Below are 144,179 nucleotides of genomic sequence, written 5' to 3' on the forward strand. Positions count from 1 at the left end.
AGCATCACTGGCTCATGCTTATTGTGTTTTACAAAATTCACAAGGGACACAAATCTGGATCGCTGGTGTCCCATCCCATCTCTGTGTATTTGTCTTCCTGAGCTGTGCTTAGACTTAACAATGACACTTCTGAGCACACAAAAGATTAACATCCATTTGTGATCTCAGATTTCTGGAGAGCCAGGTATTGTTCCCTGTTTTATCAGAGTCTGGTCTGTTACCCAGTGAAACCCCGTGGAATCAGTTTTTCTGATTGGTGAGGTTGAAAGGGAGCCATCTGTTCGCTTGGCTGAAAGGTATTAATGGTTTCTATGGGATTCACTATGGAATGCAGTCGCCGGCATTACTGCGAGTGTGGTGGTAGCAGATTGAAATAATAGAGGCCTTTGTACTCAGGGGGTGCTTAGGGCAGGCTGCATTCTTACTGGATGTGTAATGATGCAAGCATATTTTAGTAGCCCACAATTTAAAGCAGTGGGCACTTTTGCTGGTCCAGTCTCTAAGTGGGTATTGAACAAGCTGCCTATACTTCTGACATGAAGGATAACCTAATCCAATCTCTTTTAAGAAAGCATGCTAATGTCAAAATTGAATCATGAATAGCCCAGACACTTTGCCTTTTCACTAGACTGGGAAAAAGGAAACTGAATGCTGCAAATAGCTGTGGAGTCTTTTGAAGAGGACTTCCTTTGTTATAAGACTTGCTACGCATTAAAAAAGTGGTGTACTTTAATGTGCAAACCTTATTTTTGGTCATATTTTTGTTCCCTGAGAAGATATCGCTTTTCTTTAATGTAGTAGAACTTTCAATTAGTTTGCCTTTTTGCTTAACCTAAAACTAAATATTTTATCTTATATTAACATTTGATTTTACATTATGTTATATTCTTGGCCAGAGACCTTAATATTTTACTTACGAATTCTCAAACCTCCCTGCTTTTTAAAAGAGAATGAGAGGTAGAAATTGATTCAGGGAAAATAAAGTAGTCTCAATAGGAGTCATTGTATTTTCAGTGTGATGGTTCCATCTGAATGCTATCTTCTGAAAATGGAGTCATAAGCAGCCAAGTTGTGAATGTTTTAATTACCTGTATTTAAAACATCCCAATGGGTATCGAGGCCTGGTGCAAATTGAACAGTGTAACATGGTCACAAAGTTTGAATTGAACTTGACCACTTCAATTGAGGAGAAATATAGCATCAAAGAATTTTCATGATGTCTGCATGCAGTGGTAATTTTGACCACAAATGGTACGCATTGCTAATTAATAAGATATTAGGTCTTTGTGTTGCATAGGCACAAGAGCATTGTTTGAAAGTTCTGGTATATTTACACTAGGGTCACAAAGATATGAAGTAAAGTCAACCTGAGATAAGCGATGGAGAACAACCAGCCCAGAAGTAGAGTAGGTTCAGTCCCCAAGCATCTTTAAAAATTTGTTGTCGAAGGCTTTCATAGCCAGAATCACTGGATTGCTGTGAGTTTTCCACATCTATGGCAGGCGTCCTCAGATTGTGGGGTCTGCTGGAAACTAGGCAAGTGAGGTTTAGATAGCCGTGGAATGTCCAGGGTGGGAGAAAGAACTCTTACCTCAAACAGACAAGAGTTCTTTCTCCAACCCTGGATATATAAACCTCACTTGCCTAGTTTCCAACAGACCTCACAACCTCTGATGATGCGTGCCATAGATGTGGGTGAAACGTCAGGAGAGAATGCTTCTGGAACATGGCCATACAACCCAGAAAACTCACAGCAACCCATTTTTAACAGTTGTCAGTGATAAGAGATAAAAGGATGATTTCAAAAAATAGGATGGAACTCAGCTTTGCTTTTGGAGTCCAGTAAGCTTTCTCATTGACGGCTATTCCTCAGTTGACATGCATAAAAGTCATGTGCTTTGCATGTTCCCTGGGATAATTCCCAATTTGTTTTGGGCCTTTTGCCCCACCCATTGCTGGAATGCAGTGGCCAAGGCCCTTTCCAAATTGAAATTCAGCCCACAGTCTGAAAAGGGTTCCCCTTTTCCCTCCTTCAGATGAAAGGAGACGGATTCAGCAGGTAGGAAGGCAGGTGGACTCAGCAGTGTCCTGCCTAAATTATACAACTTCACTTGTATAAAGGCTTCCTGCTCATTACTTCAATTCTGCAAGCTAAATACTTTACTATTCAGGTTTTCTGGGTGCTTAAGTGGATAAATTTGGCACTTCAAAATTAAGTATCTGAGTCCTGAAATCTATGAATCTCAGTCCTCAGTAAGAAATTTGGAAATTTGGCTAAGCTGGTTGGGGCTTTTGGGAGTTGAAGTCCAAACATTTAGACCAAAGGTTGGTATCTATGGAAGTAGAGCAAGAGGTTGCACCTGTTTCTGAAGGATAATGAAGTTACACAGGGGCTGAGAATCTATTTGTTCTTGAGCGTAGCATGTTTCCATGTCTACCAGAACCATATAGCCTGCTGTTTTAAATGCTGAGAGGGTTTTTCTTTCCTGTCAGTATTGGATTTATAAGTGGGGAGCATGGTAGAAATCTCTGCAAGCACCTAATTAACCTAATTATTACCTCTTCGTGCAGATGTGAAGCAGCCAATACTTCTATAGGCCATAATTCAACTGTAGTGCAATTGTCACCTCCTAGTTCAGATGGTAAGGTGTAATTAACAGAATTTGAAATGTGAGATGTGGGTGTTTGTAACGGGTTTTTCCTTATTTAAATGCCTTGAAATGAAATGGCTTAAAATACCCACTCTTAGGTTCTAAGAGCCTTTGAAGCTTATACTGTTAAGACAGAAATTGATATTTATCTTATTGGGAAAAAGCCTTTTGCAGTTATGTGGTTTGCACTTGGAAATGTTTAGAAAGCAAGTTAAGCAGGTTTGGCTTAAGGAGGATAAACTCCATCAACATGTGTTGAAACACTTGGGAAAATAAATGTACACTATCATATTACATTATCAAAAGTGATTTATTTGGGGGGGGGGGTAGAGCATTGATTTCTTTATTCTTGAGCTGTAGACACCATAAATATATCTGAATGGTCCTCTCAACAAGCAGTTTTCAACATTAGCCCTCCAGATATTTTAGACTTTGACTTCATGAAGCTGAAATTTCCTCATGCCTGGTCCAGTTCTGAGCAACCCAGTTCAGGAAGAATATTGACAAGATTGAACATGTTTAGAGGAGAGCAGCCAGGACAATAAAAGGTCTAGAAACTATGAGGAATGGATTGCAGATCTGGGGGAGAGATGACTGAGACTTGGCATGACAGATATATTTCAATATCTGAAGGGATGTCATGTAGAAGATGGAGCAAACTTGTTTTCTGTCACTCAAAAGATCCTGCCCAAACATTAGGGGGAAAAACTTTTGAATGTGGAACAGACTGCCTTAGAAGATGGTTGAGTTTCTTTTGAAGCTAAATTGCCACTTTTCAGGACTGTTTCAGCTGTTTATTCTCACATTGAGAAGGTTGGACTAGATTGCCCTTGTGTTCCCCTCCATCACCATGACATTCCGTTTTTATTTATGTTGCCAGTTCTTGAAGCTAAGAAGCTTCTTGGTTCAGTTCTCCAAATCCATACTTTAGAAATTAATTATTGCTTAATACAGTAACTGGTCACATGTTCTGGAACAATGCCTTTATTATCCATTTCATTTTTCTGCCACCTTTCCTCTAATGAACTTAGGCCAGTACCTATGGGTCTCTGGCTCCATATTTATGTTCACAATTGAGAGGTAGATTAGACTGGGAGAGAGTAAATTGACCCATGGTTATCTGGTGAGTGTGATAGCTCAATGCAGATTTGTACCTGGATCTCTCAAACCTTAGAGGGAGCTGCAGTGGTGCAATGTGCCTTGTGTCAGCTGAACTGCTGACCTGAAGGTTGATGTTTCAAATCTGCGATGTGTAGTGAGCTCCTGTCTGTCAGCCCCATCTTCTCATGCAGGGACATGGGAGAAGCCTCCCACAGGCTGGTAACACATCCAGGCATCCCTTGTAGATGGCCAGTTCTCTCACACCAGAAGCAATTGGCAGTATATTCTCAATTTGCTTCTGACACGGTACAAAAACAAACATTAGTTTAACATACTAACATTGTTATTAACACAGTATGTGCTTTCTTCCCTGCAACTAAATAAAAAGGAAGAAAAAGTGTTTGAATTAAATTAGGAGATGCAAAAAATTGAAATTTTTTGAGTGTCGGAAAACCAAAAAAGAGAGCCCTAGACCAATAAGATGTTTGTGCAGAAAATAATATATACTTGTATAGTTTTTGAAAACTGCAGACTCTTTTACATCAAGAAGAAAAGGGGGGAAAGTCTGTGGTCCTCTCTGTGAGAAAGAAAGATACAAAGGTTTTCATCTCTAGTTTTAATGTATTCACAGTGTACATTTTTTGAGTTAGACCTGAACCGCCTGAAGGAAGAGATGAATTCTTCCTGTCGGCTTGTGCTTGTCCAGCATAAGCTGTGGGCTTTAAGCATGAAATCGGATTTTTAGAATTGTACTGCTCAGCTCCTCTGTGGAATGGCTGGCTGACCTGCACAGTGCATAGCAAACAAAAGTAGTCTACTGATACCAGCTCTAATCTCATCACATGCTGCCAGATATATACAACACAGCACTGTCTGTGAACTTTTATTATGGCTGTACTTCCTGTATTTACTGTCCTTCTCTAGTCTGGGTGATGTGCTCTTCCCTGGGGCCTCAGTTCTTTCGTGATGTTAATAATCCCATCATGTAGAATATGGTTTCTGTCCTCCATGGAATAAAGTGAACATAAGCATTTTGTTATAATAACCTTTGGAAATACTGTACCATATTCTCCCTTGCTTGGATTTAAGAATAATCAAGAATGATTATTTACTAGGACTCTGCTATCAATCAAAATGAAATTGTCACCAGGAGATAGTTGCTTATCACTCTTGGTAGATAGATACCATCCATATTTGAGTCAATAAGAGCATTTAAAATGCCAAAACATTTTTAAAAGCCTTTGAAACTGCAAAAAAATGCTGGTTTGACATATTCAGTCCAAAATTAGTTAAATAGCCACTGATGTTTCTTTTTCAAGGAAATATTAATTCAGTCTGTTTACTTTGACTTGTTATTAATAAACAAAACCGAAAGGAGCATGCTAGCATACTTTTTAAAAGATCAGTTTTTTTCTATGCATTCAAAGAGCCTTAATAATTGCATTCAAACAAATTAAACATTTTACTTTGTGACTATTGATACTGGATGTTTTATTAACTGAGGATACAGTAGCATCAATACTGCTTACCATGTTCAAATTCTAAAGGGGAAATGCACTGAATGTTGTTGATTATTTGCTTTCCTGAAGATGAAAGCTTTCTCAGAATAGCTACATAGAGAAACTTAATTACATCTTTAATTTTTCTGTTTGGTTTTAGTCATTACTAATCAGTGTTACGAAAGAATGTAGGTCTAAAAATGGAAAATAGTCTGCAGAAAAACATGGCTGAAGGAAGTGAGTTTTCCTCCAATTGTTTACTTTGCAATATTTTCCATGGAAACAAATGTCAGTCATTCCCCATCAAAATGAAAACCATTGAACACCTTTAAAACATGAAATGCAGTCACCTCTCCACATTTACTAGGGTTAGGGGCATAGGATCACAATGGAAGTGAAAAACTACAAATAAACAAATTGCCCCTTTTAAAAATCTGAGAGAATATCTTATTCCTTCAGGTGACCATGTGACTATGGTCAACTTCTGGTGGTAGTTGCACTGGAGGGCCTATATATTTCTAGAGCTAATATTCTCATAAAATGCATGAATACAGTAAACAAATCCATGCATGTTGAACTTGCAAATGAGGAGCATTAACTATATTATTTGTCCACTACTTCATTGGGCAGTAGTTAAAGACAACTACAGGTTGTCTTTAAGCATGTTCAATTCACAATTCTGTGTGATTCCAGTTATAATTGCTCCTGATAATGATTTCCTCTTCTCCTTCCTCAGGATGTTGACAGTGCCTCCTTGGCCCGTCTGGATCTTGAACGCAGAGTTGAATCCTTGCAAGAAGAGGTGGCTTTCATGAAGAAACTTCATGATGAGGTAAAGCTACTTTGGTCAACTTTGGAGTGCAGATACCTTGAAAATGAGAATAGCATTGGTGAATGTTTCATATCTGCTCTGTCTTCTTCAAGGAAATCCGTGAGCTGCAGGCCCAAATTCAGGACCAACATATCCAGATTGATATGGATGTTGTCAAGCCTGATCTCACTGCTGCCCTGCGGGATGTGCGCCAACAGTATGAAAATGTGGCTTCCAAGAACCTTCAAGAAGCTGAAGATTGGTACAAGTCCAAAGTAAGTAAATGGGTTATCCCAGACAGTTTAAATAATAGGAATTTGTAATATTTTAATAGAAAGAGGCAGTTTGAAGTTTCAGCAGACTTATCACTTGGATGCACTTGGATAAGGTTCTTTGAAGGTGAGAAAGAAATTTCTGTGGAATGTCAGGTAGCTTTTACTATCTCCATCTCTCCATAAAGATATGGGGCGTCCTTGCTTTCAGTTTTCAATGCTAAATGATTATGGTGGTTCAGGAAATGGTTATCCTGTGCTGTTGATTGAGTATGGTTCACATGTATTGATAAAGCAATTAAACAAAATTTGAAAGAACCCATTAAAGAACACACTGAGAAACCAGTGTGTTCTCTTCAGCCTTGTTACTATAGGAAGTAAATGTCCTAATTTAAACTTCAGTAGTCCAGTTTTAGCAATGTCTTCTCATAAATAAACATCATTGAATTGATTACTAACAGATGAGCTAGAATAGAGGATGAGTCTTATCTTTTCCTGATATGTTGAACTACCATCTTATTCCTGATGAAGTACATCCCAAAATATCTAATGGGGATATGCCCTATTTTCCATATCAGATAGTAAAGGTAAAGGAAAAGGTTTCCCCTTGACATTAAGTCTAGTGATATCCGACTCTGGGGGACAGTGCTCATCTCCATTTCTAAGGTGAAGAGCAGGCATTGTCATAGACACCTCCAAGGTCATGTGGCTGGCAGTACCTATTGATCTACTCACATTTGCATGTTTTCAAACTGCTGGGTTGGCAGAAGCTAGGGCTAACAGTGGGAGTGCACCCCACTCCCTAGATTTGAACTGCTGATCTTTCAGTCAGCAAGTTCAGCAATTCAGAAGTTTAACCTGCTGCACCACTGGGAGCTCCTATATCGGATAGTAGAGAGGATTAAAAACATGTTCCACATGACTATACCATGACAAAGAAATCCACTCCAAATTATATAAACTACTTAGAAACAGTATTTATAAAATATCTGGTTCAGGATCTCCCTAACAAATGGAATTGCAGATAAAACTCTAGAAAAAAATGGAAACAGTTTGTACACAAGTCAGAGTTTAGTACTTCTAACAATTCATAGGAACTCAATTTCTTTTTCTGTTGCTGGATATATACAATCGATTCTTTGCTTCTTCATGTGTTTTTCTGATCTGGAACAATAGTTGCAGGTGTAGAATGTTCAAATGTCTTGCAAGCTTTTGTTGTGGAGCATTTAGTTTGCTGTGGATGAGTTTTGCTAAGTTCTTAAAATTCTGCAGGAACATCTGTCTTGTAAAAAACTATATAGGAACAAAGTAAAAAAAAGGGGGGATCAAATTGCAGTATTGCTAAACCATACAGTTAAAATATGGAAGCTTTTTATAGGAAAGGGCCTAGTGAACTAAAGCACTCTCAATCAAAAATAACTTCTCCTATAAGGTGTAGATCACAAACTGGAAGTTTTCTAAATGTAAGCCAAATGACAATATAATGGAGCTGTGTATTTGCACAGGGGATCTGATCCAGGACTGTTTGTGTAAAGTATGATTACTGAGTAATCAGGAATCCTATTTTTCGTTAGTTTAAAGTGAACAATGGTTTTTTGTTGTTGTAGTTGTTTCTGACTAAATTTACCACATAATTGCCTTGGAGGACCTGGGAAATGACTCAAGAAATGTTCTCTCTAGAGTTCTATCAGATTACGGTCAACTTAGCAGAGGGTACTTCTCTAGGTATTTTTTAGGGTTTTCCAGGGTGATTTATGGTATTCAGAGTTATTTGTGTATAAAGGAAACCACATTCAACAAGCTAATTTAATAAATAGGTGTACTGTACCAAATCTTTGCTACATGTTAATCTGCTAGTCAGTACAAAAGACAATGTTGCATAAAGGGATAAGTGTTACTTTATAGTTGCAGTGTTTTGTGTAATTATTAACCTGGTACCTTTTTAGTTTGCAGATCTGTCTGAAGCAGCCAACAGGAACAACGATGCCCTGCGCCAGGCCAAACAAGAAGCTAATGAGTACCGCAGGCAAATCCAGACTCTCACCTGTGAAGTGGATGCACTCAAAGGAACCGTAAGTAAAAGATGCTACTTAAAACAGAAAACTTCGGCTGATTTAAAGTATTAAAAAATGCTTGCAATGTACTGTTAAATGGACAGTTTGCTAAGCATGCAAGAGCACCTAAGCATTGTAAAGTATAGGTCAAATAGACCTTTAAGCAGTCTATCACCAAGGTTTAAGGATCCAAAGAAAGTCATAAGTAAGATTCAGGTTCACTTGTTGTGTCCCTTTGTTTCTGATTTATGACAACGCTAAGACAAACCTACCACAGGAGGTTTTTTTGGCAAGTTTCTTCAGAAGGACTTTGCCTTTTACCTTTTTTTGTGTCTTCCATATTTCCAGATGAAGTGAATTGGAAAGGAAATTTTATTTCCTTTACATAAAACTAAAATATTATTTACCATCATTGTTTAATTCTTCTATTCATGCGTTTAAAAAATTCTTTGCAGAATGAATCTCTGGAGCGTCAAATGCGCGAGATGGAGGATAACTTTGCTCTTGAAGCTGCTAACTGCCAAGACACTATTAATCGTCTCCAGGACGAAGTTCATAACATGAAGGAAGAAATGGCCCGCCACCTTCGCGAGTACCAAGACCTGCTGAATGTAAAGATGGCTCTTGATATTGAGATTGCCACTTACAGGAAACTGCTGGAGGGAGAAGAGAGCAGGTACTAAGTGCATCTAATAGTAGACCAGGGTGGGCATAGTGGCCACATGGTTGTTTGTTTACTTCAAAGTGTGCCCCTAAATGGCTTCTAGGGAGGTGCAAGGCATTTTCAACTCATTTTGGGCTCATCCATTTTAAGTCCATGAGAGATTTTTTAAAAAAAAATCAAGAAGGGAAATAAGCAAAATAAAAATTTTCTTGATCCTAAACTGACTGAGGGCATGTTTAGCCTGAAGAAGAGAAGGCTGAGAGGAGATATGATAGCCATGTATAAATATGTGAGAGGAAGCCACAGGGAGGAGGGAGCAAGCTTGTTTTCTGCTTCCCTGGAGACTAGGACGCAATGGAACAATGGCTTCAAACTACAAGAGAGGAGATTCCATCTGAACATTAGGAAGAACTTCCTGACTGTGAGAGCCGTTCAGCAGTGGAACACTCTGCCCCGGAGTGTGGTGGAGGCTCCTTCTTTGGAAGCTTTTAAGCAGAGGCTGGATGGCCATTTGTCAGGGGTGATTTGAATGCAATATTCCTGCTTCTTGGCAGGGGGTTGGACTGGATGGCCCATGAGGTCTCTTCCAACTCTTTGATTCTATGATTCTATGATTCTAGGGCCCTCTTAAAATATGGCAAACATGTTCCATTCTGCCTCCAAGTCATTTGGGGCCCAAAAATGGTATTTGGAGTAGGGGTGGGGAATGCAGTCCCCCAAAGTCTCCTGGGCACAGATGTGGCCTCCTATCTTCCAACAATTGCCCACTTTTCCAATAGGCAAACCTTAGAAAAATTGCAAATGTATGACCATATTCATTCTTTTTAACAGAATTTCTGTACCTATTCCAACCTTTGCTTCCCTGAACCTGAGAGGTGAGTAGATTTTAATTGCTTCTATGCTTATTTCATGAAATAATCTAGTTAACAGTAATGGCATTACATGAATACAAAAATCTTTCAAGGCTATGATCTGTTGATAGATTTTTTTACAATGACAACTCATTGATTGTGGCCAGCAAGTTGGCTTGCATTTGGCCCCCTACCCCCATAGCAGTTTGGGTAATATTTCACTGATAGTACTGAAATGATCATTGCTTATACGAGATAGCATGTTTTAGAAGACTTAGCTGTGATATGTCGTTCAATTCACAGAAACAAACCTTGAGTCCATTCCTGTGGACACTCACTCAAAGAGAACACTGCTTATCAAGACTGTTGAAACTAGAGATGGACAAGTAAGTGCAAGTAAACATTTATTGGTGGATGAAGAAAAGGGGCTGCTTGTGTGTCTTAGAAAGGTAGATAAATACAAGGCTTCTAACATAGTTGCAGTGGGGAGGTGTCTCTGCACCATCTTAAAAATAAGAATAAATGTGGTCCATTATTATAGTGGTGCCTGCCAGTGTTTTAAATAGAAGTCCTGCATGTTTTTCTTGATAGCATTGGATAGCAGCCAGTAAAGCAGGTACTAATTATCCAAGATTCAAACACTTCCTGAATTACCTGGTAATTGGATGAGTGAGAAGATGAATATTCTTGAGACAGTTGGCAGTAATATAGTTCTTGATAAAGCCTTGAAAGTAGTTGGCTTGGGATTTTGCTGTATTAGACTAATTTAGTTTATTCCACTGGATCTGTTTTACATTATTTGCACCCAGGACCAATTCATTTTGTGGAAAAGAATGTTGACTGTGCCAGCTATCTGGGCCATTTGTGAGATCACTGACTCAGTTCAGAGCTCTGTATCCCCAGCGCAAAGAAACACAACACTGGATACTGTGTTTGTATAGATTAACAATCTGCACCATCTTTGAGGCAAATTGAAGTGTGTGATGAAAGGAGACCAGCTGTCTCCTTAACTACAGAGCTGGGGTGCATTGCATGAAATGTCTTGGACAGGGACAGGTGTTAAAAAAAATAGGAGAGGGTTCTGCAGTGAGCTTGATGTGGTTTTTGACTTAGCTGGATAGGGATAGTAAGTGCAAACAATGTGACGAAATGGGCTGTACTTCCATTCAACTGCCAAAACATTTTTTAGACCAAGGGTATATTCTCAAAGTTGGCACCTGTGCATGATTTGCTGGTGGCTGTAGCTAAGCCCCAAATTGGAAACATCTCTCTTGGCTTCATCCTTTATATCTCTTCCTCCTAGCTCTCTGAATTGATGTCTTATTAACTGTTTGGGATTCAGGCAAATTCCATTTGGGATTCCTCGGCTGCAGGAAATTCACCCCTGTTTTACACTACAATGCAGGCTGCATAGTTGTTATGGTTTATATTTGTTCACAACAGTTCTGACTCAGTTTACCTGTTTGAATGTATCTTCTCCTATGAACGATCTCGGAGGTTAAGATCATCTGGGGAGGCCCTGCTCTCGGTCCCACCTTCTTCACAAGCACAGCTAGTTGGAATGAAAGACAGGGCCTTCTCAGTTGTGGCCCCTTGGTTGTGGAACTCCCTACCTAGCGATATTCAATCTGCCCCCTTCCTTCTAGCCTTCAGAAGGAGAATAAAAACTTGGCTTTGGGAGCAAGCTTTTGAAAAAGAGTGTAGAGCAGTGATTTTAATGTGGAATATGTACAATTGAATCCAGAATGGCATTAGAGTCTGATCCTTGGATGGTGTGTTTTAACATTGGAATGTATTTTATTTATTTATTTTTTATTTTTTATTTCTCGTGTCAGGGCAGCCAGTCAGTTATATTACAATTGTAATATTATAAGTTATATTACAATTGTAATATTTTAATTATGCTTAATATGTATTAATTTTAATCCAATTTATTATTAAGTTAACACTGTATATTTTAGGCACTGTATAGGTGCCATATGTAAGCTGCCTTGAGTCCCCTTTGGGGTAGAGAAAGGTGGGATATAAATAAGGTAAATAATAAATAAATTCACTAGTTAAAAATGGAATCAAAACATTAAAATGGCACTTGTCTGTGAGATAGGTTCTGCTCAGTTAAAAGTTTATTGCCATTCTAATGTCTGATGCTCTTTTGTTTTCTCAGGTTATCAATGAAACTTCTCACCACGATGATCTGGAGTGAAGAGAGACCAGCCCATCTTGAAATCAAACCCTTACCAGCAAGACTAAAAAGAGAAACCGCTTTCAAGTGCCTTTCTGCAGTTTTTCCAAGAGCGCAAGGTGGTTATGCTAGGAGAACTAGGTCTTAGATCTTGCAAAACTGACTCTCTCTTGAAGGATTTAGACGAGCTTACAAAAAAGGGAGTCTAGTTAAGATAACAATATATTGTGCTGCAATACTGTTTTTTAAGTTTCTGAATTGAATAAAATGGCTTTTTTCAGCACAGTATGAGCAACCCCTCACTGCTTCAATAAACATTTGGGAAATGGCTTTTGAATGTCTTACTTTGCGGCAAGATTTTAACAATGGTAATCTAGTTTTGTGTAACAGCGGTAAGAAATGTGTCCGTGATGAAAACATTTCACACACATGCACATCTGCTGCTATCAACTTTGTGCCTGTCAAGAACTACATTCATTTTAGGGGAATGGGGAGGTACATGTCTTCTCTTTGAGGTGGTGTGGCAATAAACATCATTCTTTTGCTTCCAAATTACCTGGTATGGTTTACCATGGTAAGTAGTTACTCGGTAAGTAGTTACCATGCAAGTAGTTACTCGGCTCTGAGATTGTAAGTCAGGCATTGCCAAGTATCTAATACGCAGCCAGATGTCCTTAACACCCATATTTTTAGTGCTGGGACCCTGGATTTGATGAGCACTCTTGGCAGGCTTCCTTGATACTGTTTTAATTCTGGGAACACACAGAGACCTTGGTCAGGGTCTTCATTGATGCAGTTCCTAAGGTGAGCTTTGGAGAAGGAAAGTAAAGAATGAGTCATATAAACCTAGACCTAGGATCCACAAATCAGAAAAGTTTACCGCAACCAGCACAAAAGGAGGTTTGGTGTAATTAGTTATATATATCGATCTCTTGAATTCAGTCTTATCAACTTGTTGGTAGGAGCCCCCGGTAGCTCAATGTGTTAAACCCTTGTGCCAGCAGGATTGCTGACCAATAGGTCAGTGGTTCAAATCTGGGGAGAGTGGGTTGAGCTCCCTCTGTCAGCTTCAGCTCCCCATGCGGGGACATGAGAGAAGCCTCCCCCAAGGATGGTAAAACATCCAGACGTCCCCTGGGCAACATCCCTGCAGATGGCCAATTCTCTCACACCAGAAGTGACTTGCGATTTCTCAAGTCATTCCTGACACGGAAAAAAAAAACTTGTTAGTGTTTACTTCTGTAGTCTGTTCTTCCTTCACTTTCCCACACTGGTTGGGGACAATGGGAGTTAAAGATCCGTGTAAAGGACCAAATCTTCTTGAAATCCACCACTTGCTTTTGGACATTCTGAAACCTGTATAGATTTCAGAAAGAGTTGAAATAAAAATAACAGCCCATCTATCTTGCTGACAGTTCTTAGTGGTTATGTCTTGCTCATAGCTCCTGGATGGTCCTTTTCTGACCTTTAAAGCCCCTTCAAATACTGACATTAAGTGTGAACTTTGGAAAATGTATGCCCTGAACAACTTGGAAGTTCCTCAAATATGTGAAAATACATCTGCCTTTCCACAAGAAGTCCCAGGTCCATTACAGCTCCTCAGTTTCCCTGTTTCCCCCCTTCTGAGGAGGTGGTCCATAACGGTGGGGGGAGGCGGGATCCTGACTTGTGTACAGTTATCCCCCCACACAGTGTTTTTTTGTTTTTGTTTTATTATACTTAAATTGAATGCTCTGCCCATTGTAAGCAATGGTTATTTTTTGTTACCTATATTTCTGTTGCATTGAGCCATGGCAGTTCCACCTATTCTGCAGTGCAGATGCACCGTAATTAAGGCTCCGCCTACACTGCCATATAATCCAGATCAAAGCAAGTAATCCACATTTGCTTTGGACTGGATTATATGAGTCTACACTGCCATATAATCTAGTTAAAAGCAGGTAATCTGAATTTTATTTGGCAGTGTAGATGGAGCCCAAGAAAGGAACTTGGTTGAACTTGGCTCTTGCTATAAATCATCATTTGGAGCCAACCTTTAATTTTCATTTCAGTATCAGTGAAAAAATCTTAATTTTCCCAGGCACTTCACTTTAGACCAGGGGTCCTCAAAATTTTAACCAATATAAACATACCAGTATTTCAATGGTCAGTCCAGGTCTGCTTTTGGTTGATGAGATAGTCAAGTTAATTAGGATTGTTGTTCTGTGCTTTCAAGTCATTTCAGGCTTATGGTGACCCTAAGTCTGAAGTTTAGGGTGGGAGCTGGGTAAAATACTTTGGAGGGGTGCATCCAGCCTGCAGGCCTTGGTTTGGGGACCCCCTTTTTAGGCTATGTAGCCAGCATGGTGTAGTAATGTGACCACTGGACCACATCTCTGGAAACCAGGGTTCAATTCTCCACTCAGCTAGTGACTTTGGATTAGTCACACTCTGAGAGCCCCAGAAAAAAACCCATTATAGATTCACCTTAGGATCACCACAAGTCAGAAATGTTTGGAAAGCACATAACAGCAGGAATCTTTTAGTGTGGTTTTGTAGGGGATGTATTTGTAATTAACTACCACACGGGTTCTGCAAATTTATCTGAAAGTCAGGAAAGGAAGTATTTTATGATAAATCAAAACCTCAATAAAATTAACAAATGTCAGAAAGCGACAACCTCTTTGTGCTCATATAATTTAAAAACATGGATCTGCAATTTGAAAAATTATCCTATTGATTGCCCACTAACAACAAGCCATCACCAGAAGTATGTTCCTTCATTCTGCTGGGAATATTTATCTTCTATAGTAAGCTTTCGCAGATTGGGATGAACCACTTGGTTGTCCAACCAGTGATTAAACTAATTTGCAGTCTGAACATGATTGAAGCCTGAAATTTCTGGAGACAATCTAGCATCTGACGGGGTGGTCCCTACAGTACTAAAGTTTGCAGGAATTAGACGAGAGGGAGTAAACCATCTGCAGACTTACAGGCACCATTGTCACAGAGGAATAATATCCTTGGACAAAGCGACTCCAAGAAAAACAAGAGCTCAGCTGCAAGAAACAGTTAAAGGCAAACACAGAGCCAACATATCTATATGCTTTCTTTCCTTGTCCTGTTAAATTTGTAGAATCAGTGTGATGCAGTGGTCAAAAGTATGAGACTGGGAATTGGGAGAGCTAGAGGTCAGAGTTCGCTGAGCCACAAAACTCATTGATTCACCTTGGAACAGCAATCATTTCTCAAACTTATTTACTTCCAAAGGATATTTTGAGAATATAAGTGGGCAGAGGGATAATCATGTATTCCACCTTTAGCTCATAGAAGGAAATGTAGGATATCAATCAAAGAAATGATTGCCTCTTAAAATCTAATCCAGGAGTCCTCAAACTAAGGCCTGGGGGCCAGATACAGCCCTCCATGGTCATTTACCCAGCCCTCATTCAGGGTCAACATAAGTATGAAACAACTTGAAAGCACACAACAACAGCAACAACAACAATTCTATCTCATCAGCCAAAAGCAGGTCCACACTTCCCATTGAAATACTAATAAGTTTAAAATTGTTCATTTTAATTATTTTATTGTTTTAAAGTGTGGTTTTTTGCACTACAAATAAGATATGTGAAGTGTGCATAGGAATTCATTCACGTTTTTTTCAAATTATAATCTGGCCCTCCAACAGTTTGAGAGACTGCGACCTGGCCCTCTGTTTAAAAAGTTTGAGGACCCCTGATCTAATCCATACTTTTCATATTTGAAATGTTGAAACTGTAATCCTCTGGGTGTCATACATATATGTAAATTCCTTTAGATATGCAGATCGACTTTTTTCTTTTGACCAGTGAACAACAGACTTGTTTTGTTCAAGATCCCAAGGGATTTTATAGGCAACCAAGGAAGAAAACTAAATAAACAAAGCTTAGACTATAAACTTCATGGGCAAACTCGGGCCCTCCAGGTGTTTTGGACTTCAACTCTCACAATTTCTAACAGCCGGTAGGAGGGCTCAAGTTTGCCAATGCCTGCTCTAAACTGTTACAAGATACAGAGAGTACAGGTGCCCCACTAAATTGTAGAATCCCATAGCATGTGCCATGCTACTTACAGTGTTGTCAAACTCCAGTAATTCTAAAGTATAGATGCACCCATAGCGAACCACTCCTCTGTCACAGGTACTCCTGTCATTGGAAATATTCTCATCACTTTTCACAGCCATCCAAGATTAATGTAGCTGACGGCCGATCAGTGAAGATATTAAAGCATGAGCAAAGCTTAGAAAAGTCACATCTTCTACAATCTTTTCAAACTACATTGATTAATAAAAATATTTATTTTACATGTACAATTTTTGTACTGGTGAACAGAAAATAGTGGTCTCTAATGTCGTGTTCTAAAAGCCCAATGAGATGATGAATAAAATTCAGGTACGTAGCAGAATCTAATTTCGGGGTGGGGGGTGGGGTGGGGTGACACCTGAGTGAAAAGTCAAGGCCTACCCTAGCAAACCTTTTGTATCATTACCCCAATACCCCCATGCATATGGGATATATTGAGCATGGTGATCAGATCATGATATGAATAAACATAACAGTTTAAATAATGTACCAGTTAGGCATTCTCGTGGACCATCATGAGAACTTCGGGGGGGGGGGGGGTGAAGCCCCCCAAGCCCCCCCCCCCCGGCTACATGCCTGTTGGGGGGTATGTACTAAACTGAGCACGTGAGCACCAGAAGACTCCTTCTAACAAGCTTGACGTGACTTTAGAACTTGGAATTTCCCTCATATGAGATATTTACTTTAGCATGTAGTTATCTCAACATACCACTAGGTGTTACTGTTCTTACAAGTATAGACACTAGACAGAAGTGCATAGCCCTTTACAACCAAAGAGCAAAGTGTTAATAACTTTATTTATTACAATGGTTATTTTGAGGAGGTCATATTGAGGAGGGCACAAGCTTGTTTTCTGCTGCTCCACAGACCAAGGCATGGAACAATGGAGTCAAACTACAAGAAAAAAAACCACCTGAATGTTAGGAAAAGCTTCCTTACAGTAAAGGCTGTTTGAGTGTGCCTCAGTGCTGTGGAATCTCCTTCTCTTAGGTTTTAAAATAGAGGCTGTGTGGTTATTTGTCAGGCATGCTTTCACTATTGCAAGGGGTTGGACTGGATGGACTTTGAGATCTCTTCCAACTTTATGATTCTGCGAAATGCCTCATACAATTTTTCTGCAAGTACAGCACACTTCAATTGAAACATAACAATTATGTAATAAAAATTGACATATCCATAAAATTAAGCACAGAAGAGACCAAACATTATATAGTGAAATATAACATGGACACATAGAATGGAAATCACCAAGTTCAAGAGCTAGACCATGCATGTGCGCTAAAAAGCTAATGCAAGAACTGAAAAAGAAGAACCATTTTCTAAGCAATGCAATGTTTTTGTGCTTGCCTCCATTAAATAAAAGGTGATTTCCAGCCATCTTTAAAAATGTTTGGTCTTCCCCACACATTAGGTGGTGAGAAACACAAGCAAAAGATGGCTGTTGCCTTTGTATCCTTACCTGAGTGTTCACAGGAGGTATCTGGTGAGAGAAAAGAATGCTGGACTAGATACATCTTTGGTCTACTCTAACATGGCAATTCCTACCTTTTTATTACAGTGCTTAGACTCCTAATAAAAACCGATAGCATTCATAGATGGTGTGCATCTATGCAAGATTTTGACTCTTCTCCCACATGGACAAACAAGTATCAGTGTATCATTAATACCTATTGACACCACTTAAACTGCCATGGCTCAAGGCTATGGAATCCTAGGAGGTATAGTTTAACAAGGTCTTTAGCCTTCTCTGTCAAAGAGTGTTCCCAGGTCTCCATGGCATTGAACCATGTCAGTTAAAGTAATACCAATTGCATTGATTATACAGTGTAGATGCACCTACAGGAGCCTGCAAGAACTAGGTTGCCTATAATGTTGCCACTTAATGATGGAAATATATGTCAGAATGTTGGGTTTTTTACTTCAGCTCTCAAGCAAGATAATTCTGTAGGTGTTTACTCAGGTAGTATATTCCATCTGACCTTGTTCTAGGTTTGCGGGAATCTTGGGAAATCTGGTAGAGCTGGTGGAAATTAATATCTTGTAATATCTTATTGTCCTTCCAACCCTGTTATATACAGTCGTCACACTCATTTTAGGGTTGCCACAGAAAAATCCTGCAAATCTTTGAGGAGACAGATGGACAAATGGAGGTCTGGTGGTCTTTGCTGGAAGAAGTAAAGACCACCAGAATTGAAGCGATGTGCCTACGTCATCAACTCTGCTGGATTGGCCATGTTGTCCAAATGCTCGATCATTGTCTCCCAAAGCAGTTAATATACACCCAACTCAAGAACAGAAAATGGAATGTTGGTGGACAGAAAAAGAGATTTAAAGATGGGCTTAAAGCTAACCTTAAAAACTGTGGCATAGGCACCAAGAACTGGGAAGCCCTGGCCCTCAAATGTTTGAACTGGAGGTCAGCTGAGGTCAGCAGTGTTGTGGAATTCAAAGAGGCACGAATGGAGGACAAAAAGAGGAAATATGCCAAGAGGAAGGCTCATCAAGCCAATCCTGATCGAGACCACCTTCCCCCTGGAAAACAATGCCCTCACTGCAGAAGAACATGCAGACCAAGAATAGGGCTCCATGGTCACCTATGTATCCACCACCAAGACACTACTCTTGGAAGGCCATCATACTTAGACAACGAGGAATCACCTACGTAAAGAAAGTAAAGTGGCCCATTGCGTATCATCACAATTCATTACCATAGTTGTCTATAATATCAGTGATATAGCTCTGTTATCATAAAGTTACACACCGTAGTCTCTGATGGAGGATATTGGCAGTGCAGAATCAGAACTAGTTAATCTAGAATCACAAATTGATTTTATGACTTTATATCTTACACGGCAACATGTTTTGAAGAGTACACTTTTGTGTTGAATTTTTAAAAACACTGATTAGTTATCAAGATTTTGGTTTTTTTAAAAAAAGCAATAAGGCAGGTTTTACAAGGCCAAAATAGCCTAGGATTGATTTATGTGCCCCTGTGTCAAGAGATTTAGGAAATGAAGTTCCAGACAGATTGAAAAATGAAATCCGTGATGAAGAAATAGCACAGCTCCTTCATGGCATAAAACCTTCCTATCAAGTGGCTCTTTACCATGAGACCTCTTCGTACCAGAATTGGAAAATGTCTGTCTTTGGATAAGGATTACATCTCATGATATTTTCTTGTACTGTGAACAAGGTGTGAACAACAACTTATATAAACAATGCACAATTTTCCGCTTTGCTTTAATCATCTTTATTATCTATATGCTGATATTTCAGGCAGTTCCACAAGCACAAATTTGTCCCCTGATCCTGCTGCAGTTGCCCATCCCTGATTCACAATCCACAGAATCACAGAGTTGGAAAGGACATCATTTAGTCCAACTTTCTACCAATGCAAGGCACTTGCTGTATTTCTGCTAAATTGTCATTCAACAACAGCACAATTAATTTCTGTTTTTAATTCCATGGAAAGGTTGTGATGGATGCATTAGTGTGCTAAAGAGAAATTTTGAGGGATTTGTAGTTTGGTAAAGCACCAGGACTCTTAGGCAGAGAAGGCTGAGGACTTTGCAAACTGTAACTCCCATATTTCATAGCATTGAGTCATGGCAGTTAAAGTGGTGTCTAACTGAATTAATTCTATAGTGTAGATATGCCCTTGGGAATTATATGGCCCTTCACATGTTGTGAGATTGCAACTCTCAGCATCCCTTCCATTGGAAACAACAACTTGGAGTGCTGGGAGCTGTTAAATTTCTACGTGGTTCTAGTATTTTAACTGGGAGGGACATTTTCTCTTTTCTGTACCCACTCCATTATTATACAATATGTTCCTCATATCCACGGGGCCAGTATCCACATTTTCACATACTCACATCCAAATAAAGTTATCTCCAGATATTTTCTAAGTCCCCCAGTATGATTCGATGGCAGGCTTTTGCTGGAAGTCATTCATTTCAACAGGGTTTGCTAATGTAACAATTTTGCCTTTTCGTGTTAAGTCCTGGAATGTATATCTTAAAGAAATGGAAATCATATTGTATACACCTCTCTAGGCTCCTTTCCCCCAACATTAAAAAAAGCTCAAAACATTGTACACCTTTCCTTCAAAACTTTGATACATTTTTTGACTCTTGCCTGCACCTTTCCCAACAATATCCTTTGTGAGGCGCCATTGTCTGTCCTCTCCCACAACGCACACTGATCTCATTCTGTGGCTGGTCTTTTCCCTTCAAACGAGCTTCCAGCTCTCTTTATTTTTCTTTTCTTTCTCTTGTTTTGGGTCTGTGATATCCTGCAAAATTAATTCCATTCTATTTCAGGACCGAGTTGCCATCAACTTTAATAATCAGCTCTGTTCACACCTCAATTCATTTCGCCATTTGGTCTTGTTCATTTCTGTGGATTGGAGCTCAGCTGCATTTAGACAGTATGATAGATAAGCGTTCTCTGGGTTTTCATCTGAGAAAGCAGTGTTCCCTAAAAGGTGTTCACCTTTTCAGAAAAAGTCAGTAGTAATCATTAATACTTTTTCAGATGAAGTCCGGAACATCTGCCATAAATAGCATCCGGGAAGGATGAAGACTTGATTAGTTTTGATAGCTGAGGACAGAATAGTGTGAGATATTATTATCTGTTCTGCTTTTAATTTAGTTGGCTTCAGCGTTTTTTTTTTTTTTAACACATTGTCATATCTTGATGCTTTGTGGTGGGCCCAGGCTACAAATCAATAAACTCAGTTGAGTCAATATTCCATTTGCTCTCCAAAAGTCAAGAAAACAATGCTTTACTCCTTCATAAGGTGAACAGTTTCTTCCTGGTGGTATCAAGATCTGTACTGGTGTCTCGCCAGAAAATCTACAGTGTAATGTCTAAAATGTAGCTTAGTTTGGGGGGAATGGTGTTTTACCCACTCCATAAAATCTTCCCTCTTTATTCTGGAAAAGGTAAAGCAATGGAAAGCTCATAGCATTGGGCCATAATTATTCTGACTGATAGAAATTGCTGTGCTTGATGGGGTTACTCTTCCCTTGAAGGCACAATTTGGGGGTCCTTTTTCTTTCACCAACCTTCACTTTTCTAATAATTTCCATTTTGGTGAGGGGGGGGGGGGAGGATTTATAGATCTACACCTTTTTTAACATACTAGGATAGGCTGATGTGGCAGATTTTTCTGCTCTCTCCTTTTCCTTGGTTCTGTTGCTCAGGAAAGGATTATTGAGGCAGCTGCTGTTTACCTTGTCTGTTGTAGGCGGGCACATCCAGTTACAGTAGGTTTGGTTGGGAAAATAATCTAGTTCTTTCTAGAGCAACCCTCATTGCATTGTTTAACCTGATGCTTGGAATCTGTGTGTCTCCAATTCTCCATTATTCCTCCAGTGCTGATGCTGTTGAAAAAAAATTAATGCTAAATAGAGAATAAAGAGAATAAATGGGGCTAGAGAAGTATACAAAGATATAATTGATCCAAGGGGTTTGGGAGGCTTCGGAAGGTGTAACTTTGGGCCCAAGGGCTACATATGGATTGTCTCTTGCCAATCCATGTGTTCTGTGTTCTTGCCTTCCTTCAAGACAAAGTGTGCATCAAATTGTTTGCCTTGTCTGACGATCTCCTAACAAACTTATATCATCTTTTTAAAAGCCTTTTGTCTTTCCAGTTTTAATGTGCTAAGCAATTTCCTCCAATTTAAGCTAGAATCAACAACAGCAAAAACAAAATAAATCCCACCACTTGCAATTCTGAGAATCTGGCTTTCCTCCCACTTTTATATCAAAATAGCTAGTGGCCAATTCCTCCTGGGGTTCTTACATTTGCAAAGGAACACATGAGACCTTCAGTCAAATTGTACCTCATCAAAGAAACATTTCCAGTAATTGAAATTATACCAAATAGCTTCTTTGGATGAAAAAGAGAGTTAATATAATTGAGCTAAGCTACAGACTGCAGATTCCCGCCTCAATGTATTCTGCATGTACATTATCACCACTGCTTTGTTCATGGCTCTCTCATCTGCTGAGCCACTTTCTTGTCTTTTGAGAGGTCAGTCCAATTTAAAGCAATTATTTTATTCATCATCAACAAGAAAGGTGATTATGTCTGGAATCGGAAGTCAAAGTCAAGCAGTCTTCTCCAAGGTAGGTGTAGGACTTTCATTAGCACCACCCCACAGGGTCATTGTTGCCTGTGGATGTTAGAAACTATAAACCAAGACACAACAAATACCAGGCAACAAAATGAGGAAATTGCCACTCTAAATGAGATCTGCTACCCCAATATAATCTTCCTTCAATCCCCAAATTTATAGCACTGCAGAGTGAAACACTGAAAAATCATTCATGCCTAAAATACTTAGCTATCTTTGCATTCCCTGGGTAACTTTGGGGGATGCCAGGCATTAAATAGCCTCTGGCTCTGTCCCCATTGTGTACAGCACCATGGCGCTACAGACCACTGAGATAGCTTCTAACTATGGAGGCAATCAAAAGCATACCTTCCCTTGCATTGCCATTTATCAGATGAGTTCAGGACAGGAAAAAAGTATGTATTATTTGGGTGAACTCTGAAGTCAGCTCTACACATTTGCTGGCATCGGAGGCATAAGACCTCCATAAAAGTGAAAAACTATGAGGAAAGAAATTGTTATTTTTATCTGAGGGGACCCTCTACACATTCCCTAAAACAAGTGATTTTCTGTATTAAAAAGGGGGGTGGCTACATGTTCTTAATGCTAAATGCATGCTGATTTGCTGCAATGGCCCAAAAAGTTCCCCTCTTATCCTGATTTCAGTTTGCATAACAACAACAAACAACAACAACAAATTTATTTTTATATCCCACCACCATCGCCCTGAAGGGACTTGGGGTGGCTTACAAGTGGGACTAAGACAAAAACAAAAGAGTTTACTAACATATAACAATTAAAACACTAGAGTATAAAAACAACATTAAAATGAATCAAAACAGATCTCAATAACCAAAACCAGGAATAACATGAGCACCACTGTATATCCCTGCACTGACCAAAAACATGTGATTTCTTACTCTTCCCACTGTGGAGACTCTACCACATGTTGGAGTTTTACCATTTCTTAAGCAACAAGTAGTGCAAGGATCAGGGCAGCAAGCAGTGGGAGCTGGGCCACCTGGAAAGCATTGAGTAGTTGGAGCCAGGTTGGGGTAATTGCTGGGATAATAAAGGAGTAAAAAAGGGTTACTCCTTGTGGTGAAGTTTGGAGGTGTTGGAAGATTGGAGTTCTGAGAGGCCTGTGGCTTGAAGAGAAGAATTGGACTCAGTATGTATACATGTTTTTGTATAAACTCTGCAACAAGAAAAAACGTGTGAGTTTGCTCCTTGGTCACAGGGAGAAAGCTTCTACAACTCTGTGTGTCCATGTGGCTAGTGTTTGAAATCAAACATTCCTGAGGTCATTTCAGTAGTCAGTCGCACATGTCTCTGAATGATATTCCCTTACCTCTTTACCAGCAAACACTGTTCCCATAAATACCTCAGATGACCATGGCATGCAACACTTACTTACTTACTTACTTACTTAGGCGATCCCTCGTTGGACGAGTAAGATGGTCTTCCATTATGGATTTCCTTGTGGGTCTGTATGTGGCTGTGGAGCCCTATTCTTGCTCTGCATCTTCTTCCGCAGTGAGGGCATTGGTTTCCAGGTGGAAGGCGGTCCCGGTCGGGGTTGGCTTGACGCGCTTTCCTCCTGGCACGTTTCTCTCTTTCACCCTCCACTCGTGCCTCCTCAAATTCTGCAGCACTGCTGGTCACAGCTGTCCTCCAGCTGGAGCGCTCAAGGGCCAGGGCTTCCCAGTTCTCAGTGTCTATGCCAGAGTTTTTAAGGTTGGCTTTCAGCCCATCTTTAAATCTCTTTTCCTGCCCACCAACATTCCGTTTTCCGTTCTTAAGTTCGGAGTAGAGCAACTGCTTTGGGAGACGGTGGTCAGGCATCCGGACAACGTGGCCGGCCCAGCGGAGTTGATGTTGGAGGACCATCGCTTCAATGCTGGTGGTCTTTGCTTCTTCCAGCACACTGACGTTTGTCCGCTTGTCTTCCCAGGAGATTTGCAGGATTTTCCGGAGGCAGCGCTGATGGAAACGTTCCAGGAGCTGCATGTGACGTCTGTAGACAGTCCACGTCTCACAGGCATAGAGCAGGGTTGGGAGGACAATAGCTTTATAGACAAGCACCTTGGTCTCCCTACGGATGTCCCGGTCCTCAAACACTCTCTGCTTCATTCTGGAAAATGCTGCACTTGCAGAGCTCAGGCGGTGTTGTATTTCAGCGTCGATGTTGACTTTGGTGGAGAGGTGGCTGCCAAGGTAGCGGAAATGGTCCACGTTTTCTAATGTTACGCCATTAAGCTGTATTACTGGCATTGGAGAGGGATGGGCTGGTGACTGCTGGAACAGCACCTTGGTTTTCTCAATGTTCAGTGACAGGCCGAGCTTCTCATATGCTTCTGCGAAGGTGTTTAGAGTGGCTTGTAGATCTTCTTCTGAATGCGCACAGACAACATTGTCATCAGCATACTGGAGTTCTATAACAGCTGTTGTTGTAACCTTGGTTTTGGCTTTCAGTCTGCTGAGGTTGAATAGCTTGCCATCTGTCCGATAGATTATTTCCACTCCGGTGGGAAGCCTCCCGTCAACAAGGTGAAGTATCATAGCGATGAAGATGGAGAATAGAGTTGGGGCAATAACACATCCCTGTTTGACACCGGATTCCACTTTAAATGGGTCACTTTGGGAGCCACTGCTGTCCAAGACTGTTGCCATCATGTCATCATGGAGGAGCCGCAGGATGTTCACAAATTTGTTAGGGCACCCGATTTTGTGGAGGATGGTCCAGAGAGCGCTGCGATTCACTGTGTCGAGTGCCTTTGCAAGGTCGATGAATGCCATGTACAGAGGTTGGTTTTGTTCCCTGCATTTTTCTTGGAGCTGTCGTGCAGTGAAGATCATGTCCACTGTTCCTCTGGAGGGGCGGAAGCCATTCTGAGATTCTGGGAGGGTGTCTTCTGAGAGGGGCAGAAGGCGGTTTGCAAGGATTCTTGCGAGGATTTTCCCAGCGGAGGTTAGAAGGGAGATACCTCGATAGTTTCCGCAGTCTGTTCTTTCCCCTTTTTTGAAGAGGGTGATGATGGTGGCGTCCTTGAAATCTGCTGGGATTTTCTCGGTCACCCACACTTTTTCTATGAGCTGGTGGAGTTGGTGTGTCAGCTCAGGTCCTCCCTCTTTAAAGATTTCAGCAGGGATCCCATCTGGTCTACTGGCTTTGTTATTCTTCTGTTGGTTGATGGCATTGCTGACTTCTTCCAAACTAGGCAGTGCTGCAAGCTCATCCCTGGTTTGTTGTTGTGGGATTTGTGAGAGGACCTCTTCGGCCACATTGGAGCTGCGGTTCAGGAGGCTTTGGTAGTGTTCTTTCCAGCGTAGTGCAATTGAGTTTTGGTCCTTCAGGAGTTTGGTTCCATCTGATGAGCGTAGAGGCTGTATGCCATGGTTTCTTGGTCCGTAGATGACCTTTGTGGCTTTGAAAAATCCCTGAGCATTATGGGTATCTGCCAGGTGTTGGATTTCTTCGGCCTTCTTTGTCCACCAGATGTTCTTGAGTTCTCAAACATACTTAAGAAATCAGAGCAAATGTTCTTCTCTCTTTTTTTAAATAAGGCTAAGAGCATTAATTAATTAAGCCAGACAAATGAAGGTTTTTCAGCAGAGTTTAATCAGAGCATCCTTTAAACAGAAAGTTTACTGGTCCTGACAGCAAAGTAGCAATTTGTCTTCATTCAGGATGCTTAAGAGTATTTCCTCAAGACCTGTTAACGTGTCTGTGCTCTTTAAACAAGAGAAGCAATTAAAAGAAAATCAAACATGCCACCTGCACTGAAACAATGTACAAATTATCTTGGCTTTCTTCTTCTTTACCTAAGCTGGTATATTCGGGAACATTAACATGAGACTTCCTTTACAAATCCAGTTCAGAAGTCCTTGTGAACTGAATTTATATATGTGCCTTCAAGGTCCCTTCCACACAGTTGCATAAAGTTCACATTGAACTGGATTATATGGCAGTGTGGATTCAGATAATCCAATTCAAAGCAGATTTGTGGATTATCTGCCGTGATATTCTGAGTTAGATGGTTGTGTGGAAGGGCCCCAAGTCACCTGTTGATTTATAGCAACCTCATGAATTTCATAGGCAAGGAATACTCAGAAGTAGTTTTGTCAATTCCTTCCTGTGATATATAGTCTATAGCATCTGGAATCCATTGGCACCAGTTTCCTATCCAAGTATTCATCAGAGCTGATCCAGCTTAACTTCTAAAATCTGGTGCCTTTAGAGCAGCATTTCTCAGCCTAGTGGTCAGGACCCCTGGGGGGAGGGGGTCATGAGGGGGGTGTCAGTGGGATCACCAAAGAGCATCAGAAAACACAGTATTATCTGTTGGTCATAGAGATTCTGTGTGGGAAGTTTGGCCAAATTCTATAGTTGGTGGGGTTCAGATTGCTCTTGGATTGTAGGTGAATTATAAATCCCAGCAACTACAACCCAAATGTCAAGGTCTGTTTTCCCCAAACTCCACCAGAGTTCACAGTCTGACATATTAAGGATTCGTGTCAAGTTTGGCCCAGGTCCATCATTGTTTACATTGCTCTCTGGATGTAGGTGAATTACAACTCCAAAACTCAAGGTTAATGTCCACCAACCCCTTCTGGCATATTCTGTTAGTCATGGGAGTTCTGTGTGCCAAGTTTGGTTCAATACCATCATTGGTGGAGTTCGGAATGCGGTTTGGTTGTAGGTTAACTATAAATCCCAGCAACTACAACTACCAAATGACAAAAATCACCCCCCCCCCCCAACCTGGCCAAGTATTCAAATTTGGGCGTATTGGGTATTTGTGCCAAATTTGGTCCAGTGAATGAAAATACATCCTGCATATAATACATTTACATTACAATTCATATAACAGTGGCAAAATTACAGTTATGAAGTAGCAACAAAAATAATTGTATGGTTCGGGGCCATCACAACATGAGGAACTGTATTAAGGGGTTGTGGCATTAGGAAGGTTGAAAACCGCTGCTTTAGGGTATTTAAGCTCCCATAAGAATTTAGGAGGAAGTATATATTGATTATATCAGTCCCATCTCACTTCTGCTCTCCTACCTAATGTGCCATGTGATGAGGCACAACCAACTCTAATATTAAGTAGAATCAAGTGGATGCTTTGTGCATCATAATTTGTATGAATGTTGCATAAAGGCACCAAACAGTGTATTACTAAGCAGCATTGAATGTTTGCTATGTATGTGTACTGTTATCCACCCTGGGTCCTCTTCGGCGTGAGAAGGGTGGAATATAAATAAAATGTTGTTGTTGTTGTTGTTGTTACTTTTGTGGGGTTTTTTAACCACCACATAGTGGATCACCTGAACTATGGCTGAAATAACTTGGCTGCTTTGGGGTATTACGTACTTTAACTTGAGAAACTGTGAGCCACAGGCAGCAAAATACTGGGGGTAGCTCAGACTTTAACCTGCTCTTATCCTGTCACCCCAACTGTTTCAAACTGAGGGGAAAGCCTTTTTTGCCCTCTAAGGGACATAGAAATGATTTGTTATATTTTGGGCTTTCAAAGTTAAAAATCTAGGTTTAGCTCAAGGATGGGACTTCAGAGCTAACGTTTAAATATGTGAAGGAATATCATATTAAGGGGAGAGTAGTCTTGCTTTCTGCTGGTCCAGAAACTAGGATACAGACCAATGAATTCAAACTGCAATAAATGATATTCCACCAAAACATCAGGAAAAACTTCCTAACAGTAAAGTTGTCCAACAGTGGAAAACATTGCCTTGGAATCTCCGCTAGAAAATTTTAAACAGAGGCTGGGTGTCCATCTGTTTTTAGAGTGCTATGAGTGTGTATTCCTGCCTAGCAGGATGCTGAAATGTACAGGGTTAGTCAAAATGCATAGGCCAATAAGCCATTCAATTGAATGGCTTATTGGCCTATGCATTTTGACTAACCCTGTATATCCCTTGTGGTCTCTTCCAACAATGATTCCATGAGAAGCTGAACAGTGTCTGACTAGCATTGCGGATTATGACCCTCTATGGTGGATAATATCCATTGGGGAACTGGATTAATTTAATGCAGGTATGGGTAAACTTGGGTCCTCCAGGTTTTTTGGACTTCAACTCTCACAGTTCCCAATAGCCTCACAGCTTAAGTGGCTGAAGGGAAAAAGAAAAGGGCCCAAGGCTGTTAAGAATGGTGGGAGTTGAAGTTCAAAAACCTGGACGGCCAAAGCTTGCCCATGCCGTATTTAATATCTCACTTTTCTACCACTGTGGAATGCAACACAGTTCACAACACCAATTAAAACAGAATGCACCTTTTAAAAATTAATAGCAAAATAACCATAATCACATAATATAAACAAACAGAATTAAATTACAATACCCAGTTCTGCAGTAATACAAACCTTTGCATAAGCAGATGCTTCCAAAATGACCATCAAGAGATTTTACAAGAAACCTCCATTTATTTATTTCATAGTGATTCTTCATTTTCCTGTATCCAGGTCTATTATCCTGGAATACCTTCTTCATTGCAACATGGGGAGCAAGAGAAATTGTGGATGACTTCTTCCATGACTTTCAACACAGCTGCATGCCTTTTTACTCAGAAGTCAGCTCAACTGTGTCCAATGAGGTTCGTTCTGGAGGAAGTATGGTTGAGACTGCAGTCATCATGATTTGGCAGAAGGCATGTGAATGATCAGATAGAAGATACTAATATGAGATATACATTTTTTATGAAAAAGCAATCCAAGGAAAATTGCAGAGAAATAAAATCCAATTCACATCTAGATAATGCAACATCCAGTGTATACATCATAACCATGAAAGCAAAGAGCTGTTGACCTGGAGGCACTTCATCAGTAGTACAAAACATCCATGAGATCATCTGGGTAATGACTAAAGTTGACCTAGTAATACAATAAAATTTAAAATGGAAGAATGGCACAGCATTCTTCCCGATGCATTGCACTAAATGAGACTTGTCCATACATAAATATAGTCAGATGTTTCACAATTTCAAAGAGACAATAATATCACATTTAGATTTTACAGCATCAATTGCCAGATGGCAATACACTGAAATGAGATTTTAGGCAAAGAGGCAGGGGAATAATCACCAAATGTCCTAACACTACATTGTCAGAAGAATTAGTGATTTTTCCAATATAGGGACGGTTGTAGAAGTTCAGATCTTGAGTTTGGAAAAACTACATCTTAAAACCACATCAGAGATGGTGAGTTTTGGGAGTTGCAGTCCAAACCATAAATTCCAAGCTCTCTTTTTAGAGTCAATGAGTGAGGACTAGAACTGTCAAGTATAAAATACCCCAAATCCAAGCATATCCTCAATACACCCATCCACATACCCCTACCTTTTTCAGAAAAAAATGGCAAAACAAAAGAGAATTCCGAGTGTGTCATAGGCTGAAACAGTTCTTTGTGCTCAAATGGTATTTAAAAATTTGAACTTAGGGTCACCCTAAGTCTAAAACAACTTAAAGGCACATAACAACAGCAATCATAATTAACCTGACTATCTCATCAGCCAAAAGGAGGCCCATACTTCCCATTGAAATACTGGTAAATTTATACTGGCTAAAATTGTTCTTCATTTTAAATATTGTATTGTTCTTTCAGGTGTTTTTTGCACTGCAAATAAGATGTGTGCAGTGTGCATAGGAATTCATTCCATGTTTTTTTTCAAGCTATAGTCCATCGTCCGCCCCACAGCAGTCTGAGGGGCCATGAACTGGCTCTCTGATTAAAAGGTTTGAGGGTCTGTGCAGTAGGTTGACATTTCCACCCCTTTCCCAAGAGTAATCTCTGGTGCAAAGGACAATTATGACAAGGATGCTACTTATGACTGTCATCTGGAAATCACTTAGGGGTGGATGGGAAGATGGAGCAGCAGCACCCCCCACCCCCACAGCCAGAACAGAGCACAGCCTCCAAGATGCTGAAGATGGGAAAGCCTATATATACCTCTATCTATGTGTAGTCATCTGTCTTGTCATAAAAAGCACTGAATGTTTGCCATATATGTGTTCTGTGATCTGCTCTGAGTCTCTTTCAGGGTGAGAAGGGAAGAACATAAATACTGTAAATAAATAAATAAACTGCATCCCAATTAATTAGACCACAGATCCTAGTTGCTTGCAGCAATTGCTGACCAGTAAATCCAGATTGGGATATCAAGATGGTAGACACTGCTTATCCAGGGAATTATGATAATGTAGCTAAGTAAATGCTCTGGAATGAAAACCATTATTTCTATCTCTAGCTTATCACTGACAGTCCTAGTCTTCATGAACCGTTCTTTTAAAGCACCATAACATAGTGATCTTTGGTACCCCTTCCATTGCAAATTCCAAGGGAATGGAACATGCTATGAATAAGTATGTATTCTACAGGACTGATGGCAGGACTATCAGATGATATTAACGTCAAGAAGAAAGAGGCCAAGATACCCAAGTATTTTCCCCAAACTCCAGGAAGCAGGCAGCAGGTTAAGAGGAGAGAGGTTGACTTGCCCAAGGCCAGGCAGATTTTCATTGCTAAAGAGCTCTCTGCCGCTTATTTCTCCACATTCACATCTGCACATAGGTCTTTAAACATTTATTTTATTAAAATATTTATGTTGTTTGGTCCTCTGTTGTGGGTTCTCACAAATAAAAGCAATTAAGAACATTTTAAAACAATTTGAAATGTAAACAGTAGAAGATCAACAAAATAAAGGCATATCAAATAATTTGACAAGTCAAAACAAAACCATTTTAAAATCAGACACAAGTTGAAGTCATTAAGTGTCAAAAGTCTTTAACAATTAAGAGTGTTTAAGAATAAATGAATTCCAAGATTGAAATCAGGGTTTCTTGACCTCAGAGCTTGAATCCTCTTCTCCAGTCTCTTCAGTGAGGTGAAAAAATCTCAGAGCAGCACTACTGCCTTGTAAAGCATGTCAATATATAAGCACACCTTTAATAGACTTGGTATCTGGCATCTTATTAAGTTAGTAACAATATACTTACAACTGTATAACTATTTCACATTTGCACGCATGGTACCATTGCCATACAAACCTGTCTACCTTAAAAGCCAGCCCATCATTCCAAATACAGCAATTATGCTGAGCGAGAGGCAGTCAAATGATGTTTCTCCTACCAGAAACAGTGACAAAGAGCTGTGACTAGACTTTGCAGGGGTTCCTGTTTGGACTGTCACTCACCAGTGGGGGAGGCTTGTGACATAATTCAAAGCATCCAACAAAACTCCATTGCTTAGGATGGCAGACTGACTTCTAAGGTGGGTTTCAAGATTGGATCAGAACATGAAGTGTAACTATACCACTGACGCAGAATCTCAGCTGGGGTTTTTCATTTGAATAGCCTACTTTGTGCAGTTGTGATGGCTGTCTTTTGTAATATCATCCTTATAACATGACCAGTGCTAGCCTCCTAAAGGAGTCAATTGTAGGCCTAAAATCTCAGAGTGTGGAATGGTCCTGACTTGACAAGCCTTGTCAAGATCCAACAACCACCAGAGCATCAAATCTCTACCATTGTATGTATGGCATTCTCCCGGGGTTGTTATTTCAACCATTTTATTTTGTTGTACTGTAATTTTGGGCTTGGCCTCTTGTTAGCTGCCCCGAGTTCCCTTCGGGGAGATGGTGGCGGGGTACAAATAAAATTTATTATTAGTATTGGTGGTCCCCCTTCCCTCTCAGCTTCTCTGGACATGCAATAGGACAGAAGACAGATCACAGGATGGAGATGCTTCCTGAAGGCTCCCATCTGCTGTTGCAAGCCCACGGCAAGGGGAGTTGTGTAATGAGGTACTGGATACCTCTTTCCATAATCTTCATAAAATTAAGTACTCAGGTCTAACTAGAGCTACTGTATATCAGCATGGCAGGCACAGGAATCTACCTAGATCCTCCATGCTATCTGCTATAATGGATCCCTGTATAATAATAATTAGCTTTGCAGTTGATGATATGAGTTCCAAAAACTGCAACAAGCAAGGGGGAAAAACAAATATGCAAACAGCAAGGGCTAGCAAGGGAAGCACTATTTTGTTTTGTTTATAAGCCCAGTACTTCCTGTGTCCTCCTATGCAAATTTCTCTGCTGTCTCTCAATTCTGATGAAAAGAAATGATTTCCCAGCCATAATATACCATTATATTGTTTGCATTTTTAGACTTTCTTTGGAGAATGGCTATGAGGGTTATCATGGTTTACTCCAAAACTCACTGCCATGCCATTGATACAAACCACATATCTACTGGTCTATGTTCCACTTCAAAACTGCTGTGTGATAGTGTTAATGGTGCCCGAATATAATCATAAGATAACAAATTGAGTGATTATAGAGCAGGTCCTCAAACTAAGGCCCGAGGGCCGGATACGGCCCTCCAAAGTCATTTACCCGGCCCTCGCTCACGGTCAACCTAAATCTGAAATGACTTGAAAGCACACAACAACAACAGCAATCCTATCTCATCAGCTAAAAGCAGGCCCACACTTCCCATTGAAATACTAATAAGTTTATATTTGTTAAAATTGTTCTTCATTTTAATTACTGTATTGTTTTAAGTGTGTTTTGTACTACAAATAAGATATGTCAGTGTGCACAGGAATTCATTCATATTTTTTTTCAAATATAATCTGGCCCTCCAACAGTTTTAGGGACTGTGATCTGGCCCTCTGTTTAAAACGTTTGAGGACCCCTGATATAGACTGTTCCCTATATGATGCCACCTGCATGACTCCTAGAAACTCATAGTTAGCACTACCACTAGCAATGCTAGCCAGAGTATTCAGAAAATGTAGTCCCCCTGATCCCAAAAGTCTCTCTAAAAATGCTTTTGAAGTCCATGGCTCATGCTGACTGAAGAAACCTGGGTGTTGAAGTCCAAAAAACAACTGTTTAAAGCTCAGAGCTTAACAGAGGTTAAGTGTGGTGGAGGCTCCTTTATTGGAGGCTTTTAAGCAGAGGCTGGATGACCATCTGTCATGGGTGCTCTGGGGGCAATTTTCCTCCTTCTTGGCAGAGGGTTAGGCTAGATGGCCCTTCCAACTCTATGTTGGAACTCTAAGTCTCTTCCAACTCTATGATTCTATAATCCTCCTCCCAATCATGGGCGGTGGCTAGTTTTTTGCATGATAGACAAAGGAGAGTCCAGTTTGTGAATGTCAATGAATATCATTCACATCTGAAAATTGCTACACCATGTACACAGAGCCCTACCTCTTTCTTTTTTCCTCCTTGAGCCACTTAATCCAGAAAGTTATTACCCGGGTTCTGCAGATATTTTCCTTGTTAGATTAATAGAATTCCATAAATTTTCTGGAAATGGTGCCCAGAGGGTATATCACTGTTTTTATTTGACTGCATTATGTAAGTTAATCTCCCTTGGCTCCTGTTAAAAGAAAGAAATTTAATCAAGGTCTTTTAATAATTTAATTGTAATAGGTAGTTTAATGAAAAGAACATTAAGAATTTAAAGTTAAGAGCCTGATATGAATTATTTTCCGGACAACATATATCAAATAGTTATAGATATATCTACTTAGGCCTAAATACCTTAAAGGCACCAGATCTTGTCTAATCTTGGAAGCTAAGTAGGATTAGCTCTGCGTATGACTTGAATGGGAGACCATCAATTAATACCAGTTACTGTAATTATATTTCAGAGAAAGGAACTGGCAAAACTATTTCTGAGTATTCTGATGGTATTACAAGACTGATGTTGGAAAAGTCACCCCCTTGGAATGTAATTAAACATGACTCACTATAAAAACTATCAAGATTAATACATATTTGTATATTGTATATACGATGAAACTGTGGCAAAATGCCCATCCCCACCTCACTGCTAGCAACTGCACTAGGTAGCATGATTTTGATCTAGAAAGCTCTATACAGCTTAGGTCCAAACTATTTAAAATCCTGTATCTCCCCATAATTTTCAGGAGGGGACTTTCTCTCCATCCAATTAATTTCTCAGACTCAGAAGTTACAACTTCTGTATGCCATATTGCTTTAGTTCTATTTTCATTTAAATTATATACCGCTTTGAGTCCCATTTGGGAGAAAAGCAGGAAGTCAAATAAACAAATAAATAGGATGATGTGTTGTCGAAAGTTTTCATGGCCAGAATTACTGGATTGCTCTGAGTTTTCCGGGCTTTATGGCTATGTTCCAGAAACATTCTCTCCTGACATTTCACCCACATCTATTGAAGGCATCCTTAGAGGTTGTGAGGCCTCCTAGGTCATGTGGATGGCATGACTGCATGGAGTGCTGTTACCCTCCCGCCGAAGGGGTACCTATTGATCTATTCCCATTTGCATGTTTTTGAATTGCTAGATTGGCAGAGACTGGGTCTAACAACAGGAGCTCTTCCCATTCCGTGGATTTGAACCTCACAATTTCTGAGGATGCCTGCCATAGATGTGGGTGAAATGTCAGGACAGAATGGAACATAGACATACAGCCCAGAAAATTCACAGCAACCCAAATAGGATCGTGTTTCCCGTTCTCTTTCAACAGCAAGCAAGGCTGTGGGGATCAGAAGTTGTATTCCAATCATAATTTCTCATTGCAGTTCTCCTTTTTGGTGAATCCATTCATGGAAAATCCATCTATTTTGCACTCTGCTCATTGTGACTGCTGGCTTTTAAGGTGAACTTAGGAGATCAAGGCCAGGAGATGTTACTTAATTACATATATATAACTAAATAACTGTTCAAGAAGATGGTTGAGCTATTGCATAAAATAGTGGACGAGGTACTAAAGTTAAGGGACAATCCAGGGAGGAGGGGTTCACCCTGAAATGGCACCGCATCATAGATTGTTTCTGAATATCAGTATCTCACTGATACTGATACTGTATCTCACTGGAGGGAAGGATATTAGAGACAAAGATGAAGTACTCTGGCGACAGAATAAGAAGACAGGAAAGCTTGGAGAAGACGATGATGCTGGGGAAAATGGAAGACAAAGGAAGAGGGGGCAACCAAGGGCAAGATGGATGGATGGTATCCTTGAAGTGACTGGCTTGACCTTGAACGAGCTGGGGGTGGCCACAGCCGACAGGGAGCTCCAGCGTGGGCTGGTCCATGAGGTCACGTAGACTCGGATGTGACTGAATGAATAAACAACAAACAGTATCTCGTTCACTGTTTTATGCAATAGTTCATCCATCTTCTATATCTTCTATTATAACTGTGGACTGTACCACTCCAGACTACAAGTGGAAGAATCACATGATTGAATGTCTAACCCAGCATAATTATTTGCAGACCAGCCAAAAGGTTGCAGTTACACAGTAGCATACAAAGACATTCAACCTTCTACTATCTTAGATGGCATAAATGAAACAGTAAATATATTTACAGATATAACACCTAAAAAAGCAAGACCTTTCCATTATTGACAGCAACCATCCTGACATTGTGCTTTGTTATCTTATAGAGGAAATTCTGGGGTTTGAAAAATTTTATCTATGTAAAAAAAAAAAGTCAGATTTCAAGAATCTAAAATCACAGACATCACTATAATTACCAAAAAAGAAATAAGACCACCGTCTTTAAGTGCAAAATATTTCCGATTATAACGGCACAAATAATGCTCACAAGTTGACATTTGATCAAATCCAACATCAAGCCACAAGGGTGTACACGTATTTTCTATCTCTGGAAAAAAAAACACAGAAAGAATGAATGTCACTGTGTTTCATTTGCAAGCAAATTGTGTAGCATACATACAACAAGCTACAGTTGGTATTTAACTGCCTTGGGCCTAAAGGGGAAGAGGCAGAGGGAGGTAGAAAAAGCCCAAGTTAAAAAGAGAGAGAGAGAGAGAGAGAGAGAGAGAGTAGGCGTCAGTTCACTGATGAAAGAAAAATAAGCCACAGCACTTCACTTTTGTCTTATTTTAAAAACTGTGATTGATGCTCTGACATTTGGTAATTAATAAAGTATCATTTAATTTCATCTGTTTTGAGCACTTCAATCAAAATGATTTCCTTTTCTCTCTTCTTTAAAGTAGAAAATCCTGTTTTGCCTCATGGGACTGCTCAACACCAGGGGTGGCAATTGGATGATCTTTCAGATGATACTGAACTACATTTCCCAGCATTCCCTACCACTGGCTATTCTGAAGATTAGAGAGATTGGCCAAAACTAACAAAACTAACCTCTGAGGATGCTTGCCATAGATGCAGGCGAAACGTCAGGAGAAATGCCTCTAGAACATGGCTCTATAGCCCGAAAAAACCCACAAGAACCTAGTGATTCCAGCCATGAAAGCCTTCGACAATACATTAACAAAATAAAGTTCAACAGGGACAAATGCAAGATACTCCACTTAGAAAAAATGAAATGCAAAGATACAGAATGGGGGACAATGCCTGGCTCAAGAGCAGTACGTGTGAAAAAGATCTTGGAGTCCTCGTGGACAGCAAGTTAAACATGAGCCAACACTGTGATGTGGCGGCAAAAAAAGCCAATAGGATTTTGGCCTGCATCAACAGGAGCATAGTGTCTAGATACAGGGAAGTTATGCTACCCCTCTATTCTGCCTTGGTTAGACCACATCTGGGATACTGTGTCCAATTCTGAGCACCACAATTGAAGAGAGATGTTAACAAGCTGGAATGTGTCCAGAGGAAGGCGGCTAAAATCATCAAGGGTCTGGAGAACAAGCCCTATGAGGAATGGCTTAACGAGCTGGGCATGTTTAGCCTGCAGAAGAGAAGGCTGAGAGGAAACATGATAGCCATGTATAAATATATGAGAAGTCATAAGGAGGAGGGAGCAAGCTTTTTTATGCTGCCCTGGAGACTTTGACCCGGAACAATGGCTTCAAAATTAAAGAAAGATGATTCCACCTGAACATTAGGAAGAACTTCCTGACTGTGAGAGCCGTTCAGCAGTGAAACTCTCTGCCCTGGAGTGTGGTGGAGGCTCCTTCTTTGGAAGCTTTTAAACAGAGGCTGGATGGCCATCTGTTGGGGGTGCTTTGAATGTAATTTTCCTGCTTGGCAGGGGGTTGTACTGGATGACCCATGAGGTTTCTTCCAACTCTATGATTCTATGAGTTGCAGACCAAAAACATATGGAAGGCTGCACAAATCCCACACTTTATTTATACTAAACATAATGTGTGGGGTGAAAGATGTCTCCAGATGCTGGACTTCAGCTGCTTCAATCAGCTGGAGCCAGTCCACTTATATCTTTCACTTCAGATCTATCTATTCCAGTGGTTCTCAACCTATGGATCCCCAAATGTTTTGGCTTTCAACTCCCAGAAATCCTAACAGCTGGTAAACTAGCTGAGATTTCTTTGAGTTGTAGGCCAAAACACCTAGGGACCCACAGGTTGAGAACCACTGATATTTTGAAAATATACACCACTCATGTACTTTCTGGAACTTTCCAGGAACAGGTACTGGAATTCAAGGATCTCAAGCAGGATACAGGTTTCCCTGCTTTGTTTTCAGAAAATATTTAAGAACATCCTCAAGTAAGAATTTGGTTGCTAATATTTTCTTATAATCAAAAATGATATAAAGCATAGAGCCACTCTTGAATACCTCAGCAAGCAGGAGTCCAAAAGTGGCAGGCTAAAACCCAGAACCTCAGTCAATGGCTGATAACAAATGAGAGATTTCCTCCTGGGCACACGGAAACTGGGCGACTTGGAAGGTGCTGAACAGACTGTGGTCTGGCACCACAAGATGAAGACAAACTTAAGAAATTGGGCTACAGTGGAATCCACAACATGTGAGTGTGGAGAAGAGCAAACCACAAACCATCTGCTGCAATGCAACCTGAGCCCTGCCACATGCACAATGGAGGGCCTCCTTATAGCAACACCAGAGGCATTCCAAGTGGCCAGCTACTGGTCAAAGGACATTTAATAGAATGCAAAGTTTTCAAACTTTATTTTTTTTAATACAACTGTTTGGTTTGCTCCTAATATGATGAATAAATAAATCTTATAAAGTGCTTGATAGTCAAAATTGGCTCCATAGGTCTCTGGTCTGATGGCCTCTTGGTGGCCTTAGCAGTGGTATCTCTCTCTGCAGTGGTGATAAATCCATGTAATGTTTGCCTAGCTTTGACTGAGCTATCCATGGTGCTAAAATTATTTAGAAATTGGGTTCATTGCTTTGGCTAACCCCCATAAAACCAGGCTTGGATTCACCACTATATTGACATGGGATCCAACTTCCACCTTTGAGCAAGAATACTCTGTCCCTTCCTCTGCAATGTACAGGCAGTCCCCAAGCTGTGAACATGATAGGCTCTGTAGGTTTGTTATTAATTTGAATTTGTATGTAAGTCGGAACAGGTACATTTTAAAGTATAACTCCACCTCCATCTCTATCTATCTATCTATCTATCTATCTATCTATCTATCTATCTCAATCATTTGGATAGCACAGAGGCTCCAAAGCCTCAGTCACCTTAGTCCTACCTTGCCTTGGGCAAATACAGTCCACTATCCGTTTCTTCCTGAGCAACTCAATCAGCAGAGATGGGGAATAGGAGAAGGGTGTAGTGTCAACAAATTTTGACTATGGCCAACACTGCCTTCATTTCCTGACAGGTCTTCCCTGAGGAAATGTGGCCCTCACTTTTTTCAGTTTCCCATTTTCTGAAACAACAGCACCTACCTTGGATTACTCAGTGTGACATTTGCCAAGCTGTAGCTTGAGGATTCCTCTTCCATGGAGCTGGAGAATTTGGTTATACTCTTTGGGCATTGCGTGAAATCCAGGCTTAGGTAGCTGGTTGTCATAGTAGTGGTGGCTTATAGGATTGCCTGCTATGCTTTTTGAGAAAGGCCAGAAGCCATATAGCTTCACGTTCTCACACAGTTCCACAGCAGCACTGGTGATCATAAAACCCGATGACAACCGGTAAGCTTTGACGCCCTTAGTCCTCCAGAACTGAGCTAGATTTTTTAGGTATCTGGGGTAGAAAAAGATGGCCTTCTGCTTTGCGCTGAACTCTCTCAGAGTGTGGTGTACTTTGAACGAAGTGGCAGTGTTGCTCCTGAAGGAAAAAGCTGGTAACAAAAGGAATGCGTCTCCATAGCTTGCAATGTTTTCCAGGAAAGTGGCTTTCTTTTCATTCAGTTTATTATACCTGCAAACATGCAAAGACTTAGGAACATTCTTCATGGATACCAAAACATGCTGGATATGATTAAGTGGCATCTAATATTGATCCCCAGGAGTTCCCTAAAGTAGCAATTGCTATGGAGTGCCAATAATCAATACGCCAATTCATATTCATGCCAATTTATGCAATAGTGATATTCAAATAAGAGTTTGAGATGGCACACATGGTTCTCCCCTTGCCATTTACCTTCCAAACAACCCCATGAAGACTGACAGAGGAGGCGATAGGTCCAAGGTCAGCCAATAAGTTTCAAGTCTCAATGGGAGAACCTGGATCTCCCAATTACAGTATTACATAGTGGCTCATGTGGTAGACTAGGACTCTGGTAGATAAGGAATTGAATCCCCATTAGGCCATGGAAACTCAGTTTGACTTTGGCCATTTCACATCCTCTCAGCTCAAAGAAAGGGTGAGGCATTCTCCTCTGAACAAATCTTGCTGTGAAAACTCTACGACAGGTTTACTCTAGGGTTGTCAGAAATGACTCAAAGGCACACAGCAACCAGCTTCCAAATCCCAGACCAACAGCAGGAGGTTGGACAAAGCTGGTTTAGATGAAGGCTGTAATTTTGCACCGCTATTCTTTCCTCGCAGCTAAGAGCTTGTGAGGCCAAAGAGCAAAGGGCCATTGTATTTACTTCCACACAGAAAGCTTCCCCTCTTTCCAAAAGAACGAGCAGCTTACGGGCTTTCAATCTGCATTAGCTGGCCTTTTAAGGGGAAACTTGGGACTACTAATGAAGCAATTGGAATTCAATAGCAACGATGGTGGCATGCCAAGGAGTTTCTAAATTGGAGAACCAAGCAATTAAGCACAAGTCGCAAACAACACTGCAGTCATACTCACTTCTGAGCTATGATGCTCGGGTTGACAGTCACAAGGTTTGTCTTATTGCCCACATCTTGACTGACACTTCCCTCAGTCGGGGGAAGATTACACCTGCAATTTGACAAGAGACAAACATTATTTTCCTTATAACCTTTCCATATCTCTCAGACAATCAAAGGTACATCAATTTAGTCTGATATCAGAGGCTGCAAACCTAGAGCATCCTTTCCAGGAAGAAAGGCTCATTGGTAATGCTGGGAATGTCTTTCTGGGTGCAAATGCACACCATGGCTCTGAAAAGATCTTCTGCACAACAATTAACCTTCCAAATTGCATTGTGCAGTAACTTAGAGTGTTTGCTGACAGGGGCTGTGATAACAGCCATGGATTTACATAGGTTCCAAGGGGAGGAGGGTGATTAACCAGTTATCTGGAAGATTTTGGGCATTCTAGTAAAAAGTTACATTTCCAAACTTTGATATTAAAAATTAGACTTTAACAGAGGATGACCCACCTGAAGAGGATTTGGATGGAGGCAGATATCTACCTCCATCAACAGAGGTAAAGACTATGTCAACCCTGGAGGCCCCAGTTCCAGAAACCAAAAGCTTTGAAGGGTACACCTTGTACCAAACTTTCTGCTGCAAGTATTATCTTCCAAAATAGAACATGTAATGATTAACACTAGGACCAGTCTTGGATTCTCTGCAGCCCCAGTACTAAATGGGAACAACGGTCATGCCAGCTATCATTATCCTCTAAAAATGCCATGCAGGTAATAGTTCCATTCAGCACACGTATGCATATTTTGGAGAACATTTCTGTTCCTCAGAGTAGATAGAAAATCTACCTTTTAGGAGAAAACACTTTGCAGGGGGAATTTCAAATGTGTCTGGCATCAGGAAATATGACTGCAAGAGAAGGGGAAGGTAACTTTCAAGATACACAACCCAATCATTCTCCTTCCCACAGCTTTTTGTCAGGGGGAAAAGCCAAATAAGGGATGGATAAGGGATGCAATTACAGAGATGTAAAGAAGTATGCTACTTGCTCAGTACACTATACTTGAACTGAAAAAATAAAAAATGAATCTGTTCTACGAGTTTCTTCCTTTTCTTCCTACAATTGTCTTAATCTCAACTAGATTCCTTGCATCAATGGGGATTTGAAAAGGCAACACTTAGGGGAGTTTCATTGATTTAGTTCACCACACTAGTTGTACTGAACAACAGAAGGTGCATCTTCCCCATTTGTTCCTTACGTCATGCACTCACTCACCTAAATACAAAGTCTGATTTGTCAATCTCAGCTCCGCAGTTGGAGTTCTTCAGAATCCCACCATTACCGACCACTGCACATTGTTTGAAGGGATAATCCAGAGGCTGTGACTAAAAATAAAAAGAGGGAAGCAGTGTTAACTGCGTAGCAAAATTTCAGCCAAAATGGAGTCAGGCGCTGTGGGTACATTGCCCAGCCTACTTGAGCATTCTCTCCTCTACAGCTTCTGTCACATCCTGAACATCATTTCCAAAAAGCTACAATGCAGCAGGGAAGGGTGGAAGAGAGGGGCAGTAGAGAGGCAGACTGAATTGAACTAAAATTGGGCAAAGGGATGTTGAGGGAGCAGTTCTATACCTGATTTGGGACAAAACCTATTTATTCATTTATTTATTTACTGCATTTGGCAGAGGCAACTCAAGGCGGTTCACAGTTGGCAGCGATTTGATGACATAACAAATATCAAAATACAGTTAAAACAATTATAAAAGCAATTCAACATTTAAAATGTAATATAAAAGCAAATATATACCAATCTCTCATTACAGCACTATAAAATTTCTTGTGGTCTTTAAGTCATTTTTGACTAATGATGATACCTTTGCGGTGTTTTATTGACAGAATTTATTCAGATGCTTATCTTCCTCAAAATCTGAGTGTGACTTATCCTGGTCTCCCAGTTCAACATTTAATCATTACACTGTGCCAGCTCACTCATTATAAAATACAGACCAAAATATTTGGTCACCATCCACGCACAGGAAAGAGTATAGCAGTCAAAAGGAAGGAGGAGTGGAAGAGGAAATTTGGTGGCATGAATTGTCTTCTGCTTGACTACTATCCAGAACACTTGAAAGATCAAACATATTCTATATATGAGGCCATAAAAATGGTGTGCTCCTTACCTCAGGCAGCATTTTGAATATTTCCTCTGTGATATGAATGGTTTTCTTATTGTCCACTTCATAACTCATATTGCTTCCCAGTGGGGTATTGTTTTGAGAAGAGATAAAGTTGTGGATGGCATCACAGCATGAAGTGAGTTCTGACCTGAAAAACAAAATACAAAAGATCATTATAGTGAATTGCTGTTTTAAAAAAAGAGAAATTCACAAAAGAATGAGAAACACAGCTAGCTCCTTCTTTATATTGATGATGATGACAATTTATGACTGGTTCACATCTAACATACATTATTGAATGGAATTGTTTTACCATTACTAGCTCTGATACTATCCAATAATTTGGGAAGCAGCGAGAGATTATGGGATTATTTGGCCTATTCCAAATAATGTCAATATTTCTAAGTATGTTATTGTGATCCTGTTCCTGATGATTCAGATATTTTGTCAGACATGCTACATCAATGTCAGCATGTCTGCTATTTTTAGGAAACGTATTTTCCAATCAAATCCTCTTAAATTGTCAAAAGTTGGCTGGATGACCAGGAAGTGGGGGTTGGGAGGGGGAATAACATCCACTGCTCTTGTTTCCTCCTTCTCTTTTGTGTACAGGCAGTCCCCAACTTGTGAACAAGATAGGTTCTGTAGGTTTTTTCTTAAGTTGAATTTGTTTGTAAGTTAAAACAAGTACATTTCTAAGCATAACACCAAACATATAAATATATGGCCACAATGGTACACACACAAACACACTAGTTACATCCTGCTTGGACTACTGTAAAGTATTCTACATGGGCCTGCTCTTGAAAAATATCCAGAAACTTCAATTGGTCTAGAGAACAGCAGCAAGGTTAATCACCTGTGCCGATTCCAGGGAGCACACCCCAACCCCTGCTGAAACAGCTCCACTGCTTTGCAATTTGTTTCTGGGCCCAATTCATGGTGCTGGTTTTAACCTATAAAGCCCTGCACACAAACCCGTAGCCAGGATTTTGATTCTGGGGGGGGGGGGGCTGAATTTGATTCGGGGGGGGGCAGTCAGGATCTATCCTCGCAAACCTTTTGTATCATTATCCCAATACCCCCATGGATATGGGATATAGTGAGCATTGTGATCAGATCATGATATGAATATACATAACTGTTTAAATAATGTACCAGTAAAGCCTTCTCGCGGACCACCATGAGAATTTTGGGGGGCGGGCACTGAAGCCCCTCCTAAGGATAGATTTCCCTCACTTCTTGTTGTCTCACCCCCACTCTTAACTATGAGTCATTGTAAGTCGGATGTTTGTAACATGGGGACTGCCTGTACAATGGGAGGAAAATACAAGAAGATCCATGTGACATTAGAACCCATATTTGCAGTTTCCCTTAACCAAGCCTGGGGAAAATGGTCCCTCGGAGTTTGCTGGCTCTTTCAGATGATTCTATGTTATGCTTCCCTGAACGTGATCAGAATGTTCCCCTGGAGGACGCAGCATGTTCCTAGAGATGATACTTCTTTAGGAATGCCTAACTCCACCAGAGCAATTGTGTGGTATGATGGGACTGTTAGTGTTTATACAATGGATTTCAACAGGGCTTATTCCCAAGTAAGCATATGTAGGACTTTAACCAATCACGGAAAGAAGCCAGTCGAAATAAACTAATAAACTTGGAAGTGGATAGAAATGTTTTCTAGTTAGAAGAAAACTCTATTTTGCTTGCAATGAATATTGCATTCATTTGGTTTTTCATTTGTGCCATAACGGCAGTGAGGAATACGATCCAAGGTAAGCATTACTTCAGTAAGCCATGAAATTGAACTCATGAAGTTGATCATTTGAATGCACTCCATGTCTGAAGTCTAGCTTTTGGGCCTCTTTGGCATTATTTCCATTTTAAAGATGCATTTGATTCTACTTAAGAGAGGCAAATACTTTTTGTCAAACATCCAAACATCAGAGGAAATGCTCTTTTGGTGGATATAACATTCATTAGCAAAAATGGTGCGTGCTTCTGCTTTATTGCTCTGACCATAAAAAGAAATGCTTCAATATAAGCAGATCTGTCTCATATTATAACAAAAAACATGGCTAATAAAAACAGAATTTATTGTTGTTGGGTGCCTTTACTTCACTTCCAACCCAAGGCAGCCCTAGGACAGACATTTCTTAACAAGCTTTGCCAGTGTCTTCTTTTGAAAGCTGAGTGAGTATAATTTACTCAAGGTTGGCTAGTGGGTTTTATGGCCCAGTATGGATTCAAACCCTAGTGCCCAAAGTCATAGTCCAGTGCTCAAACCACTACATCATACTGGCTCAGTTTAATGTTATGGTCAGCTAAAGTGGTTAGAGGCAGCCAGGTAGTATAATATCCATTCAATGCATTAGTGACACACATGAAACAATAAAACAGTATTTTAAAGGTATTGATATTTCTCCCTTGATAGATCAATAACAAAAACTGCTGATGCTGTTGTGTATCTACAGTTGTATCTAATTTCTTTATATCCAATGAGCAAAGTTTTTCACCTAGGTTTTTTTCATACAATTCACAAGCCGCTATTCCACTCAGTGTTTTGAATATAATCAACGATTATCATTTGTTATAGAGCTTAATGCGTGAAAAACGCCAATGGCAGTGTAATCATCATTAAAATAGGCTCAGACTAAGAATGCCACCCTTATTAAACAGTGGGATTTTCATCTGATAGTAACCTGTCTGGGCGACATCACAGCAATTCCACTGTTCACAGTAAAACAACACAATCTAACGAGCAAATATCTTTATTCATGCCCTTTCTACTTTTATAGATTTAGGGCTCTCGCAGCTAGATGACTCATAACCAAATTCTTGAAATTGGCCTTGGACACTGAAGTCACATAAAGTTGCATTGCATTACTGCAACTGAGACAGGATTTTTATATTTGGCATGCAAGTTAAAGAAGCTTGATTTCCTCCCTGGCTAGCTCAAAGCATTCTATTTTTTTTAAATACTTAATAGTATGCAATTTGATCCAGCATGGTTTTTTTGTTTTCATGTCAGAAGCGACTTGAGAAACTGCAAGTCAATTGTGGTGTGAGAGAATTGGCAGTCTGCAAGAATGCTGCTCAGGGGATGCCTGGATGTTTTACCATCATGTGGGAGGCTTCTATCATGCCCATACATGAGAAGCTGGAGCTGACAGATGGGAGCTCACCCCATCTTGCAGATTCGAACCACCGACCTTTGGTCAGCGGTTCAACCAGCACAAGGGTTTGACGCATTGCGGCACTGCAGCTATCATGCCAGCACAGTATAATGGTTAAGAGCAGTGGCTTTCAACCTGTGGGTCCTCAAATATTTTGGCTTTCAACTCCCAGAAATCCTAACAGCTGGTAAACTGGATGGGATTTCTGGGAGTTGTAGGCCAAAACACCTGGAGACTCACAGGTTGAGAACCACTAGGTCAACGTTTCTCAACCTGGGGGTAGGGACTCCTGGGGGGTGGGGTTGCAAGGGGGTGTCAGAGGGGTCATCAATGACCATCAGAAAACACAGTATTTTTTTTGGTCATGGATGTTCTGTGTGGGAAGTTTGGCCCAATTCTATCATTGGTGGAGTTCAGAATGCTCTTTGATTGCAGGTGAACTATAAATCCCAGCAACTACAACTCCCAAATGACAAGGTCTATTTTCCCTAAACTGCACCATTCGTCACATTTGGGCATTCTGAGTATTCATGACGAATTTGGTCCTGTTACATCATTGTTTGAGTCCAGAGTGCTCTCTGGGTGTAGATGAACTACAACTCCAAAACTCAAGGTCAATGCCCACCAAACTTTTCCAGTATTTTCTGTTAGTCATGGGAGTTCTGTGTGCCAAGTGGAATTCAGAATGCTCTTTGTTTGTAGGTTAACTATAAATCCCAGCAACTACAACTGTCAAATGACAAAATTAATCCCCCCTCTAACCCCACCAGTATTCAAATTTGGGTATATCGGGTATTGTACCAAATTTGGTCCAGTGAATGAAAATACATCCTGTATATCAGACATTTACATTACGATTCATAACAGTAGCAACATTACAGTTATGAAGTAGCAACGAAAATAACATTATGGTTGGGGGTCACCAGAGCATGAGGAACTGTATTTAGGGGTCACGGCATTAGGAAGGTTGTGAAACACTGCACTAGGCTAAAAGTGTTAGTTTCTGAGATACCAGGATTTGAATTGCATTTAACCATGGTAATCAATTAGGTGACCTTGGACAAGTTACATACTCCTTGCCTCAATAAAGGCAAATCCCCTCTAAAAAAAATCCTTCCAAAACCCCCAGTGATAGGTTTACATTGGGTTTGCCATAAGTCAGAATGTATTGCTATATACTATAATCCTGCGTGAATCTGCTGAAAAATCTGACTGAAATTGTCTTCGCAGGATCTTACATGCTATTCCAAGAGAAGACTGGAATAGTATGCCAGTAGTTTCCAAATAATGAAGCAACGTTGCTTTAGGAATAACATTCAGCCTACATCAGGGTAATAATCAGAAACAGTGCACCATCACTACTGCACTACTGGATAATTACCATCCAAGGGAGGACTAGAAGCACATATCTCTGCTTCCCTCCCAACAGTATTCCATAGTTCAGACATAGTAGGATGTTTTGGACATATGCTATTTACTTAGACCAGTCCTCTGGTGTAAAGATACATATGGTCCATCTCTCCATTAAGGGGACGGAGGAAAACAATGCTTCATTTTTTCTTTTTCTTTTTCCTACTGCTTCTGTGCCTCACATCACAGCTCTTCACTCATTCCAATTAATGCTCAAAGATAAACATGTTTTGGGAACAGTGCAAGATGAAAAGCACCGGGCAAGTACAGGTGAGCCTGACTGCTTCTCCATTTAAATCTATTTGCTTCTGAATTAAAATTGCTTCTTCCCCATTTGCTTTTGTCCCATATGAAAGCCCATGATGGACCATTCTGCCCTACAGAACCCTCTCTTTTATTTCAACAGTTGCTTCAAGCCTAGAGTCATAAAAGGACCTTATTTATGGCAGCAACATGCACTGAAATGTAGGTTAATTAGTATGTTCTGTGGTTCACTGAGCAGCCAAAGAGAATTGATTTGTGACTGAGCTTCTGTGATTGACATCTTCCCCATTTCAAACTTTCGTTATAAATGATGTGTCAGGGAACATTTGCCGGTGATGGATGTCAAGCACTATGCGTGCTTACCACTTCTAGCTGCTCATTAATTAAATATTGGTCTTCTTGAATGTTAGCTACAGTGTCAAATAACAGACAGGATGCATGCATGATGAAAAGGACTTCAAAAAAGCAAATCATTAAAAGTCATGATAGCAGGATAAGCTCTTTGCTGCTTATTAATATTTGGAGGGCACAGTAAACAGCTTTGATTTTGGCTTTCAAGTGGAAGTGTCATGTTTAGGTCAATGTAAATGAGCTGGATACAGATGTTATTTCCTTTACTATTTTGATTGGGTTTTTTTTTAAAAAAAAGCAGAAATCATTTCCATCATGACTCCATTCAACCTATTTGGATTGATGGTTGGTTTTGCTGATATAGAATTTAATTCTAACCCATCAAGACAACTGGGATCTAGCCGAGCCAATATTAGGCTACAAAAATGGTGTTGAATCTAAAACCTTCCCAGTTTAAAAATTCTGTAAATTACCTTTGTAAATTACCCAGCTTTTTGTTGGCATAATGGTTGTGTCCTTGGGCTGGAGGAAGTTTGGTTTGGCATAATCTGGATCCTTCCTTTTTTCTAATTCCTCTTTAGCTCTTCTCTAATCTGACCAACAGACTGGTTGAGGCAAATGCTTCCATGTCAGAAGAAGAGGATTATCCCAGCAGAAGGACAGTTTGGTTGGCAAGGGCTGCTGACTATGGCTTCATCCCAAACATGCTTGAACTGAGATTGCACTGATACTTGGGAATGTAGACCATACACTGTTGTGCATATCTGCATGTATTGTTAATTGTTAATTGTTATTATTTTTATACGGTTTATACTATATGTAATTGTTTTCAATTGTATTTTATCTTGTGGGGCATTGATTGCCAAATGTAAACCGCCTCGAGTCACCTCCAGGCTGAGAGGGGCGGTATACAAGTATAGTAAATAATAAATAAATAAATAAAGAGCCTTCAAGTTGCCTGTCAACTTATTGCTTATGATGGGAATATTCAGAGACAGTTTGCCATTGCCTTCCTCTGGGTGTGGTTTACGGGATCTGATATTACCCAGCACGCTCCCTTACATGTGCTAACTAGTCCTGGTCTTGCTTAGCTTCCAAGATCAGACAGGATCTGTTGCCTGCAGGACATTTAGATAATGCCTTTTGTCAAACAGAATCTTAGAACTGGAAGGTGCCAAAATGGCCATCTAGCTCATGCCACTGCCATGAAGGGATACACATATATACGATTTCCAGAAGATGTCCATCCAACCTTTGCTTAAAGACTTCCAAAGAAGGAGAGTCTATAACTCTAAGAGGCTGTCTATTCTACTATCAAACTGTTTTTTCAGTAAAGAGGCTCTTCCTAATGTTTAGGAATCCGTTGTTCCATGTTCTGTTTTCCAGAGCAGCAGAAAACGAGTTCACTCCATCTTCTACATGTCATCCATTCAGGTACTTAAGAATGTCTATCATGTTATCTCTTACTCTTCTCATCTCTAGGATAAACATATTCTACTTCAGTCTAAGTCATTCCTCTTAAAGCTTGGTTTCCAGACCATTGCTCATTATGGTTGCCTTTCTCTGCACACATTCCAGTTTGTCAATATCCTTCTTCAACTGGGGTATCCAGAACTAGACACAATATTCCAGGTAAGGTCTGACCAAAGCAGAATGAAGTGGCACTACTACTTCTCTTGATATGAGCACTATGCTTTTATTGGTGTAGCCTAGAATAACATTAGTTTTTTGGACTGCTGTAAATACAAAAGTATACTTCTAGAAAACATAGAGGAGTCTGGTTTTTGTTGATTTTATTGGCACTCAGAACACCTGCAACAAGGACAAAACTGATCTGAGGGCCTGAGGTGGTGTTGTGTGTTGACTGACCAATTATCTGACGTGACAGCTAGAAAGACTCACACAGCGCTTCCATATCAATAGCAGCAACAACAAGAATAATAAACAGCTTCTGCCCTCAAGCTTAAATACAGGGAAAGAAAAAATGGTGATGAAAGGGGGGAAAAAAGAAATTCAAATTTGCCATGTTTTCTCATGTGCCGAGCAGTGATATGTTGGCATTAGTAAATTATCGAGAGCTGGCAGAAAAACAGTCTGTTTGTTTTCACTTGCAATGTTTGTCACTTGTTTATTGACTTTTCACCCCTTTCTCAGTCATGGGCTGTTTCAGGTAGTATGGAGTAGACTGAGAGTCAGGTTGCAGTATGGCCAATGCCCTTGCTGGAGATTTGGGGAGCTATAGCCCCAAAAGCAATGTTTCCAAGTTTTCAACTGAGTCCCCTGGAATGTAGATGCTCCAAAAAAGGTTGCTTCAATTGTTTCTATAATGGAGCTGACATTCTTCACGGGAACACTAGACAACATGTCCTCACACTGAAACTAAAAAATTCAGGAAACGTAGTACATTCTAACAAGGAAAGTCTGTTTTCTCGGATGTATTAAAAGATCAGAACTCTAGCTCGGCTCTGATGTGTTGTCAAAGCAAGAGCCCTGTAAAATTTTAATATCCTGTTTCAGAAAATTGCAAAAAAAAGGAGACGAAGGAGAAAGACTTAACATGAAAACAGCAACTTGTTAAAGAAATAGTTCTCGCTCAGAATTCCTGGCAATTCGCTGTATGAAGAAATTAAAAAAAATATGGGTGTTCCTCCCTTTTCATTTCATTAGCTCAGTCATGGGACAAAAAATAAATTTCGGATGTAAAAAGATCAATGTTTCTAAACATATACATCTACCTTATGCTCATATGAGATATGAGAGAAGACCAGTAGCACTTTCCTGCAAACAGACCCCATTCACGGTGTTTCTAATAATGGAGGTAATTAGAAACAGGACGAACAGCCCAAAAACACACACAGCAACCCAGACCCCATTCACAGTGTTTCTAATACTGGAGGAAATACAGAGCCACAACAATTAGTTAGGATTAATGCTCTTGAGCCTCCCTTTTCAGCCATCCTAAGTCAGTTGACATCTTATACCCTAGTAAGAACAATGTCAATGGCTTACAAACACTCTTTCTTAGGAATCATTCTATATGCATTTCATCTACGAATTGTTACTGCACTTCTATTGCTAAAACTGCTGAGCCTAAGCTAATTTTGCTATTCATTCCACAAGTAGAGATTGAAGGTATGTGTAAAGCAGCATTACTCATGATTTCTTATCTTTCACACTTCTGAAAATTGCACCAATAAAACATTGTATTCCTAACATAGTAAAATACTTTCTGTGTGAGAGGCTTTTTGAGTTAAGAAATTGCTTATTTTATTCTCATAGGCTGCTCTTCTACAGACAGTTTTGTAGAATAAAAGCCAGAATCTTGCATTGCCTTTATGTATGCATAAGCACTGCAGTTGATGCTACACAGTGATTTATTTATTTATTTATTTAAAACATTTATATTCCACCCTTCTCACCCCGAAGGGGACTCAGGGCGGAGCACAGTATATACACGGCAAACATTCAGCGCCAGGACAAGAATTTATATACACATACTTAAAAAATTAAAAACATTAAAACACACCATTTAAAACAATCTTGGTCATCTGCGTCTAATTTAATTGGCCTTGTAATCTTTCCTATTGCTGCTTTATAGCCCTGTCCTGAAAGCTTGGTCCCACAGCCAAGTTCTTACCATCCTTCTGAAGGACAGGAGGGAGGGGGGCAATCTGATCTCACCAGGAAGGGAGTTCCATAGCCAGGGAGCAATCACCGAGAAGGCCCTGTCTTTCGTCCCTACCAATCGTGAATTATAGTGTAAGCCAACCATCTTCACTAGGCTGGTTGACTTTCACAGTTCCTACATGGGGATCATAGTTTCTATGTAGGAAACCATGAATATGTTGCTGCCATGAATGTGCAACAGCAGGTTGTATTCATAACTGTGATATAACAATAATAATAATAATAATAATAATAATAATAATAATAATAATAAATCACACAGTCCTAAATGCTTGGGAAGTGTTTGACTTGTGATTCTGTGATATGAAATCCAGCATATATATATCTCATTTGCTGTATCATACTGTGTTTTTGTGTCAGTCAAACAATAATAATAACTTTATTCTTATATCTTGCCTCCATCTCCCCGATGGGACCCGAGGCAGCTTATATGGGAATCAAGCCCAATATAAACAAGGTTGCAAAGTAACACAATTAAAACATATGACAATCAACTGTATTAAAACAATAAAACCAATAAAATAAAATCAATAAAACCTAAGACATCATGAAACATAACCAAGCAACAATCAACCAATAGCAGAGAAAAATGGGCATGTGCAGATTTGAGATTAATAGGGCAGTACAGAGCTTGGGCATTGTAAACTGTAAGGCCGAGGGCTGGGAATAAAGTGCTGGAGATCCTACCAAAAGATTAGGGCTGGGCAGACGTGATCAGTAGCTGAACCATTATTCAAAAGCACATTGGAACATCCAAGTCAAAAGGCGGACAAGGTGGTGGCTAATCTAATCTCCCTGGGGAGAGAGTTCCAGAGCCGGAGGGTCACCACTGAGAAGGAACTCTCATCCACACCAAACGTGCTTGTGATGGAGGTGGAAGTGAGAGAAGGGCCTCCCCAGAAGATCTTAGTGCTCGTGTCAGTTCGTAGAGGGAGATGTGTTTCTTTAGGATTCGGGCTAAAGAAGGAAGATAGACCAATCCTTCTCTGGAGGTTTGTAAGAAGAGGCTGGATGACCTGAGTGTGTGTTTCCACAAGCAGAGAACTGGGCTTGTGATGTCTTCCAACTCTAGGATTCTATGATCCAATCCGATACACTTTTTTTCAAGAATAAATACCATTCACTTTGGTAAGACATATTGCTCAGAAGGTGGGTATAAGATTGCAGACTCACCTGAATTTGGCATATTCTTGTGGTCTCTTCTTCCATGTACAGTTCTGTAGTTTCCCAACTATCTGCAAATAATAGTCTTCAGAATACCTAAAAAAAGATTAAAACATTAGAAGCAGTCTACTTAACTTTTTTATTCAGTGTATGTGTGTGACACAGGTAATATTTTGCCTGCAAAAAGAGAAGGAGGCATATTCCTGGCGGATTTACTTGACCGGCTAGGTCTTCGGAAACATTTAAGGACAACCTAAACAATACATATAACATGTTAATGAGGTACTCCCCCAAATGGTGGAAGGTGTCTGCCATGACACATGATTGTTTTCATTTATGAATCTTGCATTTTTGCATGCTTTGTGTTATAATTGGTCACTGGAAGGCAGATTTCCAGATATGATTGCTAATGCCTGAACTACAAGTTAATTATATGGAATATGCACAATTCATTCCACATTATCCATACTTACTATAGTAATTTCAGATACAGTAAAGTTTTAGTTCACTTTTAGCTTTAACTGTTAAATGATCCTTCCCTGTTTGTAACTAAAGCAAGGCTGCCATGTCTTATTTCATAGACAGCCTCGTATCTGAAGAGCTGCTATAGAATAGCCCACCATTTCAGTGCCTTCCAAGCTGGGTCTCTAGAGGATGCTAAACCTCAACGTCAAGAAGCCCTAGCCAGCATATGTAACTGTCAGAGATTCTGAAAGCTACAATCCAACAATATCAGGAAGTCACTAATCTATTTGAAAGCATCCTCTTAGCATTTGACAGCAGGTTGAGCAAGCACACAAGATGCCAAGTTGGAGTCTTCCTTTCTGTAGCTAGAAGTCTTACATATAAATTACAGCAATTATTTTTATATTTGCATGCATAAATATAAATTAGAATCTGCAAGCCCCATGTGTCCTCTTCTGTTGGTGATCTGGAAATGGCCACTTTTAACCAAAGTCAAACTCTGGTCAACACCAGAAAAGAAAGCTCTCCCAGATGTCATTCACCACTCAGTCACTTAAGAAATATCCCTGCCTTTTCTGTTGATTCTTGAGATAAATCTTCTGATTGACAGTAAAATGGAGCCAATGCCTCCCCCTCATGTGCTTTTTAAAGAAAGCCAAACCTTTTATCAGATTATTTTAAGAATAAGTAGGAATCTCCTTTGATACATTTGACAGGCACACAGAGACAGTGTAAAGTGACAACTCTGATTAGCAGACACTGTATTGCAATTGTTCCCTGCCTTTAGTCCTCATATGTTATTAGAGGACAACTCCTCACATTCCTGACTATTATCCCTGATGGCCATCGCTTTCTGAAGTGCAAGTCAAACAACATTTGAGAACCCAATACATACTTTAAAAAAGGGAGTGTTTATTATCATTCTCTCTTCCTTCTTGTGAATTCACAATGAATGTTGTTGATGGACCAAATCACGCATGGGACCTGGAATAAGGAAGGCTGTAGAAGACTCAAGCTCTGCACAAGACTAGGTTGGGAACTGACCCACACACGAAAAATTATAAGGCAAAATCAAACTACTGAAAAATTATCAATCAGATGTGTACTGAATTATCAAGTACTAAGAAATATTAAGGCAGTAATTGTTACTGAGCTCCCTCAAGTAATAAAAGCTGCATGAAATTTATCATATGCATGCTAACATAGGAGCAAGCTACACTGGTCAACAAGGAGGGAACTTAAGCACACATTGCTTTTGTACTTATATTTGTATATCAGCATGTCTGAATGACAACTGGTAAAGTCATTTTCTTTTTCCCTGCAAGAACCTGAAAATAGGTAAAATGAAAAACAAATTGTCAACCCACATTTAAACAGTTCCAGGATGTATAAAATCAGGGGCAAAAAAAAACAAAAGCCGTTCAGATGTTTTGGACTTCACATTTCAGGAGTTCCTGCCATTGCTCAATGTACCAGGGGTTCCAGTCTAAAACACCAAGAGGACTAAAAAGTCCCCACATCTGGCCCAGATAAATTCAGTAAGGCAAATATCTGGTTTATTTCTAGTCGAAGCTAAATTCTCCATAGTGGAGCACGCTCATCCCTTGATCCTTGGGTTCACCCTAGTTCTATCACCACATCTTTGACCTCTTCCTATACATACATTCCCCTCTTCAATATATGCTAGCCTTCTTCAACTTGCTGCTTTCCAAACAGTGCTGGACTATTTATCTGGATGACTGACTAACTGATTGATTAATTAATTATTGATACCCTGCTTTTCTCTAAAAACTGGAACTCAGGGTAGCTCACAAGAATAAAATTTAAACAACAGAGATATTCCTCCCCCATTTTATTACATGAAAAAATAACAATGTTAAAATCAATTAAAAGGACAACCACTGTGATTTTAAAAGCATCTACTTTAGAAAACAGTCAACTGCTCTAAGTCTCCCTAAATAAAACAAGTCTTTGCCTTGCTGCCTGGGGGTAGTGGCAGCTGTACTCATTTGGAAAGCTCATGGTTGAGAGTAGGCTGGTATATGAGGCAAAGACTCTAAATGATAGCAGAATAGACAGAGACAGGTTAGGAAGCAAAGGAAGCTCTCCTGATTAGGACATATCCTGCTGGATGGATGGGTTGTTTCTCCACACCACAGATCTCACACAATAATAGAATCATAGAGTTAAAAATGGGTCATCGGCCATCAAGTCCAACCCTCAGCTCAGTGTAGAATCTCCAGCTAGAGCATCCCTCGCAATTGGCTCTTTTTGAAGGTGTCCAAAGAAGGAGAACACAATTGGTCCTATTGGTAAACTGCTCTTACTGTCAAAAAGTTCTTTCAAATGGTCAACTGAAATCTACTTTCCTGTATCTTAAGATCATGAGACCTGGTCCTAACCTATGGGGCAGTAGAGAAGGCACCTGCACCCTCCTCTTTGTGGCTACCCTTTCACTATTTGAAGTGTGTACTCTTTCAAGTATCTTATGGGAGGAAAAGTCCATCAATCTGAATAGAAACAATCCCTAATTGTCTGAAGGAGAAGGTTGACCCAAGTGATATTTTTACTTTGGTTAACATAACTTCTTGGATCTTTACAGAATTGTGTAGCTTAGCTTCCAGGACTTTACCTCCAGTAAAACTAGCTGTCACAGTAAAGAGTACATTGGGAATATCTGGTTTTCCCTGACACATAAAGTGTTAAGGGATTTCTGATAGGAAGGAATGAAGACTGGGTTGTTTACATGGAAGGAGTCTATAGAAGGCCAGTTTAGAAGCCTTCTATAGACTCCCTGGTCTGTCCTGTCCTTGCAACTGAATTGCACCAGCCCGCCCACCCATGCTCAGTATTTGTTTACCATATCAGGCTACTGGTTGTTTGTTCGATGGTTGTTTTATGTTGTTTTTTGATGTTGTTTTATAAATTTTACTGGAGTCCCTGGTGGTGCAATGAGTTAAACCCTTGTACCAGGAGGACTGAAGACCGACAGGTCAATGGTTCAAATCCAGTTAGAGTGGGTTGAGCTCCCTCTGTCAGCTCCAGCTCCCCATGTGGGGACATGAGAGTAGCCTCCCACAAGGATGGTAAAACATCAAATAATCCAGGCATCCCCTGGGCAACATCTTTGCAGATGGCCAATTCTCTCACACCAGAATTGACTAGCAGTTTTTCAAATCATTCCTGACACGAATGAATGAATTAATGAATGAATAAATTTTACTGTGTTATATTTTAAATTATGTTTGACCAGGCTTGTCCCCATGTAAGCCACCATAAGTCCCTTCGGGGAGATGGTGGCAGGATACAAAAATAAAGATGTTGTCATCATCATCATCAGCCTGCTGTGGAAAGTTAGCCAAAACATCTACTACATATACTGGTTGGATAAAAAGTTACTAAATTAGAGCACACATGTCCTGTGTTCATGACCCCCTATTCTTTTCAGATATTGATATGTCACGACATGGAAAAGAAATTCATTTTTTTTAATAAAGTTGGATCTTTGATTCACCAGCATGGTTTCCTAATTTTTCTAGACTTATTAGGGGGAGAAATTGCCCTTCATTCAAACGTTAGTTGGGTGTGAATTTATTCCATGATTCAGTCTAAATTTTAAAGGTGGTGTTCCTCTGTTGATAGGGTCCAGCACTTTGGATAACTCCTTGAAAATTCAGACTAAAGCCCAGAATGGTTCACAATCTTACTGACATGCTGTGACAGAAAGAACTCTACCCATATTCGTGCCAAGGAAAAGCTCTATGTTGTTGAACCACACTTTTAAACTTTAATGATATTTTGAGAAACAACCTTTTGTGAAAGCAACATTTATCAGTTCACTGCCTTGTATTTTCCTGTCTTTCTTTATTTCTTGGACTCTTTCAAAAATGCCTGTCTTGGTTTTTTTTAGAGGCTGGTGGTGTTTGGTATTTTTGTAAAATGGACATTCATCTGCCATGAGGTTTTTAAGCAGAACACCACATTTGTAGGTAACAAAACACTGCAAAAACTACAAATGTCCACATATGAACTTTTTTGCAGTTTTACAAATCATATTTCAGATTTCATTCAGATTTGAAAAAAAGTGTTTATGCTATGTACAATCCATAAAAGACTCTTACGGTGCAACCATATACTTGTCACTGCAGAATTAGTGCAAGTTGAATTCAATGGGCCAAATAGTGTACTGTTGGAATGGACAATAAGGGCCATCAGTCTAACCCCCTTCAATGAAGGAATAGACAGCTAATGCATTCCAAGGAGATGGCCATCCAACCTCTGATTAAAAACCTCCAATGAAGAAAGTATTACCATTTTCCAATGCAATCTAATTTACTGTCAAACAGGAATTTCTTCGTAATGTTTGGGTTGAATCTCTTCTCTTGTGATTTTAATCCACTGGTTTGCATCCCAATCTCTGGAGAAGCAGAAAACAAGCTTGCTCCATCTTCTACATGGCATCCCTTCAGATATTTAAAGATATGTATTACGTCACCTCTCTGGCTCCTCTTCTCTAAGCTAAACACTCCCTAGGCTGTTCTCAATCCAAACACTATATTCCTGTTGGTACATGCTTTTTTGGGGCACTGCATCACACTGTTGACATATGTTCAGTTTGTTGACTACTAAGACCCCTCATCTTTTTCACACATACTGCTGTCAAGCTAGGTGTCAACCATCCTATATTTATGCATTTCATTTTCTCTGCCTAAATGTTTTATCTTACCATTCTCCCTGATGAAATTGATTTTGTTAGTTTTGGCCCACCTCTTCAGCCTCTTAAAGTCATATTAAATCTTGATTCTATCCTCTAGGGTAGTAGTTGTGCCTCCTAATTTGCTGCCATTTAGATAACATTACTGGGTCAGCAAGAAAACACTGATCTACCGCACCAGTATAACAAATAATAATTGGTGAACACTCTTTGGATTTGGTACCTCAAACAGCTTACAAACAGAAACCTAATTTTCTTTCAAATGTATAAGACCTAGAAATAGCATAGAAGGAAAGAAGCGAATGGCTGATCACTATTCATTGTATCTCCTCCCTAAGATCTGCAAGTTCTTGGACTTGGATATTTACAGGACACAAGTTTTTGTGCGTGTCAGGAGTGACTTGAGAAACTGCAAGATGCTTCTGGTGTGAGAGAATTGGCCTTATGCAAGGACATTGCCCAGGGGATGCCCGGATGTTTGATGTTTTACCATCCTTGTGGGAGGCTCTCTCATGTCCCCGCATGGAGAGCTGGAGCTGACAGAGGGAGCTCAACCTACTCACTCCAGATTCGAACTGCTGACCAACAGGTTATATGATAACTCATAATTTTGGCCCCGGAACCTGCACTTGACTTTTACATGAAGTCAACTTGTACATGGGCATATATGGTAAGTCATTTGTTCTTACAATAACTATTTCAGTGTCATGAACCTCAGCAGAAGATAGACTTAGAGGCACTTTCAAAGTAGAAAACTTTCTTTAAAAGCTCATCATCTCAACATAGCTGATTTTACTAAGCTACCACTTACATTAAAAGTATGGTAATATTCGTGTCAGACTATAGTTCAGCCAAGCAGAAGAAATACATTAAGGGGCTATGGGGGAAATTGCTGAACAGTTTCTTCTTTTGGTGTTGAATATTATCATACACTACAAAATAGTTTTACTTAGAAGACAGGCGCCTAAGGGAGGCAATCTCTATAAATTAAGAGGAAAGGCTTTAAAGCTGATACAACAGAGGGAGAGGGAGGGAGGGAGAGACAAAAGTGACTTGGGGCAATTCTGCCATCTAGGGGAAACTCCGGCAAGGTTCTAAAAGCAAAACACTGCCTAAGGACATTCGCTCGCTGGAGATCAGAAAATGAGAACAACTGTCAGAGTCTGGTAGAGATGTCATTGGACTGGGAACATATTGGAAAGCCACAGAGACACCGTTCGGCTTCAAAGAACATCAAAGCATTCATCCCCAGCTCCGGTCAGATGAAGGACCTCTGTATCGGCACAGTCTAGAAATCATAATGCATGTTTAACAGTAAGCGGAGAGGAAAAACTGTGCTGCTGAATGATGGGATGCATTGTTAATTGGGAGTTGACTTAAGGAATTTATAAAATTGTGCTCTTCCCTTAATAGATACAGAATTTTAAAAACTGAGGATCCAACTCATACAGTAAAATCTGTAAGCAGCTACAAAAACATTAGAAGAGCAACATTAGATTAATCTGACCAAGCCAAACTTATTGGTCTGCTGACACAATCTGGGGTCTTCCAGATACATTGTTGTATAACTCCCATCATCCCCAGTCAATTATTCTAAGGGATCTAAGGAGCTATAGTTCAGCATCTCTACTGGGCAAATTGGAAAAGGCGTGGGTAGGGAAACAAATTGAATATGATCTTTGAAGATAATTTTTGCATTTTTATGTTCCAAGTGTGATATAGGATCCTCTGTTCTCCCCCAATCCCTTGTGATCAAAGAAGCATATACTGTATATTTATGCAAAGCTCTCTTCTTCTAGAGCCCTTCTAGTTCACAGGGAATATAAAAACTATTCTGGGAGGCCCTGTGAGTCTTCTCTTCTCCACTGGATGTGTTCATCACAACCCAAGGACAAGAGGACATGTCACCCAGAAAGAAAACAATGTCTGTTTGGTCTGCCTTAGTTACACTCGGAGTTTCAGAGGATTTACTGAGACAGTTTAAAAACTCTGCATCTTTCATTTATTTATTCTTTATGGTGGTGGTACAAGGAATGCAGCATTATGGGGGTGGACTATATATGCAGCAGTGTAAGGCGGAAATTAGGCAATATTGGAATTGTATGACTACTTTAGAGGCAAAGAGGAAAGAAAACACCTTTCTGCCTCAAATCCTTGAGATGTCGAACTATACTAGGCTAGATGATCTTGTATACGACAGTTGCGACATTTTTAAACACACAGCAGAGTAACATTCCACGTAAGTAAAGGTTTTCCCCTGACATTAAGTCCAGTATGTCTGACTCTGGGGGTTGGTGGTCATCTCTAATCTGATGACACCTCCAAGGTCATGTGGTCGGCATGACTGCACGGAGTGCCATTACCTTCCTGCCGAAGTGGTACCTATTGATTTACTCGCATTTACATGTTTTCTGGAGGATTCCAGCCCAGAAAATCATAAGAGATGAAACCTACTGCAGTAGTGATGGCTGTAATAAACACAACATGCATTGTGTTGTCAAAGGCTTTCATGGCTGAAATCACTGGGTTGCTGTGAGTTTTCCAGGCTGTATGACCATGTTCCAGAAGCATTATCTCCTGATGTTTCACCCACATTTTTGGCAGGCATCCTCAGAGGTTGTGGATGTTTGCCATAGATCTGGGTGAAATGTCAGAAGAGAATGCTTCTAGAACATGGCCATACAGCCCGGAAAACTTACAGCAACAACATACATTGCATCCAACACAAGGGTATAAAGTGCTAATTCAGGTAATGGCAAGTAGTACGAACCCATGGTTCCTCTGGTCCCCTTTTTTGTGGCTACACCTGTTATCTGACACAAACATCAATTTTTGGAAGTCATTTTTAGTTTTGATGTGTATCAGAACAATTCCAGACCTTGAGCCATAAATCTTCCACAGCAAACAGGACAACTGGGGATTCAGGTATGATGCACTATGACTCTGTTCTATTTCCTTAAACTCTTGACACTTTCAGTCCCTTGGCCAGTGTGTCCCATTTGTCCCAAGGTTTTAAAGTAATTATCTGTGGCAGCTTTTCCATCTACACAATTGGTCTTCAGTCACAGTAATATATGTGGAAAGGACATATTTGGCTGCTTCATCCTCACATTGTGCCACAAGGGTTAAAGAAAAGGAACAAGAGAATGAAGCTGCTTGTGACAAGCGGTGCAGTGCTGTCCACTGGAAATGTATTTATTTTTACCTGTCTTTTCATGCAGTGAAAGCTCCCTGGGTAGTTATTTCTCTGTAGACAGTAGGAAGAAAGTCAGATCCCGATGGGCAATGAAGCAGATACCTTTACGCACTGCATGGCTCTGAGACTTTTATTGTTAATCCCACAAAGCCTGTTTGGATTCAGCAAACAGGGCTGGGTTGGTAAGTGGTATTTTGCATGATTTGGTTGAGTCTATAAGCACTGACAGCATGAGGTGCTATGGAACATAGGTGACATTGACAGATAAATGAAACTTCTTCCTGTTTCCTATTTTTAATTTCTGAACATGAAAGAGCTTGGGTTGATCTATAAACATCTATTTGCTTTCACATACAGAATCCAAACAAGGGGAAAGGATTTCATTTGGCAGTCCTTGCTGGTAAGTTGTTGCTGTATTTCCACTTATTTTTTGAGAGGAAAATGTTTAATTATTTGCACCCGAGAGAGTTTTAAAGAATAAATAAACAGAAAGATTGCATTAACTCGGTCCCTTCAGTGGTCAAGAGATGACAAATATGTTTAATACGCAACCCAACAGCTATAGGGCAAATCGAATAAAATGTTTTGCTTAAGTAAAGGGCATACCAGGAAAGAAAACAGTGGTGGCATTTATAAATTTCAGGCTTACCTATGAATATATAAATTCCAATCATCTTCAAGACATGGTATAGTAGTTACAATGCAGAAATGATAAATTCCATTCATCATAGCATCCTGTGACCATCTATAGCCATTTCTATAGCTTGAGCAGTAATGGGTTAAGGAACAGTAGTCTAGATCCCATCATCCCTCACCATTGCCTATGCTGCTGAGGACACATGGCAACTTCACTCCAACAACAGAATGAGGCATGTGACCCACACATTCCTCATTCCAGATTAGAGTATGCAAACCCATTCAGTGAAACAAGTTAGGAAACATAGTAATATGTTTAACATTGGAGTAGGAATCCAAGAGACAAGGGTGCAAACCCATTCAACTATAAAAATCAATTGGGTGATGTTAGGCAAGTCTCTCTCTTCTCTCTCTCAGCTCTATTTCAGGACATAACAACAGTAGTGAAGCAGCTTGAAAGACATTGACACTGACTGGATGACCCTGAATGGTCCAAGATAAAATAATAGGTCTTCATGACAACACAGATGTCATGTATGTATAATATGCCATTTTAAATTCCCATCTATCAAGTGCCAAGATTATGGATTGCAATTCCATAATCTGTAATCAGAGGCTGTTATGAATGACTTTTCAATGATTTTAAAGCATAGGTTCTTTTTATTGCAATTTCCAGTGTGAGAAGGTATATCAGATTACAGAAAACATTTAGACAAAGAATGACATTGGACATACAGACATACAGATTCTATGCAACTACATTGGATTCACAATTACATTGGTTAACAAACAAACAAAGGGGAATTACATTTTCACTCAGCATTCACACACATGTACATGCATTCATCCACATGCATCCAAATATTACCATATCCTTTCTCCCTCCTTGGAGAAGCACCTGTAAGGCCAGACCCTGATTTCCTGCAGCCTGCCAACGCATAGTTCCATAACTTCCATAACGCCATAACTTCAAAACGCCGAAATGCCAACACTTCTTTCCCTAAGAACAGTGCCAAGGACCAGATCTCTGTTTTCCATACAGCAGAACCTGACTCCCTGCACAAAATCTAAGACTCCAAAAGCGCACTTCTTCCTCTTCCCTTGAGAAAGAAGCCCCAAAGTGTCCAGAATCATGCTTTCCCATAGCATATCTGACACTCTCCAAATACACCACCTCTCTCCTTCCCATGGAGCAGAGCATGGCGGGTGGATCAGACTCCTCGGTCTGCCACGATTTGAGCATTATTAGCCTGAGTCTTTTATAGGAATATTCTGTTGATGTAGTCCCAAAGTTGCAAATTAATGATAGACGTCTTCCATCCTGGATCCATCTCAGTTTCCTGGCCAGATGTTGATCTTCTTGATTGGTGTTGATCTTATGTTGACTTCCTTCTTAACATAAGGAAGGCTGCAAACATTTCCTTTATCACTGTCCCAGTTCTTATCAGGGTTTCTCATTAGCAAGTCCAGCAAGCAGGCAGTTAGTCATTGCAGGCCTTAATATTATACTGGTGATTCCAAAATTATTAGCTCCATCCATACATCCTTCCATTCTTCCATTCATTCCCACACATCATTTTAAATTCACATTTATCAAATTTGCACATTGAATTTCTTATTACATATTCCCCCTCTTGCATATAGATTTCATTTTTAAATCTATATGCAACATATAGTAAAGTAACTTCTAAATTTCAGTTGAATCAAAATCTCATTTTCTTGAAACAGAAATACATTTTCACAATTACAAGTAACAATATAATAATCATTACAATTGAATTAACCATTTCAGATAAATTGAACTTTTGCATTTAAACCTTCAAAACATTTGATCAATTAATGTAAGAACCTTTCTTCATATGCACAACATCTAAAACCATGCTGTTCCTAAATTATTGTTTCCTTCTTTGTTCATTTTCATTACATTTCCATATATATATCACATTTGACTTCCCATGTTTGTAACCCATATACCATCTATTGTTTTATTTCCTGTAAAAATCTATGTATCTGAACCCAAATTAAGGTATCCAAAATGTTTCATTTACTAAACCACCACTGTATCACATTTCCCTTACATTCCCATAAGTTATTTAATTAAAACCATAAACAAACCACATTTTTCCATGTGTATGTTTCCCCAACATCAATATAAACCTTTCAAATCTTAAACCTCTTTTTAACAGTAGAACTTCTTTCAACTTTAGATTCACCCGTGTGTGTTTGTTTTTGTGTGTGTCTTTGATTTGAACCCATTTCCAACTTGTCCATGCTGAAAAGCAATATTTGCAATTCCTTTCCCCCCATAACACCAATTCTCTTGAAATGAGCAAATTCTGTGACTCAGTATCCCAAAATTCCCAAATTGCTTTGTTGTTCCAGAAGTCTGAGACTTGTAGCTCTGGCCTCTGAAATAACTTGCAGCACTGCTTAACCCCATTAACACCTTTAAGAAACCTTTAGCTGAATGTTTCTTTTCTGTTCCTCTTTAAACTCTTTAAACTTATAAATCACAACAATATATATGCACTGTTCAAAATGAAAATTGTCAAACTCATGGCAATTTCTTCTTCAGGACTTCTTTTGAGTTGGTAGCTACATTTAGATTCCTGTAAACTTGAACAAATCATTTTAATTAATCACTTGCTCCAGGTCTTGATTCCATCTCTCCAGTACTCTTGTGATCAGTAAACTTAGATAAACAGACAGGATTAACAAAAGTTAACACTCCCAGGTAAAGCTCCCAAATTGGTTGTAACAAATTCCTTTAAACAAAATCTCTCTGTATCTATTTCATTTTCCTCTTTTGCAATAACAAAACTCCAACCAATTTATTATATTTTGTAGGAAATACAAAAGAACTTGGATTTCCAAACAAAACTTTTCCAAAATAAAACAAATCCCCCATTTACTAGGCTGCTCAATAGGCTGATCAGACTACTTCCCAAAAACAAAATGCAACTCATCTGTCTTTACCAATTTGCAAAATCATAACTCCAATTACATTTTTATTCAACCATAAAATACCCCCTCTAGATAACATAATAATACCATTTTGTAACAAGCACCCTATATTCCTTTATAATCAACAAGACTCCTCCTGTACAAAACTTAAAATTCATTTAGATCTCTTTTTCTACATTTCAAGGGTCAAAACTGCATCTTGACCTAAACTGCAACTTCTGCTACATATTTTTCCTCTGATCTTTGGCACAGAAGCCCCTTCTTCTGTCAATATACTGTAAAAACAACTCCAAATTAAAATGCTATCTTCCCTCATTGGAAATACTTTTCTCTAAATTCCCTTAAAAAACTTAAAACATATTTAGCCCTTCCATGGCTTAAAACAACAACAACAGCAACCAAACTTCCCAAGCAAGTTTCTACACCGTGATCTTCCTCCCCCTCTCCATATGGGGATTCCAATCCATTTAAACTACTCCAGCACATTTACCTTTTCAGAGAACCAGGACTCTCCCTTATTCTCTCATCTTCTGCAATGCTTCAAGATGTATCTAAACACTTTATTTCTCTAAAGCAAGAAAAATCATTTTCACTACTCCAAATTTCTTTTGTTTCACTACTTCTTAAAGGAAAAGTGTTATACTTCTCTCTCATACTGGAAAAGAATGCCAAATAATGCCAAATAATGTTATGAATAACTTTCCCACATTGGAAAAGAAAATCCCACTTCTGACACCAAATATGTTATGAATGACTTTTCAATAACTTTGAAGCATAGGTTCTTTTTATTGCAATTTCCAGTGTGAGAAGGTATATCAGATTACAGAAAACATTTAGACAAAGAATGACATTGGACATACAGACATACAGATTCTATGCAACTACATTGGATTCACAATTACATTGGTTAACAAACAAACAAAGGGGAATTACATTTTCACTCAGCATTCACACACATGTACATGCATTCATCCACATGCATCCAAATATTACCATATCCTTTCTCCCTCCTTGGAGAAGCACCTGTAAGGCCAGACCCTGATTTCCTGCAGCCTGCCAACGCATAGTTCCATAACTTCCATAACGCCATAACTTCAAAACGCCGAAATGCCAACACTTCTTTCCCTAAGAACAGTGCCAAGGACCAGATCTCTGTTTTCCATACAGCAGAACCTGACTCCCTGCACAAAATCTAAGACTCCAAAAGCGCACTTCTTCCTCTTCCCTTGAGAAAGAAGCCCCAAAGTGTCCAGAATCATGCTTTCCCATAGCATATCTGACACTCTCCAAATACACCACCTCTCTCCTTCCCATGGAGCAGAGCATGGCGGGTGGATCAGACTCCTCGGTCTGCCACGATTTGAGCATTATTAGCCTGAGTCTTTTATAGGAATATTCTGTTGATGTAGTCCCAAAGTTGCAAATTAATGATAGACGTCTTCCATCCTGGATCCATCTCAGTTTCCTGGCCAGATGTTGATCTTCTTGATTGGTGTTGATCTTATGTTGACTTCCTTCTTAACATAAGGAAGGCTGCAAACATTTCCTTTATCACTGTCCCAGTTCTTATCAGGGTTTCTCATTAGCAAGTCCAGCAAGCAGGCAGTTAGTCATTGCAGGCCTTAATATTATACTGGTGATTCCAAAATTATTAGCTCCATCCATACATCCTTCCATTCTTCCATTCATTCCCACACATCATTTTAAATTCACATTTATCAAATTTGCACATTGAATTTCTTATTACAAGGCCATGCTATCTGAGAGAGATGTGGTTAGTAAGCCAAACCATTTACATGAGACCCTTCCCTTTTGTGGGGGTTGGGGAACACAGAAAATGGGGGGGGGGAATCCATGTAATTACCTCCCTAAGAATCTCTAGATTCTCCAGCACAAGACTGGAAGTGGACCACATATTTGCACTGGAAGACCTACAAATGCCTACAGTGTTTTGTCTAGGAATGTCTAGGTCCTCCAGTGAAAGGTAACCATAAAATTGTGCTGGAGGACCTAGACATTCCTAGAGAGAGCATATTAATCAAACCCACAAATTGGGAGAGTTGACTACAGTGAGAAAGGAAGGGCTACAGCAAGAACATATTCATGGTAGCCATCCATGATCTTGACAAAAGTCTTCCTCCGTCTGGATTTGTTTTTCCCAGTCAAGCTTCATGCTCCAAAATCGGACTTGATGTAGCCTTGTTTACAATGACCTGACCTGACACAACCTTACTGGATAAGACTTTAATCTGACCTGTCATGACTCTAAATAAATCAAGCTGCTTCTCTTTTTTCCTATGGGTTCCAAGCACAAGCAAATTGGGATAGTAAAATATTTTACTATTAGGAAGTATTGGCCACCACTACAAGTAAAACAGAGGGTGATGTGAATCCTTTCCCTGTAGTTTCCTGTAACAACTAGAGGCAAAGGGATGTCATATTCAGCATTGTGCAAATGTGGTTACTCACACTGCAGAGGTTCCCAACCTTTGGTCCTCCAAGTGTTTTGGACTTCAACTCCCAAAAATCCCAGCCAGCTTACCAACTGTTAGGAATTGTGGGAGCTGAAGTCCAAAACACCTGGAGGACCAAAGGTTGGGAACTACTGCATGATCAGTGGAGGGAAGGTGCTAAAGGAGCCCAGAGCTGAGAAAAAATATGTTTTTGGACCACAGCTTCCTGAACCCTCCGGCGCAATCCAAAAAATAATTTCCCAATGTTAGATATGAGCAAGATCACAAAAGAATTGCTTTTGTTTCTTACAATGGTGAAAAAAATGTATTCTGCTTTTGTGTCTCAAGTAACAAACGAAGTCTTTACCTGCATTAAACCTCTCTCCACTACCATCTTAAAATAAACTAAATGGTGAAGGAGGTATGGTTATTTGAGGAACTTCGGAAGGCCAGACTGGGACACAATAGCAGAGTCAAATCCAGGAGTTGAGGTTATCCATATTGGCTATTCTGGTAGCAAACTCTGATACTTAAGACCCCAGCCTTCTCCAGACAACACTCAATAGTGATTGCCAAGAATGGCAGCACACACAATTGCATGATGAGATAGCGGTTACTCTCCATCATGTTATAGGATCTATTCTGTCCCATTGTGATTCACCAGAGCCATCTTGAGTGAGACCAGACTTAGAAGCGGCTTGATTTATTTACATTCTTAGACAATGTGAGCTGATCAAAAATAGGAAAAAGCTAGAACAGAAACCTATTTTCTTGATGTATTTTCACTTTCATAATGATACATTATGGACAAAATGGGATGGGGGAGTGAGAGAAAGAAAGAGGAGGGGAGGGGAGGGAGGAAGAAATACCACACGCAAGCATCCTCAGCTGTAAATGAGAACTCCTGCTGAAATAGGTTATGGTAATTTTTTTTCTTGTTTAAACCTGTAATATAAAAATCAATACATACAAAAAGAAATCTAGCAGCAACAACAAAGGAAAGCATTGGCAGCTTCGTGGCAGCTTGCTTGGCACTGCGAGGAGCTGCATTAACATTTATGAGCATTATGAATGGAAGTATTGCAGAGCCAACAGTGCTAGGGCTCAGTGGAGGGAAGGTGCTCAAGGAGCCCAGAGCTGAGAAAAGTTATGTTTTTGGACCACAGTTTCTTGAACCCTCCTGCGCAATCCAAAAAATAATTTCCCAATGTTAGATATGAGCGAGATCACAAAGGAATTGTTTTTGTTTCTTACAATGCTGAAAAATATATATCCTGTTTTTGTGTCTTAGGTGATGCATAATCAACAAAGTCTTTACCTGCATTAAACCTCCCTCCACCACCATCTTACACTTTAACATTTCATGAAAGATGCAGCTCTGTGTCTCTCTGCCATCATATTTCTTTCCCTAACATGATTTTTTTACATCAATTCCTGAGGAAGAAGCCTTCAAGCTATGAAAGCTTGCATAATGCATTTCTAGCCTCTTGCTTGTCCTAATAAAAATAATCATTGCAATCGGATTACTTATTTACCATTCAACAATTGATTTAGTGGGTTACCTCTAGCTAGGTCTAATAAATAGGATTTTGACCTTGAACTGTCTTTGGCTGGTCAACAGAGCATCACCTGTCTGATACATATGGATTCTGGCTCAAGTCCTTGGCTTTAGCTCTGACCCAAAGGACTCTGTACATGCTTCTGGATTCAGAAAGAAACACTGCTTGACCAGAATGTAGGAATAACTCATTACAATAAGATGTAACAGTAATTCTATCGATTAGTTTTACAATGACAAACTCATTATAACTAATAATGCAATTGCCTCAGAAGGGAATTCTGCTCCTTGTGCCAAGCAACTATAGTAGTTTAGTTACTTTCACAACTACATGTTGCATGTAACCTAGCTACTTAGCCATATTTGGACCACGTATCAGTGGCTTTAAATTTTCTAGTTCAGTTACTTCTTTAAAAGTAACTTGTTAGCCATTGCATTACTTTCAGAATAAGAAAGTAAAGAATTACTTTTACAATTATAACTACAAAGGAACCCTTGGAGATATAGCTAACTACCGTAGAGTCTTGCTCACCCAACGTTCTGTATTATCCAACACAGTCTGCCTCCCGCCTGGATCCACAGCTGTTGTGATGTTTTGGTGCTAAATTTGTAAAGATGGTAATTACTATATAACGTTATCATGTATTGACCTGCTTTTTCTCTCAATTTGTTGTAAAACATGATGTTTTGGTGCTTAATTTGTAAAATCATAATGTAATTTGACATTTAATAGGCTTTTCCTTAATCCCTCCTTATTATCCAATATTTTTGCTTATCCAACATTCTGCCGGTCCATTTATGTTGGATAAGCGAGACTCTACTATATTGTGTTACCTTTTAGGAATAACATTGCTATCTCTGTTCTTGACTTAATCTTAACTTCAACCTGGTCTGCCAAAAACATTTTACCCATGGAACAAACTGCTGGCAAATATTTGTCTTTTTGGCTGCAAACCAAATGGATTTTAAGACAGAAGCCGGTGGTCCTACCTACCTTTTCTTCTTGATAGATGATGACCAATTGTTGTTCCACATTTCTTTGCATTTTGAGACTTGCTCAGACTTCTGAGTCCCCGTTTGATTAGAAGGTGTTCTGTTTACATAAAAAGGAAAATCCGTCTTTGAAAGAATAAAAAATGGTCTTGGCAACAGCACAATGAATTGCTGTGAAGCAAAGATAAGCAGCAGCAAGCATTTGGGGAGGGAAAGAAATGCGCCTGAAATCTGTTTCACTTTCATTCTGCAGTTTCAATCTGGAGAAGGACTGCTTTGAGTTACCATCAGAAACATATTCCATTTTTTAAAAATTGGTTCTGCTTATATCACTCAGTGCACTGTGTTGATTCTGATGTAAATCAGAAATGTAATTTTTAAAAGAATAACTGGAACTCACTATAGCATTGACACAATTACATTTCGGAGATGTACTGGAATATATTAACAATAAATATTAATGGCTTTTCCAAAGCTTCTCTCAAGCATGAATGTGAATTTCAGATAATACCATTGTAGTTTATTTATTGCATTTATATCTTGTCTTTCTTCCAGGCGGGAACACAAAGCAGCCGACACGGGTGGCCTCCCATCTGCACAATGATTAGACTTGAACCTATGCAGCATCTTCAAATTCACTGAACTATACCATGTGTTTTATACCCATGTTCTGGGTCTTTCGAGATTAAATTCACATTTCAAAATGGCAGGAATATGCTCAGGGCACAAAATTCTATTCATTCCACTTTCATCAAAGCCCCAAACTATAGCTCAATCTATTCAGTTGCAACTGATCGCTCTAATGTCAGTGCAGAATAAATCCACTCTGGGGTTTAACCTGAATTTTAAGGGAACTATCCAAAGGCTGAGCTGACTTTTGCCAATAAGGTTGAGTACCATGGATGGCTGGTTCAGAATTCAGACTAAAATGTGAATTCAACATCCCATTGACAATGATCTCGCCAGCTGTCAAAGCATTCAGTCATTTACAAAGTACATTAAATCAACTCATAAAGATAGGACCTATAGCTCTCATCCATGTGCAATGTTATGACTCCGACTGGGAGTTTCCCTTGAATGTGGTACTTCTTACATGATTGGGAACCTTGCTTTTGTTAGGCTTCTCAATAGGGGAAACTTTACTGCTTGGCTATATTGTGTTGGAAACAGCAACTTTCGCAAGCCTCCACTAGTTTTTGTTGTTATTACTACTATTATGTATAATTTATTACTATATTGTATGTGTATGTTATAGTGTATGCTAGTTTGCAGTTTTCCTTAACCTCTTTGTTGTGGGAGGGGCTGCAGACTATGTCATCAGAACTGGGCATGTTCAGGACTCAGACTCCATTTTAGATCTCAGATGCCTTTAGACTACAGTAGAAACAGAAATATGCTTTAGACTTCAATAGGAACTGTATCCTTACAGACTAGACAGAGACTCTGTTAGACTCTCAGAAGAGAGAGATGCTTTGGACTATGAACTACTGATTCTAAGAAAGATGCCCTATGTTACCTACACAGAGAAACTACTTCAAGTCAATTTGTAACTGGATTGATATACAAAGTACCTGTACACTGAATACGTGAAGTCTGAGTAAACCAACTATGTTACTTTCAAAGAAGTCTGCATATTTTGTCTCTTGAGAGCATGATTTAAAGACAAACATATTTTAAGGGAGAGTAGATGTTTTTGGGCAACTAAAAGGAACACTTCTGAAACTCTGCTGTGAATGTGTGTATGCTGGTGAATGCCATTTCCCACAAAAAATGTTATGACTCTAACAGGTCATGTGTTTACCAAGAGGTTATACCAACGTTTTTATAAGGTTATGACTTCTAACAAGGTCATGCCTTTCCAAAGATCATAAGACCTCCAAAATGTTCTGGAGACTTTCATTTTCCAAAATATTGTTCCCCACTACAATTTTCACCATCCTGTTGACTTCCACATACTTTAGACTTTGGGTCATCCTCAAGTAGCATGGCCATTAACTAGAAGCTACAGCCCGACCGACACCCTTAGAAGACACCAGATTGAGAAATACTGGCCCACATAATATACTTGAGAATGCAATTTGAGAATGCAGTTTAACTGCACGGAACTAGATTATATGAGTCTACACTGCCATATTACCCAGTTCAATGAAGCTAAGCCAGTCTAATTTTCAAACTGCATTACATGGCACCGTAGATGGGGCCTTCCTCTAACCTAGATGGGGTTTGAGGTTTTAAAGGTGGCAAGTAGAACATTTCCAAAGTATTGCATCCAATTATGTTTCTAGGAAGAGAAACAGGAATCGTGGGCCTCTACCATGTTTCTCTTGTCAGAAGCTACTTCATTCCACATCAAGCTAGGTGGTCCTCCAACTGTTCACTTTTTTCCCATTAGAAATCAATGACAGACATACAATATATTGGAGATAATAAAATGACATGCTAAAAAATAATCACGGGAATGTTCAGAACTGGCTTTTAGATGGACATTAGATCGTTTAAGTCCAACTGCAAGTAGTGCTTGAATTGTAGCTTTATTAAATAGCATTACGAGAACAGTACAAGCAGCCAGAATCAATATGCCAGAATGCAATTGCTTATGAATGAATGGTGCATATTTACAGCTACTCCGACATGAGGTTGTGCTGGAGCTGCAAAAATGTTATGCTGTCATCAAAACCTGGTACATCAGCTCAAATATTTGGGAAGAGAGAGCACAGCAGAAAACAGAGCTAAAGTAAAGCAACTCCAACCATCATAGCCACAGGCATTATTATGTCCGAATAACAGTGGCAAGCTTTAAATTAAGTCAATGATTATTTATAGCTGAAAAACAAATAGCCTTGAGTCAGACTGCTCAATTCTGTTCTAGTCTCAGGCGAGATTAGTGATATGTTTTCCCCCTTCTTGTTTTATTTTCCCTTTTTGATCCTGGAGTCATTTATGCACTTGCATATTTGGGAAACATGTCACAAACAAACAAAAATTGCATGAATCTTGCTATAACCTTTTCTGGATATATCAGGGTACCAGTGACTTTTATCTTTAGGGGAAAAAAATAGCGACATACATAGGACCAGGTCATGTGTGACTATAACCTTTTTTGCAAGTTAACTCTTCCTGGGAGTTAATCCCAACAATTTCAGAATTCTGGAACTTCTCAAGTGATTCCAGTATTATCACACTGATTATCAATGCAAACAAAAAAAACTCAAGTCCATATACATACAACTGAAATCTCTTTAATCAAAGCAGCCCCTGAGAAGTTTGCTACCTGACAGAAAAGACAAGGTGGCACCTTCTCCAAAGTTTGGGTACAGGAGCTTCTAAGACTGGTAGTTGACTTTTAGTTCAACACAAGGGATTGGCCAGCATTCTCAACCTGACTCAAGGGCAGGAGTCCAACTTAAAGGATTATGGGGAAGGACTGGTGTCAGACAGAGGAGCTCTATTTTCCAACACTTGACCATTTCCACATACCTCAACAAAGGCTTCTGTAGGAACATGCCTTGACCAACCTCTGGCATCTATGCCTGTTCCTGTCTCCTGTATTATACTACATTCTCTCGCCTTTAGAATCACAGAATCATAGAGTTGGAAGAAACCTCGTGGGCCATCGAGTCCAACCCCATTCTGCCAAGATGCAGGAAAATCGCATTCAAAGTGATTAAACAGAGACAGATGGCTATCCAGTCTCTATTTAAAAGCTTCCACCACACCGGGACAGAGAGTTCCACTGTTGAACAGCTGTCACAGTTAAGAAGTTCTTACTAATGTTCAGGCGGAATGTCCTTTCCTGTAGTTTGAAGCCATTGTTCCGCATCCTAGTCTCCGGGGCAGCAGAAAACAAACTTGCTCCCTCCTCCCAATGACTTTCCCTCACATATTTATACATGGCTATCATGTCTCCTCTCAGCCTTTTTTTTCTGAAGGCTAAACATGCCCAGCTCTTTAAGCCTCTCTTCATAGAGCTTGTTCTCCAGACAAGGGTCTGGAGAACAAGCTCTATGAAGAGAGGCTTAAAGAGCTGGGCATGTTTAGCCTTCAGAAAAAAAAGGCTGAGAGGAGACATGATAGCCATGTGTAAATATGTGAGGGAAAGTCATTGGGATCATTTTGGTTGCCCTTCTCTGGGCTCATTCCAGCTTATCAACATCTGCCTTAAACTTTGGTGCCCATAGTTGGACATAGTATTCCAGGTGTAGTCTGAACAAGGCAGAACAGAGGGATAGCATGACTTCCCTGGATGTAGACACTATACTCCTATTTATGCAGGCCAAAATCCCATTGGCTTTTTTTAGCTGCCGCATTACATTGTTGGCTCATGTTTAACTTGTTGTCCACGAGGACTCCAAGATCTTTTTCCCATGTACTGCTATTTCTTACGTGAGACTTGGGGTCAATAATTCTGGCATATCCCAATGCATGGGAGTTCCTAAAGGAAATTTTCCAAGCTCTAGTTCTGTACCAGCCATATGGGTAGCTGGATCTCAGGAAGGACACCCAACGTAACGTCCTTCCAGAAGCCGACAAAAACAGCACTTTGGGAACTGAATCTTCAAAGGAAAGAAGGTTTTTTTTAATAATGGTGCTGTACTATAATAAATGAACTGGAATAATTGTACTGCATTTCTTTTTTCATGGATACGGTTTTAATTGCTTTGTGCTTTGATTATATTCTAGGGTTGGGATGCTTTTATTGAGGAGAGCTTTTTATCTTTCTCTGTTTCAATTTTGTCAGCTGTCTTGAGTCCTGGGGCCAGGGAGTGGGGTGGGAAACAAAAAAAAACAAAAAACAATTAGCAACATGCCCTTTTCTTTTCCAAGATGACAGTTTCTCCCCAAATTATGAACCCACCTTCTGTTTGTGGTCTGAATTTCCTACCATCCTCCCCTATCATCTGAAGACTGACTCACCGCATCAAACCTTATGGTATCTTTCCATCTTATTGTACTTCTAACATCACTCAATTAAGCTAACTAGTCTAGTACTGTCTAGGAGAAACTCTCTCTTCCTCAGTAGGATACGTGCTTTTAACTTCTTAAGTATTCTGCTTCTAATTTTGCTGAATTAGATAATGAGACCACTTTGCCGTTTTAGGGTTCATGACACTTTGATTAATAAGGTAATATGCAATCTAAATGCTGGGTGAATGGACCGTGAAATCTTAAACTGCAGAAGTAACAATTTGTCTTAAAACATTAATCATGGAAGCTATGTAAGAGATGCTGTGACATTTGTTGAGTGTTTTTCCCTCCTCCTGCTCCAAGCAAAATTGCCACTAATGTTTTGACTGAGTAACTGAATCAAGACTTTATTTTCTGGCATCTTTCTAGCCACACCCCATTACCTGTCCCATCTGGCATATCCTTCATAAGCTGAGACTCCAGTACTGTTTGATTTGAAAAGAATTTGTCTTTGGAAAAGCTAGACAGACAAGTCACTATTCCCTAAGATAGGTACAGATCCGTTGGTAGCTTGTGACCAGGAGTCCATTCACATTACATAATAATAGTCCTATGATTCTGCATGAACTGCCATGACAATGTGCCTCAGAATCTTGGAAATTGCATTTGAGGAAAGGGAAACTGTAAATTCTCACACAGAGAGCCCCATTGCCTCTTCAAACTACAAATTCCAGCATGTCGTAGGATGTTGCTATGGCAGTTAAAGTGGAATATAGCACTATAATAATGTGATGTGAATGGACCACAGAAGTCTTAATCAAAGGATTATGCCATGCATAGGGAACCATTTCTGAACTGAATTCTCTCAGGGTTAATCTGATGGGGCTTCAATTTATCTGCAAAGATTGGCAGTCACTTTCTTGGACTACATCTAGTGTGACTTCTTGCATATCATCAAAAAAGGACATGGAACAGGGGCAAAAGAAGATACCAACTTGCATAAAACTCCATAGGTTAACTTATATGTAACAATATAAAATTAGTAATGATCTTTAAAATTACAATGTAAATAGAATTACAACAAATGCCTGAGGATGTGGACTGGTGGAGTGGGTCAGGGAACTGATTAATACTTTACTACATTAGGGCAGGGTCCCTGCAGGCCTCAAGGAGGCTGTGGTAAGACCACTTCTTTAAAAACCTTCCTTAGACCCCTCTGTACTGCACAACTACAACTTCCCATTTTTAGGCAAAGTTCTAAAGTGTGGTGGCTTTTCGACTCCAAGGGTTCCTGGATGAAGCAGATTATCTAGATCCATTTCAGCCTGGCTATGGCACAGAGACAGCTTTGGTCGCTTTGGTGGATGACCTCTGAAGAGAGCTAGACAGGGGGAATGTGTCCCTGTTGGTTCTCCTGTACCGTTCAGCAGCTTTTGATACCATCAACCATAGTATTCTTCTGGGGCTTGGAGGTACTATTCTTCAGTGGCTCCATTCCATCCTGAAGGAATGTTCTCAGAAGGTGGTACTGGGGGACTTTTGTTCAACTCCTTAACCATTGGTCTATGGAGTCCCCAAGGGCTTTGTGCTGTCCCCCATGCTGTTCAACATATAGATGAAACCACTGGGAAGGTCATCTGGAGTTTTGGAGTACAGTACCATTTATATGCAGATGACACCCAACTCTATCACTCCTTTTCACTTAATTCCAAGGAAGCAGTTCCAGTGCTAAACTGGTGCCTGGCAGCTGTAATGGACTAGAAGAGGGCAAACAAATTGAAGCTTAATCCAGTCAAGACAGATGTGCTCTTAGTCAGTCATAAGACAGATCTGGGAATAGGGAGTCAGTCTGTGTTAGATGTGCTGGTTTTGACCTACAAAGCCCTATATGGCTCCAACACTTGGTGGGAACATGGGAGAGGGCCTTTTTAGTGGCTGTTCCCAGGTTGTGGAACTCCTTCCCAAAAGAAACCAGAATAGCCTCATGCTTGGTGGTCTTCCACAAGCAGATCAAGACCTTCCTCTGCCAACAGACTTTTGGGAAAGGTAAGTGGAGGCTCTGGGGAGTGTGGATGGATTTGGAAGGAGATATGAGTTTTAAAGGCCATTTTAATGTATTTGCTGTATTTTAATTCTGTTTTTTTATCACACTGCTATTTTTATTGCTCTTTTTAAACTATTTAGTGTAGATAGATGTTAAACACCTTGAGTTTCCATGGGAAGAAAGGCAGGATAGAAATAAAGATGATTTAAAGATTAATAATAATAATAATAATAATAATAATAATTTTTTCATCTGATTAGGAAAAATTGTGATCTATGGCCTGCTGGGTGAGCGGTTCACCTGGTAACTGTGAACAACAATTTCAATGTCTCTGCTCTTCCTCCCCTTCTGAAGTCAGAAGATGTACTGCATACGTAACGAAGATACATTTCCCATCCAACCTCCCCATATATCTGTTTTTGAAAGCTCTACAGAGCCTCAAACATGTCCATTTCATGGAAAGCAGGATGGAAGGGAGAGAAATGTCCTAGAGCTGGATGCAGAAAAATGGCATCATCCTTGGGGACATTCACAATTGAAGCATCTCAAGAGGATGGCCATCATTGTATGCCCAGCTATAGAAAAGTGGCTGGATGTTTCTTTGGGGCACAAACTCCGCCACCAGCCAGGAAATGGCTGAGTTGGGGGGGGGGGGGCTACAATAGAAAAAAAGTGGGTTTTGGGGTAGTGAGATTATGGAAGCTTCACAGATTTCCAGCTTCTGCAACAGTCCAAATCATGAGTTACAATGGGACAAGTTGTATTATACCATACCTCACTTAACAATCTATAGCTTTTACCTTTAAGCCAGACGTAAGTTAGAAAAACACTTCAAACAAATGCCATCTTTATAAAGTGGGCTATCTTTAAACACTCTTTAAGATGTTTAACAATTCCCAGAATTCCCACTTACCTATAATTTCTAGGATCCCATAGTGATCTAAGGCAATAGATTAAGGTTCATAGTAAAAAAAAATATTTCCATGTTCCGTCTTTATCCAAGGTCTCGCTTGCCACTGCCTGCCTAAAGTGTGTGTTTTGCTTTTTAGACACCTCTCCCTGTCTCCCCATCTCTTTTGCCAGAGAAAGGACAAACGGCTCTTGCCAGAGGCTCTTCTCAATTCATCTTTTTACACTAAGGTCTGGAAATGAGTCCTGGGGCTGCACAAAATTAAACAAAGGACATTTTTGCAGCTCTAGAGTCAAATAGGTTGCTCACACCCCAAGGCATGAAAACTGCACATCTGAGCAGGAAAAACTCTGACCCCCTTCAAATGCCAGTTCTCCTTTCTTGTACAATTTGGGCAGAGCAAGTCTAAAGGAGCCAGCTCAGCAAAAAGGAAAGCTAATCAAATCAGAGCTGTGCCCAGAGAGAAAAACACATTACAAATGCTGAGTGGACTGATAGTGGCTCTGAATTCAGTGCTTAGCAAGAATGCGATAACATCTTTCTCTATGGAGACTCATTCTTGTTTGCATAGGCAAGAATCAGCCAAATGTGCTCCTCAAGATGTAACTCCATTGCACTGCCTATCATCCTGCATCAGTGGTAATTAATAATTTTATTCCACCTTTCCCTTGATATAAGGATTTGCATGGGATGGAATAGATTGTTGTTGCAGTACAGCAACATCTGGGAGGTAGCAATTGCCTATTCTGGAGTAGGGCATGCTTACATATGCTCAGTGGCATGGCCTCAGAATGTTAATTTTAAGAAGCATGAACACAGTGGCAGCTATATATAAGCGTTTCTCAACCTGGGTGTCTGGGACCCTGGGAAAGTTACAAGGGGGTATCAATGGAGTCACCAAAGACCATCAGAAAACACAGTATTTTCTATTGATTATGGGAGTTCGGTGTGGAAAGTTTGGCCCAATTCTATTGTTGGTGGGGCTCAGAATGCTCTTTGATTCTAGGTGAACTGTAAATCCCAGCAACTACAACTCCCAAATGACAAGGTCTATTTTACCTAAACTCCACCAGTGTTCACATTTGGGCATATTGAGTATCTGTGCCACGTTTAGTCTAGATCCATCATTGTTCGAGTCCATAGTGCTCTCTGGATGTAGGTGATCTACAAGGTCAATGCCCACCAAACTCTTACAGTATTTTTAGTTGGTCATGGGATTTCTGTGTACCAAGTTTGGTTCAATTCCATCATTGGTGGAGTTCAGAATGCTCTTTGATTATAGGGGAACTATAAATCCCAGTAACTACAACTCCCAAATGACAAAATCAATTCAAATTTGGGTGTATTAGGTAGTTGTGCCAAATTTGGTCCTGTGAATGAAAATACGTCTTGCATATCAAATATTTACATTATGATTCATAGCAGTAGTAAAATTACTGTTATGAAGTAGCAACAAAAATAATTTTATGTTGGGGGTCACCACAAAATGAGGAACTGTATTAAAAGGTGTGGCATTATGAAGGCTGAGAACCACTGATCTAAACAACAGTAAAATGATGATTTTGGGTCTTAACCATCCTATTACTACTCAGTTATCAACAACTGACTTCTATATTCATTTTTGTTCCAAGGAACTTTCCAAGTTTTGGATTTGCCCACATGGCACTTCATTGGCATGCAATACATTAGACAGCTTGTAATGGATTTGCAAAAATATAAAAATGCAACTGTGTAGAGACAGTGCCATAGCAGTAAATCTTTTTCTTGTTATTCCATTTTGATTCAAGGAACTGGAACAAAATTAATAGCCTCATCATTAATGTATTTACTGAGAACGAAATCCTCAGGGAGTTTACTTCTCAGGAACCATGTTTTCCATTGGGCTTCTATTCAATGGCAATTGGGCATTTGTATCCTGGCAATAGGTTTGCTGTGGAGCTTATCCTCCACCAGATATAATCACTGCCATCAAAAAAAAATTGGGAAGGAAACAATAATATTAATGATAGTTGTCGATTTACAATGTTTGCTGAACAATGTATCTTGCAGTGCATTGCTTATGTGCAAAGTGATGATTCCTCTTCTTTGTAATAACTATTTCCTCCTCGGGGACACAATATTCTGACATAAGAAAGAAAGCAGACGTCTCTGTAGTGTTGTTAATAATTAATTACATGTAGCTAATTATTCCACAGCTTTGGGAAAAGATGTAGGAGTCGGGATGGGAGCAGCTAAGGAAATAATAATGTGATAATTTCATAAATGCGTGCACACACACACAAAATAAGTGACTAGCTATTCCTTCTTTCAGCAACATCTGTCTCTCTCACACACACACACACTCATATACCCACCATGAAGCCATTTCTGAAGCTGCTGAAATGTTACAAATGTTCAAGAGCATTTCAACCAAGACAAGTGTGGTGCAGGAGGTTCAACAGAAGAAAACCCTGGACACAAACCAAGACACTAGGGCAGGCATGGGCAAACTTTGGCCCTCCAGGAGTTTTGGACTTCAACTCCCACAATTCCTAACAGTGGGTAGGCTGTAAGAAATTGTGAGAGTTGAAGTCCAAAACACCAGGAGGGTCGAAGTTTGCCCATGCCTGCACTAGGGCACGAATGCTCTAGTGAAACAATTTAAAAACTTGCCCTAGACCAGTGGTTCTCAATCTTTGGGTCCCCAGGTGTTTTGGCCTACAACTCCTAGAAATCCCAACCAGTTTACCAGCTGTTAGGATTTCTGGGAGTTGAAGGCCAAATATGTGGGAACCAACAGGTTGAGAACCACTGCACTAGACAAAGAGAACAGATGTGGGCATGTGACATATACCTGTGAGACAGGGGCTTCTCAGTGGCTACCTCTATTGACCTCATCACAAAGGCCCATGGATTCCTGGTAGGGTGCATGGAGAACCCATCGCTCCACACCTAGCATCACATGCCTTACCGTGACCCATGGAGAGAAGCGTTGCCACCTGGCTTCCCCCCACTGCTGATAAGACAAAGCGGTGGCATTCGCCGCCTGTTCTCCCCTTGTTCTCCCCTCCCGTGTTGCCAAAGCAGTGGCATACGTCGCTTATTATTATTATTATTATTATTATTATTATTATTATTATTATTATCTGCATTTCTATACCGCTTTTCTCACAACATAATAAATGGCAAATTCAATGCCTCACATATGTATAAAAATATCACATATCTAAATCAATAACATATAACTGTAGATAAAAACCATCAAAACTATAAAAACATTAAACATAGACATGAGCATAAAACATATTATTGCTGCAATTAACAATGTAGACCCCATTTCTTTTGTTCCCTCAATATTTTATTTTGCGCTGTGACATCACTAGACAGAGTCCAGCCAGAAGCACACATGTTTCATCTAATGGGCCAAGAAGGTCGTCTGATGAGGTCGTAGGTTTGAGAAATTTCATTTTAGAGACCTTGAAGTGACTTCTTGCTTTCTGTCTTTATTTTGCTTTTTGTCTTCTAACAGGTTGTTACCAAATAGGATTATCATTGGACATTGTAACATTTTTAACTATATTTTTAAACTGCTTTTCGTTACTTTTATTTGTGTTTTAGTTGTTAAGGTTACTTGATAGTCTAATTCCATTTTAATATTATGTGTTTTGACCAATAGCCAGCCCTTTATGTTAATTGGGATTAGATGAACAGGACCCCTGCAAAAGTGAAAAAACTGCAAATTAAAAAAAATGTATTTGTTATGTTGTCAAAGGCTTTCATGGCCGAAATCACTGGGTTGCTGTGAGTTTTCCATGCTCTATGGCCATGTTACCTGAGAGAACATCTCCTTAGGAATCTCCAGGTCTTCTAATGCCACTCTATGGCAAACGTCCACCAGAGGACCTAGAGCAGTGTTTCTCAACCTGTAGGTTCCCAGATGCTTTGGCCTTCAACAGGAGTTGTAGGCCAAAACATCTGGGGACCCACAGGTTGAGAACCACTGACCTAGAGAGTTCTAGAGAATATATTAAACAAAGCCATGAATAACAGATTCATATAGTTGGAAGAGCCCACATAGGTCATCCAGACCAACCACACAGGTCATCCAGCCTAGTGGTTCTCAACCTGTGGGTCCCCGGGCGTTTTGGCTTACAACTCCCAGAAATCCCAGCCAGTTTACCAGCTGTTAGGATTTCTGGGAGTTGAAGGCCAAAACATCTGGGGACCCACAGCTTGTGAACCACTGATCCAGCCTCTGTTTCAAAGCCTACACAGAAGGAGCTTCCACCGCACTCCAAAATAGAGAGTTCCACTGTTGAACAGCTCTCACAGTTAGGAATTTCATCCTAATCTTCAATTGGAATAATCTTTCCTATTATTTTTAACTCATTGCTCTGAGTCCATGAATAAGTGCACAAAAATCAATCTTGCAAATGTGGTGGGCCAACTCTATTGCATTTCTTTTCATTCACAAGCTCCTTCAACCTTACTTTTGGGGAAAAGTCAGGATATAAATAAAGATGATGATAAGAAGAAGCAATGAGTATTAGGGGATCAGAAGAAATGGAGAAGAAGGTCACCATAGGTTTAGAAATAGATCCACAGTCACCAATTTGCTTAGCACCTTGCTCAAAGATGTTCCACCTTCTTCGCAGCAAAACCTAAGATCCACAAGCCAGCCTTTGAAGCTCCTGGAAAGGCCGCACACTCTCTGCTTGCTGCTGCTAACTGGGAGGGCAAGAGATAGCTTCACTTTGCTTTTAAAGGAATGCTTAACTAGCTCTTTTGATACTGACTTTTTAGTGTGAACTTGTTATGGAAATGTTCTGACCTTTCAGTGCCATGGTGAGGAAAATTTTCCTTTGGGGAGTCTTACCAACTGCTTTGAGTATATTTTGTATCAAGGGCAGAGAAAGGACAGCTTTCTAGATGTCATTGGACTGCAACTCCTACCATTCCTCACCATTGGCTATTTTGACAAGGGCTAATGGGAGTTGTTATTGTTCTGTCTCCTGCCAGATAAGACAGAGAATATTATGCCCATCATTCCATGACCAGTGATCACAGTTGGAATTGTCCATGAATCTGGAAGCTCCTGAAGTGGGATAGGGAGCATAAGCAAACATCTTATTTCCTTCCCCATTATCTCATGCTATTGCTTTGATGGTTGTTTCAGTAACATGTCCATTAGAGAAGCTTCTATGGACAATAGAGTGCATAATTCAAGTAACAATTTCTCATTTATTCAAGTATTGTCTCATTATCAAATTTTGGGAAAGTTGTTTTGGAGAGAGTACCGTTTCCAGTATTTCCCAGTCTGAAACATACTGGGATCTATTTAGGTCCATGCAACAGGGTTGCAAGATGAAGATGGTGGCAGCCAGAATGGTGAATCCACTACGAATACTGAATCAGTATTGAAGAGAGTGTTTCTTACCATGGATAGCTCCTGTAATGTTCAGACATGGAGTGGATTCGCCATCAGAGGGCAGTTCAAGACAGAAGCAAATCACGGGTTTGAATCAGGGGCCAAAGATCCGAAACCTGAGAAGAGGTCCACATACAGACCTGTTGGTCCTGGGATTTCTGCCTCTATCATCCACACATGCTGCTTTGTTGCGGGATTTAGAGGCTCCCAAGATGGCTGTTGCAGGACATCCATTTTTTAAAATTAAACTCAAGATGCGAATATGCAAAGCATAGTATAAGTTCTGTTCCTGGGTTATATAAGCTGCAGGGCCATCTGTGCAGACAAGATATTGTTCCTGGATTATATATGTCTGTTCCTGATTACTCTTATTGTCAAAACAGGCACAACATTGACTAGGAGGCCACAACTTTTCCTGGTCAGAGAAAATGTGCCCTCCACCCTTTTCATGAAGTTTCTGGCACACAAATAAAGTTTTCACATTCTCCTCAACTGTCACCTTCTTTTTAGGAACATACCAATCAGAATCAAATATCTAAAACCTGGGAACATGCCTAGATAAAAAATTCCATTATTTCCAAGTGCAGGGACATACAGACATTCGAAGATGTGGATTTTTAGCTCAGAAATGGGAAAACTCCCTTTTTTTCTTTTTTTTTTTTGCTATTTGTAGTGATTGTTTCCATGTTGACAGGGAATGGTATCTGGCCACCCTCCTGTTTGCTGTGGAAGCTCCTGGGATAAAGGTACTGTCTGGACAAGCCCCCACTGGCATGGAAGTCCAGAGCCATTACTAGCTATGGACTTTGCTCCCCCTTCTCCCAACCTAACGAAGTCCTTTTAACTCTTTCAAAAGTTAAAAGTTCAAAATGCTACTTGGAGGATCCTGCTGAATGGGGAAAATTCAAGGGGGGGAAGGAGTTTGCAAAAATTGGAAAGAGGCATTTTGTGTGAACAGAGCCTATTTCTCCTGAAGCCAATCCACTCAATCTTTTACTTTTCTGAACCAAGAAGGATTTTGACATAACATAGGAATCAGAGAAGGGCAATGAGGTACTAAAAAAAAAACCAGTTTTCCCATCAGGGAGTTTTAGCAAAACAAGATGTCCATATATTCCCTATCATTTTCTTCATTAAATTGAAAAGACTCACAACCTCCTGCACCCAGACTTTCTTAACCCACCAAATCCTTTATTAATTGTAAAGGAACTGCAACCTTAAATCCATTTGCACCCTTAATCTCTCTGAGTCTATCCAGAAAGCCTTCTCTGATATTGTATTTTGGCAGTTCTGTGGAAGCTTCAATGTTGGTAATAGGAAAATGTCAGCTGAATGCTGAAAAAAGACTTTCCAAAGGCATGGATTGGCTGAGGGAATAGGTACAAGGGAGGTGCAACTGTGCTTCATTTGAGGTTTTAAAAACCATACAAAACATCATATGCTGGTGAGGAAGTTGAGGAGAATGTCCTCATAACTAAAGAAAAGCCTGTCTCCAAATCCACCCAAATCAAAATCTGGGGTGACAAGAAGTAACAGTCCGCCTCCGAGTGTGAACGTGTTGCTGGAAATATGAACACATTTCCAGGACTCAGAGTGTCAAAGAGTGTTGTGCAAACCCCTTGTTACATCAACTCCAGGCCATTCCAGGGCCCTGTTTGAAATGCCAGAGAGCTGTGGTTTTATAGAGAGACTCTCCAAAGTAGTCTTTCTTTTCACCTAGAATCATAGAGTTGGAAGAGACCTTGTGGGCCATCCAGTCTAACCCCCTGCCAAGAAGCAGGAAAATTGCATCCAGAGAGATGATCTGCTTCAATGTATAAACCAACCTCCTCCAGCTTGGCATCTTCCAGGTGTGCTGACTACACATCCCATCATCCACAGCCAGCATGGCTCCTGACTGAGTTTACAGATCTGGAAGGCATGAAACTGCAGAAGACTGGTGGTGGCATTCCTTTTTGGAACATCACCTGCAAAACCCCACTGATTTGATCATTTGCAAACAGTTATGTGAAAAAGGCTCCCTTCTCTTCAGTGTTCTCTTCAGTGTCCTCTCAAATTTTAAATTTCATTTATCTATACCAGTGGTTCTTGACCTTCCTAATGCCGCGATCCCTTAATACAGTTCCTCATGTTATGGTGACCGTCAACCATAAAATTATTTTTGTAGCTACTTCATAACTGTCATTTTGCTACTGTTATGAATTGTAATATTAATATGCAGGATGTATTTTCATTCACTGGACCAAATTTACACAAGATGCCCAAATTTGAATACCGCTGGGGTTGGGGGGGAATTGATTTTGTCATTTGGGAGTTGTAGTTGCTGGGATTTATAGTTCATCTACAATCAAAGGGCACTCTGAACTCCACCACTGATGGAATTGAACCAAACTTGGCACACAGAACTCCCATGACCAACAGAAAATACTGGAAGGGTTTGGTGGGCATTGAACTTGAGTTTTGGAGTTGTAGATGGACTCAAAAATGATGGATCTGGACCAAACTTGGCACAAATACTCAATATGCCCAAATGTGAACACTGGTGGAGTTTGGGAGTTGTAGTTTCTGGCATTTGGGAGTTGTAGTTTCTGGGATTTACAGTTCACATAGGTGACCAAAGAGTATTCTGAACCCCACCAACAACAGAATTTGGCCAAACTTCCCACACATAACCCAATGACCAACAGAAAATACCATGTTTTCTGATTGTCTTTGGCAACCCCTCTGGCACCTCACTTGTGACCCCACCCCCCAAGGGTCCTAACCCCCAGGTTGAGAAACACTGATCTGTACACAAAGCTGAATAGCAATGAATGGTTGTAAAGAGAAATTGCAGTGGAAGGGAATAGGAAAAGAGAAGTCAAAGAGAACATAAATACACAAATCTGAGAGCATCCTGAGTGGACCTCTATAGCAGTTTGATCCCCCTGCCGTAGCTAGAAAAACCTGAGCTTTGTAGTCTGATGAAAGCATTAGAGCTCTTTGGCAGAGAATTCTAAATGAAACTATACATCTCAGGATCCCAAAGGCAAAATGATAGTAATTCAAGTGGGACCAAAGTGATGTAAAAGTACTTGAGAACTTTATTACATGACATTGATAAAGTGAAATTATAGCACAATAAAAACACTTGTGGTACAATGTTATGCCTGTACCATAATTGCATTGCACTTGGAATTGCGATTGGACTGTCTCTTTTCATTTATATATATAAAAAAACCTGTGAATGAATCCAGTATGTCGGTGTTGTTCCACCACTATTTCATATGAAATGGGTTTTTTTGGCCACACTCCCAATATTGTGAAGTGGAAGAAGGTCTCAAAACAAAATAGAAAAATAAACCATAGTATGTATGTGCTAGATATAGGAAACAGGACTACGCAAAAGACTGGCAGCAGGAATTCACAATACCAAAGCAACAAATTGTGAAATTGTAATGGGATATGAAAGCAATCACTTCAATAAGAATATGTTTTTGTTTGCTTTTTTTTCATGTCAGGAGCGACATGAGAAACTGCAAGTCGCTTCTGCTGTGAGAGAATTGGCCATCTGCAAGGACGTTGCCCAGGGGATGCCCAGATGTTTTACCATCCTGTAGGAGACTTCTTTCATGTCCCTGGGTGGAAAGCTGGAGCTGACAGACAGGAGCTCACTCTGCTCCCCGGATTCAAATTGCCGACCTTTTAGTCAGCAGTTCATCCGGCACAAGGGTTTAACCCATTGCACCACAGGGAGCTGTTCAAATGAGGTGATTGCCACGAGACAACAGACTAGTGTAATAAAGTCTTAAAATACCAAGAAGCCTTGTGATTCCTTAGATATAAACAGATTGATTATGGTATATGTTTGGTGGACAAGAGGGAGTGAAATGCTACCCTAAATGAGAGGGAGAAGCAGTTAACAGAGAAGTCAGTCAGCAGAGACTAAAATGCAGACAGTTCAATCAGTGATAATTTCCTTATACACCGTAGCTATTCACAAAACTAACGCTGAAGGATAACACAGAAATCCATGCATCAGTGAGGTACTTAAGACATGTTGTGTTGATGATAGTGATAACAGCAAGAACAAAAATGAGAAATAGAGCTGAATACTCAATGAGTTATAGCTGAGCAGTTTCCCATTGCAATCTGGATTTGGAAGTTCTTTAATTCAGAAATGAATTCCCATGTCCTAATGGCACAGAATCTTCTGATGTTTTTTACACCATAATTTGTAGCCGTTTAAATCTCCACTCAGTCATGGAAACTCCCCCTGAGGACACAGGTCCACAGTTTGGGGGTCTTCCTGGACTCAATGCAGATGCTTGGTGCTCAGGTATCAGTGGTGGTCAGGAGGGCATTTGCACAGGTAAAACTTGTCCACCAACTGTGACCATACTTTGAGAAGCCTAACTTGGCCATGGCAGTCCACGCCTTGGTTACATCTAGGTTGGATCACTGCAATGCACTCTATGTGGGGCTCCCTTTGATGACAGCCAGGAAATTGCAACTTGTGCAGGTTATTAAGTGGAACTAGTTACAGAGAGTGGATGACACCTCTACTGAAGCAGCTCCACTAGCTGCCGATAAGCTCCCGGGACCAATTCAAAGAGCAGGTTGTTGCCTATAAAGTCCTAAACTGTTCGGGTCCTGCTTATCTTTGTGGCCATATCTGCCTTTATGAACTGGCACGAGAGCTAAGATCTACTAGGGAGGCTCTTCTCTTGCTCCTACCTCTGTCGCAAGCAGTTGTTGGGAACAAGGGAGAGGGCCTTCACAAGGACAGTTGGTGGGGATGAGAGATAGTGCCTTCTCGGTGGTGATCCCCCGGCTCTGGAACTCTCTCTCTAGGGAGACTAGAATAGCCCGCACGTTTCACCTTTCGGAAAGACCCGAAGACTTGGATGTTCCAATGCGCCTTTGAATAATGGTTCAGCTACTGATCACATCTGCCCAGCCCTCATCTTTTGGTAGGATCTCCAGCACTTTATTCCTAGCCCCTGACCTTATGGTTTATGTTGCACTAGCCCTGTCCTGCCCTGTTAGTCTCAAATCTGCACATTTTTTCGGCCATTGGTTGTGTGTTGTTCGGTTATGTTTTATGATGTCTTCAATTTTATTGGTTTTATTGTTTTAATATAATTGATTGTTATATGTTTTTAACAGTTTTACTTTGCAACCTCGTTTATATTGGGCTTGGTCCTCATGTAAGCCGCCCCAAGTCCCTTCGGGGAGATGGAGGCCGGATATAAGGAATATAAGATCATCTGGGGAGGCCCTACTCTCGATCCCGCCTGTGTCACAGATACGTTTGGTGGGAACGAGAGACAGAGCCTTCTCAATGGTGGCCCCTTGGCTATGCAACGCCCTTCCTAGAGACATTAGATCAGCCCCCTCCCTCTTAACATTTCGGAAAAGAGTCAAGACCTGGATGTTCGAGCAAGCGTTTGAAAATGTAATGTAAAAGACATGGGAACTTGGAATGACTTGACAACAAGATGGATAATGTTTTTAATTAGGAGATGAAATTGGCTGTTTTTATTACTTTTGTTTGGTTTTATATTATGTATTAATGTTTTAAATGTTTCATGATGTTCTTGGGCATCGAATTATTGCCTCTGTAAACCGCCCTGAGTCGCCTGAGGGCTGAGAAGAGCAGTATACAAATATAGTAAACAAATAAATGAATAAATAAGTAAATAAATATAAGGATAAAGTTGTTGTTGCTGCTGTTGTTATTATTATTATTATTATTATTATTATTATTATTATTATTATGGAAAGTTACTGGGTGACCTTGGGCAAATGACTTTCTCAGCCTCAAAGGAAGGCAATGGCAAAATCTCTCTGAACAACTCTTGCCAAGAATACCCCATGATATGTTTGTCTTTGGGGCACAGAAATGGCTTGAAGGCACATAACAACCAAGGGGCCTTAAACTACTTTTTTAAACCAGGCATGGGCAAACTTGGGCCCTCCAGGTGTTTTGGACTTCAACTCCCACAATTCCTTACAGCCTCAGGCCCCTTTCCAAGGCTGTAAGGATTTGTGGGAGTTTAAGTCCAAAACACCTGGAGGGCCCAAGTTTGCGCATGCCTGGTTTACACTCAAAAGTTGGAGCGTGGATCAGACAGCTTTTCAAATATTAGTCATTCTCTGGTGGCATTCCCTTCCTCTAAAAAAAATAGTTGCACCAAATCCCCAAATTGTTTTTAAGCTGGAGGAGTTTAAATGTGTAGGAGATCATTAAGGAGGAGGGAGCACAGAAACCAAATGTCTAAGGGAAAAATACTCTTCCCTCTCAGATCACAATTAGAGTGGTGGAAAAAGAAGGAGAAACACCTAATCTCAAGGATGGTGACTCACAGTAGAAACGGCTGAAGGGAAGCCAAGCGATGGATAAGCCAAGTAGGATAGACAGAAAACAAAAGTGGGTGTAAAGGACAATCTTTCAGGCTGATTTAGCATCATGGCTTTGCTAGCCTCAATGTGATAGGCTTCTGATTTTTTTGAATGCTATACATTTCCATTTTGAATGAACGGTTGTACTATTTCTATTACATTTCTTTCCTGTATCTGTATAAATATAAGCAGCACAATCACAGGGGAGAAAGCCCTTGGAACTCTGGATTATGTTTTTGGGACAATTACAAAATATGTTTTTAAAATTCTAGTAATAAGACATTCTGCCTGCAACTGAGCACCTTGTGGTGCATCTAAGGGTAAAGGCAAAGATCTAGTCGTGTTTGACTCTGGGGGGGGGGGGGGGGGGCGATGCTCATCTCCATTTCTAATCCAAAGAGCCGGCGTTGTCCATAGACACCTCCAAAGTCATGTGGGCAGCATGACTGCATGGGATGCCGTTTACCTTCCCACAGAAGTGGTACTTATTGATTTACTCACATTTGCATATTTTTGAATTGCTAGGTTGGAAGAAGCTGGGTCACCCAGCTTCCTGGGTTCAAACCGCCAACCTTTTCATCAGCAAGTTCAGCATCTACGCAGCAGAATTTATGCAGTTTGACCCCACTAACTGCCATGGCTGATTAAACTACGATTATGGATGATGTGGATTTAATATTGAATGTAATGTTTTTCAATGTTTAATATATATTAATTTTAATTTTAATTTAATGTTTATTGGAATTGTATGTGTTCTAAGGCATTGAATGATTGCCTATATGTAAGCCACCTTGAATCCCCTTTGGGGTAGAGAAAGGCAGGGTATAAATAGGGTAAATAAATAAATAGTTTTGTATTTATTTATTTATTTACAGTATTTCTATTCCACCCTTCTCACCCTTAAAGTGACTCAAGGCAGATCACAGAATGTATAAACGGCAAATGTTCAATGTCATTAAGGCATACAGGACAGACAGACAAATAGAGGTATGTGTTAGCATTTTTCCAACTTCAGTGTCCTAGAAGCTATGCTCTATTCTGGCCACAGGGAGGTACTGTCACTCCATCCTCTATGACGATGAGCCTTTGGATCACAGACTTTCCTCCTGTTCTTTGATTGCCTGCTTTTTATGGTGCCGTAAAATACCTCCCCACTTAAGTGGTGCCTAATTTCCCTACTCACAACTCATAGCTGTTTTTGAACTGTTTAGGTGGACAGTAAGCTAGGCTGGAGGTCGGGTGCTCACCCCGTCTCAGGCTCGAACTGCAAACCTTTCAGTTGGGAAAGATCTATTGCTGCTCGTGATTAACCAGCTGTGCTAAAGCCCGGTCTTTATAAGGTCTTTAGCCTTCCCTGCCAAAGAGTGCTCATCACTTGCCAAACTAAAACCCACAGCTTTAAGCTATTTCAGTTAAAGTCGGATCGAACTGCATTAATTCTACAGTGTGGATGCACCCTCTATGAAACAGTAATGTCCTTGTGTTGATCCAGAATATCAGAGGAGGGGAGGCAGGATGGAAAAGGAGATTTTCACAGATTGAGCATTCTTGACACAGAATTCCAAAATTCAAAACACCCCAAAACTCCAAATCATCTACTTGGGTATCTGAGATAGTGACACCTTTGCTTTCTAATGATAGGATGTAAACAAATTTTGCTTTGTGCACATTTTAAAAAAAGAATTGTGTGTAAAATCACCTTCAGGCTATGTGTTTATCTGAAACACAAATGAATTGCATGCTTACTTCTGCGTGCCACATCCAAGGTAACTTATTATGTATTTATATGCAAATACAGGTATTTCAAAACCTAAAAAAAAGATCTAAAATATGAAACTCTTCTGTTGAAGTGTTTTGGAGATGGAATACTCAACTTTGGTAGTAGCAATTTATTCAAATGCCACAAACTCCAGAGTGCTTGCAGCAAGGAAGAGTTGCCTTCCACAACCCAGGCATTCAATATACTCTATGCTTGTCTTGGAGCAGCGAAACTATCATGCTCAATGTAAGCCAGAGAAAGAGGAAAGAGACCCAGGATGAGGAGGAGGAAGAGGAAGACAGAAAAGAATGAGGAGGATGGAAGGGAGAGAAGGAGATAAAAGTAAAGGAAGAGCAAATAGAAGAGAGGAGGGAAGGAGATGAAGAGGAAGAAGAGCCAATGGAGAAAGACTGGAAGAGGAGGAGGAGAGGAAGAGATGGAGAAGAGAAAGAGCAACTGGAGGAAGAAGGTAAGAAGAGGAAGAGGAGGAAGAAAAGGAGAAAGAGATGAAGCAAAAGGAGAGCAGGTGGAGGAGGATGGAAGAGCAAGAGGAGGAGAAAGATGATAAGAAAATGGAGGAAGAGGAAGGAGAAGAAAAAAGGCAGAAGATGAAGAGGAAGGAAAGAAGTGAAGGGAAAGGGACACAGAAGAGGAAGAGCAAGCAGAGGAGGATAGAGGAAGAGGAGGAATGAAAGGAGAAAATGGAGATGTAGATGTAGAAGAGGAGGAGCAAATGGAGCAAGATGGAGGAAGAAGATAAGAAGAGGAAGAAGAAGGGAAGGAGAAAGGGGAGAAGTAGTTGTAGAAGACCAAGAGCAAGTGGAGGAAGAGGGAGGAAGAAGGTAAGAAGAAGAGGGAAAGGAGAAAAGAAAGAAGTACATGTAGAAGAGGGAGAGCAAGTGGAGGAAGAGGGGGGAAGAAGATAAGAAGAGGGAAAAGAGGAAGGAAAGCAGAAAAGAGAGAAGTAGGTGTAGAAGAAGAAGAGCAAGTGGAGGAAGAAGGTAAGAAGAGCAAGAGGAGGAAGGAAAGGAGAAAAGGGAGCAGTAGATGGAGAGGAGCAAGAGAAAGTGGAGTGAGATGGAGGAAGAAGGTAAGAAGAGGAAGAGGAAGAAGGAAAGTAGAAAGAGATGAAGCAAAGGAAGAGCAGGTGGAGGAGGATGGAAGAGCAGGAGGAAGAAGATAAGAAAATGGAGGAAGAGGAGAAGGAGAAGGCAGAAGAGGAAGAGGAAGGAAAGAAGAGAAGTGAAAGGGAAGAGCAAGCGGAGGAGGATAAAGGAGGAGGAATGAAAGGAAAAAATGGAGAAGTAGAGGAAGATGGAGGAAGAAGATAAGAAGAGGAGGAAGAAGAAGGGGAGGAGAAAAGGGAGAAGTAGATGGAGAAGAGAAAAAACATGTGGAGGAAGAAAATAAGAAGAGGAGGAGGAGGAGATGAAGAGATTGGAGAAGAGGAAGAGCAAGTGGAGGAAGAAGGTAAGAAGAGGAAGAGGAGGAAGGAAAGGAGAAAGACATGAAGCAAAGGAAGAGCTGGTGGAGAAGGCTGGAGAAGGACAGTAGAAAGAGAAGGGACAAGGTGGGAGGAGAGAATAAAGAAGGAAAAGAATGACTTCAAGGAGATTGAATCGGAAGACCTGGAGGAAGGATGGGGAAAGAGAGAGGGGGGTAATGAGAGAGGTAGTGAGACAGGAGAAGGCTGAAGAAGTGGAGCAGGAGGGCTTGGAACTGGCGCTTCTTTCCAAAACCAAGGTTGCGGGCTGTACCTGTTGGAGGGGAGCGAGCCCGGCGGAGGGCGTCGGAGGGGCGCGCTGGGCGACCGGAGGGACCTCATCATCATCATCATGACTCGGGGGCTGCTCTCCGCCGTCGTGGCTCGGACCTCCTTCTCCCAGCCCCTGGGCAAGAAGCAAGAAGCCAAACTTAAGCGGAGTGCTGGAGCCTCCCGCTCCCGGCAAAGCCGTGGAGCCACGTCCCCTTCTGCCCCGCACCCCCGCTCCCAGGAGGCAAGCCGACCGACCCCCGCCATCCCTGTGGGTCCCCGGCTTACCTCGCCCCGCTGGAGCCGTCGGCGGAGAGCCAGGCGAGGCAGAGGCAGAGGAGGAGGCTGCCCAGCAGAGCCGCCAGGGAGAGCACCGCCCGATGCATCGTCCCCTCCGAGCCCCCGCCGGAGAGCAGACCGAGAGCAGAGGGAGGCAGACGCGGCTTGGATGGGAGGGAAGGAGGCAAGGCGGGCGGAGGGGCGGCGACTGCTTCCCAGCCCAGGGTCGCCCCCTCCTTCCCCTCGGCGCGGCTCCTCCCCGTACCCCCTCCCTTCCTCCACCCCCCCCCCCCCCACGGCGCCACTGACATCAGCCTCGCCTCCTTCTGGGTTTGCCGGAGGGGGCCGCTTCCCCCTTGCTTGGCTCGCCAGGCGGAGAAGGGGTCACCCCACGCCCCCAAGAGGCCGAGGGAGAGGAGAGGCTCCGGCGAGGGGAGGGGGCTCCTCAACCCATCTCCCAAATGGCAAAGGATGCTGGGGGCAAGGGAGGGGGGCATACAAGCCAGCCTCTGAGCATGTGCAGAGAGTAGAGCAGGCATGGGCAATTTGGGTCCTCCAGGTGTTTTGGACTCCAACTTCCACCATTCCTAACAGCCTAGGTAAGGTAAACGTAGTCCCCTGACATTAAGTCCAGTCATGTCTGACTCTGGGGTGTGGTGCTCATCTCCATTTCTAAGCCGAAGAGCCAGCGTTGTCCGTAGACACCTCCAAGGTCATGTGGCCGGCATGACTGCATGGAGCGCCGTTACCTTCCCGCCGGAGCGGTACCTATTGATCTACTCATATTTGCATGTTTTCAAACTGCTAGGTTGGCAGAAGCTAGGGCTGACAGCGGAAGCTCACGCCGCTCCCCAGAATCGAACTTGCGACCTTTCGATCAACAAGCTCAGCAGCTCAGTGCTTTAACCCACTGCACCACCGGGGGCTCCTGGTGTCCAAAACACCTGGACTAATTTGCCCTTGCCTGAACTAGAGCCATCACACCTGGGGAGGCGTGTCCATGGCATGGCTTTGAATTGTGTGAGCCCAATCTATTGTCGAAGGCTTTCATGGCCAGAATCACTGGATTATTGTAGGTTTTTCGGGCTGTATGCCATGCTCTAGAAGAATTCTCTCCTGACGTTCTGCCTGCATCTGTGGCAAGCATCCTCAGAAATTGTGAAGTTTGTTGGAAACCTTAAGTTTGCCACAGATGCAGGCGAAACATCAGGAGAGGGAAAATGGCCATACAGTCCAAAAAACCTACAACAACCCAGTGTGAGCCCATTTTGGATCTCCCTGAAGAAGAAATATATTTGCGCTGTGTGTTGTCAAAGGTTTTCATGGCCAGAATCACTGGGTTGCTATGAGTTTTCCAGGCTGTATGGCTATGTTCCAGAAGCATTCTTCTCCTGACGTTTCACCCACATCTATGGCAGCATCCTCCGAGGTTGAAGGGTCTGTTGGAAACTTGGCAATGGAGGTTTATGTATCTGTGGAGTGTCCAGAACTGTTGTCTGCTTGAGACAAGTGTGAGTGTTGCAATTGGCTACCTTGATTAGCATTTAATGGCCATGCAGCTTCAAAGCCTGGCTGCTTCCTACCTGGGGGAATCCTTTGTTGGAAGGTGTTAGCTGCTGCTAATTGATTCTTGTCTGGAGTCCCCTTGCTTTTTGAGTGTTGTTCTTTATTTACTGTTCTGATTCTAGAGTTTTTAAATACTGGTAGCCAGATTTTGTTCATTTTCATGGTTTTCTCCTTTCTGTTGGAATTGTCCACATGCTTGTGGATTTCAGTGGTTTCTCTGTGTAGTCTGACATGGTGGTTGTTAGAGTGGTCCAGCATTTCTGTGTTCTCAAATAATATGGTGTGTCCAGGTTGGTTCATCAGGTGCTCTGCTATAGCTGACTTCTCTGGTTGAAGTAGTCTGCCGTGCCTTTCCATGTTCCTTGATTCGTGTTTGGGATCAGGTGCTCTGCTATGGTTGACTTTTCAGGTTGAGTTAGTTTGCTGTGCCTTTCATGTTCCTTGATTTGTATTTGGCCAATGCTGCATTTGGTGGTCCCTATGTAGACTTGTCCACAGCTGCATGGTGTATGGTAGACTCCTGCAGAGGTAAGAGGATCCCTCTTGTCCTTTGCTGAACGTAGTGTTTGTTAGATTTTCTTAGTGTAGATCGTTTGTATGCAGTGTTTCTTCATCAGCCTCCCTATTCGGTCAGTGGTTCCCTTGATGTATGGCAAGAACACTTTTCCTCTGGGTGAAAATTTGTCTTTACTCTTGTAGCTTTTTTCTTGGTCTTTGCAGCTCTTCTGATATCTGTGATGGAGTCTCCATTGACCTGTAGAGGCCATTTTAGGTGGTTCAGTTCACCTTGGAGAAGGTGGGGTTCGCAGATATTAGTAATGTATTTCTTTGATTCTAAGATGCAGTTCACTCCCCATATAAACATCTCTAAAATGGGATGCATCATAGAATCACAATGCTCTCTCTCTCTTTCTGTGTATAAAAAGCTTTTTTTCTATTGGTGGTGTGAAAATATTACAATCAATAATGTCTGTGAATTGAAGAAATTGAGTAATAACAATGCATAGTAATAATCAGGTTAATCCCCCTCCCCTCTCAGTGAACCTTCTTCTGGGAACAATAGAGGCCACCAGGGAAGAGCCATGGCCCCCAAATAGATTGTCCCCAAATAGATTTCTGTCCTGAAAAAACCAAGAGCTGGGAAAGGTTCAACTGTTCTCCTTCAGTGCCTGCTTGCTTTCTCTCCTGTCTTTACTTTCTTCCCTCCCTCCCTTTCCTCTCCTCTCTCATTGTCTTGACTTCAACCACAGCTAGGGCCAGCTTCTTCAATAGCTATCTTGGGAAAAGAAAGAGATATCCAAATTGCTAGTTGTGTTGGAGAAAAAGCAGCACATAGGTATAATGGCTACATCTAGTGGACACAAACAGATGCCACCTCTGGGATTGAGGAGCATGAGCAGAAGGGTGCTGTTGTCCCCATACCTTGATTATGGGATCCCTTTAGGTAACTGTTTGGTCAGCAAACTAGGAGAACTGGAACTCAGAAGAGGACGTATTTGGAACCAGAAAGTCCCATATTGAATGTCTGACATCTCATGTTGAACTAGTAATGAAAAACTCCTGCTTGAAATGTTGGAAGCTGCTGCCAAGTCAATTTCCCCAATTCTGAGCTTGAGGGCCTAATGATCTAAATTCAATATACAGCAGGTTTCCATTTTCCTTTGCCCAGACAGGCCTTTGGTCTGATCTTACATGGCTCTTCTTATGTTCTAAAACAAATGGAAACTTTGCTACCTTTTCTAATTTAGCCCCAGGGAAACTTAGCTATATTAAACCCACTTGAGGTTTTCATGTCGGCTTTAAAAGAGCTCTCCAAGGTGCTGAACACTGTTCCTAACTTAATCAAACACCATGAATAGCTCATTCAAAGTAAGAGAAAAATGAATGAATGCTTCACCAGATCCCATCTGATTTTGGAAGCTAAGCAAACATAGCCCAAGTTAGTATGTGGATAGGAGACCATCAATGAATGCCAGCTGCTATGAGCTATATTTCAGAGCAGACCTGCACAACCTGCAGCCATCCAGGTGTTTGGGACTTCACCTCCCAGAAATTCTGATCATTGGTCAAGTTAGGTAGGGCTTCTGGGAGTTCGGGGCCAAAACACCTGGAGAGTCACAGGTTGTGGTGGCTTGTTTTAGAGAAAGGAATTGGCAGGACCCCTTCTGAAATGCATGAGGTCACCATAAGTCAATGGTCAAGTTAATATCAGAGCCACCCCACCACTGAAATTGAGAGGAGGTGTAACAGCTGTTTACGAATATCTGAAGAACTGTCAGGTGGAAAATAGAGTGAGATTGTTTTCTGCTGCTGAAGAGAGTAAGACCTGAACGAATGGATTCAAATCAGAAGAAATGAGATTCCAACAAAACATTCTGAATTTTCTCACGGTAAGAGCTGTTCAACCCTAGAATAGACTCCCATGGAGACTAGTAGACTTTTCTTCATTGGAGGCTTTGAAGCAGGACTTAGATGGGTACCTCCCAAGGGTGGCTTTCTGCACTGTCAAGAGGCTGAAGCAGAAAATCCCTTGTGTTCCTTGCAACTCTATAAGTCTGTGTTCAGGATAAATAGGAAAAATGTAACGAGGAGGCAGTTTCAAGGAGACGATTTATTTTCTGTTACATTTTGAAGCTTTTTCAGTTTGCCTCTTCCTCTATATCTATCAGACAGCACCACTGGAGCACTGGAGTGCTGATGAAACTTTCTCCCTCCCCATGCTGAACTGGAAGGAGGGTGGTGAGAACTGGGGCCTTTCTGAAGGTTATATTACATTCCCAAATACTGACGTGGTTCCTAACAACCCATTTTTCATCACATCCTAAGTGAAGAAGAGTTGAAAGACATTGATTATTCTACCCTTCTGGCAGCATCATTTGTCATTCCACACTTTCAGGAATAAGATTTGGCTTGTCAGACAGTTGGTTTGCCATCAATACCTTGCTCATCAGAGGCTGGAAAGCGAAGGTGGGATTTTAGCATTCCAATATGCCTTGATTCAGTGATAAGGGGTATGGCTTAGTGCTAGAGCACCTGTTTTGCATTTAGACGGTCCAAGATGCAAATAACTGGGTTGTCATGGGAAAGATGCTTTTCTGGAACAATGGAGAGCCACTGCAATCAACTATGGACCACCTTTTGATAGCTTGGTACTCTATAAATGTAATCAGTGACCTGATACAGTGGGTAGCACAATGAATTGAAGCCTGGAAGATGGAAATAATAACTTTCTCACGGCCTTGGAATTTATTGAGTGACCTTGATAAACCACTCTCTGCCCAATCTTACCTAATTGACAAGGCTGTTGTAAAATAGAGTGGATATAAGAGAGTAATATACATCCACTTGAGGTCGTTGGAGGAAAGGTGACATATAAATGCAATAAATTAATATTGTGTTGATTCCCATCACCCGTATCCAGCATGTGATTTGGGGTGATGGAAGCTGAAGGGTGCAAAATTGTGAAGAACCACCTTGGTGTAGCATTTTGAATGTTGGACTTTGACTCTGGAGGCTGTTGGAGCATGTAAAAAATCAGTGTGTGTGTGTGTGTCAACTGTAAAATAAGACACACGAAGCTGATTGGTTGAGTTTTGCTTGGGGGGGGGGGCGGCTGAGCCTGAGACTTTTGGATACTGTTACATTTATCAGGTCTGAGATGTGCAGGTGCTTGCAGAGAAGCAAAGAAAAGCAGACAGTTTGGAGTGTGCTCTTGCTTCATGAACTGCTGAAGGAGATTATCCACATGGACAAAGAAAGACAATTTTAAATCTCTCAAAAAAGTACATTATGTGAGTTGATGCAACTGATCACATGATTGTAAATATTATGAATTATGAATTATGAAGAGAAAACTACTTGTTATATATTGTTCATCTGCGTGACATATTTTCTTTCTCTGGCAAGGCAGTGTGTGGGCTGATTAAATGTGAACTACACATGATTTTTATTTCATCACAGGGACCATGGTTCAAACTCCCATTCAGTCATGGAAACCCTCTGAGTGATTTCTCTCAGCCTCAGAGGAAGGCAAAGGTGAACCCTTCCTAAATAACTCTTGTAAAGAAAACCCTGTTTGCCTTAGGATGGCCATAAGACTTCTATGCACACAATAACAAGAAGTTGGGAAAGTCTCATGTAGATGATAGATCAATTAAATAGATGAATTAGACAGATCAAAGGTCTGATTCAATATAAGGCAGTTCCTAAGTTAATGATCCAGCTATTGTATCTTCAACAGCAATGATTATAAAGCCTTGTTGTTGTTATGTGCCTTCAAGTTGACTCCATCTTTTAGTGATCCTGTGACAGAGTCCTCTAGACAATAGTTATATAGGGATTGAGAGAGTATGATCTTACTAGGTTAGAGAACTAACAAACTAGAATATTAACAGATTAGAGAACTAACAAAATGAATTTCAACAGAGACAAATGTAATACTACACTTAGACAGGAAAAAATGAAATGCAAAGATACAGAATGATTGACACCTAGCCTGACAACAGTACATGTGCAAAACAATTCAACCTGAACATTAGGAAGAACTTTCTGACTGTAAGAGCAGTTCAGTAGTGGAACTCTCTGCGTTGGAGTGTAGTAGAGACTCCTTCTTTGGAGGCTTTCAAACAGAGGCTGAATGGCTATCTGTCAGAGGTACTTTGATTGTGCTTTTCCTGCATGGTAAGGGTTGGACTATCTGGCCCATGCAATCCCTTCCAACTCTATAACTCACACAAGGTCACCCAATACGTTTCTAATGATTGGGCAGGGATTCAAATCCTGATCTCCCAGACTCCTAGGATTCATCCATACTACATAAACATAGAACTTGAATGCTATGGTTTCATCTTATGGTCTTGTGGGATTTGTTGTTTTGTAAATTGTCTGCCTTAGAGCACCAACAGTGGAGTTCGGGGCATTCATTAGAGAATTCTAAGAAGCTCAGACTACAAATCCTAGGATTCTATATGCACAAAAGCGGAATCAAACTGCAATAATTATTTAGTATGGATACACCCTGACTCCTACACTCAGAACAAGACACCACACTCACTCTTTAGAAAGCAGTATGACTAGGGGTGAAAAACATATTTAGAATGTTTGAACCATGAATAAAAACACATCTTTCTAGTTTTGAGAAAGACATTTTTGAAGAGTTACATCACTATCTACGACAGTAAAATTACAATTCTAACCTTATATGCTTGGGAATGCCTTACTGAAAGCAAAGAAGATTTGCATTTATGTGTTTGTGTGTAACATCTACTTGGGCAGAATGTTTATTCACCTTGCCAAAAAAAAATCTCTCGTGTTTTAGTGTTGTTTTCTACAGCATATTTTTATTGGCACAGAGAGAGGGTAAAAGGCTGAAAACTCCTTCCATCAATGGTTTCTGTTTATGAGACAAGGCATTGTGTAAACAGCCAGGAAAAGCTCAAAAGGTGATGTAAATTACATGTGTGAAAATGTCACCTGTCATGGCTAACTACAAGAAACCTTGCTGTAATGGTAGTTCTGTGTGCAGGTCAGGACACCAATCGATCTGACGTAGATCTTGAATGCTACCAACAAATTACAGACCCCAGAGATCCTTAAGCCATAACAAGGGAAGTAACTCTCAGAATCCACCAGTGGGCATGCGATCCATAAAAATAACTTGTCCAAGATTTTATAACAACTGACTTATTTGCAGAAATAACTTGTCCAAGATTTGATCACAACTGACTTATCTGCAGACATTTCAATAAAACTGGAGTTTTTTAGAGAAGCATTTCTCAACCTGGGGTTAGGGACCCCTGGGTGGGGGTTCACAAGGAGGGTGCCAGAGAAACCATTCAAAGACCATCAGAATAGACAGTATTTTCTGTTAGTCATGGGGGTTCTGTGTGGGAAGTTTGGCCCAATTCTATCAGGGGGGGGGGGGTTCAGAATGCTCTTTGATTGTAGGTGAACTGTAAATCCCAGCAACTACAACACCCAAAGGTCAAGGTCTGTTTTCCCCAAACTCCACCAGTGCTCACATTTGGGCATATAGAGTATTCATGCCAAATTTGGTCCAGATCCATCATTGTTTGAGTCCACAGTAATCTCTGGATGTAGGTGAATTACAACTCCCAAACTCAAGGTCAATGCCCACCAAACCCTTCAAGTATTTCTGTTGGTCATGGGAGTTCTGTGTGCCAAGTCCGGTTCAATTCCATCGTTGATGAAGTTCAGAATGCTCCTTGATTGTAAGTTAACTATGAACCCTAGCAACTACAACTCCCAAATGACAAAATTTATCCCTGCAAACCCCACCAGTATTCAAATTTGGGTATATTGGGTATTTGTGCCAAATTTGGTCCAGTGAATGAAAATATTTGCATTACAATTCATAACAGTAGCAAAATTAGTTACGAAGTAGCAACGAAAATAATTTTATGGTTGGGGGTCACCACGTGAGGAACTGTATTGAGGGGTCACGGCATTAGGAAGGTTGAGAAACACTGTTTTAGAGTGTTTCACAATACTGAATAATGAAATTATTCATTAGACCAAAACAAAGCAAAGAACTGGAAAACCTATAATCCCAAATGAATGCTTAAATGGAGATTAGGTTCCATGTTGTGTGGTGGTAAAAACCTTTAAAAAGTCCAATGTGCTTCAGCCTTAACAGAAACGGGGCTTCTTCGGGGGGTATTTAATTTCTGAAGTTGGAGTACACACTTTTTATACAAGTAGACCGTTGAACAGTAAAACACAGCCTTTTATTCTTTGAATCTGCAATTGACTGCCACAAGTGAGACCTGCATCCAAATGTTGCAGAACGAACACACCTCTCCACTATTGTAGCTGATCAGTCACGCCCTTCCCATAAGATGCTATCCCAGGCCTGGGCAAAGTTCAGCCCTCCAGATGTTTTGGACTTCAACTCCCACACTTCCTAACACCAGTACTGGCTATTAGGAAGTATGGGAGTTGAAGACCAAAACACCTGTAGGGCCAAAGTTTGCCCATGCCTGTGTTATCCCATTTGCCTTTCAATCCTGTTTTCTATCCCCCCAACAGTGTTTCAACATTTCCTGGTCATTGAACAAGGGCGGTCCCTTGACCCACCACATAGACTGCATTCAAGTAGTTCTATTTCTTTTTTTTTACACTTCTGCAGATCTCAAGCATACTCTGAGTGTGTGGATAAGTCCCTCTTGTGTGCAGGTGGTGCTATTTTGGGCACATGGGGATCCGTACTTACACCTGGATACTGAAAGAAGAAGGAATGATAAGGATGATCCAATCAAACAAACTCTTGATTTATTTCTGTCCTTCAGAGGCATTGGTACAATGCTTGAGGAGTCTTTTGGTGCTCTAGAGAACATCTATTTTTAGCACGTTGTAAATTAAGAACCTCAAACAAGTACCTATTCACCTGTCCCCTCACTCCCAGTTCTGCCATAGTCCCAAAGTATGACCTACTGAGTTGGCATTTTTGTGTGCATAAGCGTGTGAACTTAAAGAGACAGGGATCAGGAACTGTTTCATAATGGAAACTTATATACAGCACTGAAATATAGAGAACTAACCAACACTTCAAAGCAACACAGATAAGCATCTCAAAACATCTGAAAATAAACTCGGGTGTAACTTAGCAAGGCAGACAGTTCTGGGCATCTGGAATGCCAAAGCTATTTTATGGTATATTTGAAATAGCTATGATGGGACATTCAGTGGAGCAGAAATGAAATCTAGGAAGAGATTAAGCACATAAAAAGAGTTTTTGCTGAATCAGGGCATTATTTATCTAGCCCAGCATCCTGTCTCCAACTCTATTTAGCCAGATGCTTCTGGTGGACTTCCCAATAGGGCGTGAAGTCATTAGTTAACAACTCTCTCTTATTGTCTGGCCCTGGCATCTGGCACCCAGATACTGGGCATTCATAGTCTACTGTTTCTAAACAAGGAGAATTCCATCTGGCTATCACAGTTCTAGGATTTCCAAATTGATCCCAACTGAATGCCTCATTTATACATGGACAGCCTGATCCTACACATGCTTACTCAAAAATAAAAATTAGCAGGAACAAATGGATAATGTATGTATGTATGTATGTATGTATTTATTTATTTATTTATTTACAACATTTCTACCCTACCTATCTGTACCCAGGAGCTATTTGATGCTTTCAAAACCAATGTACAATTAAAATAAGCATTCAGAATAGAATTATAAAATACATAAAACATTTAAAAATATATAAACAATACCTTCACTGTTAACCACGTTATCCAGAGTCATAGTCTAGGCCATTCCAATAGTCATTACAGACAGTTTGATATTTGTCTATTGTACAGGATCTCCAAAGGCTTGATCAAAAAGCACGTTCCACTTTCTTACAGAAGGTCAGGAGGGAGAGGGTTGTTCTAATATCTCTAATATCACTGTGGAGGGAATTCCACAGCTGAGGGGCCACCATTGATAAGGCCCTGTTTTTCATCCCCGCCAGTGGCCCCTGCGAAGGAGGTGGGACCGAAAGCAGGGCCTCCCCAGATGAGCTTAAGCTCTGAGATGGTTCATAGGGAGAGATCTGCTGAGATGGGGAAGGTGGGTGGAAACCATTTAGGGCTTTATAGGCTAAAGCCAGCACTTTGAATTGTGCTCAGTAGCAGACTGGCAGCCAGTGGAGCTGACGTAACAGGGGGGTTGTATGCTCCCTGTACGCTGCTTAGTTGAGCAATCTGGCTGCTGCCCGTTGGACCATTTGAAGCTTCCAAATAGTCTTCAAAGGCAACCCTATGTATAGCGCATTGCAGTAGTCTATACAGGATGTAAGCAGAGCATGGAATACCAATGGAATTAATCATATGTGCACATGAATCTACATGTGAAAATCCTGAATTTTTCAATGAGATTCCAGGTAAGTGTGCCTAAGGATGCCCACACTCCTCGAAGTTCCTTTCCTTGGCATATCTATACACATATTTTAGCTGCTCATGAAGCAGAAATCACAATTCCACATTCAGTCAGACTCTCCAATTATAGGAACGCTTGGATAGAGTGCCTATCATAAAAGCAAAGTGCACGAATAAAGTGAGAACAAGCTGGTAAAAGGGCAGAGAATCATCTGACTAGCTTTGAATTGTGAAGAATACTATTTTTAGTATCAATTTATTTTTTAATGCTTCCATTTACAACCCCCCCCCCCCACACACAATTATATCTGTAACTCTTTTGATGCAAAATCTGAATGCTTTATTGAAAGCCGTAGCCAATATAATATAATTTAGAAAAGTTACATTTTGGACTATAACTCCTTGAATTCTCCCAACAGTATGGCAATCCTCTTTGACCAACAGAAGCTTCGTCACTGGTTTTTATGACCTGTACACTTGAAGGTCGACTTGGAGGTTGAAAGGTGGATATAGATATATGTGATAGAATGATCTAACAGAAGTGGTACTGGTGTTCTGCCCACTTTATCCATTTTACTCACTAAATGGTAATGCCATGTCTGATAATAACAGGTAAAAGAGATTCATGGAGGATCACATTTGTGCCATGATTGCCAGATTCAGTCTCCAGCATCTCTGCCATCATATCATAATTCTCTCTTCCTCTAAACGGCATGTTGGGTATGTTTAATCTAGAAAACAGAACATTCAGAAATGAAATGATAGCTGTCCTTAAATATTTGAAGGACTGTCATGTAGGTGTGAAGAAGTTTATTTCTGAGTTTATTGCTTAACCATAAACAGCAAAGCCACATTTAACGGAGAAGGTTCAAGACCAGCCTTTCTCAACCTGGGGGGTCGTGGGGAGCGGGGGGGGGGGGGGGCTCAGCCAAAGACCATCAGTAAAAACATATTTCTGATGGCCTTAGATGCCCCTTTAGCAAAGAAGGCTGAAGATCTCTCCACCTGATCTTCTCTTTCTTTTTGGAAATAGACAGAAAATCTCCCACCAAAAGTCCTTCTCCGATATGATTGGCAAGCCACTCAACTGGCCTCTCTGCCAAGAGGAGGGCTGTTTCTGAGACAAGTTCTGTGTGGCAAGTTTACTAGTTCCATCACCAGTTTGGTACAGAGTGCTCTCTGAGTGTTGGTGAACTACAATTCTCAGAATTCAAAAGCAGCTCCCCACAACCCTTCCAGTATGCAACATTGTCCATATAGGTAGTGTGCCAAGTTTGGTGCTGATCCATTGTGGGCTAAGGTCAGAATGCTCTATGACTGTAGGTGAACTATAAATCCCAGCAACTACAGCTCCCAAATGCCAAGGTCTATTTTCCCCAAACTCCATCAATGCTCACATTTGGACATATTGAATATTTGTGCCAAGTTTGGTCCAATCAATCATTATTTGAGTCCACAGTGCTCCCTGGATGTAGGTGAACTACAACTCCAAAATGCAAGGTCAATGCCCACAAACCCTTCCAGTACTTTCTGTTGGTCATGGGACTTCTGTGTACCAAGTTTGGTTCAATTCCATCATTGGTGGAGTTCAGAATGCTCTTTGATTGTAGGTTAACTGTGAATCCCAGCAACTACAACTCCCAAATGACAAAATTAACCCCCTGCCCCAACCAAACCAATATTTACATTTAGGCATATTGTGTATTTGTGCCAAATTGATCCAGTGAATGAAAATACATCCTGCATCTCTGATATTTACATTATGGTTCATAACAGTAGTAAAAGTACAGTTATGAAGTAGCAACGAAAGTAATTTTATGGTTTGGGGAGGTGGGGTCACCACAACATGAGAAACTGTATTAAGGGGATGTGGCATTTGGAAGGTTCAGAACCGCTGTTCAAGACAAAAGAATAGACCAGATAAGATGGTGTGTTTTTTTAATTAGTGGGTTGCACTTGAATACATCATCATTATCTAAATGAGTCCACTGCAAATTCCATTTTTTTCTGTGGAATAAATCCTAAATTTTTTGGCTTATGGACTGTGAAAAGAGTGGAAAGCCTGAAGAAGGACTATAGCTCAGTACTTTCAGGATAAATGCTTCGAATGGAAAAGAACCAAGCTGAAACTACAGCATCTCCAGGCAGAGCTGGGAAAGATTTCTTATCTGGAAGCCTGGAGAGTTCCTGCCAGGAAGTATTGGCTAATCATCTGCAACTCTGCGCCCTCAATATGCAGTATAGGGTGCAGTCATAATTAGTGATGAGAGTTGTAATCCAACAAATCTGATGGGATTTTATTTTAATGTATAATGCATATTATATTTGTATATTTATGTTTATTGTGGCATTGAATTATTGCCAGTTTGGAAGCTGCTCTGAGTTCCCTTCGAGGTTGAGATAGAGCGGGGTAAAAAAAATACAGTAAATAAATAAATGGGAAGGCTCGCTGGACCAGTGTTCTGACTCATACAGGGCAGGTTGTTTCTTGCATAAGGCATCTTTATGTGGTCCCATGACATATAGATACATAACAGGCCAACCACTTGTGAGAAATCATGAAAGTGAGATGGGATGAAACATTGGGAGTTTTAGGGGGGAAATATTTGCTACCAAAGAGCAATTCTATGAACCCTAGAATTAGAATCAGCTGTAATGTAATGTAATAAAATTTCATATTTTTTTCATAAATCATCTTGAGCTTCTTTCTCAATTGAGGAGAGAAAACAATCAATCATGGAACAACTAGACAGGATGCTAACAGCTACATTCTGGATATATTTAGCAAAACGTTGCTGCAGTGGCTCTTTATGGAGTCTTTTTCCGTGCTCAGAAAACTTACCATGTAGAAAACAACTCCCAAGATCAACAGTGCCCATCCTGTACTATGGATTTCTTTAGTTACTGCTCAGAAACCTCCCTTTTCCAAGCTATGATTAAGGAGTTAGCCTTGACACATAAGGTTGCTTATCCAAGAGTTTGCACTGAATGCACCATCTTACTGAAAGCTCAGTCTGAGGCTTACTAAAGTTCTCCAATTATGTCTCTGAAGGCCCCAATCACCCTATCAATGCCTCTAAAATTGAAAAACTGCAGTCTAAAAAACCTCCAAGGAATGTAACTGTCCGTTGTGAGACCATTTTTGTGCTAAAATATTTTTTCTTTAAAATCAAAAATCAGGAGTGAACATCCAATGATATAACCTGCAGGTCTTCCATAGTGGCTCACCACCACTCTTACCATCACATTTACCTACCTAAAGCAGAGGTTTTAAGGACAGTATTCTGTTTAGATAACATATGAAGGAACATAAAGCCATGGATGAAAATTCTGAAGAGGTAAGGAAATACATTGCAAAGCAACCAGACAGCAATCCAGGCTTTATTCTCAAGGGATCTCTTTCCTTCTCCATCATCCACATTTTTCTTCTGTGTACAATATTCCCCATACCACCAATCAAGAAGCAAATACAATTTATTCTTTCTTTCCAGGAGTCTGTAGACTAAATTAGCCTGGGTGTAGTGGAGGGTTTTGTTTTTGTTTTTTTGGAACGCGAGCATTTACAACACAGCCTCCAAATCTGCTCTGCTGTTCGTACACACTCACAGCATGAATTCTCAAGGAATTATTATGAAGCTCGCTGTGAATGCAAATTAAGCATAGTGCATAACTCTCTGAGAGATCCTAACAGGCTACTGGCATGATGTTGGACTCAGGAGGAGCAATTACTTTTAACACTGCTGTTAAAAGTACAAGCCAACACAGTGAAATCCGCTGGGAAACAAACCTATTCGAATTACATTTGCCCAATTCTTTTCAATATGCCAATTATTCTGTAGGTGCTAGGCTTGCCCTCTGTGTCAGAAGGTGGGCATAGCTGGAAGCGGTGGCACAAGTAGCAATGCTGTTATGGCCAATCTGTCAGAACCAATTATCGAAAATCAAGCAATATCTGTGCTGTAATTTCCTCCTGTAGAAAGAGTTAGAATAGTACCATCAACAATCTTTGTGGCAACATAAATGTTGGTTATTCGTTTTTGCAATATAATAAAAATATATAGAGGTGTACTTATATAGAGGTGTACTTATTTGCTATTTACTACTACTAAACCAATTACATCCACACTGTGCAAATCTATACACTGAAAAGCAAAAACTTTAGTAAGGCTAGGCAGTCTTGTATCCACAGGTGTTTCCCACACAACATTTATGAACCCCAGACAGTGTGGCCAACAGCCACACTGATCTGGAGTGAAACTTGTTGGTTTCACTGATCCACAGAAGTCATGCTTACCTCAAGCCAGAATCATTACACTTGAAAGCTAAGTATTTAGCTTAAACCAGTGGTTCTTAAAGTGTACTCCACAGAACCCTTGGGGCTCCGTGCGGCATTCTGAGGGGCTCTGTGCGTTCCTCCTTCTCCTTCTCTTCCTCCTGCTTTAAGGGGACATGGCGGTGCCACCATGCTGTTTACCTCCTCCCTTCTCTTTCCTCCTGCTCCAAGAGTGCACGTCAGGCTTCCCTCCTCCCTCTTCTTTTTTTCTCCTCCTCTTCTTGCTCCAAAAACACACGATGGCAGTATTGTCCTCTTGGGGCACAGACCTTTTCTCCCATGCCCTCTCATTGCCCACCACTCAGGGGGTGCTTTGATTGTGCTTTTCCTGCATGGCAGAAGGGGGTTGGACTGAATGGTACATCGGGTTGCTCCTATTATTATTAATGTCTTTATTGTTATTACAAAAGCTCAATGCCATCTGTTGGGTAATTGTGCTTTTACTGCATGGCAGAAGAGGATTGGATTTGAAAGCCCCTGGGGTTTTCCATCAAAATACTGTTAAGTTTACGCTGGTTAAAATTGTTCTTAATTTTAAATATTGCACTGTTCTTTCTTTTCTTTTTTTTTCTTCCTTTCTTTTGCACTACAAATGGGATGTATTTAGTGTGCATAGGAATTTGTTCATTTTTAATGTCTTTATTGTTATTACACTCTCCATCCATCTGCCCCTGGCCCAGCCCATCTGTCAAATTTTAATGCAACCACTGTGTCCAAAGGTTTGCCCATGCCTGATATATAATATAAACATTTCAGAGCTCCAAGAGAAACATTTCAGAGCTCCAAGAGAAACTTATGCTTCAAAAAGAGCTCCGTGTCTGAAAAATGTTGAAAACCCCTGGTTTAAGCTATGCAAAGCAACTACTCTAGTTCTCTCTGATTAAGGCTTTGCGTATAAGAAACCTACACGAGAAATTCACAAACGGTGACAACCTCCCATTTCCCTTTTTCCTGGCATTATATCATAAATCTAACTTGCTGCCTTCCAGCAGATAGTAGGGTATGATTTCTATGAGGAGTAGAAGAAAGAGAAATGTCCCAAAACATCATTATCACACCCTGCCCTCTTATGGTAGCATTAAAATGGGGATAAGGAGCCCTCTTGGTCCTCCAGATCTTTTGGGCATCAGCCACCAGAGGTCATGGTCATTATGGCAAACCAAAAGTGATACTGGGAGTTGTAAAGGCAGTGGTGAGTGTTGGCTTCCATGGATGTTGGCTAACAAATCCACTATGGGTTTTGGTCTGAATTCTAAAGGGACCATCCAAGATTTCCAGCGTATCAGGAAAATACGGCTCAGAATCTTACATATCTCATATTAAAACACAACACGCATTTCCTCTCTTGTTGACATGGAAGCCATCAGCCATCACTGGCCAAGGGTTCTCTCATCACTGTACTGAAGACAGGCCAATAGCATGTTCATTTTGCATTATCATTCTACAGAGTTGGAAGAGACAGTTTTCTGGACTATAGCTCCTAGACTCCATCACCCAGCAAGGCTATTGACCATGCCAGATGAGAGGGTCAGAGGGCCCTAATAACTGCTTTGAACGTTGGCTTTGAAAGCATGAGGGAAGTCTACAGATATTTGCAGAATGTCTCCCAACAAGTGGTATGGATCTTTGTAAAGTGCCATCCTTGTAAAGTGCCATCCAACTTCATTAGTTGTTTGTACTTGTAGACACTTCCCTCTTTCAAATTCACACTGTTGATAACAAAAATAAATTAAGAGCTAACAAGAGTTTCTTAGGATATGAAGGCTACCTGTTCCAGGCATTTGCTAACTCTTGGATGAGAGCTAGTCCTGATAATGGTGGTTTCACAGGAGTACCATTAAAGGTATCTCTCCCCAACCTTAGCTGACATTTTCCATGTTCTTGACCACCGACTATTATTGTTGGAAGCAGATATTATCTCCCCTGGAACATTTTGTATACTGAAAAAGAAAAGACTTGGGTTATTGTTTGTACACCACTGTGAATCTGCAAGGTGGGTTCAATAGATAAAACCTGCTTAACAAAAAACAAAATATCATGATGTTGGTATCCATCAAGGCAAGCAGGGACAAGCTTGGACCTTTATTGTACTGAATATGGATTGTTTGACTTGGATGCTGTTCTGAACATAAGACCTATGTCTGCAAACTCCATGAATGGTTTCTGTCCATGCCTCCCAAACATAGCATCTTCCAGATGTCCAGGACTAAAACTCCCATTATTGCCAATGAATACCATGGTACCTGGGAATGAGGTGAGTTGTCATCCAACACATTTGAAAGACTCCCAATTTTGGAAAGCTAATTTCTGTAAAATGCAATGTCTCTGGGAAAAAACCAAGAAGCGATTCCTAACTGTAATTGTTTGATTAACTGCCAAGCAATCTGAGATTTTTGGAAACAAAACCTCTCTTCTTGTGTATGCATTTAGATATGTATAATTCAATTAGAGAAATGAGGCATCCCAAATCTACTCATATCTGGCAAAACACTGAATGTCAGTTTGGTGTTGTTGGCTCCTCTTTTAGCAAGTGATCAATGTATAAAATGATAAATAATCCTGAATAATTGAATTCACTTTGTTATTGTGAGAGACAACACATTAATAAAATCAGAAAATGTGTATATCACAGAGTCCGTGCATAATACATTACTCCCTATAATGCAGCAGTCAGTGACTTCTGATTCCCTTTTCCACTATACTGTATCTCGCATATTTCCAGTCTTCCTGTGGCTTTTAAAAATTGGAATTGGGGAGGGGGTCTCAGAAAACATCTAAGACCCCTTCTACACTGCCATAAAAAATCTAGATTATTTGCTTTGAACTGTATTATATGGCGGTATAGATTCATATAATCTAATTCAAAGCAGATAATGTGGAATATCTGCTTTGATAATCTGGATTATATGACAGCAGTGTAGAAAGATCCTATCTGACCTGGCCTGAGGTAGAAGACAATTTAGATTTACGACAATTCAATGCAAAGTCTGTGAAGATATTCCAACTTTGTTGGATTCTGGGTAAAATTAAAACTATTTTCCTATTTCATATATGATAGCATTCCACACAGCCACCAATGGTAACTTTTTGAGTGGACATGGTTAAAACTATTTCAAACAAATTCCATTCTTACCATATCTAGAGCCTGGAGAGTTACTTTTTAAAAGTAATTAATTGCCACCACCATTCCAGGAAGAATATTAAACATTAATCAATGATTAATCAAACATTAATCAACCTGGACATAGCATATTATTTGAGAACACAGAAATTCTGGCCCACTCTAACAACTACCATGTCAGGCTACACAGAGAAGCCACTGAAATCCACAAGCATGTGGACAATTTAAACAGAAAGGAACAAACCATGAAAATGAACAAAATCTGGCTGCCAGTATTAAAAAACCCTAAAATTATAACAGCAAATAAAGAACAACACTCAAACACAGGAGAACTCCAGATAAGAAACAATCAGGAACAGCTAATCACCTCTCAACAAAGGATTCCCCCAGGCAGAAACATGCCACACCTGTCAGGCTATCAAATGCTAATCAAGGTGGCCAATTGAAACATTCACACCTACCTCCAACAGGCAAGAGTTCTTTCTCCCACCCTGGACATTCCACAGATATATAAACCCAATTTTCCTAGTTCCCAACAGACCTCACAACCTCTGAGGATGCCAGCCATAGATGCAGGCAAAATGTCAGGAGAGAATGCTTCTAGAACATGGCCATACAGCCTGAAAAACCTACAACAACCCATTAATCAATTTGCAGGTTCCAATTAAAATAAAATAAGACATCACTTTTGTAAATCTTGTGGTTTTTAAAAAAATGGAATTGGGGAGGGGGGGGTCTAAATCAATGTGGATTCAATGTGCTTGATTTAAACATTCCAGAGAGTGGTAGGGAGCTAAAGGTGTCAGAGAGAGGAGAAAGAAACATTCCCTTCATTATCCACATGCTTAGCACAGTGTAAGCAATTAACCCAGAGAATGACTACAAGGGGGCTAATTGGAGCTCATTTCATATAATACTGTGTACAAACCAGTAAATAAACGAAACAGAGGGAAATTACAGAACCAATCTCTATATGAAGAATTTTTATACATGTGAGACTGGGAGCCTAAAAGACCTATCATTCTGAGAGTGCCTCCTGCTGAGCAAACAAATATGCTCTCCCTACATGTGCATTTTCTTCCTCTATCTCAAGCAAACTCTCTCCATTAATGCGAATCTAAAATTCACAGCACAGTAGGGGGATTAGAACAGCAAGGATGCGTGTCCTGTACTCCTAATCCTTCACCTCCTGGGTCCCTCCTGTACAACTAAACCTGGCATATACTAAGAGAGAACACACCCCATCTCTGATAGCCTAAAACAATTGATTAATTTCGGTATTAATCAACTGGATCTATGGAGCACAACCCACTAGAGAAAACTAATAAATGAATTATTTTTTCCAAAACAGTGTAGAATAATTTCCCCAAATACTCCGCATCACCAGGAATAAGACATTTGCTAGAGCCAAGGCATGGCTTCTTTTGGTATCTCTTTAGGCAAAAGTACAATGTTCCCTCGCTACTTCATGGTTCGCTTTTCGTGGACTTGCTGTTTCATGGGTTTCACCCTTCCTCTTGGGAGAGAGGCAGCCAATCATTAAAAAAAGAGAGGAGATACAAAGCAGTATTTAAATAACGGCCTTATAGCCCCTTCCTTATAGCTAGCCAATAACTAAATAACTAAATAAATAAATAAATAAGGTGTGTGGTACCTTTAAATCCCCTCCTCACTTCTGCCTCACTCTTGGAATGGTATATATATATATATATATATATATATAATCTCTACTTTGCAGATTTTAACTTTTCATGGGTGGTCCTGGAATGTAACACCCGCGATAAGTTAGGGAACACTGTACTAACTTCAGCTGGCCCACCACATTTGTGGGTTTAATTTTTGTGCATTTTGAATATTTGTGTATTTGATTAATATGGCCTCCATAGGAATATCTAGGTTATCCAGTGTGACTTTGTGGTCAACCTCTGCCAGGTGTTGGTCATCAATTTGTGCTGAAGGTATGCTCTCAATTTTTTTTAAAAAAAAATTGTGTTCTTTTTTACATTTGTGGGGGTCTTGCACTTCTAACTCCAGTAAATGTGGAGGACTACCTATATTAAGTAAGTGAAAAGAAAGTGAAAAGAAAGTTAAAGAACTGCTTGGCGCCAAGAGGACATGTCAAAAATGACCGAAGAGTAAAGTTTGAGAACAACATCAAAGTCTTAAATTCCAACAATAACATCTTGCCTATAATGTAACATAGAGGACAATTCTCTTCATCTGCGCGCCATTAACATTTCGGTTTTGGCTGATAAAAATATAACTATTTACATTTCAACAATTGATTAGTAAATATGGCACAACATTCCTTGTATGCATAAAACAATCACTTATAACTTTTTTTAACAGTCCAAAGAAACAGCATTTCTGTTTAATACACACAACTACACTTTTTATTGTTTACATCATTCTCTTTTCAATCCAAAGGGTTTCTTAAATAATGTGATATATGACGTAATAAACTACTTTTTTTTTAAAAAAAATGCAGCATTTACAGAAGCAAATTACTTTGGATATTCGTAATATATTACATGACATATTTACACTTTTTAAAGTACTTTCTCAGCTGTGGATGCAATATCTTAGACTAGGGACCTCATTAGACGGACAGGAGGAAAGTGGGGGAAAGAGGGGGAAAGCCGAGGGAACCATCCTCCTTTGTTCCCAACTGTCTTTCCCTGTCTTCTGGGATGATCTCCCATCCCATGTGGTTAACCATCCTTTCCCCATCCTTTTCCTGCTACCTCTTCATGTACTTCAATGTGGAGTTGGGAACACCCAACACATCCAAAGCCACTCTGGTCTCAGTTCCTCCACATTGTTGAAACAAAGCCCACAGAGTCCTCTCTGAAGTGCCCTACATCATGTGATGGGCTCTGTCTGACTCATTTTGACAACATGGAGAAACAGAGAAGATGCAGAAAACACTGCATCTGATAAGATCCCTAGTCCAACACCAGACCAGGCAAATAAGACTTTCATTTGTTTGTTAACAATTTTCCTCTCTTTATACAGCTCACCAATACTCTGCATTTCCAATAAAGGTTTCCCTAGTGCAGGGGTATCAAAACCATTTTCACTCAGGGCCACGTCGACCTTATGGTTGCCTTCAAAAGGTTGTTTATAATTGCAAGACTGTATAAATGTAACTCTGTTGCCCTGGCACTGAAAGCCTTGCGGGCCACGTAACATTAAGTGGTGGGCCGGATTTGGCCCATTGGCCTTGAATTTTAAGCACTTTGAGGGCATCCACAAGGAGATGTTAAGCAGAATATTTCAATTGAATAGTAATGTCCATTTAATTGAGAAAAGGTCCTAAATATACTTAAAACCTAACCAAACATCTCTAGTTACTCTATTGGCCATTTATCACTCTTTCTCTTTTTCTTCACCATCTTTTAACCATTCCTATAAATAGACACACCATTTGCTATTCTTTACTCCCACTTGTTCCTTTGTTACACATACTCAACAGTGATTTCATACAAGTAAATACATCACTAAGACTTGATGGCAGTGCTGGGTAGACTTCAGATTTTCGGGATCTTTACAAGAACCCCATGATTCCCAAACGTAATTACATGCAAAAATAATGTATAATTTTAAACATTTGTATTTTTTTTCAAAGTCTTTCAAGAGTAAGTTTTCTTTGCCAAAGAGTGCTGATGCTTCACTATGCAGCGAGACTTGGATACAGAAGGAGATGACAAGAGACACACAATTTTCTCTTCAGTCTCAGGCAGCGAAACATCTTGAGTCAGCCTTGTAATAAGGGAGACAGCCATGTTTCTTGTTGGTTGTTTCTCAGTCTGCTGAGCCGACATATTTCTTATTCTAACTACTGAGTGTTGCTTTTGACACACAGACCCACACACAGCCTTGTGGGAGGGCTCATTAAAATGAACAGTATTTATAGGCACCGCAGATTTTTATCTGTTTGTCTGCCACCAAGATGGACTACCATCAGTTTTATGCTGTTATCAAACATCTGTACAAGAAACAGGGCGAAATGTACAAGAGGCATTTGTGATAACAGCCACTAGCATTACAAGGGATCATCGAAAGAACAAGGAGCTTGGTGAGATGCCATTAATCACTCTAGCTGCAGGCTGATACTGAAGAACTGAGCTTGCATAAAGCTGGCTGCATTAACGTCTACGGGTATTACCTTATATGTCTACTGCCTGGCTAATGGATCACAATCCATTCTGCTTTCTTTGAGACAAATGTCAATCTCAAGGTATATTTAAATGATCAAATGGCCAGCTTAAATTTAGTCCCAAAGAGCAGAGTCATTACTCTCCCCTTCTACCCCGGTCCATACCTGTGTGTCTTTAACCATAATTTGACCTGGAACTTCTGATAAACCCACCAAATAGTCGCTGTTCCCAAAGTTTGGAAAGATTCTAATTTTTTATTTTGGTCCCCTATCAGAATGGTCAGGTGGTTTAACAAGTAATCAGCAATCCCCAAATGCTATAAACAGAAACCAGGCTACTTAAAGATATTCCCTGTCATTGTTATTATTCTTGTTGCTGATTCAACTGAATATTTTTATTAAAAAAAAATAAAGCTACATTATAGTCCACATTCTGGTTACATCCTGAAAAGACTACTGCAATGTGCTCTACGTGGGGTTGCCTTTGAAGACTATTCATAAGCTTCAAATGATCCAATGGGCGGCAGCCAGATTGCTCACCAGAGTGGAGCACAGGGAGCATTCAACTCCCTTGTTACATCAGTTCCACTAGCTGCTAGTCTGCTATTGCGCACAATTCAAAGTGCTGGATTTAGCCTATAAAGCCCTAAATGGTTCTGGCCCAGCTTACCTGTCCGAACATATCTCCTTCTATGAACCATCTCAGAGTTAAAGATCATTTGGGAAGGCCCTGCTCTGGGTCCCACCTCCTTCGCAGGCACGATTAGTAGGGACGAGAGACAGGGCCTTCTCAGTGGTGGCCCCCTGTCTGTGGAATCCCGCCCCCCGGGATATTACATCAGCCCCTCTTGACCTTCTGTAAGAGAGTAAAAATGTGGCTCTGTGACCAAGCTTTTGGAGATCTTTGCAATAGATAGATATGCGACGATATGCAATGACCATAGGAATGGCCCGATTGCACTTGTGGACAATGTGATCAAACTGTGAATGTATTGTTTTAGATGTTTAATTGTTTTAACATTTTTATTTTATTTTAAATGCTTATTTTAATTGTACATTGTTTTAAGCCATCGAATAATTGCCTATGTGTAAAACCACCTTGAGTCCCCTCCGGTGGTGAGAAAGGTGGGATAGAAATGTTGTAAATAAATAAATAGTCAAAAAAATCCCAAAAGAGAAAAAGAATAACAAATGTTCCATAGATACACATATTCTATAACTAACATACTACCTCTGCAATAGCTATACTAAACTGAACTAAACAAAAAAGGGTTATATATCACTTCTAACTTGTCAGATATTATCCTAAGATATTATTCTAAGCCTTTTTCCTGTACAGTTTATCCAAGAAGAAACTTTTATAACACTAATACATATTTTTACTTTAAGGACCTCAGCACATTAAGGTCCCTAATGCAGGCGATGGTGGGGGAATTCACTGGGCAGAGTGGTGAATCTGTGGGGTAGAGGGGGATGCCGTCATCCCACGTCCTGCATTGCCCACATTTTTGCCTTTCCCACCACACGAGGGAAAGGAGAGCCACCCAGCTTCCCCCCCATGCCGGCCCTATTGTGGACTATGAGAACCTGGGTAGCCACCTGTGTCCTCAGGAGTCCATCCTAGGATGCTGCCAGGGCAGAGCACTGCTGGAAAAAGCCCTGCCTCATGTGAAGGGCTCCAGCAGGCTCCGTCCTGGGTCTGTCCTGGAAGCATCATAGGACAGAGCTAGATGTCCATGTGATGAGTATTTAATTGATATGCTTCATTACTCATACATATAGGCACAACTACTTATTTTAACAAAGCTTAAAGTTAATTCCAGGCCCATTTTTGTTTCACATAGTCTATAAACAGCATTCTTATTTTAAAACTTTCATCTATTTTTTTGTAACATATAGTGGATGGCCATGCTTGGTTTGAGATTTCTGGGAAGCTGTAGTCCAAAAAAGTAACTTTTCCCACTCTGCCTGTTCCTTTCCTTAGGATCTTCCAGCAGAGTCATAAATGGAAGTGGCAATGGAAAGAGAAACATTTTTTCTTCTCAATTTTGGAAACTAAATGAATGTGCTCTGAAAACTCAATGCATTTAGTGCAGCGCAAAAAGTGCATTTCATGGTGGGTTTAAGGCAGGGAGTTTTAGCATTTGGAAATTTTACGGTTTGCTCCATTCTGTGATTGCTGCTGAATTTGAATTTGTACTTAATATCTTATTTTGTTGTGCTGGTTTGTGCTGCTTTGGCTGGAATAGAGACTGAAAATAACCTTAGGTATGGGTGGGTCTGATAAAAGTCCTGAATTGTGAGGGTATAAAATTAGTTTCCAGAGATACTTCCCATCTTGAAAGTGTTTAAAGGTAAGACCATGTCTATAATGTTATTCCTGTCTTGCACATCATTCATCAATAAGATAAAGTAAACACTAGATGGCATGGTAACTGTTCCAGACTTACTGGGAAATGATTAATATCCCACTGAGCCAGCTTCATCAAAATGTTCCTTTCTAAGTTCCACAGCTAAGGTGAATTCAGACTAACGATTCTGGCTCTTTTTTGCTTTTGACCATCTTTAGCTTTTCTGTAATCTATATTTATGACACCAAAAATAACGACAGACAGTATCTTTATGACAGTTCAGGGCTATCTTTTTCTATAGTTTTACTTTCTGAATTTGAATGAGCAACTGCCAGGATATGGGGGCTTTTGACCTAATCTGGGGGATTTCTTCCTGATCAAATCCCCCCTCCAGTTGAAATGCTTACTGGTCCCCTCTGGGAGGCATTGTCTACTCCATGCTTTTGAACATCCTCGGTTATTTTAGGTCTAGGAGAGGCTTTTTGTCAATAAAAAAGTATGTAACCGCCAAGCTTGCATGGGTAAAAATCAGGACACATGTGGTCAAACAATACTATAGTGTGATCAAGATGGTAAGAGTCCCCTCCGGGGTTGAGATAGGTAAAAAAGGTGTATTTATTTATCGTGTCAGGGGCAAACAGACCATTGTATTACATTTCTAACAGAACAAAACAAACAAACAGATTTAAAAAACCCACAAAGTTTTCAAACTTGGTAGTTGATGAAATGTCCTTTGACCAGTATCTCTCATTTGATTTAAGTCATTGACATGCTGGCTGATACCCAAACAGGGGATGAGCTGGAGATGTCACTGCCTTGGTCCTTTCACTATTGGCTGCTACTTCCCGGCGGATGTCAGGTGGTGCAATACCACCTAAACAGTGTAATTTATCCAGCGGTGTAGGGCGCAGACACCCCGTGATAATGCGGCATGTCTTATTAAGAGCCAGATCCATTGTTTTAGTGTGGTGAGATGTGTTCCACACTGGGCATGCATACTCAGCAGCAGAGTAGCATAGTGCAAGGGCAGATGTCTTCACTGTGTCTGGTTGTGATCCCCAGGTTGTGCCAGTCAGCTTTCGTATGATATTGTTTCTAGCACCCACTTTTTGCTTGGGGTAAAAATGGGGTAAAAATGCAGTAAATAAGAGTTACTAATAGGAAAGCACAGAAAAGCTAGGAGAGACTGCAGCCATTTTCTTTTGCCTGAGCCTACACCCCTACACTAAGGCCCCTTCCAAAAAGCCCCTTCCAGAAAGCCATATAATTTATAATATCAAGGCAGATAACCCATAATATTTGCTTTGAAATGGATTATCGGATTCCACACTGCCATATAATCCAGTTCAATTTGGATGTTATACAGCTGTGTGGAAGGGGCCTCAGTTAACTGCAAATCACTTTTGCATTTTGAACTAAGTTTGTAACAACCAAAATAAGCTGAGAAGGAAGATGGAAAGTGGGAGGAGAAGAAAGTGGGACAATTGAAATGCAATTGAAAAAGTGGGAGAATTAATTGAAATAGTTGGAGGGTATGGATCAGACAGAAAGTCATCTTCTAGTTGTACTCATTGTTGGAAAAAAGACCTCATCTGAAGATGGAGCAAAAATTTGGTGTGGCAAATTTGCCCATATCAGATAAGGGGACCATTTGAAGACATGGGAGACTTTTTAAATGGGGGGGGGGGGATGAATGGGAAGACGGGGAGGACCATAAAGCCCTCAAAATAGCCGTAGAAACTATTTACAGCAGTAGTTCCCAACCTTTCTTTGACAAGGGACCACTTGGCCAGGGATCACTTGACCAGGGACCACTTTGACCAGGGACCACTCTCCAACATTAATACCAAAAGGTGTGAGAAACAGTTTTTGGTCAACTTGAGTTTGGTTATTTGGGGTGCTGATTCAGAAAATTGCATTGGATAGACCACATCAGCTCTAGTTTCTCATACAGAACATAAGCCATCCAGTTGTCGCCATCTGCTCACCCACAGAAAACCATATTTAATAATCTAGAGCTGATGTGGTAGAAGTAATATTTTGTGGGTCATCAGCCTCTTCCCTCCCAACATCCCTAGAAGAGGGTTTCGCAAGACCAGTTGCTCTCGTTGCCGTGTGGTTTCAAGACAACGGTGTAGTAATGGTGAGGCTGCGGACCATATTTTCGTTCATGCAGATCAATGGTGGTCCATGGGCCACAGGTTGGGAACCACTGATTTACAGTTTAGTGGCACCATTCTCCCTGTAAATGTGTTAATCAAGTTAACATCAGACTGAAAATTCACCCTTGGACCCACTGAAATTGCCCATCCAAAGTTTGATCCAAGTTCTTTCAGTATGATAAACTCAAAACCAGGAATAAATAGTAGCTAATATTCAGAGGGAGCACTTTTCCCAGAGAGGACAACTTTTGACCCTCCAGATGCTGTTGGACTGCAGTTCCCATAATCCCTGTTTACTAGCTGTATTGGCTAGGGCTGATGGAAGCTGTAATACAGTAATATCTGGGGACGACAGCTGCAGTTCACAGCTGGAGTCATTCTTACAATATACAGCTTATAGAACTGACTTGTTTCTCACAGAAGTATGTCACAGAACTCATATTTTTCTGAGTTTCTGTTTCTATCACTTTTATTAGATACTTAACACCAATGCTTATTTAATCAATGTAATGGTTATAATATCCTGGAATATATGCTTGATGATATATGTTACTGTTGGGCATATGTAATGCTAGCCAGACTGGTAAACACTAAACAGCATTCCATGCATCTTATGGTTGAGATCAATGCAATGCAAAGCAGCCTGAAACAACAGACACATAATCTCAACAAAAAACCAAGCCTTTGAACGTAATTTGTGAAATTCTATTTTGGGTCTGTGAAGTTGTGTGTGTGTGTGTGTGTGTGTATGGTGTGTGGGTATGTAAGCCCTCTTCCGAGAATGTACATCCTGCAGACAAGAGAGAGAGAGAAAATGATCTCTCCTCTAGAATACAAAAAAAGATGCACATTTCAAAATACAGAGATGTGACTTCTAGCCTGGCTCCAAAACTTGTATTTCAAGCATTCTTGGAGAGGACACGTAGGCCTCATGTAAGCATTTGGAACCCAGAATGTCAAAGAAACAAGAACAATCTGGACCAAAATGAATGGGTTACTGAAGGGGACTTTGAAATCGCAAGACCTGACCTGGTGAATTAAGGATTCAGCTATGTTTAGAGAGAAAAATACATTTTTGCAGCTCACCCTGAAAGACCAAAATCTGAACAGAATGGAAACCCTGAGCCATAAACTCTTACATCCTAATGTGTTTGAAGAAATCCATCAACTTAATGTTCAAGATAGAAGTAAAAATTTCTAGATGTCATTTGGATAAATATTATATTTTCTGCTATGTGATGTGCACTTCAGAGTGTCTTGTTTGGTTAAGTAATTAAAAGGCAAAAGTATATTACACCGGAAGTGATGTTATCCCAGATCTAATTGGGATTCCATTACAAGTCCTTCCACACAGCTGTATAAAATCCATATTAAATTGGATTATATGGCAGTGTGGACTCAAAGAATCCAGTTCAAAGCAGATATTGTGGATTATCTGCCTTGATATTCTGGAGGTGCTTCCAAACAGTGCTAAAATGTGGGATTAATATGCAGGATGAACAAATCCGGGACCTCAGAGCAGGTCCCCACAAAGCCCAATCCTGGGTTCTTCCCCCGCCAACCTCACAGCCCTTCTGTATCTTGGGATATAATGGAGGGTGGATGGGGGACATCCACTGGAAGTTGTTTCAAATCACTCAATTATGTGCTAATGCTTATATACACTCATGCGTATATCCTGATACAAATATGGAGATTCCTATGTGTGCATATAAGCATCAGCGCATAATGACAGGATTTTTTTAAATGCTGGCAGATTTCCGTTTTCCCGATTGCTTATTCACAATCTATCTATTACATTAATATTATAAAGTTTTAAATAAATACTTTCAGAAATTTCTAATGGCTCTCCACTGCTCCTCTCTTGAAGCCAGCTGGAAATCAGAGGTGTGTCCGTGGGAGCCTGAACAACTGTTTCAGGCTCTTTAGAACTGGCATGGGCGGGAAGCACAGGGGGGTAAAGGAGGAAATCCTGAACTTTATATAACTGCAGGGCTATACAATCATGGAAAATCCACCTTTTTTGCCTGGAACCACAATAAAGGAGGGCCTTTTTGAATTAGGTTTTCCCTCTGTTGCTGCAATGGAGAGTACATTTAGCACAAACATCATCTGGCCACCCCCCTTTTTAACCCATTCTCTCCCAAACTATAGGTACTGTGCGGAAGCCTCCTGGATTATATGGCTGTGTGGAAGGGCCCTATATAGAGCACAATATAAATATTTATCTGTTTTCTGTCCTAGTTACTTCCAAAATCTGAACATCAGTGCTGTACATTTGAATGAAATTTACATATGACTGTATAGGACTGCAGCCTTTCAATCCTCCTTTTTCATGTTTGAATCAAAACTCTAAAACCAACATTGACATTTGAATAAAATTTAGCTCAACTCACAAATCAATCATCAACAAAAAAACAAGTTATTTTCAGGAGAAATTTGTGTTGGATTAGACCCTGTTTTAATTTTGTCTCTTCTATTTTAACTCTGTTTCATTTCAATTTGCAAGGTGCAGCAGCTGTACTTTGACATTCTACCTGGAGAAGACTTAAAAGGAGCCAGATGACTTTCCTGTTTCAAACAGAATTACATCATGCTTTAATCTTGGAAGATGATTCCATTTGCTATTGGCATTAATATTGAATATATCCAGGCTTCTTTCTGACATAGGCAGATTGCTTCTGGCTTTGCTGTTATCGTTAAATGGTACCAAATCTTCCTTCCATCATTTTCCTCTTTCACTTTAAAGCTTGCTGCTGGCTTGTTAAAAGGAAAAAAACATCTTTCACATTCTTGCTGTGTGATGATAATTTAGAGTGGAGGTGAGGTCTTAATTAATGGCGTGCAAAGAAATGGGATCTTCATTTTAGATTTCCCTAGCTGAAATATTGGTTATTACTTTGGCGTTTGAGTATTGATGTTGCTACTCTGCATTTAAAGCTGGAGGCTGGTTTTTCCAATGATTAAAAATGCATTTTTAAAGTTATAGAACAACCGTTCCTCTGCGCTCACCTCCTGCCTTAAAAAAACTTCAACCCCAGATATTTTTTAACTATCTTGCTAGCTTACATTTAAATAAACTGAGAACTGAACCTCTATACCAGTGGTTCCCAACCTATGGTCCATGGACTACCAATGTTCTGCAAGAATGAAAATATGATCAGTGGCTTCACCATTACTACACAGTTGCCTCGAAACCACGCAGCAATGAGAGCGACTGGTCTCGCAAAACCCTCTTATAGTGCTGAGGCAACAGGGATGTTGGAAGGGGAAAGGCTGACTACCCATGAAAGATTACTACTATTACATCAGCTCTAGATGGCACATTATCACGGGGTGTCTGCACCCTACACCACTGGAGAAATTACACTGCTTAGCTGGTATTGCACCACCTGACATCCACCGGGAAGTAGCAGCCAATAGTGAAAGGACCAAGGCAGAGACATCTCCAGCTCATCCCCTGTTTGGGTATCAGCCAGCACACCAACGACTTAAATCTAGAAATAGTTTTCTAAGATCTACAGAAACACTCGCTGGAACACCTCAGCAAGCGAGAGTCCAAAAGTGGCAGGGTCAAACCCAGAACCTCAATCAATGGCTGATACCAAATGAGAGACTCCTGCCTGGGCACACAGAAGACTGGGTGACTTGGAAGTCGCTTAACAAACTGCGCTCTGGCACCACGAGATGCAGAGCCAACCTCAAGAAATGGGGCTACAAAGTGGAATCCACAACATGCGAGTGTGGAGAAGAGCAAACCACTGACCACCTGCTGCAATGCAACCTGAGCCCTGCCACATGCACAATGGAGGACCTTCTTGCAGCAACACCAGAAGCACTCAAAGTGGCCAGATACTGGTCAAAGGACACTTAATCAACTACCAAACTTGCAAATTTTGTGTTTTGTTTGTTTGTTTGTTTTGTTTTGTTCTGTTAGAAATGTAATACAATTGACTGGGTGCCCTGACACAACAAATAAAAATCAGCTCTAGATTATTAAATATGGTTTTCTGTGGGTGAGCATATGGCAACTACTGGATGGCATATGTTCTATATCAGAAACTAGAATTGATGTAGTTTATCCAATGCAATTTTTTTGTGAATCAGCACCCAAAATAACCAAACCGAATCTCAAGTTGACCAAAAACTAATGTTGGAGAGTGGTCCCTGGTCAATAAAAGGACCTATATGTATAAGGTCCCTTCCACAGAGCTGAATAAAATCCCTCATTATCCTCTTTGAACCGAGATATATGGCAGTATAAACTCAGATAACCCAGTTCAAAGGAGATTTTGTGGGATTTCTGCCTTGATATTCTCAATTATATAGCTGTGTGAAAGGGCCCTGAGAAAAATATTCCAATGCTATTCTTTCCAGGCAAAATATATAGGCAGGATTTTTTGTGTAGTAAATTGTGTAGTCAAGACTAAGGAATGGCTGATGATATTTAAATCATGTCAAGTAGCCAAATACCATCAACTAGTTATTGGAGTCTTGCCTATACAATTATTTATTTATTTATTTCTGTCCCACTTTTCTCCCCACAAGGGGACTCAAAGCAGCTTACAGCCTATAATATCATACAATTACAGCCAAAAATGCTTGGTAAATCCCCACACAATTACAAATTACATTTAAATGTTATAAAATTCCCATTCCCCATAATAAATTACATAAAATGGACATAAAAACATATTAAACATAATATTTAAAAGCCATATAATATCCTATTCCTTTAGGCTGTAAGAAACAATACAATTTCTGGAGGTCCGCTATATACACCACTATAGCTGTCCGTCTGCTAATCTTTTTCGGGGAAGGGCAGCTTCCACAGGAAGGTTTAAACCTGCTTCTGAAATGACAGCAGGGACGGGGCCATTCTAACCTCTCTAGGGAGGGAGTTCCAGAGCCATGGCACTACTACTGAGAAGACCCTCTTTCTCATTCCCACCAGCCGTACTTGAGACGATGGTGGGACCGAGAGCAGGGAGGAGATGCGGTCCAATAAGTAGGCTGGGACCAAACCATTTATAGGCCAAAGCCAGCACCTTGAATTGTGTCTGGAAACAAAGTGGTAGCCAGTGCAGTTATTTTAGAAGAGCCCAAATCCTCTCTATTAACTTTTTTTGGAAGGAAGTAATATTATCTGAAGTCAAGTATTTGTTTGAAATGACAACCTTCTTCAAGCCTTCTCTAGTAATGTTTATGATCCTGTTGCTTACTGTTTGTATATATGTTCTGGTATGCAGCATCCTTTACTCTATGGTTCCTGAGAAGTTATAAAAGGGGCTGCAGACCACATAATCACTTCAGACTACAGACAGACTTCAGACCAAAAACTGCTTCAGACCTCAGATCCCACACTTGCTTGCTGTTTTTGCAGTAAGAGATATCATGGCTGGGTGGCACAGAGAATTATCTCAAACATATCTGAAACTGGATGAATACGATTTTTTATCCTGTGTATGCTGAACACATGAAGGTTGTGAGTAAACCAAATATGTTATTTTTAAAAATCAAAGTCTACTTCATTTTTGTCTCTTGAGTGCATGATACAAAACAAGTTATTTTATGGAAGGGTATATATTTTTGGGCACTGAAAAACACTTCTGAAGCACTGATTTTTTAATGCACTAACAGATCAGAGATAACAGGTTGTTCAGTCGAACAATTGAAACCATTGCCTTGCATAATTATATCTGGTTGTATACCACAAGAGAAGGGATTTTGGCTCTTCTCTGATAGGTTATACTTTTCTTTTTAAAGTTATGATCTTCAAATGTTTTTTTTTTTCAAAATTATTATTATTATTATTATTATTATTATTATTATTATTATTACCCACTTTATCTCCCCCAAAGAGAACTCAAAGCAGCTTGACATAAAAGCATTACCACATAATTTAAAATATACAAATACACAAAATTTAGAACAGCCTTAAATATAAACAGTATTTAAAAATTCAGAGTTCAAAAGCATTAACATATGTTCAAGACATATTCAAAGTTAAAACAACAGGTGCCATCTATTATGTTTATGTATTTTAACATATTAATCTAAATCTGATTTCACACTTACAGTCTCATCCCCCCCCCCCCCCCATTTTATGGTCAGCCACTGTAAATTACTGGGAGTCACAGCTGCCATCAGATGACTTCCAGTTGTCGCTCCTGCCCCACCCGCCCATCACAGAACTACAGAGTATTTATGAAATTGGGCAGATATGTAATCACAGGGAGAAAATGTGAATTTAGACAAAATAGCTCAAAGGACCCATTATTTTGACTCAAAACAACATGTGATCCGTGACCGTCTCCGTTCTGTTTCGGAGCTTACCATGGTGAAAAGGGGCATTATGATGGGTGGTGGTCTTTAACAGAGAGGTGTCCTCACAGAGAGCTGTCAGCCCTTCTTTACAAAAGTGCATAATAACTCTTTCCCTTCACAAATTTCTTTTTTTTAAAAAAATAAATTAATGAGAGATGTAGAGTAGTGGAGGCATTGTAGAACAGAGATAAGCCTGTTTTCCTTTGCTGGATTGTTTCAATTATATTACTGTTCTTAGCAGATAGCTGTCACTCCTGTTTATAGACATGCATGTTTACTCCTTCCTACTTAAATAAGTGGTATAAAACAGCATCTCTTTTTGAAGGGTCCAGTGCATTTAGATGCAGAACTATTGATCCCATGGAAAGCAATGTTTTTAAAACAGCACCCCTGTCTCAAGGGTCCAATGGATTTCGATGCATAACTATTGGATCCCATGGAAAGGGATTGTGGCAGATCTGCATCAAGAAAAAAAGCTGGAGTCATTGCCTATATCTGCTTTGAACTGGGTCATTTTTCAATGTGGATAACCCAGTTCAAAGCTGATATTGTGAATTATCTGCCTTGATATTCTAGGTTATATGGCTGTGTGGAAGGGCTCTGATAAGATCTTCAGTGAATCAATGTAATTTATGTCTGTAAATTGATTGAGTTGTCGTTTTACAAGAACTTTAGCCCTCTCTACCAACTAGCATTGACATCTCATCAACAACCATTCCCAGGATTCCATAGAACTGAGCTATGGTGATTAAAGTGGTATCAAACTGCATTAGTTTTACAGAGTAGATGGCTGCAGCTTAGTGTGGGGGGTAACTGTTAGGACATGAGTCCTGCCATATTGAGTTGAGGCTTGCCATGTTTATATTTCCTTTATTTCCTCATTTGTTGTGTGTACTTGCAAACTGCAGCTATACAAAATTATACTGGGTGATGGATGCTGCCATGCTTCAAACATGTTCATATGCACTTGCATTGATAGGTGCCTGTGGAGAAAGCTCTTATTAGTAATGAGTAAAAAAATTTTTTTATCTAAGTCTGGCAGATTTATTATGCAGCCGCAATGAGAAAGAGTATTAAAAACCAAGAACTGAGAGAGGGTGCTAGGAGATATTTTGGTTTAAGAGCCAATGGGGGGAAGCCACAGCTTTGATGTTTCATGTCGACAAATGAGATGAAAGCCATGAAATATTTGAATTGCATTACCTATCAATGTATCATGCTGTTATAATTTGAAATAAGGTGTTTACATTTTTGGGAACCTTATTTTCTGAACTGAATAAGTCTGTATGTGACATAATAGAGGAGCCAATGGCAGTAGAGTCACTTCAAAAGGCAATGTAAATGAGCCCTGACGCAATTAATACATGGACAGCTCCTAAGGTCTACTCTGTGGTTGACACATTTCCATTAAATGCATTGGCTGTGGCAATGGTGATACTCTGCTCCCAAAAATAGAAAATCTCTCACTGTAGGAAAGGGCATTCGATGGTGAGAGAAGCAGTACTTCGGACATGTGCACCAGCAGTCTTGCACACGAAGATAAAGATTTAAACAGATCAGTTACACTAGACCGTCTGTTCTCAGAGTGTAAGAGTTAACAGTAAAATGTTAGTACCTCCATTAATTTTTTTTTGACGACAGCTGTCTGCTCTGCCTTGACCAAGTGTTATGCTTCAAGTCTTCACTTCCAAAGGAGTAAATGAAGTGCACACCGTTAAAATCCTGTTCTCAGTACAAACTGCTGCCAGCTTTACAAGCTGTCTTTGCAATTAAGAATATGTAAGGTGATCCCCTGCGGAGAGAGAGAGAGAGTACAGTAGCAATGAAGGGAATGAAGTCAAGTTGAATCCCAGGCCAGCAAATACTTTTCCTTTGGCAGACCTCGGCAGGAGGAATGAGCAGATTCATGAAACCTCAGCTGGTGGCAGCTTACTTCTCTCCAGAAATATAATTTGTCAGGTTACAACTATCAGAGAGAAAGGAACCTACAACATTTTAACAGTATTCTTGATCCAGTTTCTGTACTTTCAAATTAACCTATATACTCATGCATAAGTCTAGAAACTGTAGTAAAACCCTGGGTCGACTTATCTACTGACCCAGGTTCACAGCTTGGAACCCCAAGTTTCGGCGGTGACCAGGGAAGCATTTGCACAGTTAAAACTGCACGCCAGCTGCGCCCATACCTTGGGAAGTGTGACTTGGCCATGGTAGTCCATGCTCCGGTTACATCCCATATAGACTACTGGAATGCACTCTACATGGGTTTGCCTTTGAAGACTGTCTGGAAGCTTCAAATGGTCCAATGGATGGCAGCCAGATTACTAACAGGAGCGGCACTCAGGGAGCACACAACTCCTCTGTGGCGCCAGCTTCACTGGCTGACAGTCTGTTACCTGGCACAATTCAAAGTGCTGGCTTTAGCCTATAAAGCCCTAAATGGTTCTGATCCAACTTACCTGTCCGAACGCATCTCCCCTTATGAACCTGCTAGGACTGTAAGATCATTTGGGGGAGGCCCTGTTCTCGATCCTGCCTGCATCACAAACATGTTTGGTGGGGACGAGAGGGCCTTCTCATTGGTGGCCCCTTGGCTATGGAATGCCCTTCCTGGGGACATTAGATTGGTCCCCTCTTAACATTTCAGAAAAAAGTCATGACTTGGTTGTTTGAACAAGCATTTGAAAATGCAAGGTAAATGACGTAGGAATTGGAACAACTGGACGACAAGATTGGACAATGTTTTTATTAGGAGATATAATTGATGGATGGTTTTATATTATGTTATGGTTTTATATTATGTGTTCCTGCTTTTAAATTTTTATGGTGTATTGGGCATTGAATCATTGCCTCTGTAAACTGCCCTGAGAAGGGTGGTATACAAATACAGTAAATAATAAATAAATAATAATAAGTAATATACATTAACTCTTATCCAACAAGGAACCGTCCCTTTTGCTAAGAAGAGTGGTGAAAGGCAAGACTAGTCTACTCTGGGAGAAAATAAAAGAAACAACAACCCCCTCTTTGCCTTGGTGCCACTTCTAGCCTTGATGAATGCCTGAGTGGAGAAATGGTGGCAGTGGTGTTGGTGTTTTGCACTCTCCACAGAGTGACCTTCCGTTTTACCCATAGGTCATGTCAAAATCCATAACTTTGACCCAAAACCCACCCTCAACTTAGATTGCCTTGCGACCTCATCAGATGGGGCAATTTTCCCATTGTACGCCACTTGCTCTCCCTTTTTGCCACAGTGCCCATTACACAATTGAAATCTCCTTCTGGTCGGACCCCATGGAAAAAAAAGGTTACGGCTTTCCAGAGCATTGAGAAATAAGGAAAAGATTACAAGTAGTTACAACTGAGAGAAGTTATTCTTTCTTTTAACTTGACAGCCACACACTATATCATGGGATCTCAGGAGAGCAGGTAAATTACAATAATCACCCTTAATCCATTAATTAAAATATTTATACCTTGCCCTATACAAATAAGGTCTCAGAGTTGCTTACAAATAACTCAGGATGGCTCACAAATAAAAGTTTAAACAGTTTAGGCCAATTTAAAATTCAAAGCCAAAGAAATCATTTAAACAGACTTAAATCATGCTAAACAATTAAACAAGTTAAGTAGCTTAAAGGATTAAAATAACTGAAAACCATGTATAGATCTATTTAGGAAGAAATCCACTAAATTCCAATGGAGTTTTTTTTTTTTTTAAAAAAAAATGTTTTAAAGTGGCTCCAAAATGTTAATGTTAGTTTCAATACATTTTTAGACAACAGCTCCTGGAATTTCCTTGTCCATGGTGAATGTTAGGAACTGTGATACAAAAATATTACTTTCTAAGCTCTGTGCGTAGTAATCAGCATTTCTGAAGGAGTAAGTGCACTCTTGTTTTTTATCTAGTTAATCAACTGGGTCAATTGTAATTCAAACTATGTTCTGGTCTGATGTGAGAAGTCCTTGGGCTCATGTTTTCCTTCCCTTTTTATTCGCTGTGAGTCGCCTAAGGGCTGAGAACAGCAATATACAAATAAAGTAAATAAATAAATAAATAAATTTGTGGCTTGCCAAACATCATTTTCCATGGCTATTCGTATTTTGATCCACTTGTGAATTCAGCAAACAATGGTTTCCTTCTGAATCAAAAATATAAACCACAATAAAATGGTAGTTTTCAATCCTGCTTTGTAAACAAATGATGGCTTGTGCACACTGTGATTGGTTTGATTTGAATGTAATGGTCAACCATGTTTTGCCATGGAAAGTTGGGAGTGCCTGACCAGCACTTGACCACTTCGTTTAGGCCCCTTCCACACAGTGTACAAAATCCACATTGAATTGGATTACATGGCAGTCTATACTCAGATAACCAAGTTCAAAGCAGATATTGTGGGTTATCTGCCTTGATATTATGGGTTATATGGCTGTGTGGAAGGGCTCTATGATTGGTCTAACTCATACCTTTAGTTTTTCTACCTATGGACAGGATTGCATTTTGCTTAACTGCATGATATTCACATAGATTTCTTACTAGTCTGTTAAATAAGTGATTTCATTACCACAGCTGTCTGGAATGATTTCCCAATGTCTTTGAACCCATTAACATCCCTGGCACGGTTTCCTATTAGGTCAAGTTTAGAGGAGGTTAGATTGCTAAATAAATATTCATTTCCTCTGCTCACTCATACACTGGGATTTTTAACATTTCATTCTTCGTTACGGCAATTTTTCCCTACAGCCTTGTTCTCTGCAAACTGCCGTGAAACTTCTCTTCCATTCATTAATCACATTTCAGCGGCAGATTATGTCTTCAGCTTAAATTACTTCTTTGTGTCAATAACAAAAAGGATGAAATTACCGAACAGTTATTACTCTTTAAAAAATATAATAAACCAAACTGCACATTTGTGAAGTGTTGTTATATATAAGAGAATATATGCAACTCCATCCCCAGAATAACTTCAGCATCTTGGAGATCAGGTGCCACTGTCCAATGGTCCTAAATTACAGCAGAGGTTGGTAATTGATTGGGGGATCCTCCAAGTTCCTCTCGCAAACCTCACCCCAAATACCATAATTTCCTTCTGCAGTCCCTCTCAAAATGGTGACAGGGAAGTGATGTGACTTTTAAAATGGTGTCACTTCCCTGTCAGCATTTTGAGATGGACTGTGGAGAAAAATTGAGGCATTGAGGATATTACAAGTACTACAGGAATATTTGCGAGGGTATGTAGGGTATTTTCACACATCTGTAGACTTTCTGTATAGTTTGGGAGTAAACAATGTCTGAAAGTGTGCTGATATTTTGTGGAGGGGCTTTGGGATGTATTGAGGATGGATGGGGAGTCATGGGATATGACAGTGATGTCCAAAGGATACTGCAAATTGGCTATCAGTATTTCCCATTTGGCCAAGTTTCTGATGGGTTGGTGGATATATTTATTTTCAAAATGCAGAACATTATTGCAGTTATCACTTCACTCATATCTTGTTATTGCAAAGAGTTACCTTAAGGAAATTTGAGCAGGCACTACAAAATGACCTGGGAATTGGAGGGGACATGGAGGAAGCCAGTTGGTGGATCTGGAGTGCAATCATGATGTTTTCAGTTGAAATGTAAAAAACAAGTATCTCTAATGACCTCCCCTCTTCCCTAAACACTCACTAAAGACATAAATAATAGAGTTGTGCACGGAATTAGTTCCTATAATTTTTACCATTTCTTTCGTGTCTTCCATGTCTTTCATTTCTTTGGGAGCACAAAATGGGAAGCTCCCCTCTCCTCACAAAAATCTGGTTGACACAAAAGCGTGCCTGCAGCCAAGCACCTATTACTCTGGAGTAAGAGGTGCTCAGTGGCAGGCACTGGCAGGCAAGCTCTCTTTCTGGGCCTGCCTGCATGCCCTGCCATGCATGCACTCTCCCTCCAAGGAGAGTGTGTGCATGACATAGTGGGTAGGCAGGTCCAGAAAGCGCCTGTGCCTGTCAGTGGCTGCCTACAGCTGAGCACCTCTTACTCTAGAGTAGAAACACCAGGTGTCAAGTAAGAAGAACAAAAGTGGGTGGGAAGCCCCCTCCCCATAATGGTCCAATTTTGGGGGCGTTGAACCAAAAACAAACCACCTGATTTCGGAAGGCTTCTAAAAATGGATCGTTGTCCCCAATGAAAGCTGGGACACGAAACAGGACAAGGTTTACCCCGAAAGCACAACCCTAACAAATAAGTGAATTGTAATTCAGTTAAGGTAGTTTCTGAATCTAGAACATTGTGTGATTGCTCAGTATCGACCCAAATCATTTTCCTACCTACAAAAGGCAGGAATACTTTCATTTTAGGAATAATTTATTTCGTTCACTTACTATGGTACACAGCAAGCAATATAATATCATTCCTTAGTGCTCTTAGTTTTTAAAAGTAGTATTTTTAATTACTTTGGGAAGTGAAACCATAAGGAAATCGCAGAAGCATTTAAACATAATTTAAAGAAGCTTTAAAAAGTAACTTGTATGCACAGCTATTCACTATACTAATAAAATAACATCATTACCACTTGTTATACTATTTTAAAATGTATCTTTATTGCAGCTTCATGACTATGGACACTTTCACACAATATAATTATAGAATTAATTATTTCACTTTAACTGCCTATGGAATCCTGAGATTGACAGTTTGGTGAGGCACTAGTTCTCTCCCCACAAACTGTAAATCCCAGTATTCTATGGGCTGGATCAATGGAGGTCCAAGCAAGCTCATAGTGCTATAAATCATGTCGTTCAAAAGGAATCTAAGAGAAATGGCATGCTATCAACAATCACATCCCTCAGTATTTCAGAGCTCTAGCATCACTTCTACTAAGTCCAATATTGCCAGCATTTTCTTACAGGATTCCAGCACCAATTTCCACTTTTATATATTCCACATATTTGCTGTTATCAGAAATAGTTCTCTTTCTGGTCATGATAGGGCCAGACCTACACACCTTTTTCATTCCAAAAAAGATGTGTTCTTCCAAATTTAATCTAGAAAAAGATAAAACAAGTTATGTCCCACAGTGTTTTAAGAAACTGCCATATTGCCTTCTAGCCTTGCTTATTAAACAGCACCTTTCCCTGCTTCTCCAGAGCAAGAGATATTAGGTTTCCTTAGTACACCATGTAACATTCAGAGTGTCCTCGAAGAAGACATTTCCAAATATCAGATGGAAGAAAAAAATAAGAACATCTGAATGATGTGATACTGAATACCGTTTTATCTTTCCTTGGGTATGCACCAACATATTAAATGCAGGTACATCTTGGTTGTTTAATAGATTTATATCTGACTACATCAAGGGAGCTTTGGAACTGGCTTGTCAAACCTGAATAAAGCATCCTATAAGTCTTAGTAATTAACCATTACTGTTTGTGGGTTTATAAAGGAACCCAGCACATTGAATTCCATCAATGTGGGAAGCCAGTGTAACTTTTAAAAGTGATACTATTTGTTCCATGTAACTTATACCAATGAGAAGCTTTGTTATTTGTGCCCTTATATTTCTGAGAGATCTTCCGAATTAACCACCTTTCCAGTAGAAGCTGCAGTGGAGCTGGGGATGGGTGTTACCATGCCACGTTAGTACCTAAGCTTTCATGCAAAAATTACCCCAAGTTCATCCATCGTAAAGGCTAGATACGAATCCTTAAGGGGAAATGTAATATTCCCACAAACTCCATCTCTTTGACTGGATGGACCACAACCAACATCACTTCCATCTTGACTTCTTCAAGCCATTACCAGTCTGGCTAAACAAACACTAATTCATTCACACTTGCATTTCTAAAAGTGTGTCTTATAAGTCATCATAGGTTATCACTCATAGTCAAATTTGATTGTCTTCCAGAGAAAGAATCCTGGTGGTGGATCTGCAAATGATGGGGAAGATCTATTTGGATCCATGTGGTCTTCACAATCAAGATGTAGAAGGTGTCTATTACAGACCGGAATGGAGAGGTATAAAGTGTGTCTAGAACAGACAAGATCTATATTCAATACCCCCACAAGTGATCCATGGAGTATCCTGTTTTACAATCCCCACTTTTTACATCAAGTATATTAGTACTTGCCCGATCTTTTTCATGCCCGATTAATCTTTGCAGCAGTGCCTAAAAGAAACCCTTCCTGCCTTTTGGCCAATTACCACCGCCCCACACACACCCCAAATCTGGTTATGGCAAATGCCATATTTTGCTTCTAACAAGCCCCTCACTCTTTTCACATTTGAGATCGAAACTGTCACTGAAACTTATTCATCAACTAAGACACTCACTTGAGGTGTTTATCATGATTTCCTGATAGTTATGGCTTGTCCCCCCCCCCCCCCCCCACACACACACACTTCTGGTTTCTAGAAAGCCCACAACTTGAAATGTCAATTTGAAACTAGCCACTGGAACTTGGAACCTGTACTGTTTTTCTATCGTAGTTACATGACTGTACAATATCTTGAGCTAGAGTTAAACACCTGGTCTTTTCACTGTTGGCTTTTACATTAATGATCTATTCAAGCTGCATTTAGATGATTTTATGAAATAGGATATATTTATCTGTTGGGACTGTTTTATGTTTTCTCTCTTTTACACTGTATTTATTACATTTTAAAACTTAACATTAAATAACAATGGCAACGTTCCTTTCCCTATTATACCGCTCCCTTCAAGAATTAGTATCATAGCAAAGAAAAGCATAATAATAATTATGATAATATTTTAAAATTCCTTCTTGTACAAACTTTCAATTGTCATATAAATCACATTTTAATAAGCCTATAAGAGTCTGTAATATCCGAATAAGACTTATGGTCTTCAAACATTACTTATTTTTGCCCATTGCTGCTAATGTTTTTAATGTAACATTAATGTTGTTATTTCGTGCTGTTTTAGATAATTTGACATTTCATTGTATTTCTGTTGTCTTTTAAAATTGTGCATGCAAGTTGTGCTGTTTGGATATATGTCCTAATGATTATAATAGGAACCAATGAATGCGTAAAGAGAGGAAAAAATTAAGTGGCGCAAAACAAACACAAACAAACAAACAGATACTCAGTGGTTGGCAGAAGCTTATACAGAATTCATTTTCTCCTGATGAGGAATTCATTTCTAACTCAGGACATGCTGGGATTGTGAAATATGGTTGATACAATAAATCAGTCAAAAATATTCATATTTTCCTACTTTTTCAGATGCTACTTAAAACTATCTGAAAAAAAAGCATTTCCTAATTAATTGAGAACCCTACCTGCCATGGGGTAATATTCTCTTTTCTAGGAAAAGATGTTTATTTCTCAGTAATATCCCATACTTGTGAGCAGTTTGTATTTGTATTTATCTGAGTGGAGTAGAGTCTGAGTTAGCTTGCCTATCAGGCATTTTTTCTTGAAAAGAAGTCCTTTTGGAAGCTATATATAGCTCTTTTGATGTGAAGAGGAAAATATATATAGTACTAATATAGAAGTGTTTTCTCGTGGCTTCCTAAATAGTTACATTAAAGTAATATGTTGCATGTGAGAAACGAATATCTACTATTTCCCTCAGTTTCCAGGCTTTATAAGATTCTCTTCAAGATCCTGTTTTTTTTCCATATAAGACATCTCATGCTGTGTTTATTTTTGCCCTGTTTCATTGACTAAGGTCAAGAAATCAGAAGAAGACTAGGACTTGGAAGGGCAGCTATGAAGAAATAGACAAGATCTTGAATGTCAAGATATGTACTTGAATACTAAAGTTAGGCTGGTCCATGAATCATGCTTTCAGTTCGTATGTATGCTTGTGAAAGCTGGAAATGAAGGAAAACTGATAGTCAGAAAATCAATTCATTTGCTAGAATAGAGTTTATAGTAGAGCAATACCATGGATTGCTAAAAGGACAGGTCCCAGAGCAAACTAAGCCTGAACATTATCTAGAAGTTAAGATGACAAAACCGAGACCATTGTATTATGTCCATATCATCAGGAGGCATGGCTCACAATAAAAGACAATAATGTTTGTTATGATGGAAAGCAGTAGGAAAAGAAGACAACTGCATGTGGGTCCCCAGATGTTTTGGTCTTCAACTCCTGGAAATCCTATCAGCTGGTAAACTGGCTGGAATTCCAGGGAGTTGTAGGCCAAAACACCTGGGGACCCACAGGTTGAGAACCATTGGCATTGAGACACTCACTCAAGTAAGCCATAGACCTGAGTCTGCAAGACTGGAACAGGGCTGCTGGTGACAGGGTGAGTTGGAAAGCTTCTCATTCAAGTCACTTTGATAGCCATTGACTACTACAAGACAAATCTGTAACATATTTGTGACATTCAATATTTAATTTGTGACAATTTGCTTCCATTAAAAGCAACTGGTGTTTTGTAGCTTCTGTTTATGCAGTTCATTTAAATATGCATAATTATACTGCATTAAGAACTAGCAATGACAAGACATTCCAATAATTTAAACACCTTAAAGGCTCTTTTAAGAGGAAATGCCAGCCTCGCCATTTCAACATCTCCAGCCTACTCTGCCAATCTGCTTAATTTTTTCCCTTGTCCTTAATGTTCACAATAAATGAATGAAGGCCATTAGAGAAGATGATAAACGAAAATATTCTAAAAGCAGCTACGGAATTGTTATTCAAGGTCATAATTAGAGATATTGTAGAATTCTGACTTTTCTAGACATAAACTAGGGCTGTGCATGTTTAGACTCTCCACATGTTTTGGTCTAACAACTCCCATAATCCAGACATGGATGGTGGAGCTTCTGGGAGGTGACAGCTAAAACATATAGATCAGGGGTTCTCAATCTGTGCTCCACAGAGCCCTTGGAGCTCTGCAGGTGATAGTGAGAGGCTCCGTAGTGCCCCACTACTTCCCATCTACTCCTCTTTCCTCCTCCTGAGAAATGCAGGAAAATCAATGTTTTGAGTTGCTGGAAATAACAGCAGTAGCTGCCACGTCCTCCCAAGGCACAGACTCTTTCCCTCCCTTGATTCCTAGACTCTTTTGCTTGCTACCCAGACCCTTTCTCCTGCCTTCCTTGCTACCCAGGTTATCCCCCTCCAGCTTTCCTTGCTTCCAAAAGCCTTTTCCCCTCCCACTGCTCAGGGGGTGCTTTGATTGTGTTTTCTTGCATGGCAGAAGGAGATTGGACTGAATGGCCTCTGGGGTGTCTGGTATTATTATTATTATTATTATTATTATTATTACAAAGGCTGGATGTCCATCTATTGGAGATGCTTTGATTGTGAATTAGTGAATTAGTTCACACAAGCATTCTCGATCCATCTACCTCTGGCTTGGCCCATGCCTGATGTGTGTGTGTACACACACATATATACATACACATACACATTATAATATAACATAATATAATATATGTAAACATTTCTTCCACGAGAAATTTTTGCTTCAAAAAGGACTCAGTGGTTGAAAAAGTTTGAAAACTCCTGATCTAAATGATCAACATTTCTCCAACTTTCCCTGAATCTACCATGAATGAAGAAAAGCAGGGTAGTGTTCTTTTCAAAACTTCACTTATTAAAATACATTTTTAGATACCACAAAGTAGCAAATTGCAAACATTTCTGCTCTGTATGAGTTCTGGACAGGATGAAGGAAGTAAAAACTTGTTTTTGTTGTTTACTTTCACGTCATTTCTGACTTATAGTGACCCCAAGTGAAACTATCATTGTTTTGGGGACTAGATTTGTTCCAAGGGAGATTGCCTTTGTTTTCCCTTGAGACTGAGAAAGTGCAACTTGCCTAAGGTTACCCAGTGGGTTTTAATGCCTGGATGGAGAGCAGAGCCCTAGTCTCCAGAACTGGAGCTAAACACTCACATTACTAAATCATGCTCACACTCTATGGAAAAATTATTGAAGAACTAAGGGGCTCAAATTTTGACAATTGAATTCAAAGAGGAAGGGTGAACATAGATCTCCCAACGTAATTTCTGTGCACTGATGTTTTAGTCCAGTGACTTTGGAAACCTTACTGTACTTGCTAGTTTAGTTCAGAAAGGGATTTAGTACTTGAAAGGGGTTGAGGACTATGCCCTTGTCACGTTGAATTAAATAGGCAGTGTTTGTGTGTAGGAGAGGGTGAAAGGGGAAATTACTTACAATGGGATTCCAATTGTATATTTGCATTTATTTTGTATTTTTATTTAGGACTGTGTTAACAGTTACATCAAGGTGAGTTGCTTATGTAGGAAGTTCTACAAGTAAATTCTGCATTGGATGTATGGAATTTTGGGAGACTGGATGTGTTCATTTTGTTGTAGAATAGATTCATGATCCTACTATTGTTGTGTGTGTGTGTGTGTGTGTATGTTTTAACGGATCGGCAGAAATGTTCACATAGCAAAGTGATGGCTTCTTCTCCTGGTGATGTGGGCACCTCTGCTAATGTCAGAGTGGGACCCTATAGCCAACAGAGGAAGCGGCAACACAGAAGAGGCAAGAAGAGTGTCACTCCAGCAAAGCAGCTGTACTTCCTGGCTGTGTGAACAACAGACCCAGAACCAGGACTGCTCCAGTATATTTACTCCAGGCTAAAGTGCTTGGTGCAGATTTATTTCAAAGGCATTCTAGGTTCTGTACTGATGCACATTTCAAAGCTGGAAATTCAGACCATCACTGGTTGACGGTCTGTCATTCCCTCTGTCATTCCATCGCCTGCTTCCTTTGACCTATGTCTTTAGTTCCCAGGGGCATCTGAGGCATCTGCTGGGGTTTCGTTCCAGCCCCCCTGTGGATACCAAAATTCATAGGTGCTCATGTTCCATTATAAACAATGTAGTAAAATGGTGCCCCTTATATCAAATGGCAAAATCACGATTTGCCTTTTGTAAAATAACTTTTGAGAGGAGGGGAGATATTTTCAAGCTGTGAATGGTCAAATTCTTAGATATAGAATCCGAGAATAATGGGGGCTGACTTTATTCAGAACTGGAATGAAACACCTAAGAAGATTTAAGAAGGCAAATATCTAGATAACATGGAGAATTCTGCACAAGGTCTCAATTTTTTCTGTAATTTTTAAATGACCTAAACACAAAGCACCCGCATTTCCCTTTTAAAATTGACATCTGCTCTACTGTTAATTGTGAGCACAGCCATTAGAAGCGGCAAAATGCCACTGTGTTAGAATGGTATGAACAGAGATCAACATGGGAAAATTAAAGATGACTATTGCATTCTGAGCTGGGAATGACACAGCAGCTGAGGCTTAACACATGCATCCTATTTTTAATTGTATGTGTCATTAAACTTGGACTCATTTTAGAGGGTTATGTCTTGAGGTCATTTCCCTTGGCATGTAAGCCAAGGGTTTCTTTGTTGAATGAATTGACCTAAGTGGGTGATTTTAAAGCTGGAGTCACCTTTTGCTAAAACCGCCAGGCCCATTTCATATATACTCTAGCCTAAATCCCTTTGTTAGCCGAAACAAGACTAAATGCATTGAGCTGCAGCACTGAATAAATGGGATCCACTCACAAGTAGTCACACCATTCAACAATGAATTCAATTTGTCTTCTCTTGTTGGGAGTAACCAATAAGATATCAACCAAATCTAAATTGTGTGTAGACAATATCTGGTGTTACTAATGGCTGTCCATTCTTGTATGTACTTTGAAGTTTCAATTCAATGATAGGCTAATATGCAGTTATGTCACTCACAAATACTTTTTGCAACCTTAAGAGCTAATCCAGCCATTGTGATGATATTGGCATGGCACCCTTCTCCCCAAAGGTTTCTGATCACTAAGATTTCTAGCAATAGATATTTTTTTCTTTATTTTAAAAGCATTTTCCACTTTTTCAAAGTTCTGCAACGTCGAGGCTGTTGGAGGTTCCAGCATGACCCAGCAACTTTACCCTGAACTCTATCAAAATATTTTATACATTAATAAATGTATAAAATTGATACTTTCTGTGTTACTTGTATTGCTTGTTGTATACAGTATCAGTTTCTATATGTATAAACCTGTATCAAATGTTTCCTGAAGGCATCTGCTGTCTCAGTGCCTCCTGATTACATAAGCTCCTAGGAATGGAGATCACTCTATAATTAAGAAAAGGGTCCTAGCCAGATAATATTAAACCCTTTGTGTATATATGTGAATATTTTCACAAATATTGTGTATATTTGTGTATATACTTGAATCCCTTTTGGCTAAACTGAATAAATATCTTCAACCCGGAATGCTTGTTCTCTGTCCTGGCTAATCTGGTTTAGCAGAAGCTCACCATGCATGGACCTCTCTATTCAGTCTTAGCTGAAATCTCAACAATGACACAAATAGACAAATGATTCTTTTTGTAACTATGAACTTAAGATGTTTTCCTGTTCAGCTAAGGTGGGAAGCTGCCATTCTCACAGAAGAGAAAGCTCTACAAATATGAATACATTAGCCTTCTGAATAGGCAATTCAGCTCCCGGTTATTTGAGATTGTCACCTTTCGGCCTTTGGATCTTGCACCTTTGTTTTGACAGAACTGGACACGGAATCATCTGCATATCCACATAATCACACTCTTCTGTTTCACACCCTACACGTGGGTGTCTCCGTGATCGACTGGACCTTTAAGCCCTCCAATGATGAGCTGTTCTCCTTCTCGCCACAGGGATCACCTCCTCCTGTCAGTGACATCAGGGAAACCTCTTGCTAATCCCTGCATGGATCTTATTTGTGACGGTTTCTCAGCCAATCAAGGGAAGGCATGGGAAGTCTGCATAGTTCTCATTTTTCTGTGAGTTGTGCTTATAAATTTGAGGAATTTGCTGATACTTGAATCCCTTTTGGCTAAACTGAATAAATATCTTCAACCCGGAATGCTTGTTCTCTGTCCTGGCTAATCTGGTTTAGCAGAAGCTCACCATGCATGGACCTCTCTTTTCAGTCTTAGCTGAAATCTCAACAATGACACAAATAGTAAAAGCAATCTAAGGATTGTACAGTAGAAACTGTTATAATGTTGCTATATACATAATGTGGTAAATAGAATATAAGACTCCTTGTACATCATTATAGGAATCCCTATAGTTGAATTTACAGATTGAAACTATTTCATCAGGGTCTGAAAAAGGTTTCTAGTTGAGCCAGGTGGCCAGGACTCTGATTAGAGATTTAATTTCATTTACATCCCATCTTTCTCTTAGCACAAAATCCAAAGTAGCTATTTATGGATATTGCGCATCATTACACAAGCACTCTTGACTTCTTATACATTTGGAAAGGATAAGAATATTAAATAATTTCCAGTGTGATTTCATTGCAGTGTATCTAACGCTTCTTGAATATTGAATCCACGTCTGTTTTCAATAACTCGTATGCCACTTACTAAGAAGTAGGTCACATCTAGCTCCATGAGACTTATTTCTAAGAAAATATACTGTAAAGATTTAGTGTGTGTGTATGTATGTATATAAACATTCACAGCATAAAGAGCTCTGATAAGAACCCTATCATGTCCACAGAATGCTTATGTGTGGTAATAAAAGGAATGGGCCTCTAAAATGGGTACTACTGTAAGCTTTTATTATATGAAGGTTATTTCAAGCATTTAAAGGTTACTACGGGAGGAAGAAAGCATTCACTGGAAATTTCAGGCATAGAAATACTTGGTATTTAAACTGAACTGAGTGTAATTCTATAAATCTGCTAAAGAAATAAGTGACTATCAACAAATTATGAGCCATTATTCCTAAAAATGTGTGTGTTCTTTATTTTATAAAAGGTTAATTTATATATTTTTTATCATTGAATATAAAATTTTAGTTAATTATTAAGTAAGACCTATTCATTGTATTAATACAATGCTTTCTGTCCCAAAAATATCTGGGCTGGGGGAGAATAAAAGATAGGCATGTGCCAGAATTTAAAGATTATTATAGCTAGGATCTCAAGGTGAACTTGCATGCAGTCATCCCAGTTATGGAAACATAATATTTGCATTCCCCCAATGACCTGCTGTAACCTTTTGTAAAACTTTAGTCACACCAACAAAGCTGGGGCATTGGTCAATATATGGTAAAATGAGACTCACTCAAATTATCATTGAACGTATTTTAATTGAATTGGCAAGCTGGGATGGATAGGCTCTGATAAGATTAATTTGCAGTCTAGCTTTCCTTAATATAGAAATGTTTTAAAATATAGTATGTAAATGTTCTCAAAAGCCTATGTGAAAATGTGGGGAGTATTTTTCTCCAGAAAGAAAGTGAAAGAATGAATAAGAAACACTTACTTCATCATACTAGGGAATGAATCCACTTTAAATCGGATTTCTGCCTTCTGCAGAATTCGCAGGTTTGTAGTTTAGTGAGGCTGTTAAAGGCTCCTTCCTAAACTACAAACCCCAGATTTCTTCAGGAGGCTGGATTTAAAGTGGATTCTTTCCCTTGTGATGAACTACTAAGTGAACTTCCAATGCATGAATGACTGTATAATCGGTCCTCTGTATCTATAGAGTCAACCAATTACAACTCAAAAACATTTAGGAAAAAATCCAAAAAAGTAAGCTTTGGTTTTGCCATATAGCAAGCACTAAAATGATGTACAGGTACACGTACAAGTTAAATGATGGTGAGTAAAAATACAAAAAGAAGACAAAGAGGAAAAAGCAGGCACAAAAGATATGTTTATACACTCGAATGTTTTGCAAAGCATGTAGACTACAGGTTTTGTCTAAGCTACAACTTAAAAGTAAATCTGTGGATTACATTTTGTGCTCAGAACCAGCCAAGTTCTTTGGATATGTTACTAGATACTTTAAAATATGGGTTCTGAGTATGCCCAGTATTACTTGCAATGTATATACACTGTAGAATTAATACAGTTTGACACCATTTAAACTGCCATGGCTCAGTGTGATGAGATCTTTAGCTTTCTCTGCCATTTGAGTATTGGACTAGGATGCTAGGAGACCAGAGTTCAAATCTTCACTTGGCCATGAAAACGCACTGGGTAGCCATAAGCAAGTCACACTCTCTCAAACCCAAAGGAGGACAATGTCAAATCCTCTCTGAAGAAACTGACAAGAAAACCCTGTAATAGGTTCACTGTAAGTCAAACAACTTGGAAGGCACACAACCACACATTTTTCTCCTTAATATAAGTTCTACTTAGTTTGAAATCGAGCTGCACTAAGCTTGGGAATAAGTGAAATCCATGATAACACGAAGTTATCACTTGCAGAAACTGATCAGATAGCAGTCCCGTATGGAGATACGCTTATGCTGTGTGACTGGAAACTGCAGAACCATAAAACCATTTGGGTGTGGGTTTAACCGTTTATTTGCAATGTGAATTAGCACAGTAAAATCACCTTAAAGTGTTTTCCTTCTTAGAAATATACCCAGGAATATCACATGGTTCTTCGGTGGAAAACCAGGAAATCATGAGTGCAAGAAATTGTATTGTTTAATATTGGATGTACAAAATGGTAAAAAATACCTACAATATTTACTTGTTTACCAGACAACATCCTCAGATTTAACAACAGCACACACAAGAATCAAATATTTGTATTCAAAGAACAGTTCCAACAGACCCAAATTAGATCTACAAGACTTACAGGATGAGGCATAGAATATAATCATGTTGAAAGGCTAGAAGAAAACTATACTAACCATAAAGAAACAGCAAGTTTCCCCATATAGTTCTTCCCTGTGCTAATTCAGAAACATGTATCAAAGAGCTGCCTGGATATTTTATAATGAATAGTTGGAACTCTTTAAACAAAAGTCAAGTTTAAACCATGACTGCAAATATATAAGTGATGCAGCATGGTTGAGTTTGTATATTAACTATATTTTGAAGCTATATATATTATGAAGTAAACGGTTAGAGCACCTTTGATCATTTTATTGTAGAAAAAATATCCAACAACTGCTTTTGGGAAATAAAATACAATAAAATGTATCTTCCACATATATTCAGCTAAAATTTCATATATACTGTTTGGGCACATGTTGTGAAAACTTTGTTGAATAAAGTTTTCACAACAAATCAAATCCTCAGACCACTGGATTTAAAAGCCTCGTTGCACAAGCAGAAAATACTTCACATCATGACAAGCTCTCTCCCCAATAGCAGCTCTCACAGTTTAGATGTTCTCCCCTGAGTCTCTGGACACATAGTTTAAGATGAATGGGAGATTGAAGATGGTGAAAAGAGATGCTCAAGCCCACCCACCTCCCATATATATGATGTATTTACCTTTCCTTTTACACAGGTTCTACTGATCACAGCTTTATATTAAGG

General features: G+C 40.1%; 2 protein-coding genes across 2 annotated transcripts in view; one reads left to right on the plus strand and one right to left on the minus strand.

Annotated features, from left to right (window-relative positions):
- Positions 1 to 12,415, plus strand: part of VIM (vimentin) — a 19,418-nt gene extending 7,003 nt beyond the window's left edge. The window contains exons 3-9 of the mRNA XM_060782341.2: positions 5,988 to 6,083; positions 6,176 to 6,337; positions 8,281 to 8,406; positions 8,844 to 9,064; positions 9,884 to 9,927; positions 10,207 to 10,289; positions 12,068 to 12,415. Coding sequence (XP_060638324.2) covers positions 5,988 to 6,083; positions 6,176 to 6,337; positions 8,281 to 8,406; positions 8,844 to 9,064; positions 9,884 to 9,927; positions 10,207 to 10,289; positions 12,068 to 12,106 — 771 coding nt within the window. The 3' untranslated portion in view covers positions 12,107 to 12,415. The remainder of the gene's footprint in view (positions 1 to 5,987; positions 6,084 to 6,175; positions 6,338 to 8,280; positions 8,407 to 8,843; positions 9,065 to 9,883; positions 9,928 to 10,206; positions 10,290 to 12,067) is intronic.
- Positions 12,416 to 30,903: 18,488 nt separating this feature from the next.
- On the minus strand, positions 30,904 to 93,215 carry ST8SIA6 (ST8 alpha-N-acetyl-neuraminide alpha-2,8-sialyltransferase 6). Its single transcript, XM_060782342.2, has 9 exons — positions 92,988 to 93,215; positions 92,704 to 92,835; positions 69,539 to 69,637; positions 52,568 to 52,654; positions 42,510 to 42,654; positions 41,605 to 41,714; positions 40,345 to 40,437; positions 38,987 to 39,461; positions 30,904 to 35,999 (listed from the first exon to the last, which is right to left on the minus strand). Exons 1-8 carry the CDS (start codon positions 93,083 to 93,085, stop codon positions 38,993 to 38,995), a joined length of 1,233 nt encoding a protein of 410 aa, XP_060638325.2. The 5' UTR covers positions 93,086 to 93,215; the 3' UTR covers positions 30,904 to 35,999; positions 38,987 to 38,992.
- Between the last annotated feature and the right edge of the window lie 50,964 nt (positions 93,216 to 144,179).

The sequence above is a fragment of the Anolis sagrei genome, chromosome 6 (genome assembly GCF_037176765.1).
Source record: "Anolis sagrei isolate rAnoSag1 chromosome 6, rAnoSag1.mat, whole genome shotgun sequence".
In the NCBI taxonomy this organism is placed as follows: Eukaryota; Metazoa; Chordata; class Lepidosauria; order Squamata; family Dactyloidae; genus Anolis; species Anolis sagrei.

Excerpts from the sequence above, each read along its gene's own strand:
- ST8SIA6 (XM_060782342.2), bottom strand. The coding sequence starts at position 93,085 with ATGCATCGGGCGGTGCTCTCCCTGGCGGCTCTGCTGGGCAGCCTCCTC. Across the intron at positions 52,655-69,538 it reads TCATCTATCAAGAAGAAAAG|GTATTCTGAAGACTATTATT; the intron begins GTAGGTAGGACC and ends ATCTTTTTTTAG. Across the intron at positions 40,438-41,604 it reads AAATCAGACTTTGTATTTAG|GTGTAATCTTCCCCCGACTG; the intron begins GTGAGTGAGTGC and ends GTCAAATTGCAG.